General features: G+C 45.7%; 1 protein-coding gene across 1 annotated transcript; it reads right to left on the bottom strand.

The window, feature by feature from the left end:
- Window positions 1-46,621: 46,621 nt before the first annotated feature.
- Window positions 46,622-94,180, bottom strand: SNX33 (sorting nexin 33). The gene is made up of 4 exons (XM_040342988.1): window positions 93,600-94,180; window positions 63,602-64,299; window positions 56,350-57,062; window positions 46,622-47,193 (listed from the first exon to the last, which is right to left on the bottom strand). The coding sequence occupies exons 2-4, from the start codon at window positions 64,276-64,278 to the stop codon at window positions 46,940-46,942; spliced, it is 1,644 nt and encodes a 547-aa protein (XP_040198922.1). The 5' UTR covers window positions 64,279-64,299; window positions 93,600-94,180; the 3' UTR covers window positions 46,622-46,939.
- Between the last annotated feature and the right edge of the window lie 27,036 nt (window positions 94,181-121,216).

The raw sequence follows: 121,216 nt of genomic DNA, 5'->3' as shown, positions 1-121,216 counted from the left end.
AAAATCCCCGCGGACAGAGAACGCGGTGACGTAGAAGACACTGACGTTCTCTGACACGGAAGTTCAATGCTTCCACGCATGCGTCAAATCAATTAGACGCATGCGCGGGATTTCCGGCCGCTTGTTATACGTCATAACCAGCGGACATGTCCGATGAGTCGTACTAACCATCGGACATGTCCGACGGACAGGTTTCCAGCGGACAAGTTTCTTAGCATGCTAAGAGACTTTTGTCGGCTGGAAACCTGTCCGCTAGGCCAGGAAACCGGTCCGCTAGGCCTTACACACGGTCGGACATGTCTGCGGAAACTGGTCTGCGGACCAGTTTCAGCGGACATGTTCGGTCATGTGTACGAGGCCTAAAGCAGCTAGGGTTCGACAAAATCTGGTCACCCGGTCGCAATTGTGACTAGAATTAGCGACCTGCCGCCCATGGAAGCTTAGGCCTGCAGAAGGATGCAAAGCCGCGGCCTCAATTACCGGCCGGTACAGCCCGACGCGATCGCGCGGCGGGTAGGGTGACCACGTGTCCCGGATTGCCCGGGACAGTCCCGTATTTTGCAGGTCTGTCCCGGGCACCTTCATTCCAGGACAATACAGTGTCCCGGAATAAAACTGACACAGCCACCTCCCGGGCCAATCTGATGCCCCCAAAAAAGGCCGCCACATCACCGCTTTACTCACTGACAGTACTTGCCCTGGCCGGGAAATGGGAATGCCTGGAGGAGCACAATCCCCGCCCCCTGCTTGTGATTGGAGAAATCATAAATCCCGCCTCTTGTGTCCAATCACTGTGCTGTGATTCGTTACAGCACAAGCTGATTTTTGGGAAGGGGGGTGTCCCTGAATGGTAGTTTGGAAATGTGGTCACCCTAGCGGCGGGAGAGGTGGGGTCGCACGGAGACACAAGATACCCCATCCTGTGTCTCCGTGTGCCCCCACCTCCCCCGCCATGCAATCGTGGTGGGCCACGCCGGCTGGTAATTGAGGCCGCGGCTTTGCGGCCTTCTGCAGGCCTAAGCTTCCTTCTGTGATCTGGCACTATCTTGTGGTGGCCGTTGGCATGACAAGTAAACCAGCAATCCAGCAATTCTAATGGAGCTTCCCCAGTGTTTTCACTGCCATCTCCTTCCCTCTAATTAGAGCCCCCAAACATTATATATATTTTTTATTCTAACACCCTAGAGCAGGGGTCTCCATACTTTTCAAGCAAAGGGCCAGTTTACGGTCTTTCAGACTTCAGGGGGGCCGGATCTGGTAGAAAATGCCCCAGGGCCGAGCATCAGTGAGAATAAACATCGCCACAGTGTTGGTGGGCAGTAGGAGGAGGAATAGGGCTCCATCATTACTATTAGTCTAAGACAGGGGTCTCCAAACTTTTCAAACAAAGGGCCAGTTTATTGTCCTTAGGACTTTAGGAGGGCCGGACTGTGGCCAGTGGGAGCAGAAAATGTCCCGTTCCCAGCATCAGTGGGAATAAATATGGCCTGTTTAGTGCTCAGTAGGAGGAGGCGTAGTGCTCCTATTAGTAGGAGGAATAGTATCCTATCATTGGTATCAGTGATAGAAATACTGCCCTCTTGATGGTGTCAGTATGAGGAATAGTGCCTCATATCAGTGGGAGGAAAAAATACACTTGTTTTAATAAAAAAATAAGACAACAGTAAATTTAGCCCAATTTTTTTTTATATTGTGAAAAATAATGTTACACCGAGTAAATTGATACCCAACATGTCACGCTTCAAAATTGCTTCGCTCGTGGAATGGCGACAAACTTTTACCCTTTTAAATCTCCATAGGCGACATTTAAAAAATTCTACAGGTTGCATGTTTTGAGTTACAGTGGAGGTCTAGGGATAGAATTATTGCTCTCGCTCTACCAATCGCAGTGATACCTCACATGTGTGGTTTGAATACCGTTTACATATGAGGGCACTACTCACGTATGCGTTCGTTTCTGCGCGCGAGCTCGGCAGGACGGGATGCATTTTCTGGCTCCTAACTTTTTTAGCTGGCTCCAAGATTCCATGACAATTTGTCAAACCCTGGTCTAAAGCACATCAACCATGAGAAGTTTTGAGGAGATAGGATGTAGTTATGCACAAAATGGCCTACTTGATAGACTTTTTGACCAAATTAGATTTGGCAACTAGAAAATTCAGACAATGAATGCTATCAACAGGTACAGACATTTATTGAAACTCCACATCGGGGCATTAAAGAACTGAACTCTGGAAACTGCGCTCAAAAAAAGGCAGACAGAGAACAAAAGACCAGTAAATAGTTTTGCCTGTGGTCTTTTTTTGTAGTTGATCTTTCCCATTAAAGACTTACCATGTGTTGGACCGTGTCTCTATGTGGGGTGGGCTTTTTGGTGGAGGCAACGCTTTTTTTTTTTTTATGTCAGAGGTTTCAGCAAGGAAAACAGTGAGCAACACAGTAGTGACACCACCAAATCTCACTCCAAATCTCAAGACACTAGTAGTCAGGAGCTATGAGGCTGTGGGCACAGGACTGCCTAGGCACTACTATGAAATCAGTAGTAGTTCATCAGAAAATGAACTACTATTGTTCAGGAGGAATTTCAGATAAACAGTACACAGGGCCGACACTACCACTAGGCGAACTAGGCAGCTGCCTAGGGCGCAGCCACGACCGCTAGTTTCCCTACTCTCTGCTTGCTTCCTAACACTCCACTGGCTTCCCGACACAGAACGCCGATGTTCCTCAAACACTGCGCCAATGTTCTGCATACCACTGCAGGACTGGATGATAACTGGAGATGAAGCTGTCCAATGCAAACTTCAGACGACCTGTGAAGAAGAGGGATCCATGCCAACGAGGTGCCGTGCAAGCCATGCTGCACATAACATCACTTCCTCCCAGCTCCCTAGTCAGTCTTCATAGGCTCTAATAGGAGTCAAAAAAGGTGAGCTGCAAGCGACATGCTTGGCACTTGCTGTTCACCCAGGTGTGTTAGAACAGCGAATGAATATTCGCTGTCCTAACACTGAACCGCCTCTCCACCAATCAGGTGCTCAGGTCTGTTACATGTCATCTGATTGGCTGAAATGACAGGCACTGTGATTGGACCCCTGATGGGAGGAGAGGATGGGAGGAGAGGATGGGAGGAGAGGACGGAAACAGACACATGAAGATACCGCTCGGGGGACCCCGCTCACCTCTGTCACCCGCTGCCCCACTGAGACAGGGTAAGCACCGGGAAGACAGCGAGTGGGCGGAGGGGTCACAGTGGCGGCATTGGATGGCACAGGGGCAGCATTAGATGGGCAGAGTGGCAGCATTCGATGGGCAGAATGGCAGCATTCGATTGGCAGAATGGCAGAATTTGATGGGCACAGTGTCAGCGTTTGATGAGCACAGTGGCAGCATTTTATGGGCACAGTGGCAGCATTTGATGACACAGTGGCAGCATTTGATGGGCACAGTCAGGGCAGTTTTAATAGCATCATGGGTCCCTGGGCAAAATAATGCTCTGGGGCCCCTACAATGATGACAGTGAAGGTAAACATACATTAAGTAGGTAGGAGGCAGACTGCGTCCCCTGTGCATCTATCACTCTCAGTTCCATCATGGTGCCCCAAATATCGGGGGAGCGTGGGCTTAAGGACAAGCTGCTTTGGGGAAAGTGCAGTGTGCCCTCTCATTAAGAAAGCGCCCTGGGCACAGTGTCAGCAGTGGTTTGGCACAGTGGCATCGTTTGATGGGCACAGTGGCAGCATTTGATGGCACAGTGGCAGTGTTTGATGGGCACAGGGGCAACATTTGATGGGCACAGGGGCAGCATTTGATGGGCACAGTAGCAGCATTTGATGGCACAGTGGCAGCATTTGATGGCACAGTGGCAGCATTTGATGGTCACAATGGCGGCATTTGATGGGCACAGTAGCAGCATTTGATGGCACAGTGGCAGCATTTCATGGGCACAGTGGCTGCAATTGATGTTTTTTTCCCAGTAATTTGTTTGTGCCCCCCAGGCCGCCACCAGCCGCCACTGTCTGGGTGCCAGAGTCTAGCAACTCCCTTACATAACAGCATTCTAATTAAACAAACTGACGTTCACATTATCATTACTGATTATACTGCTTCACTGAATAACCCTAATTAGCATTGATTCTTTTTTTGTCACAAACTATTGATTGTGACACATTGGTTATTAAACAGAGCAGAGGAAATGTTTTTTATAACTGCAAATCAAATTCAGGGTAGCAAAACAATCTAGCAGAACGTTTAGGCCGATTCCTCGTTGTGAAAACATAGTTATATACGCTTTATACGGTTAGTATGCAAAATCATCTGTGTCAAGCAGATGAATCTTGCAGTGTGTGAACCACTTTCTACAAACAGGCATGTCCAAAGTCCGGCCCGCGGGCCGCAACTCCGGTTTGATGTGGCCCCCACTTAGGATTTACATATACATTCTAATGTGCCCCCCCAAGTATATCCGCGTGTTATTTATTTAAAACATTTTAGATTCATCTTCAGCATGACAAATACCGAGCGCCGCTCTCATTGTTAGGATGAGCGGGGCGTGTAGCTGGGCGTGTTCACAAGTCTATTTGCCAGAGCCGCTATGAAGCTGACAGCGGCAGCGCGCAGAGCCAATCACAGGCACTGTGACATTTCCCCGATCTTTGCATCTGCAGTCCACAGATGCAGAGATCGGGGAAATGTCACAGTGCCTGTGATTGGCTCTGCGCGCTGTCAGCTTCATAGTGCCTCTGGCAAGACTTGTGAACACGCCCAGCTACACGCCCCGCTCATCCTAACAATGAGAGCGGCGCTCGGGATTTGTCATGCTGAAGATAAATCAAAAAAAAATAAAAAATAACACGCTGATGTACTTGGGGGGCCACATTAGAATGTATTAGCTAGATTCAGGTAGGCAGGCGTATCGTTGCGGCAGCGTAGTGTATCGTGTTTACACTACGCCGCTGTAAGTTAGCGAAGCAAGTACATGATTCACAAAGTACTTGCCTGCTAAGTTACGGCGGCGTAGCGTAAATCGGGCAGGCGTAATGGCGCCTAATTCAAATTTAGCTGAGGGGGCGTGTTTTATGGTAATAGGGGGTGAACTTACGTGATTGACGTATTTTACGAACGGCGCATGCGCCGTCCGCCTACATATCCCAGTGTGCATTGCGGCAAAGTACGCCGCACGGTCCTATTGGTTTCGACGTGGACGTAAATCCCTATTCACAGACGACTTACGCAAACGACGTAAAATTTTCTAAATTCGACGCGGGAACGACAGCCATACTTAACATTACTATTCCAGCTATTTGATGGAATAACTTTAGGCCTGATAATGCGTTACGTAAACGGCGTATCTGTACTGCGTCGGCCGGGCGTACGTTCGTGAATAGGCGTATCTAGTGATTTACATATTCTACGCCGACCGCAATGGAAGCGCCACCTAGCGGTCAGCCTAAAAATGACACTTTAGGATACGACGGTGTAGGACACTTACGCCGCTCGTATCTGAGCCTAATTTAAGCGTATCTGGTTTCCAGAATACGCTTAAATTAGCGCCGGTGCAAATTCAGACTTAGGCCGGCGTAAGTCTTTCTGAATCCACCTTTTTATGTAAATACATGCCCCGTTCATCCTAACAATGAGAGCGGCGCTCAGTACGCAGAGGCAGAGATTTTGGAAAATGTCACAGTGCCTGTGATTGACTGTGGCGCTGCGCGCTGTCATCTTCCTTGCAGGCTCGGGCACATCTACTTGTGAACACGCCCGACCTTCCTTTCAGTCAGTGAGAGGCCTTAATGGCTGAAGGAGACTTCACTACAAAAATGTAAATGAAACACCCAAGCTCATCTTTAGGGAGAGGCACTGGCTGCAGAGGCACTGGCTGCAGAGGGGCTGGCTGCAGAAGGAAAGAATATTATTTTGAAAAAGTACATAAAACACCCAAGCTCATAATTTGCATTTCATTTAAGGCCCCTTTCACACTGGGGCGGGAGGTGTGCTGACGGTATAGCGCCACTATTTTTAGCGGCGCTATAACGTCAGAATTGCGGCGGTATTCGACTGCTAGCGGTGCGGTTTTAACCCCAGCTAGCAGCCGAAAAAGGTTTATAGCCGCAGTTTCCCATTGTTTTCAATGGGAAGGAGCGGTGGAGGAGCGGTAAACACACAGCTCCAAAGATGCTGCTAGCAGGACTTTTGGAGCGGTCCTGCTAGCGCACTGCTCCAGTGTGAAAGACCTTTGGGCTTTCACACGGAAAAACAGCAGCCGCTGTTTGGGGTCAGTTTGCAGGCGCTATTTTTAGCGCAATGGCGCCTGCAAACACTAGACCTTTTGTTAAAAAACAATCAATATACATATATATTTTCAAAATTGTCATTTTTTTTTGGTTTATAGCGCAAAAAGATAGAGGTGATCAAATACCACCAAAAGAAAGCTCTATTTATGGGAAAAAGAAAAACATAAATTTTATTTGGGTATGGCGTCACAACCGCAAAATTGTCAGTTAAAATAACGCAGTGCCAGTAAATCCTCCGGAGCTGAAGTGGTTAACAGACCAAGCTGTCCAATGAAATTGCAGTTTGGGGGGGGGGGGGAGGGCTGTTGTGACCAGCCATTTAACATTGACAGGGGTGCTTACAATGAACAGCTTTTTTTCAGTTAGTTAAAACCTTTATCCTAAAAGATAAAAAAAAAATCTGTAATTTTACTTTTCTTAGCTGGAGTTAGACATTATTTGTTAGTCACTTGAGTCCACCTACAGTACATCTACTAGTACATATAACACTACTTACACCACAGGATGTCAATGCTGCGGTCAGGTGTTACTGATCACCAGGTAAGGTAATGAAAAAAACAACACAAAAGCAAATGCAGCCGCCAGATCTAATTTCGGCATGGAAAAAACTTTGGCCCAGATTCTCATACATTTACGTTACACCGCCGCAGGTTTACAGGTTTACAGCCTGATTTTCAGAACACTTAGGGCTCTTTCACACGTCCGTTCCGTTCGTCCGTTTTTTGGACGTCCGTTAACGGACCGCAATGCTTCCCTATGGGCTAGCGTCCGTTAGCGGATGAGCATCCGCTAACGTCCGTTAGCATCCGTCTGCGTTCAGTTCCGTTTTTTTGGACGGAAGAAAACCCTATTTTTCTTCCGTCTAAAAAACGGAACGGACGAAAAACGGACGTTAACGGATGATCCGTTTATCATCTGTTCCGCTAACATCCGTTTTTCTATGTAAAAAGCCCCAAAAAAACGGATGAAAAAACAGATGGAAAAACTGATGGAAAAACTGATGCAAAAACTGATGCAAAAACTGATGCAAAAACTGATGCAAAAACTGATGAAAAACTGACGAAAAACTGATGGAAAAACGGATCAACTGATGAAAAAAAAAATGATCTGAAAAACTGAACGGACGTGTGAAAGAGCCCTTACCTGTAAACTTGCGGCGGTGTATCGTTAAATCGCTCGGCGCAAGCCCGCCCAATTCAAATGGGGCAGGCACCATTTAAATTAGGCGCGCTCCCGCGCCGAGCGTACTGCGCATGCTTCGTCTGGTAAATTACCCGACGTGCATTGCGCTAAATGACGTCGCCCCGACGTCATTTGCTTAGACGTTTACGTAAATGGCGTCCAGCGCCATTCACGGACGTCTTACGCAAACAACATAATTTTTTTTAAATTAGACGCGGGAACGACGGCCATACTTAACATTGGTTGCCCCTCCTAATAGCAGGGGCAACCTTACGCGTCGCGTACGCTACGGAAACTACGTAAATTCTCAGCGTCGACCGAGCGTATGTTCGGGAATCTCGCGTAATTACCTCATTTGCATAGACGACGGGGAAAACGATGATGCGACACCTAGCGGCGGGAAAAAAAATTGCTTTTAAGATCTGACAGCGTAAGAGCCTTACGCCTGTCAGATCTAATGGGTATCTATGCGTAACTGATTCTAAGAATCAGTCGCATAGATACCCGGGGCCAGATGAGGAGTTACGACGGCGCAAATGGTGTTGCGCCGTCGTAATGCCTTTGAGAATCTGGGCCTTTGTTTTTAAATGTAATTTTAAATGATGGTGTGTGGGCTTCACATCATTTTTCAGGTTCTGAAAGACGACAAAAAAAAAATCCGATCATGCTGCATTTTTTAACGTTGTTTTAAACATTGTCGTTTTTCGGGTTGTAAAAAATGATCGTGTGTGGGCTAAAACGATGTTAAAAACCCGCGCATGCTCAGAAGCAAGTTATGAGACGGGAGCGCTCGTTCATAATGGAGTAAGCACATTCATCACGCTGTAAAAGACAAAAAAGCGCGAATCGTCTTTTACTAACACGGAATCAGCTAAAGCAGCCCAAAGGCGAATGGAACTTCCCCTTTAGAGTGCCGTCGTACGTGTTGTACGTCACTGCGCTTTGCTAGAGCATTTTTTAAAAACGATGGGGTGTGGGCAATGTTGTTTTAATGATGAAGTTGGAAAAACTTTGTTTTTTCTACATGCCGAAAAACATTGTTTTTTTTTTTCATCACTAAAAATGATCGTGTGTACGCGGCATAAGACCCAGTAAGCTGCAACATATTTGTTTTAGTTTTGGGGTTTAGATTCAACAGCTTGAATAAATTGTAGATTGAGGGCTCCAATCTACCAAGGGACAAAGTGTCCTAAGACTAGCCTGTATTTCTCTATAGACACCAACCTGATTGAATCGTCTGTTGAAAAATGAAGAATAAGTTCTGAATCTGACTGGAGGGTACAGAGTGACACAGACAGTGCTGCAGTATGCATGTTGATAAATGAGGCCTATTGTATTACCTATCCATAAATGAGTTCTTTGTGTCTTAATTATAGTGATTTTTGCCAAGATACAGATTTCTACCACTGCTGATATAAAAATAAAATCTAGAGCTTTGTTTTACAAGATAAGCAGCAACCCACAATCTAGGAATGATTTCACAGACATGTGCAAATGTCTACTCTGTGATCATTAACTGTCTACAGTTTGTATGGATTTCTGCACTGTTAATTACAGTTCACAGACAGGCATGGCCATTGGGACTACAGGGAGTTTCCCGGTGGGCAGATGGCTCAGTGGGCCGGCTTCAGTGACAGCGGACCGCCGCCCCCCTCCGCTCCTCTGTCTCTCCCTCCCCACAGAGCTCACCTCCTCTCCCTCCCCGCAGCGCTCACCTGGGGGGAACAGAGAATCAGGGGGAGGACCAGAGGAGCAGGGGGGACGACAGAGGAGCATGGGGGGAGGGGACAGATCGCTGACTCAACAGCTATGGCCTGGGAGTTTCTCATTTTTGCCTAATCTTGTCCCATAAGGGGGGGGGGCCAAACTGATTCTTTGCCCCGGGTGAAATAATGTCTAGCTTCCCCACTGGTACCGCCTATAAGAGTACCAGTACCAACCATTCTACTCTAATAAAGTAGAACGGCTAGTGAAGGGGGAGAGGGGGCTTGGGTGGCCGAGGGGAGGGGGCGTTTGCGGGAGTTGTCCGGCCGCCATAGGAGAGACATGTCAAAGTGGGCCAGTCTGGATGAAGTCCAGGGCCAAATTTTTGTCCCAGTCCAGGCCTGGTCCTGTGAGATCCATTTTAGGAGTGATGTGACACATTAGCTTTCTCCTTTGGAAGATCAGCAGTTGTAGTTTCCAGCTCAGAGAGCGATTCCCTACTAGGGTTGCCACTTTTTCTTCAAGCCAAACCCGAACAGTTTAGCATACTCTATTATATTATTGTAAAAGACCTGGGAAACCTTTGGGCACTCCAAAGAGAATAGTAATGCAGCGTGCATAGTGCCCTCTCACGCTCCTATCAGGCCCTGTTCCGAGCCACATTCCCAGGCACGGACTGGCCATTGGGACTACCGGGAGTTTCCCGGTGGGCCGATGGCTCAGTGGGCCGGTCAGGTGCAGTCCTCGAGCCACTCCTCTCTGACAGTGAGTAATCGCAATTTCACTCCTGTCAAGAAAAGCAGCAGCCGTCACTTGCTGGAGTGAGTATTAGCCTTTCTGCTCCCTCCCGCCCTATAGGGGCAGATAGACAGCCGGCAGACTTTCCTTCCTCTCTCTCCTTATCACTTATCACATGACTGGAGAGAGGAACAATGCTGCCTTTCTGGAGAGCTGTGAATGAGTACATGTGGGAGGGGGAGGAGAGGGGGATCTCTGATTCAAAGGGGTTGGACACACTAATGGGGGACACTTTGATGGGGGACACTCTGATGCAAGGGGTAAACTCTGATGAGGGACACTCTAATGCAATGGGGGACACTCTGATGCAAGGGGGGACACTCTGATGCAAAGGGGGCTCTCTGGTACAAGGGGGCACACTGATGCAAGGGAAGACACTCTAATGCAAGGGGGGCTCTATGGTGCAAGGGGGCACACTCTGATGCAAGGGGGGGACACTCTGATGCAAGGGGGGCACTCTGATGTAAGGGGGACTCTCTGATGCAAGGGGGAACTCTGAAGGGGAACACTAATGCAAGGGGGATCTCTGATGCAAGGGGGACTCTGATGGGGGACACTCTGATGCAAGAAAAACTCTAATGTGGGACACTCTGATGCAAGGGAGACTCTGATGGGGGATACTCTGATACAAGGGGGGCTCTGATGCAAGGGGGACTCTCTGATGCAAGGGGGGCTCTGATGGGGGGACACTGATGTAAGGGGGACACTTCAAATTAAAGTGGGCCGGTCTGGATGAAGTCCAGGGTCAAATTTCTGTCCCAGTCCAGCCCTGGACCTATACACATTTTTTCCTTTTCCAACTATATATACTCTGATTAAACCAAGAGTCCTTTGGTAAAATCAATTGGCCAGAAGTGACGATCTAGTGATCCTCTCGCCCGTTTGCTGGCACACTGTTGACCAAGAGATTCCAAGCCTGCCCACCACGGCAAGGTAGACTCTTCTAGGGCAGGACCTACACTAACTACACTAAGCTACCCTACTGGATGCTAGTCATCCTTTTTCTAATGTTGGGTGTATGTTTGTAGTAGGCCTCATCCTATAATCTGTGTGTGTGATCTACTCTCTCCTAATTTGGTTGTGTGTGTGTGTGCATCTATCTAAAGCATGGAGCGGTCAGTTTATGTACATCTGGACGTCGTCTGTTATTGTAGGTCAGTGCATGCCAGTCATTGTATGTTGACCAGTGTCAACATCCTGTTTTTACCTGGGCATGTAGCCCAACGTATCTGCAAGGCACCCCATTTTCTCTGGACCCTCTTGGTGGTAGATGAGTGCATATAGGTGGGGCCAGGGGGTAGTACCATTACGCTGGGCGTGGGGGAGTGTGGACAGATGAAACTTGGGGGGAAGTTCCACTGGCCACACTCACCCTATACTCAGGGTGGTAGCGTCCCCTCTTGGTGGTAGATGAGTGCATATAGGTGAGGCCAGGGGGTAGTACCATTACGCTGGGCGTGGGGGAGTGTGGACAGATGAAACTTGGGGGGAAGTTCCACTGGCCACACTCACCCTATACTCAGGGTGGTAGCGTCCCCTCTTGGTGGTAGATGAGTGCATATAGGTGAGGCCAGGGGGTAGTACCATTACACTGGGCGTGGGGGAGTGTGGACAGATGAAACTTGGGGGGAAGTTCCACTGGCCACACTCACCCTATACTCAGGGTGGTAGCGTCCCCTCTTGGTGGTAGATGAGTGCATATAGGTGAGGGCAGGGGGTAGTACCATTACACTGGGCGTGGAGGAGTGTGGACAGATGAAACTTGGGGGGAAGTTCCACTGGCCACACTCACCCTATACTCAGGGTGGTAACGTCCCCTCTTGGTGGTAGATGAGTGCATATAGGTGGGGCTAGGGGGTAGTACCATTATGCTGGGCGTGGGGGAGTGTGGACAGATGAAACTTGGGGGGAAGTTCCACTGGCCACACTCACCCTATACTCAGGGTGGTAGCGTCCCCTCTTGGTGGTAGATGAGTGCATATAGGTGGGGCTAGGGGGTAGTACCATTACGCTAGGCGTGGGGGAGTGTGGACAGATGAAACTTGGGGGGAAGTTCCACTGGCCACACTCACCCTATACTCAGGGTGGTAGCGTCCCCTCTTGGTGGTAGATGAGTGCATATAGGTGGGGCTAGTACCATTATGCTGGGCGTGGGGGAGTGTGGACAGATGAAACTTGGGGGGAAGTTCCACTGGCCACACTCACCCTATACTCAGGGTGGTAGCGTCCCCTCTTGGTGGTAGATGAGTGAATATAGGTGAGGGCAGGGGGTAGTACCATTACACTGGGCGTGGAGGAGTGTGGACAGATGAAACTTGGGGGGAAGTTCCACTGGCCACACTCACCCTATACTCAGGGTGGTAGCGTCCCCTCTTGGTGGTAGATGAGTGCATATAGGTGGGGCTAGGGGGTAGTACCATTATGCTGGGCGTGGGGGAGTGTGGACAGATGAAACTTGGGGGGAAGTTCCACTGGCCACACTCACCCTATACTCAGGGTGGTAGCGTCCCCTCTTGGTGGTAGATGAGTGCATATAGGTGGGGCTAGGGGGTAGTACCATTACGCTAGGCGTGGGGGAGTGTGGACAGATGAAACTTGGGGGGAAGTTCCACTGGCCACACTCACCCTATACTCAGGGTGGTAGCGTCCCCTCTTGGTGGTAGATGAGTGCATATAGGTGGGGCTAGGGGGTAGTATCATTATGCTGGGCGTGGGGGAGTGTGGACAGATGAAACTTGGGGGGAAGTTCCACTGGCCACACTCACCCTATACTCAGGGTGGTAGCGTCCCCTCTTGGTGGTAGATGAGTGCATATAGGTGAGGCCAGGGGGTAGTACCATTACGCTGGGCGTGGGGGAGTGTGGACAGATGAAACTTGGGGGGAAGTTCCACTGGCCACACTCACCCTATACTCAGGGTGGTAGCGTCCCCTCTTGGTGGTAGATGAGTGCATATAGGTGAGGGCAGGGGGTAGTACCATTACACTGGGCGTGGAGGAGTGTGGACAGATGAAACTTGGGGGGAAGTTCCACTGGCCACACTCACCCTATAATCAGGGTGGTAACGTCCCCTCTTGGTGGTAGATGAGTGCATATAGGTGGGGGTAGTACCATTATGCTGGGCGTGGGGGAGTGTGGACAGATGAAACTTGGAGGGAAGTTCCACTGGCCACACTCACCCTATACTCAGGGTGGTAGCGTCCGCTCTTGGTGGTAGATGAGTGCATATAGGTGGGGCTAGGGGGTAGTACCATTATGCGGGGCGTGGGGGACTGTGGACGGATGAAACTTGGGGGGAAGTTCCACTGGCCACACTCACCCTATACTCAGGGTGGTAGCGTCCTCTCTTGGTGGTAGATGAGTGCATATAGGTGGGGCTAGGGGGTAGTACCATTACGCTAGGCGTGGGGGAGTGTGGACAGATGAAACTTGGGGGGAAGTTCCACTGGCCACACTCACCCTATACTCAGGGTGGTAGCGTCCCCTCTTGGTGGTAGATGAGTGCATATAGGTGGGGCTAGGGGGTAGTACCATTATGCTGGGCGTGGGGGAGTGTGGACAGATGAAACTTGGGGGGAAGTTCCACTGGCCACACTCACCCTATACTCAGGGTGGTAGCGTCCCCTCTTGGTGGTAGATGAGTGCATATAGGTGGGGCTAGGGGGTAGTACCATTATGCTGGGCGTGGGGGAGTGTGGACAGATGAAACTTGGGGGGAAGTTCCACTGGCCACACTCACCCTATACTCAGGGTGGTAGCGTCCCCTCTTGGTGGTAGATGAGTGCATATAGGTGGGGCTAGGGGGTAGTACCATTACGCGGGGCGTGGGGGAGTGTGGACAGATGAAACTTGGGGGGAAGTTCCACTGGCCACACTCACCCTATACTCAGGGTGGTAGCGTCCCCTCTTGGTGGTAGATGAGTGCATATAGGTGGGGCTAGGGGGTAGTACCATTACGCTAGGCGTGGGGGAGTGTGGACAGATGAAACTTGGGGGGAAGTTCCACTGGCCACACTCACCCTATACTCAGGGTGGTAGCGTCCCCTCTTGGTGGTAGATGAGTGCATATAGGTGGGGCTAGGGGGTAGTATCATTATGCTGGGTGTGGGGGAGTGTGGACAGATGAAACTTGGGGGGAAGTTCCACTGGCCACACTCACCCTATACTCAGGGTGGTAGCGTCCCCTCTTGGTGGTAGATGAGTGCATATAGGTGAGGCCAGGGGGTAGTACCATTACGCTGGGCGTGGGGGAGTGTGGACAGATGAAACTTGGGGGGAAGTTCCACTGGCCACACTCACCCTATACTCAGGGTGGTAGCGTCCCCTCTTGGTGGTAGATGAGTGCATATAGGTGGGGCCAGGGGGTAGTACCATTACACTGGGCGTGGGGGAGTGTGGACAGATGAAACTTGGGGGGAAGTTCCACTGGCCACACTCACCCTATACTCAGGGTGGTAACGTCCCCTCTTGGTGGTAGATGAGTGCATATAGGTGGGGGTAGTACCATTATGCTGGGCGTGGGGGAGTGTGGACAGATGAAACTTGGAGGGAAGTTCCACTGGCCACACTCACCCTATACTCAGGGTGGTAGCGTCCCCTCTTGGTGGTAGATGAGTGCATATAGGTGGGGCTAGGGGGTAGTACCATTACGTGGGGCGTGGGGGAGTGTGGACGGATAAAACTTGGGGGGAAGTTCCACTGGCCACACTCACCCTATACTCAGGGTGGTAGCGTCCCCTCTTGGTGGTAGATGAGTGCATATAGGTGGGGCTAGGGGGTAGTACCATTACGCTAGGCGTGGGGGAGTGTGGACAGATGAAACTTGGGGGGAAGTTCCACTGGCCACACTCACCCTATACTCAGGGTGGTAGCGTCCCCTCTTGGTGGTAGATGAGTGCATATAGGTGGGGCTAGGGGGTAGTACCATTATGCTGGGCGTGGGGGAGTGTGGACAGATGAAACTTGGGGGGAAGTTCCACTGGCCACACTCACCCTATACTCAGGGTGGTAGCGTCCCCTCTTGGTGGTAGATGAGTGTATATAGGTAGGGCCAGGGGGTAGTACCATTACGCTGGGCGTGGGGGAGTGTGGACAGATGGAACTTGGGGGGAAGTTCCACTGGCCACACTCACCCTATACTCAAGGTGGTAGCGTCTCCTCTTGGTGGTAGATGAGTGCATAAAGGTGAGGCCAGGGGGTAGTACCATTACGCTAGGCGTGGGGGAGTGTGGACAGATGAAACTTGGGGGGAAGTTCCACTGGCCACACTCACCCTATACTCAGGGTGGTAGCGTCCCCTCTTGGTGGTAGATGAGTGCATATAGGTGAGGCCAGGGGGTAGTACCATTACACTGGGCGTGGGGGAGTGTGGACAGATGAAACTTGGGGGGAAGTTCCACTGGCCACACTCACCCTATACTCAGGGTGGTAGCGTCCCCTCTTGGTGGTAGATGAGTGCATATAGGTGAGGGCAGGGGGTAGTACCATTACACTGGGCGTGGAGGAGTGTGGACAGATGAAACTTGGGGGGAAGTTCCACTGGCCACACTCACCCTATACTCAGGGTGGTAGCGTCCCCTTCTGGAGCCTTAATGGCCCATTCTGCTGGAGCCTGAAAGGCCCACTCTGCTGGAGCCTGAAAAGCCCCTCTTCTGAAACCTAAACGGCCCACCCATCTGGAGCCTTAACGGCCCACCCTGCTGGAGCCTGAATGGTCCACCTTTCTGGGGCTTGAACAGTTCACCCTTCTGGAAACTGAAAGTCCCACCCTTCTGGAGACTGAACGTCCCACCCTTCTGGAGCCTAAAAGACCCACCCTTCTGGAGCCTGAACAGCCCACCCTTTTGCAGCCAGAACGGCCCACCCTTTTGGAGCCGGAACGGCCCGCTATTCTGGACCTGGAACGGGCCACTCTTCTGGAGCCGGAACGGCCCACTCTTCTGGAGCCGGAACGGCCCACTCTTCTGGAGCCTGAAGAACCCACCCTTCTGGAGCCAGAACGGCCCACCCTTCTGGAGTCGGAACGGCCCACCCTTCTGGAGCCGGAACGACCCATTCTTCTGGAGCCGGAACGGCCCACTCTTCTGGAGCCTGAAAGACCCACCCTTCTGGAGCCTGAACAGCCCACTCTTCTGGAGACTGAAAGACCCACCCTTCTGGAGCCGGAACGGCCCACCCTTCTGGAGCCTGAACGGCCCACCCTTCTGGAGCCTGAACGGCCCACTCTTCTGGAGCCTGAGAGACCCACCCTTCTGGAGCCTGAGAGACCCACCCTTCTGGAGCCTGAACGGCCCACTCTTCTGGAGCCTGAGAGACTAACCCTTCTGGAGCCTGAACAGCCCACTCTTCTGGAGCCTGAAAGACCCATCCTTCTGGAGCCTGAAAGACCCACCCTTCTGGAGCCAGAACGGCCCACCCTTCTGGAGTCGGAACGGCCCACCCTTTTGGAGACGGAACGGCCCACTCTTCTGGACCTGGAACGGCCCACTCTTCTGGAGCCGGAACGGCCCACTCTTCTGGAGCCGGAACGGCCCACTCTTCTGGAGCCTGAAGAACCCACCCTTCTGGAGCCAGAACGGCCCACCCTTCTGGAGTCGGAACGGCCCACCCTTCTGGAGTCGGAACGGCCCACCCTTTTGGAGTCGGAACGGCCCACTCTTCTGGACCTGGAATGGCCCACTCTTCTGGACCTGGAATGGCCCACTCTTCTGGAGCCTGAAAGATCCACCCTTCTGGAGCCGGAACGGCCCACCCTTCTAGAGCCGGAACGGCCCACCCTTCTGGAGCCGGAACGGCCCACTCTTCTGGAGCCGGAACGGCCCACTCTTCTGGAGCCGGAACGGCCCACTCTTCTGGAGCCTGAAGAACCCACCCTTCTGGAGCCAGAACGACCCACCCTTCTGGAGTCGGAACGGCCCACCCTTTTGGAGCCGGAACGGCCCACTCTTCTGGAGCCAGAACGGCCCACCCTTCTGGAGTCAGAACGGCCCACCATTTTGGAGCCGGAACGGCCCACTCTTCTGGACCTGGAACGGCCCACTCTTCTGGAGCCGGAACGGCCCACTCTTCTGGAGCCGGAACGGCCCACTCTTCTGGAGCCTGAAGAGCCCACCCTTCTGGAGCCGGAACGGCCCACTCTTCTGGAGCCGGAACGGCCCACTCTTCTGGAGCCTGAAGAACCCACCCTTCTGGAGCCAGAACGACCCACCCTTCTGGAGTCGGAACGGCCCACCCTTTTGGAGCCGGAACGGCCCACTCTTCTGGAGCCAGAACGGCCCACCCTTCTGGAGTCGGAACGGCCCACCCTTTTGGAGCCGGAACGGCCCACTCTTCTGGACCTGGAACGGCCCACTCTTCTGGAGCCTGAACGGCCCACTCTTCTGGACCTGGAACGGCCCACTCTTCTGGAGCCGGAACGGCCCACTCTTCTGGAGCCTGAAGAACCCACCCTTCTGGAGCCAGAACGGCCCACCCTTCTGGAGTCGGAACGGCCCACCCTTTTGGAGCCGGAACGGCCCACTCTTCTGGACCTGGAACGGCCCACTCTTCTGGAGCCTGAACGGCCCACTCTTCTGTACCTGGAACGGCCCACTCTTCTGGAGCCGGAACGGCCCACTCTTCTGGAGCCGGAACGGCCCACTCTTCTGGAGCCGGAACGGCCCACTCTTCTGGAGCCGGAACGGCCCACTCTTCTGGAGCCGGAACGGCCCACTCTTCTGGAGCCTGAAGAACCCACCCTTCTGGAGCCAGAATGACCCACCCTTCTGGAGTCGGAACGGCCCACCCTTTTGGAGCCGGAACGGCCCCATCTTCTGGAGCCAGAACGGCCCACCCTTCTGGAGTCAGAACGGCCCACCCTTTTGGAGCCAGAACGGCCCACTCTTCTGGAGCCGGAACGGCCCACTCTTCTGGAGCCTGAAGAACCCACCCTTCTGGAGCCAGAACGGCCCACCCTTCTGGAGGCGGAACGGCCCACCCTTTTGGAGCCGGAACGGCCCACTCTTCTGGACCTGGAATGGCCCACTCTTCTGGAGCCTGAACGGCCCACTCTTCTGTACCTGGAACGGCCCACTCTTCTGTACCTGGAACGGCCCACTCTTCTGGAGCCGGAACGGCCCACTCTTCTGGAGCCGGAACGGCCCACTCTTCTGGACCTGGAATGGCCCACTCTTCTGGAGCCTGAACGGCCCACTCTTCTGTACCTGGAACGGCCCACTCTTCTGTACCTGGAACGGCCCACTCTTCTGGAGCCGGAACGGCCCACTCTTCTGGAGCCGGAACGGCCCACTCTTCTGGAGCCTGAAGAACCCACCCTTCTGGAGCCAGAACGGCCCACCCTTCTGGAGTCAGAACGGCCCACCCTTTTGGAGCCGGAACGGCCCACTCTTCTGGACCCGGAACGGCCCACTCTTCTGGAGCCAGAACGGCCCACTCTTCTGGAGCCGGAACGGCCCACTCTTCTGGAGCCTGAAGAACCCACCCTTCTGGAGCCAGAACGGCCCACCCTTCTGGAGTCGGAACGGCCCACCCTTTTGGAGCCGGAACAGCCCACTCTTCTGGACCTGGAACGGCCCACTCTTCTGGAGCCTGAACGGCCCACTCTTCTGGACCTGGAACGGCCCACTCTTCTGGAGCCGGAACGGCCCACTCTTCTGGAGCCTGAACAGCCCACTCTTCTGGAGCCTGAAAGATCCACCCTTCTGGAGCCGGAACGGCCCACCCTTCTAGAGCCGGAACGTGGGAGACACCCTCTTCTGGAGTCTGAACGTGGGCGACACCCTCTTCTGGAGTCTGAACATGGGAGACACACTCTTCTGGAGTCTGAACGTGGGAGACACCCTCTTCTGGAGTCTGAACGCGGGAGACACCCTCTTCTGGAGTCTGAACGCGGGCGACACGCTCTTCTGGAGTCTGAACATGGGAGACACACTCTTCTGGAGTCTGAACATGGTAGACACACTCTTCTGGAGTCTGAACGTGGGAGACACCCTCTTCTGGAGTCTGAACGTGGGAGACACCCTCTTCTGGAGTCTGAACGCGGGCGACACCCTCTTCTGGAGTCTGAACATGGGAGACACACTCTTCTGGAGTCTGAACGTGGGAGACACCCTCTTCTGGAGTCTGAACGTGGGAGACACACTCTTCTGGAGTCTGAACATGGTAGACACACTCTTCTGGAGTCTGAACGTGGGAGACACCCTCTTCTGGAGTCTGAACGTGGGAGACACCCTCTTCTGGAGTCTGAACGCGGGCGACACCCTCTTCTGGAGTCTGAACGTGGGAGACACCCTCTTCTGGAGTCTGAACATGGGAGACACACTCTTCTGGAGTCTGAACGTGGGAGACACCCTCTTCTGGAGTCTGAACATGGGAGACACACTCTTCTGGAGTCTGAACATGGTAGACACACTCTTCTGGAGTCTGAACGTGGGAGACACCCTCTTCTGGAGTCTGAACGCGGGCGACACCCTCTTCTGGAGTCTGAACGTGGGAGACACACTCTTCTGGAGTCTGAACAAGAATTTCTTCCAACTTGTTGGCAATCTTCATTCCCAAAAAAGCTGCACCCCTCCCATTTAAGTGCAGTCCATCCCTGCTATAGAGCCGGTAATTGACTGCAAAGTCAGCCCAGTTCTTCATGAAGCCAAACTCCTCTTCTCTGCACCAGTTCTTCAGCCACTTGTTAAGCTCTCTAAGCTCCTGCTGCCTTTCTGGTGTGGCTTGAGGTACAGGCAGTATTTCTGAAAATACTGCCTTGGAGGTCCTTTTTTTCAACATAGTCCCTATGTCCCTGAAATCATTTTGTAGGATGCTCCATCTTCCTCTAACTTTGTCATGGGTACCAATATGTACCAAAACAGCTGGGTCCTCCCCAGCCCCACGCAACAATCTTTCCATCCGATCTGCAATGTCCCGAACCCGAGCACCTGGTAAACAACATACTGTTCGGAGGTGACGGTCTTTGTGACAGATTGCCCTCTCTGTCCCTCTAATCATTGAATCCCCTACCACCAGTATCTGCTTATCCTTTCTTGTAACCTTGCCCCCATCTTTACCGGAGGAGATGTTCCCATGGTTCACCTGGCATTTTGGAGGAGTCTCAATGTCTGGTACAGTCCCAATGTGCACATTACACTCTACTGGAGCTTGCACATTAGCATCACACTGTTCTGGAGTCTCAACGTTAGCATCACACTCTTCTGGAGTCTCAAAGTTAGCGTCACACTCTTCTGGAGACTGGACGTGGGAGACACACTCTTCTGGAGACTGAACGTGGGCGACACACTCTTCTGGAGTCTGAACGTGGGCGACACACTGTTCTGGAGTCTGAATGTGGGCGACACACTGTTCTGGAGTCTGAATGTGGGCGACACACTGTTCTGGAGTCTGAAGGTGGACGACACCCTCTTCTGAAGTCTGAACGTGAACGACACCCTCTTCTGAAGTCTGAACGTGGACGACACCCTCTTCTGAAGTCTGAACGTGGACGACACACTCTTCTGAAGTCTGAACGTGGACGACACACTCTTCTGGAGTCTGAACGTGGACGACACACTCTTCTGGAGTCTGAACGTGGACGACACACTCTTCTGGAGTCTGAACGTGGACGACACACTCTTCTGGAGTCTGAACGTGGGCGACACACTCTTCTGGAACCTGAGTGTTGGCGACACACTCTTCTGGAACCTGAGTGTGGGTGACACACTCTTCTGGAACCTGAGTGTGGGCGACACACTCTTTTGGAACCTGAGTGTGGGTGACACACTCTTCTGGAGTCTGAGCGTGGGCGACACACTCTTCTGGAGTCTGAGCGTGGGCGACACACTCTTCTGGAGTCTGAGCCTGGGCGACACACTCTTCTGGAGTCTGAGCGTGGGCGACACACTCTTCTGGAGTCTGAACGTGGGCGACACACTCTTCTGGAGTCTGAACGTGGGCGACACACTCTTCTGGAACCTGAGTGTTGGCGACACACTCTTCTGGAATCTGAGTGTGGGCGACACACTCTTCTGGAACCTGAGTGTGGGCAACACACTCTTCTGAAGTCTGAATGTGGGCGACACACTCTTCTGGAGTCTGAGCGTGGGCGACACACTCTTCTGGAGTCTGAGCGTGGGCGACACACTCTTCTGGAGTCTGAGCTTGGGCGACACACTCTTCTGGAGTCTGAGCTTGGGCGACACACTCTTCTGGAGTCTGAGCGTGGGAAACACACTCTTCTGGAGTCTGAGCGTGGGCGACGCACTCTTCTGGAGTCTGAACGCGGGTGACACGCTCTTCTGGAGTCTGAACGTGGGCGACACACTCTTCTGCAGTCTGAACGTCCCTTTCAATACTGCTCACTGTGGCAGGCCTGTCATGTGAGCTGGGTCTGCAGTAAAGCTCGCCTTCATCTGCAATAAAGAAAGAGAAATTGTATTTAGCATCTATACCTACTATTTATATATTTTTCTTTATACAACATCAAATTATGAAGAAAAAAGTTCAAAGCTCCACTGCCAGGACAAATAGTAAACCCGACATGACAGTGACACAGGAAAAACTGTTGTTGGCCTTTGTATAAAAATGCTGGTTGCCTGGCAGTCATGCTGACCCACTAAAATTCCATGATTGGAAGCCAACAACAAGTATTTTTAGCAGTATAATAAAACAGCATCTACCAAACATAGGTAATTGCTGTGGGCACATTGTGTAATATATATGTGTATTGTTTATGTTATTGCATTACAGTACCTAGCACCACTATTTACTTTTAACCTATGTTTGGTAGATGCTGTTTCCAGGTAAGTGTCTTTATATTAAAAGTTAGCAGCTATAGCATTTGTAGCTGCTGACATGCTTCCTACAAGTGTGTTTTTTTAGCCATGACAACTTCAGCTCCCTAAGGCCGCGTACACACGGGCAAACATGTACGATGAAACCGGTCTGCCGGACCGTTTTCACCGTACATGTCTGCCCGGGGATTTCTGTACGATGGCTGTACTAACCATCGTACAGAAATCCGCGCGTAAACAATACGCAGGGCGTGTCCGCGCCGTCGCCGCGACGATGACGCGGCGACGTGGGCGGGCCTGCCAGTTAAATGCTTCCACGCATGCGTCGAAGTCATTCGACGCATGCGAGGGATGGCGCGCGCTCGGACATGTACGGTAGGTCTGTACTGACAACCGAACATGTCCGAGCGGGCAGGATTCCAGCGGACTGTTTTAAAACAAGTCCAGAAATATTTGCCCGCTGGGAAAAGGCCCGGCGGGCAAATGTTTGCTGGAATCCTGCACGCTCGGGCCTACACACGACCGAACATGTCTGCTGAAACTGGTCCGCGGACCAGTTTCAGCAGACATGTTCGGTCGTCTGTACGGCCCATTATACGGGTTCAATTAAAGTGCTTGTAAAGGCAGAGGGATTTTATCTTGCTGCATTTCTAAAAAAAAACTTCTATATGCAGCTCCCCCTCAGCCCCCCTAAAAACATATTTAAACCTGATCCCGATCTAGCAATGTGCACAAGAGCCAAGGCTCTCTTGCTCCTCACTGGCTAAGTAAAAAAAAAAAAAAATACGCTTAAAAACACCAGCGCTGTAAAAAAACACTATTGCAAAAACGTTGAAAAACTCAACTGCAAAGCTACTGGCGTTTTTATAATGTTATTATAACTTCCAGTGTGCATGAGGCAGCTTGGTTTTTTTTCTTTCTCAGCATTACACAGAGCAGGTAAAAAATAAAAGAACAAGCATTACTATCACTGTAATGTATGGCATTGGTATAATGATCTGCGCAGGGCTGCTATCAGGAATTATGGGGCCCCTTACACAGCTTCAGGCCTGAGCCCCCTGGAGCTGCCACTTCACATTGAGAAGCGGGGGGCTGCCGCGAATTGGGTAAGTTTTCCTGGGGACCTCTGGGCCCCTTACAAAAAAAATATATATATATATATATATATATATATAAAAAAAAAGGGGGGGTAGCCATCCGGGGGTCCTGGGGACCGCTGGGCCCTTTAATAAAAAGAAAGAAAATTATATAAAAAAAAAATTATAAAAAAAAAAGGGGGACCTTTGGGTCCTTTAATAAAAACCCAAAATTTGTTTTTATATATATATATATATATATATATATATATATATATATATAAAGGAGGGTTGCCATCCGGGCCCCTGGGGACCTCCGGGCCCCTTACAGGTGTAATGCCTGTACCCCCCCCCCCCCCCCCCCGATGGCGGCTCTGGATCTACCTACAATGGCTTGCTACATGTGCAGGTTAAAAACAGTTTCTGTAGAAATGTTTTTTAAATTTTGGCAACTATGTATATGTCTTAATTGTGAAAAAGCTTATGCGCTACTAAGTGAGTAACGTCATCCTAAATAAACAGTGTAAATAATGCAGCAACAACTATGCAGTGTATACACAACAACAATAATAGATCAATGGTGAATAGGGTAATTGCGCAAAAAAGACCATATATGTAGATATAAATATATGAAGACACATAAAATAATAATCAAAAGTGTAAATAAAGTGGTGAAGGTGTTCAAAATCTTAGCTATAAAAATAGACTATAGAAGATAGTGACAAAAGTCCATATGTGAAATTTGCAGATAGGGCTGCTAGGAGTAGATATCCCCTAATCCCAAAGATGAATGGAAAGTCCACCAAAGACACCGGTCTGGTCTCCCAGAACTCTCACCTCAATGAGGGGTAAAAACAGCAATCAATAAACTTATGTCCACCACACGCCAGCCTCCTCGATATCTCCTAGTGGAAGGTAGATGTAAAGCCCGGTCCCTTACCAGAGTACCTATATGTTCTCAAAGCCAGGGAACAAGAGGGACAAAAGAGGGTCTCCAATGGTGTAGTAAAAAAATATCAAGGACATTTATTGAATCAAATTGCGCTTACATGTAAAAATAAAACGAGTGCATAAAATGAACAGTGGCGTCCTCTGCGCCGTCTCACAGCACTCCTGGTGTACGTCTGTCCACGGCCAATCCCTACGCGTTACGACACGGTCACGTGTCTTCATCTGGGGAACCTGATTGTATGTATATGTCTTATGTGGGCAACAAGGGGTTAAACATGTATGTGGGGTTTTTTTATTTACATATTGTAAATCCTCTGCCATCTTGCTGGGTGGCACTGAGGTCATCAGTCCAGCCTGTAATAAGTGGCATGCAAGATTTGTAAAAAAAAAAGAAAGTCAGTTAGAAGGCGACAGTTGGAAAAAGAAGGGGGGGTGGAGGGACTTGGCTCAGGGTAAACAGATCTAAAAATAGCTGCTTGCTTCTCTTGATTTAAAAAATCCTCATAATGGTGTTTACCAGCAATGTCTATGGCTATTCCTATACATGTGTACATATGGGGGGGGGGGGGAACAAATCCAATGAAAGTGTTTTGTATTTATCAATATCTATAAAACTTACCAGTGCCGCGTTCTTTGTGATGGCGCATTCCATCGGCTTTACTGCCGGCATCAAAACATCCGATAACGGATCTGAAGCAGCGACGTAGAAATCGCCGTGCCCTCCGCATTTTGGTGGGCTTCTTGCTTGTAGGATCAACAAGCTGCTGTTGGTTGATAGCTCCTTCCATAGCGGGGCTTCCTGTGGTTGGTTTCTCAATGTTATTATTTTGAGAAACAATCTGTTTACTTTTAAATAGTTTCATTATGAAGATATAATAAAACACGCTTTAAATCTGAGAAATCGCAATAAAACTGAATCGAATAAATCCGAATCCAATCAAACAGCAAGAGAACACTGGACAGAGAGAAGAACACGTCTTCACTGTACAGCAAACAACTCAGCTACTGATTCCTCACCTCCGCTCAGCCTTATATTGGGTCAGGCCTGCTATGACATCACAAAGGGCTCATGTCAAAAAAATAACTGACGATATTTCTTAAAGGAGCCTCGTCCTTTTTTTGTGAGCTTTGTGAATTCAAGCTGTAGGCTCAATATACAGATGTAATAGGGAAATGCCTCCTGTAATAACATGTTTTTCTTGAAGTGACGGTTATTGTGAACGAGATTTAACCCTTTCACTACCAAACTATATTGTTCATTGGTTTTAACCCTTTAACCACTTCCCTCCCGCCGGCCGTCATATGACATTCTTTGATTTGAGTGGGGGATATCTGAATGATGGGTGCAGCTACAGGCACCATTCAGATGTCATCTTTTTCATAAAAATTATCATATCGGCTTTTTAGCCGCTTCTCAGCCTAGAGGTGAGATGTGGGGTCTTTTTGACCTCATATGTCACTGTAAAGAGGACCTGTCATGCCAAATTCCTATTACAAGGGATGTTTAATTTCCTTGTAATAGGAAAAAAAGTGATAAATGTTTTTTTTTTTTAAGTGTCAAACTAAAATAATAAGGCTTCATTTCCATGAACGTTTTTACAACCACTTTTTTTAGCCTTTTTTACAGCTTAAAAACGCCTGTCCACGTTTATTTATTTTTTTTTTTTGCGTTTTTGCGCGTTTTGATCGGTTTTGAGCATTTTTTAAACGTCTGGCGTTTTTACAGCTCTAAGGCTGGAGCTTCAGAACACACTGGTCCTGTTTTTTTTTGTTGCAGCTTAAAAACGGCTCAGCCATCTACAGCTCAAAAACGTCATGGTGGGCATAAGGCCATAGACTAACATGGAGAGCCGTTTTTAAGCTGCAAAAAAGCTCAGAAAAGTGGCTGTAAGCACACTGAAGCTGATAAAAGCTATAAAAAAACGCCAGTAGCTTTGCAGGGTGCCTTTTAACGTTTTTTAGCGTTTTTGCAATAGCTTTAATCAGCGTTTTTCAGTGTAGCTTTTTTTTTTCCAATGGATTAAAAAAACGCGAAAAAAACGCTGGCACTGGCGTTTTTGAGCATTTTTCAGAGTTTTGCGTTTTTCAGCGTTTTTTCCCGCCAAAAAACGGCACTTTGAACGCAAATTTCGGGCGTTCAGAAAAACGCCAATAAACTCCAAAGCTCATTAACACTAAAAAACGCCCAGGTGTGCATGGGCACATAGGCTAACATAGAGTTCAGTTTATGGGCTTTAAAAAAAAAAGCCAAAACGCCAATAAACTGCAGTTTATCAGCTTCAGTGTGCATGGAGCCTAAAAGTAAAATTAAAAATATTTTTTTTAGGTACCACTGTCCCTGTGTGCTTGCAGAAGCAAACGCATACTTAAGTCCCGCCCACATATGAAAACGCTGTTTAAATCACACATGTGAGGTATTGCCGCGAACGTTGGAGCGAGAGCAATAATTCCAGCACTAGATCTCCTCTGTTATTTCTAACTCAAAACATGTAACCAGTAAAAAAAAATTGAAGCATTGCCTATGGGGATTTTTGTGACATGGTAAGTAATGTTTGGGGGTAAAAAAATTATGGGAAATGTCAGAATTGGCCTGGGTGGCAAGTGGTTACCTGTCAAACCAAAGAACCCCCTCCCCCCTACACACACAAATAATTTTTTCCCATTTCTCACCCATATGTTCAATTATACATAAAGGAAAACAATCTTATTGTTAGTGTTGGATGGAGTGGAGAGAGATTGGAACCCCTGTCAGGTTTTTATTGCTGTCTACTCATCCTTTAGGGAGAGTCGCTTTATGTTTTTCATGTTTACCATTTTCACCAAAAGTGAAAGAAAATTCCCGGTTTTTGGTTGTTACCGGAAGAGGAAATAGAGGGAAAATCTTCCAATGGGGACACTAGTTCTGGTGACACCCAGGTTTTATGGCACTTTGAGGGATTTCTCTCACTTCCTTTTTGGCTATGGGAAAAGAAGTAAAGGGAAATCCCCCCAATGGAGACACAGATGGCAAAGAAAACCTGTCGTTTTTGCAGACCCGAGCAACTGCCACTGCCAGAGGGGGGGGGTGTAGGGGCGAGCACTCAGATAGTAATTTTGAGGGTAATTTTAGCCCTTTCACTGTTGGACATTTTTTTTTTTTCATTTTTGCACATTGCTGATTTCTGCTCTCCAAGCACGCCATAGTTTGTGAAATGATGAAGGCCCCAGTCACACCTCTGACATTCACCTGGAATGCAAACACCCATTTATTTATTTTTTTGACCAACAAGCATAGAGCAGCTGGCCTATGCGCAACAAGCGTGGCAAAGTAGCTCATGGCGTTTTCCAGTTTGTTTTATTTACCGCGCATTTTGCCACATTTATTGTATTGGCATCTCACGTTTGGGGGTGACATTTACAATAAATATACAAAGATCACCTTTGAAAACGTCCATAGACGAAACTAGTCAGGTGACCTCAGCGTCTGTTACCTCACACGTACGCACCGCCACTAGTTACTTCCGGGTACGGATTTCAGAGCCGTGGAGCACAAACCGCCACACGAGCTGCGGGATACCGCTAGACAAACCAAACGCACCGGGCGAGTGTACAACTAATTGGAGGACTGGAAGCTAGTCTTACACCTACCGCCAGCACCAGAACGGGTTTATTTTATTTTTTATTTGTGTTACTCGTTTTTTTGCTTGGCTTATAGTAATTTTTTAAACTTCTTATGTACTTGATGTGATCTCCTTTTATTAAAGTTGATCATCAAGTTTAGAATCTACTACTCTATGTGGATTTCCTTTATCTTTCATACTATCGATAACTTATGAGAAAAGACACGGCACCCTGGGAGAAAGCTGCACCGCACCAGACTGAAATAAGAAGGAGAGGTAATCATCTGATAGCTCACTGAAGCTTATTTCAGACAAGCCCTACACCCCCTTGAGGGGACATCTGTCCGGTGAGTGGGGAGACAACAGGGGGGATCGTCAGCCAAATCAAAGTGTGAATAGAGGAAAATTGATGATAGCAGAATAAGGATTATCTGTACAAACCAGTTGGGGATCACATTGCTCAATTAACCCTCATTAAGGAACATCTGACGTTTTGGCTTTTTGTTTCTTTTTACTTTTGTTTTGGAATCTTCTGAATGAAATTGTGAATAATACTTTCTAACATCTATACAACTGATCGCAGTAGAAACTTTGAATACTAATATATTAACAATCCAATATGCAATTAATCACTAACTGCGGGGCTCACAGCTTAATGTGAAATCTAGTGAACTATATATATATATATTATTTTTTTCACATATATATTTTTTTTCTTCTTTTAACTTGGATCATTATCACCAGAGGATACATTTATTGCTATCCATTTTGAGCAGCACATTGCACTTTAATTGGGCACAGTTTGAAGCTATCACAGCTTGTATTGTTATTTTATGTGCAATTTTTCTTCTTTTTTCTTTTTGGTTTGAACATTGATATTTTATATATACCTTATATATGATTTAGATAAGGAGCACTTATCACGGAACAAGAGTTTTTCACTTGGGGGCCATATCTATTTTCCTGGCCAACTTATATATATATATTTTTACAGTGAACTGATTATCAGCACAAGCTTGCACATCGGATTACTCAAAATTTCCTTGTCTAAATGTAATTGATATTGCATACCAATATTACACTGGTTCTAGGGGTCACCAACCATTATCCCTTTCTCCAATGCATCGTTTTTCACATATAATTTGAGTTTCTTTTACAAACATTTTTTAATGTTCTTGGCGGACACATAGGAATCACTCATCAACTGAGAGTGGAAATACACTGCCAATCAATAAAAAAGGGGGACCTCACATCCTAATGGTGGCTATATATTTTAGCTAAACCAAAGGAAGGAACCCAACATTCGTTATTTGCCTATATACTTGCACACCACTTACAGATAGATAGCCCCTTACCAGACCAGCAGCGCCACTTACCCCAAAACGTCAACATTTATATTTACAATAAATAGCACTACAAGCGCGAGGAACATATTTTTGCACATATTTTTGCATGGCAGCGGCTAGTTACCTACCATCCAGATTCACCTAGTGATGTCACAGGAAACATGCGACCAGGAAGCAGGAAATAGAGGGTGAGAACATGAAGTGACTAGAAGTGAATAGGAGGATGCAAGCAGAGCAGACGTTTTCACCATGAAGGTCTCTCCTTTCCCTCCCTCTCTATCAGTGGCGGCTGGTGCTCAAAATTTTTGGGGGGGCGCAAAGGAAAAAAAAATTGCAGTCTCACTGTGCCCAAACGCAGCCACTGTTACATGCCATCAAATGCAGCCACTGTGCCATCAATTCGCACCACTGTGCCATGCCATTAAACGCAGTCACTGTGCCATGCCATCAAATGCAGTCACTGTGCCATCAATTCGCACCACTGTGCCATGCCATTAAACGCAGTCACTGTGCCATCCATTGTCACCACTGTGCCATGCCATTAAACGCAGTCACTGTGCCATCCATTGTCACCACTGTGCCATGCCATTAAACGCAGCCACTGTGCCATCCATTGTCACCACTGTGCCATCCATTGTCACCACTGTGCCATCCATTGTCACCACTGTGCCATGCCATTAAACGCAGCCACTGTGCCATACATTGTCACCACTGTGCCATGCCATTAAACGCAGTCACTGTGCCATCCATTGTCACCACTGTGCCATGCCATTAAACGCAGCCACTGTGCCATACATTGTCACCACTGTGCCATGACATTAAACGCAGCCCCTGTGCCATACATTGTCACCACTGTGCCATGCCATTAAACGCAGCCACTGTGCCATACATTGTCACCACTGTGCCATGCCATTAAACGCAGCCCCTGTGCCATACATTGTCACCACTGTGCCATGCCATTAAACGCAGCCACTGTGCCATCCATTGTCACCACTGTGCCATCCATTGTCACCACTGTGCCATGCCATTAAATGCAGCCACTGTGCCATCCATTGTCACCACTGTGCCATGCCATTAAACGCAGCCACTGTGCCCTTTAATGGTCGCCGCTGTGCCAATTGTCCCCACTGTGCCGTGTGCCCTGTAAATTGCGTTCTTCCTCCCCCCCCCGCCCGGCACTTACCTTTACTGGAGTCAGGCATCCACGTCCCACGATGTCTTCTCCCGCCCTCGATGACTGACAGGCGTCTCAGCCAATCAGGTTACAGGTAGCCAGAACCGGCCAACCTGATTGGCTGAGGCACCTGTCATCTTATTCAAGGGGCGTACAGTCTAAGAATAAGATTCGGGGACCCGGGGGCTGTATTGGGAAAGCCTATCAGAGCCGTTGGCTTTGATAGACATTTCCCTACAGTCAACCAGCTGGCGTTATTCAGATGGCCGGACATTGAGCGCCGACCATCTGAATAACAGCGGCAGCAGCGAAAATAACATAGATTCGTGCAATGCATGAATCTATGTTATTTCACTCAGTGGCGGTGAGAGCCAGAGGGGGCGGCGCTCCAGCGCCCTCTATGGACGAAACGCCACTGCTCTCTATCCATCTTCTTTTACATTATATCCTCTCTGTATACCTCTCTCTCTCTTTGTGTCTCTCTCTCGGTCTCTGTGTGTGTGTCTCTCTCTCTGTGTCTGTCTGTCTCTCTCTGTGTGTATCTCTGTGTGTGTGTGTGTCTCTCTCTCTCTGTGTCTCTCTCTCTCTCTGTGTCTCTCTCTCTGTGTCTCTCTCTCTCTCTCTCTGTGTGTGTCACTCTCTGTCTCAAATTCAAATAAGCTTTATTGGCAGGACCAAATACATGTTAGCATTGCCAAAGCAGTTGAGTTTGCATAGGAAAAGGAGAAGGGGGGTAATATAAAGGGGAATGGACATAAGTCTGTGAAAGTCCTCGGTTTCTCATGTCCCTCTCAGTCTGTGACACGCTGTCACATATTGGGCAGCTATCTTCGCCATTGGCTCCTCTTCTCCCAGTAGAAATTGGAGTTTCCTCTTCTATTTTGTAGAATTGAAGTCCGGGATGAGAGTGTCTGTCTGTCTCTCTCTCTCTATGTATCTCTCTCTCCATGTCTTTCTCTCTCTCTCTCTCTGTCTGTCTCTGTGTGTGTGTCTCTCTGTCTGTCTCTCTCTGTATCTCTCTCTGTATCTTCTCCCCCCTCTCTGTCTCCTACCCCCCTCAGTCCCCCCCCCTCTCCCTCTCTGCGTTGTAATGCCCGTTAACCAGTTCCCGACCTCCTCATGTACATTTACGTCAGCAGAATGGCACGGACAGGCACATCCACGTACCTGTACGTCCTCTGCTAGACGTGGGTGGGGGGTCCGATCGGGACCCCCCCCAGTACATGCGGAGGTCGGGTCCGCTCGGGGAGCGATCCGGGACAACGGCGCGGCTATTTGTTTTTAGCCGTTCCGTCACGATCGCTCCCCGGAGCTGAAGAACGGAGAGAGCCGTGTGTAAACACGGCTTCCCCGTTGTGATGCAATTGCCTATATGCTTCAGTCTAATGCTCTCCCTGCTAACTTAATGCTGTGGGTTACAGGTAACAGGTGTTTCATGTGTGATTCATCTCTCTCTGTAAAGACTGTTCATATGTTAAATAAGGCTAGCTTTTGAAAGGCCTTTAATTGTGTGACAACGCTGTCTACAACCTAGTGATTCTCAGAGGTGTTAATAGGTGTCAAACTGGATACAGACGAAACGTCTGCTTAGGAAACTCAGTGTGTGAAGGTGGTTTGTTGTTTAAGGAATGTGCAGTGATTAGACATGATAATTGTCGGTCGGTGCCGACCTGTCTAGAATGTTTTAGTAATTAGCCTTAGTGTGTGATTGGGGGGGGTGGAGATTCCATTGTTGCTTCAATGTCTTGGACTGTATAAAAAGCTGAGAAGAAAAACCATTAAAGTCTGTGTTGTTCCAGCAGTAAGCTTGTCTCATGTGTGGCTACTTGGGGCGATTCCATGGACTCCTACTTGTGGAGTATTGGGTGATTTTCGTTATGGGAAGAAGGGACTGTTTGACGGGGATATCATACCGATACCGTCACAATTGATTGGTAGCAGTGGGATTTTCCCTTCTATTCCCCTTCACACCCGGATTCCAAGCAGACACTGGAAGAACTACTGGAAGTTCGTGGAAGGATTGCTAGCAACAAAACCAAGCGTGTCATCATAGCAGAATCAATGGAGATAGACCAGGAGGACGGGATTGCAGCAACGCCAGCAGTACAAGAGATGGAGACACCAGTGATTCAGGAGGAGGAATCGCCAGAAAAACAAGCTAATGAGAGAGAAGCTAGCATGGTTCGACCCGAACCCAACGCCGGATGTGGTGCTGAAAGTGATGGACCTGTTAGTAAACGCAGAGCTACAGAAGGATAAACAAATAAGAGACGCAGAGCTACAGTTAAAACTGGCAGCAGTCCAACAAGCAGCCGCACATCCTCCAAACAGTGAGTACAGCACAGCAGACACAAGGAAGATCCCGTTTAGCGCTTTTAAAGCTTTTGATGAAAAGGACTGTGAGATTGATAACTACCTGGCAGACTTTGAGCGACAATGTAACCTGCACCGAATAGCTAGAGGAGACTGGGTTGCAATATTGTCAGGCAAACTGTCGGGCAAAGCTTCTGATGCTTTCCGGACCGTGCCAGATCAGGATATCCATAGCTACGCCCGGGTTAAAGAAGTGCTCCTAGCTCGTTATGCAGTAACCCCAGAGTCCCACCGACAGAAGTTCAGGGACTCACGCAAAACCACGAAAGACTCTTACGCGGAATGGGCATGCCAGTTGTCCCTGTCGGCCTCTAACTGGGTTAACAGCAGCCAGGCCACCACCGCAGAGGACATTTTGCAACTAATGCTCCTGGAGCAATTTTACAATCACATCCAGACGGATGTCAAAGATTGGGTGAGAGATCGCAGGCCCATGACTCTACCAGAGGCCGCGAAGTTGGCGGATGAATATGCGGATACTCGCAAGACGAACCAGGTCACACCACGGGTACAACCTCCACGACCAACGGCGCCCTCACACCCACCAGCCGCTAGATATCAACCTCCTAACAGACCGATGACATCTAGCCCTCGCTATCCACGCCAGGAGGACAACGAACAACGCTGCTTCCGGTGCAAACAGCTGGGTCACTTCAAGCAGAATTGCCCCATGAGTGACAGCACCAGGTCAAATTGGTCTCAACCTGGGTACCGCCCTCCAGCAGCAGCCCATTGTGTAGACTCGGCTTGGGATCTCCAGGAGCTGGGTCCGGAAGAACCATCGGACACCCCTTACGAAGCCCTCATGGTACAATCTGTTATTACGGACAACAGGGAACACCATTGTCAGCTGGTCATGGGCGACAGCCCTGAGCCGGAGGGGCCCTGGAGGGAGCGGGGCAGAAAGAGGCACCGCCGGCTACCCCCCAAGAAGAAGAGGTCCTGGAAGCCGTATAACAAGCTGACCTGGGAGGAGAAGAAGCGACTGGAGGAGAGGGAGTCGCAGCGGGCGTCCCAGATTCGGGCCGAGATGTTCGCCAAGGGCCCACCGGTGGCCCCTTACACCACCACCCAGTTCCTGATGATGAAGGACCACGTGGAGAGCCTGCAGGACATGAGCAAGCAGGAGCTGATCCGTGAGTACATGGAGCTGGAGGAGTGCATAAGCCGCATGGAGGAGGAGAACAACCACCTGAGGTCACAGCAGGCTGACCCCCCCAGGCTCCATGAACTGGAGATGGAGCTGGAGAAGCTCAAAGAGGAGAACTGGCGGCTGCGGAGGGAGCAGAGGGTGGCTGACCCTATGGGGCACTGATCCCCCCCCTGGACTCTGAGCACCAGTGCTACAGCATTTCAACAAATATAACTTTTTCTTTTTATGAATCTCCTGTGATTGTCACTTCAGAGCCATAACCTGCCCCCTCCCATAGCGGGACACCTAGACGGCGGCGCACAGACCCATTCGCTGTCTTCACACTGACTTCTGGTGACTCTGCAGATCACACAAAGACTTGGGGACTGACCGGCGTGTGATCTGACGACCCGGTGACATACCTGAGTCGGGAGCAGTTGCCAAGGGAGGTCAGTTACGCCAAACGGAGTTAACCTCGGACTAAAAGCTCTGAACCCGTCAACCCTACTGGACCAGGAAAGGTCCAACCGGGTTTGCCGGAGCAGGGAGAAAAAGGGGGGCCATTGTGATGCAATTGCCTATATGCTTCAGTCTAATGCTCTCCCTGCTAACTTAATGCTGTGGGTTACAGGTAACAGGTGTTTCATGTGTGATTCATCTCTCTCTGTAAAGACTGTTCATATGTTAAATAAGGCTAGCTTTTGAAAGGCCTTTAATTGTGTGACAACGCTGTCTACAACCTAGTGATTCTCAGAGGTGTTAATAGGTGTCAAACTGGATACAGACGAAACGTCTGCTTAGGAAACTCAGTGTGTGAAGGTGGTTTGTTGTTTAAGGAATGTGCAGTGATTAGACATGATAATTGTCGGTCGGTGCCGACCTGTCTAGAATGTTTTAGTAATTAGCCTTAGTGTGTGATTGGGGGGGTGGAGATTCCATTGTTGCTTCAATGTCTTGGACTGTATAAAAAGCTGAGAAGAAAAACCATTAAAGTCTGTGTTGTTCCAGCAGTAAGCTTGTCTCATGTGTGGCTACTTGGGGCGATTCCATGGACTCCTACTTGTGGAGTATTGGGTGATTTTCGTTATGGGAAGAAGGGACTGTTTGACGGGGATATCATACCGATACCGTCACAATTGATTGGTAGCAGTGGGATTTTCCCTTCTATTCCCCTTCACACCCGGATTCCAAGCAGACACTGGAAGAACTACTGGAAGTTCGTGGAAGGATTGCTAGCAACAAAACCAAGCGTGTCATCATAGCAGAATCAATGGAGATAGACCAGGAGGACGGGATTGCAGCAACGCCAGCAGTACAAGAGATGGAGACACCAGTGATTCAGGAGGAGGAATCGCCAGAAAAACAAGCTAATGAGAGAGAAGCTAGCATGGTTCGACCCGAACCCAACGCCGGATGTGGTGCTGAAAGTGATGGACCTGTTAGTAAACGCAGAGCTACAGAAGGATAAACAAATAAGAGACGCAGAGCTACAGTTAAAACTGGCAGCAGTCCAACAAGCAGCCGCACATCCTCCAAACAGTGAGTACAGCACAGCAGACACAAGGAAGATCCCGTTTAGCGCTTTTAAAGCTTTTGATGAAAAGGACTGTGAGATTGATAACTACCTGGCAGACTTTGAGCGACAATGTAACCTGCACCGAATAGCTTGAGGAGACTGGGTTGCAATATTGTCAGGCAAACTGTCGGGCAAAGCTTCTGATGCTTTCCGGACCGTGCCAGATCAGGATATCCATAGCTACGCCCGGGTTAAAGAAGTGCTCCTAGCTCGTTATGCAGTAACCCCAGAGTCCCACCGACAGAAGTTCAGGGACTCACGCAAAACCACGAAAGACTCTTACGCGGAATGGGCATGCCAGTTGTCCCTGTCGGCCTCTAACTGGGTTAACAGCAGCCAGGCCACCACCGCAGAGGACATTTTGCAACTAATGCTCCTGGAGCAATTTTACAATCACATCCAGACGGATGTCAAAGATTGGGTGAGAGATCGCAGGCCCATGACTCTACCAGAGGCCGCGAAGTTGGCGGATGAATATGCGGATACTCGCAAGACGAACCAGGTCACACCACGGGTACAACCTCCACGACCAACGGCGCCCTCACACCCACCAGCCGCTAGATATCAACCTCCTAACAGACCGATGACATCTAGCCCTCGCTATCCACGCCAGGAGGACAACGAACAACGCTGCTTCCGGTGCAAACAGCTGGGTCACTTCAAGCAGAATTGCCCCATGAGTGACAGCACCAGGTCAAATTGGTCTCAACCTGGGTACCGCCCTCCAGCAGCAGCCCATTGTGTAGACTCGGCTTGGGATCTCCAGGAGCTGGGTCCGGAAGAACCATCGGACACCCCTTACGAAGCCCTCATGGTACAATCTGTTATTACGGACAACAGGGAACACCATTGTCAGCTGGTCATGGGCGACAGCCCTGAGCCGGAGGGGCCCTGGAGGGAGCGGGGCAGAAAGAGGCACCGCCGGCTACCCCCCAAGAAGAAGAGGTCCTGGAAGCCGTATAACAAGCTGACCTGGGAGGAGAAGAAGCGACTGGAGGAGAGGGAGTCGCAGCGGGCGTCCCAGATTCGGGCCGAGATGTTCACCAAGGGCCCACCGGTGGCCCCTTACACCACCACCCAGTTCCTGATGATGAAGGACCACGTGGAGAGCCTGCAGGACATGAGCAAGCAGGAGCTGATCCGTGAGTACATGGAGCTGGAGGAGTGCATAAGCCGCATGGAGGAGGAGAACAACCACCTGAGGTCACAGCAGGCTGACCCCCCCAGGCTCCATGAACTGGAGATGGAGCTGGAGAAGCTCAAAGAGGAGAACTGGCGGCTGCGGAGGGAGCAGAGGGTGGCTGACCCTATGGGGCACTGATCCCCCCCTGGACTCTGAGCACCAGTGCTACAGCATTTCAACAAATATAACTTTTTCTTTTTATGAATCTCCTGTGATTGTCACTTCAGAGCCATAACCTGCCCCCTCCCATAGCGGGACACCTAGACGGCGGCGCACAGACCCATTCGCTGTCTTCACACTGACTTCTGGTGACTCTGCAGATCACACAAAGACTTGGGGACTGACCGGCGTGTGATCTGACGACCCGGTGACATACCTGAGTCGGGAGCAGTTGCCAAGGGAGGTCAGTTACGCCAAACGGAGTTAACCTCGGACTAAAAGCTCTGAACCCGTCAACCCTACTGGACCAGGAAAGGTCCAACCGGGTTTGCCGGAGCAGGGAGAAAAAGGGGGGCCATTGTGATGCAATTGCCTATATGCTTCAGTCTAATGCTCTCCCTGCTAACTTAATGCTGTGGGTTACAGGTAACAGGTGTTTCATGTGTGATTCATCTCTCTCTGTAAAGACTGTTCATATGTTAAATAAGGCTAGCTTTTGAAAGGCCTTTAATTGTGTGACAACGCTGTCTACAACCTAGTGATTCTCAGAGGTGTTAATAGGTGTCAAACTGGATACAGAGAAACGTCTGCTTAGGAAACTCAGTGTGTGAAGGTGGTTTGTTGTTTAAGGAATGTGCAGTGATTAGACATGATAATTGTCGGTCGGTGCCGACCTGTCTAGAATGTTTTAGTAATTAGCCTTAGTGTGTGATTGGGGGGGGGTGGAGATTTCATTGTTGCTTCAATGTCTTGGACTGTATAAAAAGCTGAGAAGAAAAACCATTAAAGTCTGTGTTGTTCCAGCAGTAAGCTTGTCTCATGTGTGGCTACTTGGGGCGATTCCATGGACTCCTACTTGTGGAGTATTGGGTGATTTTCGTTATGGGAAGAAGGGACTGTTTGACGGGGATATCATACCGATACCGTCACACCCGTGCTTCACTGTGGCGGCGCATCGATCGAGTGATCCCTTATATAGGGAAGACTCGATCGATGGTGTCAGTCCTACAGCCACACCCCCCTACACTAGTAAACACACACTAGGTGATCCCTAAATGTTACAGCGCCCCCTGTGTTTAACTCCCAAACTGCAACTGTCATTTTCACAATAAAGAATGCAATTTAAATGCATTTTTTGATGTGAAAATGACAATGGTCCCAAAAATGTGTCAAAATTGTCCGAAGTGTCCGCCATAATGTCGCAGTCACGAAAAAAAATCGCTGATCGCCGCCATTACTAGTAAAAAAAATAAAAATGCAAAAAAACTATCCCCTATTTTGTAAACGCTATAAATTTTGCGCAAACCAACCGATAACCGATTATTGCGATTTTTTTTACCAAAAATAGGTAGAAGAATACGTATCGGCCTAAACTGAGGAAAAAAAAAAATTTATATATGTTTTTGGGGGATATTTATTACAGCAAAAAGTAAAAAATATTGCATTTTTTTTTAAATTGTCGCTCTATTTTTGTTTATAGCGCAAAAAATAAAAACCGTGATCAAATACCACCAAAAGAAAGCTCTATTTGTGGGGAAAAAAGGACGCCAATTTTGTTTGGGAGCCACGTCGCACGACCGCACAATTGTCTGTTAAAGCGACGCAGTCCCGAACTGTAAAAACCCCTTGGGTCTTTAGCCAGCATATTGGTCCGGGGCTTAAGTGGTTAATGAGCATCTAATCAGACGATCAATATAAACAGCTGAAAGTACAGTAACACTGCTTACTATCACTATTGTGCTAACATCATCACTAAATCTCTGTGACCCCTCCTTCTAAATTTTGAATCAGTTCCTTTTTGTTGCCCAAGAAAAAAGAACATCTAAAAACTACCCTTGGAAAGTGTACACTACCGGTTAGGGATGCACCAATACTGGGTATTTTAACAATCTTGTACTCGTTAACCAGTTTAGCCCTGGAAGGATTTTCGCCCTAATGACCAGGCCATTTTTTGCGATACTGCACTGCGTTGCTCTAACTGACAATTGCGTGGTTGTGCGATGTGTTACCCAAACAAAATGTATGTCCTTTCCCCCCCCCCCCACAAATAGAGCTTTCTTTTTGTGGTATTTGATCACCTCTGCAGTTTTTATTGTTTGCTCTATTAACAAAAAAATTTAAAATTTAGGAAAAAACACAAAATGTTGAACTTTTTGCTATAAAACATTATCCCCAAAAAAATGTTTAGGCCGATTATGTATTTTTCTACATATTTTTGGTAAAAAAAAAATTATGCAATAAGCGTATATTGATTTTTGCGCAAAAGTTATAGCATCTACAAAATAGGGGATAGTTGTATGGCATTTTTATTAATAATATTATTATTTCTTTACTAGTAATGGCGGCGATCAGCGATTTTTTTTTATTTTTTTATTGTGACTGCGACATTATGGCGGACAAATCGGACACTTTTGACACTATTTTGAGACCACTGTCATTTATACAGCTATCAATGCTATAAAAATGCAATGATTACTGTGTAAATGCCACTGGCAGGGAAGGGGTCAAGTGTGTCCTAGGGAGTGATTCGAACTGTGTGGGGGATGGGCTACCAGTGACACAACACTGATCACTGCCCCCGATCACAGGGAGCAGTGGATCACTGTCCTGTTACTAGGCAGAACAGTCAAAGGGGGCTCTCTGGTACAAGGGGGGACGCTGATGTAAGGGGGGACACTCTAAACCAAAGGGGGCTCTCTGGTGCAAGGGGGAACACTCTGATGTAAGGGGGGACCACTCTAAAGCAAAGGGGGCTATCTGGTGCAAAGGGGGCTCTCTGGTGCAAGGGGGGACACTCTGATGCAAAAGGAGCACTCTGATGTAAGGGGGGGACACTCTAATGCAAAGGGGGCTCTCTGGTGCAAGGGGGGACACTCTGATGCAAGGGGGGGACACTCTGATGCAAGGGGGGCACTCTGATGTAAGGGGGACTCTCTGATGCAAGGGGGGCACTCTGATGTAAGGGGGACTCTCTGATGCAAGGGGGGACACTGAAGGGGAACACTAATGCAAGGGGGGACACTCTGATGCAAGGGGGACTAGTGATGGGGGACACTCTGATGCAAGAAAAACTCTGATGGGGGACACTCTGATGCAAGGAAGACTCTGATGGGGGATACTCTGCTACAAGGGGGGCTCTGATGGGGGGGACACTGATGTAAGGGGGACTCTGATTCAAGGGGGACACTTAAAATTAAAGTGGGCCGGTCTGGATGAAGTCCAGGGCCAAATTTCTGGCCCAGTCCAGCCCTGTTCACAGATCACCACATATTTGTACTTGACATGACATGTGATAGTAAGCTGTGACTCCGGCTCAGAAAGGACACAAACGGGGGAATTTAACAGAGCAGTTATGACACTTTTCCAGCATTATGGTCCCTTTAACCACTTAAGGACCGCGTCCTGCACATATATACGTCGGCAGAATGGCACATCTGGGTACAGGCACGTCGCCTTTAAGAGCCCAGCCGTGGGTGGCATGTGCACGTGACCCGGTCCGAAGCTCCGTGACCGCACCCGTGGACCCGATCGGTCACAGGGGCTGAAGAACGGGGAGAGGTGTGTGTAAACACACCTTCCCCATTCTTCACAGTAGCAATGTCAGTGATCGTTTGTTCCCTGATATAGGGAAAGACGATCACTGACGTCACACGTCCAGCCCTGCCCCCCTACAGTTAGAAACACACATGAGGTCACACTTAACCCCTACAGCGCCCCCTCGTGGTTAACTCCAAAACTGTCATTGTCATTTTCACAGTAATCAGTGCATTTTTATAAATCGCTGATCGCCGCCATTAGTAGTAAAAAAAAGTATTAATAAAAATGCCATAAAACTATCCCCTATTTTGTAAACGCTATAAATTTTGCGCAAACCAATCGATAAACGCTTATTGCGATTTTTTTAACCAAAAATAGGTAGAAGAATACATATCGGCCTAAACTCAGAAAAAATAATGTTTTTTTAAATCTTTTTGGGGGATATTTATTATAGCAAAAAGTAAAAAATATTGAATTTTTTTCAAACTTGTTGCTCTATTTTTGTTTAGAACGCAAAAAACAAACAAAACGCAGAGGTGATCAAATACCACCAAAAATAAGCTCTATTTGTGGGAAAAAAGGACGCCAATTTTGTTTGGGAGCCACATTGCACGACCGCGCAATTGTCAGTTAAAGCGATGCAGTGCCGAATCACAAAAACTGGCCAGGTCCTTTACCTGCATAATGGTCCGGGTCTTAAGTGGTTAAAAAGGCTGGCGCTTAATTCATAAAAGTCTTGTGACAGTTTTAGGAGGTCTGACATGCAAGTTTGATTCAGGCAGTTTTTACGTCTACTACTTTAAAGGGAACTCCACGAAAAAAAAAATAATTAGCAAATAAGAAAAATATTACAGCGTGTACAATTGGGACACAAGTCATATTGTAATTGAATGTTATTAAATATTACTTTTCCTTTTCAATCTGCAGCTCTGTAATTTTCTGTAAAATGCAATGCAATATGGCTACCTGGAAGTGTTCTGTACACATAATGTGTACAGAACGCCCCCCAGAAATTTAATTTCCTGCTTGTGTGATTGGCTCACTGATTTTCCCAGAAGTCTGCACTAAGATACAAGCCAGATGTTGTGCATCCCCTGCAACAAAAATTAAATTTTTGGTGGGATGCTCTCAAAGGAAAATCACATCTAAAAGGGATGCAGACCCTGCAACTTTCCTCGTTAGAACCCTGCAGGTGCAGCAACTTATTGATAATAATAAAATGACTCCCAGATTCACTCTATACATGCACACAGATAAACAGATATTTCTTCAGTTTGTTAAAATCCCTGCAAAGTACACAGATCACCCAGAGGGGAATGTTCTTTTTCTCACCAAAAGTGGAGTTACTCTTTTAGGCTGCGTACACACGATCGGTTAAACCAATGAGAATGGTCTGATGGACCGTTTTCATCGGTCCAAACCGATCGTTTGTGTTTTTTTCAGCACGTCGTCGTGTTTTACGGCACCGCGGTCTGACACGATCGGTTTTTTAACCGATGGTGTGTAGGCGTGACGGACCATCAGTCAGCTTCATCGGTTAACCAATGAAAACGGTCCATCGGTCTGTTCTCATCGGATAGACCGATCGTGTGTACAGGGCATTAGGAATACTTTAGGAATCGGCCACTATTGTTGTGACAAATTCAAAAATAATTTTTGCAAGTTCGCAGATAATAAGACTGGCAGTAATTAGGACCAACTCTGTGTAGGTGTTCAGAGAGATGCCAGTGCTCAGAGTAGGGCATTTTGGATTGGGTAGATATCATGCATGTGACAGCTTCCCACACAGAGCTCCCTGGTTGCTATGAAACTGGCAGCCATCGGCATCATACTAACCAATCACTAAACCCATACAGCAGCTGGCTGTGAGATTCCCCAGCCAACAGCTGAAAGTAAACAAAAGGGTGACAATGATTCAAGTTACTCATTGGGAGAAAACCTCTAGGGCAGTGGTTCTCAACCTGGGGGTCGGGACCCCCTCGGGGGTCAAATTATGATTTTCCAGGGGTCACCAAATCCTGGGCTGTTCCTGAAGCCTGCATTGCTCTCCCAGCCTTTTTGCGGCTGCCCAGCGTGTGGCCGCCCTGCTGGGCTGTTCCTGGAACCCCTGGCCGCCCACTCGGCCTCTTTGCAGCCGCCCATTCAGATCACGGCATGGCTGGGGGGCAGAGACTAGAGGTCTGCTGACTGGTGAGGAATGTGAAGTGGGGGGGCTGGAGGAGACCCCATCTCCTGATTTCAGCATAGGTGTCACTGCTTCGAGACACCACCTAGTCAGAGACATAGTAACACTACCTGTGATTATAGTTGCCATTAAAAGTTCCCACTACAGTCCCCAGATCAGCAGATGACCTTCATCAAGAGCACCTAAGCTGGTTGATCAGAACTCGCCCCAGCATTGATACTCATCCTCTTCTTCCCACCGAGGAGTAAGAGAAGGAATAAAAATAGAGAACCCATGGAAAGGAGAGGAAAAGAGGGAGAGGAAGAAAGAAAAAGGGTGAGAAAGAATAAGAAAGATTGCTAGAGAGAGGGATGAGGGGGAAAAAACAAGAAATTAGGATAGAGAGATAAAAGGGAACGAAAGGAGAACAAAGAGTGGAACTTCCTAAAATGTACCATAAGGGGTTTTAATATTGTACGAGTGGAGGGGACTTAGGGGGCGCAAATTACTTGTCTTGCCTTGGGTGCTGACAACCCACGCTACGAAAATAATTTTACTGTTGGGGGTCCCCACAACTTGGGAAATTTTATCAAGGGGTCACGGCACTAGTAAGGTTGAGAACCACTGCTCTAGGGGATTCCAGGATAGAGAAGGATCTAGGGGTCCTAGTAGAAGACAGCTGAGCAATAGCATGCAGTGTCAAAGCAGCAGCTATCAAAGCCAGCAGAATATTAGCATGCATTAAAAAGAAAATTTACTACAGGGATAAAACGATTATTCTGCCACTTTATAAAACTCTGGTTGGGCTGCATCTGGAGTATTCCATCCAGTTCTGGTCACCAATCTTCAGGAAGGATGTGCTAGAGTGAGTCCAGAGAAGGGCAACTAAATTAATATGGGGACCGGAGGACCTGAATTATGAGGAACGCCTACAAGCACTAAGTTTGTTTTCACTGGGGAAGACACGCTTGAGAGGAGATATGATAGCAATATACAAATATCTCAACAGTGATCCCAGCGTAAGTATGACATTTTGTTGTCTCAGGGAGTGTAAGAAGACACGGGGGCCACACGGTGAGACGGGAAGAGAAGCGGTTTAACCTTAAGCTGCATAGGGGGTTTTTCACTGTCAGAGCGGTAAGGATGTGGAACGCTCTTCCACAATAGGTGGTGTCGGCAGGAAGTATTGATAGTTTTAAAAGATTCTTGGCTTGGATGTGCATTTTAGCGAAAACAATATACAGGGATATGGGAAATTATTTTCTACACGCACGCACGTTAAACTGGATTGACTAGTGTCTTTATTAAATCTTACCAACTATGTTGACGCTAACTTAAAACATGGCACTAGCCATAATGTCAGCCAACATTGCCATCCCTTTGTTTACTTTCAGCTGTCAGCTGGGGAATCTTCCAGCCTGCTGCTAAATAAGGCCCATGTTTGGTCATTTGTTGCTGGGACACTGTTGGATATATAGCCAACAGTGTCCTAGCTAGCAAGGGACTGTACACACACTGTATGGAAACACCTGCTCCATACCTATGTCTCCTCTATGAAATAGATTCAAGTACACTTGTTATGCAGAGAGATGACAGAATTGTAAAGAGTGTCAATGATTTCCAGGGTGAATGTCTTAGTAGAGTGCTTCTCAACCACCAGGCCTCAAGCCAGCTCTAAATCCCCTAGCCTGTCACAGTGCCTCCCAATTTCCATAGTGCTGACCAACTTCTTATTGTGGGCTCAATCTACAACAGTGCTTCCCAGCCCCAGGCCTCCTGAGAGCCCTCAGCCCCCACAGTGCAGCTCAACCACCCTGTGCGCCCTCTAGCTTGCTGCAGAGCATCTAGCCCCCTATAGTGCCGCCTAACAGTGTCTCACAGAGCACCCCAGCCTCCACAGTGCCCTCCTGTCTCCCCCAAAGCCCCTGCAAAGACCCCCTAGAGAGAACAGATTCCACAGTTGCCCCTAGGGCCACCAAGTCTGCTGCAGAGTTACCCTAACGCCCTTCCCCTGCAGTGCAGTGCACCCCCATCCAGAATTTCACACGTATTTTGTTTCCCCAAAACTTTTATTGCACAAGTGGAAACTTGTTGGGGCACGGAAGAATTTACCGGGGGCCTGGTCTCAATCACTGTCTTAGTCCCCATTAGGCTGACAATTTGGGGTGCATCCAAAACTATATGACAGCAAAAAAGTGTATTGATCCTTTTAATTTAGTGCATTCACTTCCATGCTGTGCATGTACTCTATCATACACAATGAAAGCCATCCTATCATCACATAGGTGCACAGATACTATTGAATGCATCTATGTGTTCTACAGGAAAGCATGTTACAACCCACACGTGAACTGCACTGACCTAGGACTTTAAACCTGTGCAGGCTCCTCTAGTAATGTCAGGGAGTCTACTAACAGCTTGGTGCTGTGTAATGCTGTCTCCCTTACCATTGCCTAGCTCTGAATGGATTGCATTCTTGGTGGGTGACATCACTCCCTCCGGGGCACACACAGTGTGTGCGTGTATGCAGGCAGATCTATACAAACACTGACTCAGTCTACACCCTGCCCATGACACACAGTCACACCCATTACTTCTGGGGCCCATTACGCACCACCGACAGCAAATCTGACTGCTTACAAGCCTAGTTCCTGAAACACATCAGGATGAGGACTATACATTGAAAAGGATTGCTTGTGCAGAATACAGAATCAAATGCTGAGAAACAAATATATTATTAAATACTGTCACACAAAAAAATACACAAAAACTGTGAAGGTAATTCATTATTGTATTATAAAATGTTTTCATGTTTAAAATGAAATTTAGATTGCATTGAAATTTGAAGTGATACCATCACATTAGAAGCAGCCATTCTGTAGGGTGCTCATTAGACTTCAGCTAAATAATGCACAGCAGACCTCACCAAGTATATATATATATATATATATATATATATATATATATATATATACACACATACACACAGGATTGAGCAGCATACCAATATCCAGCTACATTATCTAGGCTTTCTGGACTGTGCAACTGCAGGGGTAGGTTTGCAGGTATTGCTGGACGGGAATGGGCAGTCATCTACCATAACTGCAGAAAGGAAATGGAAGATTCTGCCTATCGTGCTGTATGCTTGGAGAGGCTTCCAGTGACACCTACACACAGACACATACATGCAGAGGCACTAGATATAAGCAGGCTATCACTCTCAGCAGGCAATGTAGAGTTGTAGAGTTATCTCACCACAGGACTGAACTGAAATGCCTAGTACATACGACCGGGATTCCCGACAGGAAAAGGTCCGTCGGAAATCCCGAGTGGGAAACTGAGAACCTGCTCTCTACTTTTCCCCCGTACAGACGATCGGTTTTCCCGTCTGGAAAACTCAGATGAGAGCTTTTCCTCGGGAATCTCGACCGTGTTTATGCTCCATCTGAGTTTTTCCCCCCACAGGAAAACAGCCAAAAATGTCAGTTTTCTGCTACACGCGGCCGGGTTTTCTGTTGGGAAAATATCAGTTGGAAAAAAAAAAAAGAGAGCTGGTTCTCTTTTTTTTGTCCAGCGGGAATCCCTTGGACTACAGGAGAGTCAGGACGCTCTCCACGTTGCAGATAGAGAAAGGAGCTGTGTGTTAGTGGGCATCCTGACTCTCCCGTAGTCCAAGGGAGGGGGCGAGCACAACACTCCACACCAGGGAGAAAGCCTTGCATTACTGTGTGGAGTTACAGACAGAAGAACAGGAAGTGAGGATTTCTCAGAAGAAATAAGGACATTAAAAAGCAAAATGGAAGGATGAGGTAAGTGAAGGAGGACTGCACTTAAAGTGGAGGTTCACCCTCAAAAAAATTTCTGACATCACATGGAGTCGAGCCATCCTACCGACAGAATGCCGGTGTTTTTTTTTTTTTCTCAGCACATACCTCGTTATCACGATTTTCACCCCCCGGCAATCCCGCGGGACTGGGCGTTCCCAAGCACTGCCTGTGATTGATAGGCTTCTGAACGGCGCATACTGCGCGTCACAGGTTGCCGAAAAAACCCGAACGTCGGTGCGGCTCTATACGGCGCCTGCGCACCGACGTTCGGGTACTGTCGGCAACCTGTGACGTGCAGTATGCGCCGTTCGGAAGCCTGTCAATCACAGGCAGTGCTTGGGAACGCCCAGGCCCGCGGGATTGGCGGGGGGTGATAACGAGGTATGTGCTGAGAAAACAAAAAAAAACACCGTCATTCTGTCGGTAGGATGGCTCGACTCCATGTGATGTCAGAATTTTTTTTGAGGGTGAACCTCCACTTTAAGTAAAGGAAGCTATTTAGGGGGAAAAAAAAATGTACCTTTACAACCCCTTTAATTATAAAACGCACAGTCAAAATAACTGGTTCCTTTGTGCAACACCTTTATCATCCTTCAGTCCAGTTTTTATACAGAGGGCCCTCTAGTCCTAGTCATGTGAAATGATTGAGCTCACAAAATGTCTGTAAGTGATGATTGCACTTCATTTCCAATGACACTGAAACCACAAGTAAGATCCTAGCAGTTTGTCAATGATCCCGTATCCTCCATTGTAAATAGTTGACCTCTAGTAATATAGGATAAAGCTTTGATTTATTTTTGCTCTTTTACATAAACAGCAGCAACTTGCCAAACATATATTTTTACCAATATTAACACCTGCTAAAAATCACATTTTTAAAAGTTTTTCTTAGTCTTTCAAAACGTAAAGATATCCTATAAATTCCATCGATTTTAGTCAGTCCCATACATTGTAAAAGGCACCCAGGTGTGTGTACATGGTAATAAAAAAGATGGCGTTCATTATCAGGAATGTATCCGCTGGACAATGCCAAACCAGTTGTTGGCTAAAAAAAAAAAAGACAAGACAAATTCCGAAAAACAAGAGATGGTGTCACATGTTTTCATACAACTGTAAAGTCTTCTCTAGCTCCTGGCTGACCCTCCGATAGAAGAGAATCTGTTCCTTTATATAATGTTGGATCGTCTGCTTGAAGTCTAGCAACCTCCTCTGGTGAAAATGGTTAATCTCTGCTTGCAAAGAAAACCCAACAATGCGGGACCTCTTCCGGATTCCGTCTGCTTCTTCCTGCTCCATTTTCCCTTCATCGCACATTCGCTGGCTGTCCTTCACCTTAGCAAAGGCTCCTGAGTGAGACAGACAAAAAAAAGTGTAAGCGGTAGTATGAAGTCTCCCCACAGTCACTTCCATTAAAGAGGAAGTGCAGTCTGATCACATAATTTGTAATAAAAACATATTTGCCATTCTGAAGCTTCCCTCCGACCACTTTCATATTATTTTATATATACTGTGATTCTGTACTTGCCAAATATGCTGCAGAAATCTCCCTCCACTGAGTCTGGCTGCATTCATTTAAACTGATAGCAACTGAAGCTGCTGCCTGTTCACTTCCTGGATTTACACAGAGGCACTCCTCCAGCTCTGCAGCTCTCATTGGCCCTTGTATGACTCATCCCCCTCCCTTCCTGGCAAACACTCTCTCACAAGAGTGAGAGAGAGCTGTGTATGATGTCATAAGTCTAATGACCAGACAAGAAACAGGAAGTGGGCTGTATAAGGCATTTACTGGCAGAAAAAAATGTTTTACTATCCAAAGTTAAAACAAGGGCAGAAGATTTAATAGATGGAAAGTTGAAAAAGATTACTGAAGGTCCGCTTTAAGCTTAAAGCAAACCTATAATTTTATGAAAAGATTTTACTCTCTACCTTACTTTAAGGAAACCTGTAACGGGGGACATGGAGTCTGCCATTGTTGACGTCTCCTTCTGAAAATGCAAGCTGACTGGTCTGTAAGCTGACCCTCTATTATTAATGCTTTGGGGCCCTGCAAAAGCAACAATACGTCCTTCTCACAGCCATACTGCTGCTTAAAAAAAAATAACTGTTGGCTTTAGAAACTGGAAACAGGAAAAACTTAATTGGAGGTAATGAATAGGGGGGGGGGGGGGGAGTCATGTGACTGAGCTCTCCTCCTATCAAGAGGTGTCCTCTGCAGCAGGGGCAGACTGACCATTCAGGCACTCGGATACTGCCCGGGGGCCCCATGCCACTGGGGGGGCCCACATCAGGGTTGCCAGCCTCAGTAAAACCAGGGACAGTATGTAAAAATCAGGGTTTTTTAATTATCTGTCCCTGAAATGTCCCTTACCGACATCCTTTTGGTCTAAAAACCCCAAGATTATAGCTGCCCCGTCTCTCCATTACCTTTTCAGTGTGTATGTATACTGTGGGTGTATACTGTGTGGCTCCATAATGTATTGCCCGGGGGCCCCATGAGTTGTCAGTCCGCCCCTGCTCTGCAGCAACATGTAGAGAACACTCCCACATAAACCACCTGATAAACAGCCTAGTCTGCAGTATGAATAAGGATAGGCAGGGATGGACTGGCCATTGGGACTACAGGGAGTTTGCCGGTGGGCCGATGGCTCAGTGGGCCGGCTTCAGTGACAGTAGACCGCCGCCCCCCCTCTGTCTCTCCCTTCCCGCAGCGCTCACCTCCTCTCCCTCCCCGCAGCGCTCACCTGGGGGGGGGGGGGGGACAAAGAAGCAGGGGGGAGAACCAGAGGAGCAGGGGGGACGACAGAGGATCATGGGGAAGGGGACAGACAGCTGACTCAACAGCTATGGCCTGGGAGTTTCTCACTTCTGCCTAATCTTGTCCCATAAGGGCAGGCGGTAACTGATTCTTTGCCCCGGGTGAAATAATGTCTAGCTTCCCCACTGGTACTGCCTATAAGAGTACCAGTACCAGCCGTTCTACTCTAATAACGTAGAACAGCTAGTGAAGGGGGAGAGGGGGCTTGGGTGGCCGGGGGGGGGGGGGCGTTTGCGGGAGTTGTCCGGCATCCATGAGAGAGACCTGTCAAAGTGGGCCAGTCTGGATGAAGTCCAGGGCCAAATTTTTGTCCCAGTCCAGCCCTGAGGATAGGCGAACGTCTAAATTGCTGCTCCTCGGAAAAGCAATCAGCATTCGGATCACTTTTCGGAGGCAATTGACAGGTGGTAAGGAGGCATTGAGATGCCTCCTTATCATCCGTTTTACCCCCATTATTGGCGAACAAACATTTGTGGCGCTTCCCCTTTGCTTAAATGGGTTGCATTTAGCCGACTTTCCATCCACCGACTGCAACATGTCAGATCATTTTCACTGTTGGCACCAAGCATTGTGACTTTGGCTTGTGAACACCCCCTCAGTTTGCTGTTGGGGGCGCTTAAAAAAATGGGGCTCAACTGCATGTTTTTAACACTCCCAAAAGCTAGTCTAAACAAGGACTAATTTGTAAAATTCAGGCACTGTGGTTTAAAAAATAAATAAATAGTAATAGCTGCAGATAGTAGTATCTGCTCTACATTTTAGATTGGGCCCTTAAGCTATACACACACAGATCTAATACAGTATAACCAACAGATTCCTCTAGCCATGCTTTGCTAAAAAAAACTGTGTGGATGGAGAAATCTCTCCTTGCTGAACAGTGAAGGCATCAGGTTTTCTACCCGGCTTCTTTGGATTTTTCCATCAAAAGTTTGTCAGGTCAGTTGGTTCCCGACAGGGTCACCACCGACTTTAATTTTGGCCAACTGAGCAGAAATTGGAAGAAAGTCATGTATGGCCAGCTTTGGTGTATTCAGAGAAAGAATGTCTGCTTTTCCTGATCTGCATACATGTTACAGGGCAGGTATTCAAAAAACACTGGAGCCAGACCCTCGGCACAGCAGCCAGACATCTAGCATTTTCAGAATGAAGTTGGCAATGCCAGCTCCTTAGTTCCCTCATAACAGGTTTATTTTATGCTCCACTTCCCATGTGCATGCCATGATGCCATGACTAGCTATCTACTAGAGAAGATCCAGCTCTGAGCAATCCTCTTTTTTTCAAGCAAGATAAAAACTGCTGAAGTCATGTGGTGACCTTTCTGGGTTTTTACATCTGTACAGGCACCTCTCCAGAAATTCATTACTCTGATTCTGCTGCTCAAATGTTAGCGTTTCACGGTGTGCATTAGGAGCTGCAGCAAGTCAGACAGAGCCCACCTTATTTACTGGTGAAAAGGGATGGATGACTGTACTCCAACTTGCTGAAGATCCCAAATGTTATCATAAAAACACGTTCACAGCTAAATAAAGGCAGATACAGGCATTAACACATTTCATGCTAGAAAGTGCATAATCAAGACTGATTAAGCGCTTTGTAGCGTGAAACGCGTTAAAGCCTGTATCTGCCTTTATGGAGCTGTAAACATGGTATTATGGTCGATTTTCTACAATAAAGTTTTGGATCTTCAGTGAATGGTCATCCATTCTTTTTTACTAGTATTTTGTCTGTGAACCGGACCAGCACCTACAGCTGGACATACGTTTGGGGCCAATGTGATTGCATCAGCCTAGAGCGGTGGGATACATTTGGTTGATTCTTACCTCATTTACTGGCTGGAGGATGCCCAGCACCATTTAGCGCTTTCCTCCCAACCCTGACTGTCCCTGGCCTGCCCCTTTTATTCATTGGATTTTTTATTTCAAGCATACAGGCTTAGCATCTCACATGTAGTGTTACCTAGGGAAATCTATGTAAATGCGGTCTGATTTTTCAATGTTTTTTTGATGAAAGTTTTCAGTAAAGGTATAAAAATCAACAGGTACATTAGTTGTATGTCAGAATACAAAAATTTTTAACATGAAGAAACGACATATTATCAATATGAACGATTCTCATCACAAAATCATGAATGGTACACAATGAGAATATACCCTCTCAGGGTCAGTCATGGTTCATCCCTCCCATTAAGAGAATGTAGAAGGGGGGAGAAATGGGAATGATGCTGTGGTGTTCTGAAGAATAGTCAACCCCTCCACTAGGGCCCAGTGGGACAAACAGCGTCCCATTCATCTTCAGCCCACAGGACATCCCCAGGGTACTGGAATGGGCCCATAATGTACCATGCAATACTGCACAGGGCCAGAGTCATCAAGGCATTTTGATATTTGCAAAACTCTTCCCAAGAGCCAGGGTTGAGTCCTCTTGAGTATTGCATTCAGGCTTGCTGCTGTAATATTGCAGGAAGCTATGTACAGCCCCTCCCACCAGCCATGATCTGCCTGCACTGCCTGGAGAAGCATACTCAGTGATAACATACTTGATTAAAAATAATGTAAGTACATGGAAATGCTTTATTAAAAAATAAAAATAAAAATCATTAGTGTGATAATAAAAGGGGGTGGGGGGATCAGGACAGACCACATACAAGCAAAGATAAATTTAAGTTTTAAATATACAATTGAAAGTGTTTTGTTATACATGTTTAATAAGCAGGGAGAAAAGTGATATAGAAATGTAACTAAAATTTAACAAATAAAAAATAAGTGCAAAAATACTGGTTGAAGCTGCCAATAACTCAGTGAGCCGACAATACTCTTCTGAAAACTCCTACAATGTTATCAGCCACGCCCAAGCTAGCTCTTAACTACAAAACATATCCCTCTATGTTTTGGAAATTAGGAGAGAGGGAGGCATTTTATAGTTCTAACATACTTCCTGTGCTAGGGGTAAAAGCTCCCCCTCCATGGGTGCAGTACAGTGAATAAGCGTTGTCTCTGGCAGGTAAAAATAAAAACGAAGGCTACATTTACATGGCAGTTTGTGTGCAGGTACTTTGTGGCTTTCAGAAGCGGCTAAACATCACCTCTGTACAGTAGAGATATATGCCAGCACACCATGGAACGACATAAATAGCGTCCAAACAGATGTTTTATTGCATGATCACAACACAAAGAGAGTGCAACGTTTCGGAGCCGCGCAGGGCCCCTTCGTCAGGCATGTCATCACCCTGCGCGGCTCCGAAACGTTGCACTCTCTTTGTGTTGTGATCATGCAATAAAACATCCGTTTGGACGCTATTTATGTCGTTCCATGGTGTGCTGGCATATATCTCTACTGTAACGTGTACCAGTATCCAGCTGGTTGTTGCTACCAGCACCCAAACCCAAGAGCTTATCCAGGAAAATGTGCGATGGGAATATGAAGTATAAACATCACCTCTGGATGCAGGAACCGTCTCTGCTGTGGCTGCATACAAACTGGCTGGATATCTGCAGCCAGAATGCACCCTATATGTCCAGGGTGGGTATTCACCTAGATTAGAAGTTACATGTGAACAGCAGCGGCGCCTGCCATTGATTTGTACAGAGTACAAATCTGACAGCTGCCGCTGTTCACACAGTGTACACAATGGCGTTAACAACCACCAGCATAAATCTACTGATTGTTACCGGTGGCCGCACAGGAATGTTGCCTAATGCAGCCACCAAATCTATACTGGCAAGCTGCAATACAATTGTTTTTTTGTTTGTTTTTGTTGTGTTTTTGTTTAGATACACTTTAAAGTACACCTGTAGGAATGTAATGCAGGCCATAGATGAAGGAAAGATATGCATTGAGTGTAGAAAAGAAAACACAGTGATTATTGCTAGTGGCTATAGACTCTGGTAATAATCACATGCTAGACATCTGACATACTGGTTATACCCAAGTCATTTAATGCATCAACTTGGGTACAATCAGCCGGCCCATAGATGGTCCAAATCGCAGCCCGTCCCTGTTAAACTGGCCAAGAATCAAACCATCTATGACTGGCTTTTGAGCTACAATTGCCAACTTTAAAACTGACCTAGAACAGGCATGCAATCAGTAAAGTCTAAAAACGGACATCCTGTACATTTATTCCAGCTCAGTGTGCTGATGGAGTTTAAAACCAAGATGAGAATAGCCCCAATAATCTGTACCTAAAAATCATCAGTAGCTTTAATATTTTTACTCTCACAGGTTCCCTTTATAAGCCAAACTTTGCTTTTTATGGCAAAGGGACATTGTTAGGCAGGAAAAAAAAATGAATAGCTTTGTTGTGTTTATCATCTGAAATTGTTCCTCAATGTGGATTATTCAAACGGTGTTTGTTACACTGGAACCTGGAACCGCATGAAATGATAAGTAAAACATTAACATGTCACCGCATGTGACTGATAAGAGCCATATTAAAGGGGTTGTAAAGGTTGTTATTTTATTTTCTAAATAGGTTCCTTTAAGCTAGTGCATTGTTGGTTCACTTACCTTTTCCTTCCATTTCCCTTCTAAATGTTTTTTTTCTTTGTCCTGTTCCTCCTCAGTAAGCTGTTCTGGCTGACTAACCCCAGTGGATGATGGTGGAAAGCTTACTGAGGAGGAACAGGAAGTGAGAAATTCAGACAAAGAAAAAAAACATTTAGAAGGGAAATCGAAGGAAAAGGTAAGTGAACCAACAATGCACTAGCTTAAAGCGTCACTAAAGGCAAAACATTTTTTTTTTAAATAACAAACATGTTATACTTACCTCCACTGTGCAGCTCGTTTCGTGCAGATGTTTTTTCACCTTAATGCATAGGATGCATTAAGGTGAAAAAACATTTACCTTTACAACCCCTTTAAGGGAACCTATTTATAAAATAAAAAACAAACCTTTACAACCCCTTTAACCACTTCCCGCCTGGTCAATAGACAATTGATGTCCGGGAAGTGGTTCAGTTATCCTGACTGGACGTCTATTGACGCCCAGCAGGATAACATGCCGACGCGCGCCCGTGGGGGCGCGCAATGCGGCGATGCAGGGTGTCAGTCTGACACCCTGCATCTCCGATCTCGGTAAAAAGCCTCCGACGGAGGCTCTTTATCACGTGATCAGCCGTGTCCAATCACGGCTGATCACGATGTAAACAGGAAGAGCCGTTAACAGACGCGAGTAGAGGAGAGCCAATCGGCGGCTCTCCTGACAGGGGGGATATACGCCTATTGTTTATCAGCGTAGCCCCCGCCCCCGCGGATGCCCACACTGGACCACCAAGGAAGCCACCAGGACCACCAGGGAAGTGGTCTATGAGTGCCCATCAGTGCCGCAAAACAGCGCCGCCTATCAGTGCAACGTATCAGTGACCATCATCAGTGCCATCTCATCGGTGCCCATCAGTGCCGCCTTATCAGTGACCATCAGTGCAGCCATATCAGTGCCCGTAATTGAAGACGAAAACGTACTTATTTACAAAAAAAAATTACAGAGTTGTTGCGCAAAAAATAAAAATCGCAGAGGTGATGCAATACCACCAAAAGAAAGCTCTATTTCTGTGAACAAAACTATAAAAATGTCATTTGGGTACAGTGTAGCATGACCGCGCAATTGTCATTCAAATTCCGCAGGGGTTAAAGCTGAAAATTGGCTTAGGGCAGGAAGGTGCGCAAGTGCCTGGTATTGAAGTGGTTAAATATTCAGAGCAAGTACGGACTTCCATGTTTTCAATATGTTTACAACAGATTTTAAACTGATAAAAATATATTAGTAAAATAAAGTCATTTGTTCTGTTACATCATACTTATTTGTTGCTTCTTCTTTTTGTTGCTTCTTCTTTTTTTTGTTCTAGGTCCTGCTTTTGTACTAGCCTTGTTGTATTTTCATGCTTTTTAGAGCATAATTTTCTATTTAACCGCTTCCATACAGGGCTGTTATACACACCTCCATACCAGGCCTATTCTGGCACTTCTCTCCTACATGTACAAATCATCATTTTTTTGCTAGAAAATTACGCAGAACCCCCAAACATTATATATTTTTTTTAGCAGACACCCTAGGGAATAAAACGACGGTCATTGAAACGTTTTATCTTGCACGGTATTTGCGCAATAATTTTTCAAACGCCTTTTTTTTGGAAAAAAATTGTTTCATGAATTAAAAAAAATAACAAAACAGTAAAGTTAGCCCAATTTTTTTGTAAAATATGAAAGATGATGTTACACCGAGTAAATAGATACCTAACATGTCACGCTTTAAAATTGCGCACACTCATGGAATGGCGCCAAACTTTGGTACTTAAAAATCTCCATAGGCAACGCTTTGAATTTTTTTACAGGTTACCAGTTTAGAGTTACAGAGGAGATCTAGTGCTAGAATTGTTGCTGGCACTCTAACGCACGCGGCGATACCTCACATATGTGGTTTAAACGGCGTTTACATATGTCGACGGGACTTGCGTGTGCGTTCGCTTCTGCGCGCAAGCTACTGGGGACAGGGGGGTTAAAATTATTATTTTTTTTTTACATATTCATTTATTTTTTTACACTTTTTTTTTATTTTTATTTTTTTATTATCACTTTTATTCCTATTACAAGGAATGTAAACATCCCTTGTAATAGGAATGTGTGTGACAGGTGCTCTTTATGGAGAGATGCGGGGTCAATAAGACCCCACATCTCTCCTCCAGGCTGGAAAGCATGAAATCGGTGAAAAAAAAATCACCGATCTCATGATTACTGTTGCTTAGCAGCCGCAATTGCGGCTTTGTTTACTTACGGGGACCCGACCGTGACGTCATCACATCGCGCCCGGGTCCTCCGACGGTCATAGAGATGACTGGTGACCATCTGGTCACCAGTCATCTCTATGCTTCCTGCCAGCGCCGGACGATTCGTTCTCCGGGCCCCCGATGGCACGGGAGAGCCCGGAGAAGCACCGGATGGCGGCGGGAGGGGGGGGTGTCCCCTCCAGCCGCCTGTAAGAACGATCTAGCGGCGGAATCGCCGCTATGATCGTTCTTACGTTGTGCAGAATCGCCGGCAGAAGAGAAGGATATCTGAATGATGCCTCTAGCTGCAGGCATCATTCAGATATCCCCCACAAAGCCCAGGACGTCATATGACGTCCACCCGGATCGGTAGAGGTCCTTTGTGGACGTCATTTTACAATGGGCTGGTATTGATGTGGTTAATGAAGGCAGCATTTTGCACATTAAATATACTGTAAATATATGTAAGCACAACATGTATATACACAAAAACTGCAAACCTCATATGCAATTACCAACATCAACAAAAGTCAAACAAGTCATCTATTTTACTGTGTGTACGTAGGAGACCTAATAAATGATGTGTGTTGTGTCAGCGGTCCTGCTCTATGGTACTACAATTGTCAGGTTTATTCTTTGAAGATTCAGCCAAGGATAATCCTGTGGTTTAATCCTTAAATAAATTGCTATTTCTTCCCAACACCTCTATTATATTTCATTGGCTTCTCTCTCACCCTCATTAGTTTCCCTTGTGATTGCTTTGCTTTGCTTTCCTTTATCTGTTTTTATGTCCATTAAGGGATGACTGTACAAACAAAATAATATATCATTAGCAATAAAAACGTAATGATTGTGCTCTTATAAAAGCAAAGTTGAAGGAAGCACGCTTTATCTTATAACTTGTAAGAAAACCGTTGTGAACATACCTTTCTGTAGGTGGATGATGTCTGGAAAGTTAGACAGCAATCCTTGGTACAAAGACAGGGTATCAAGAAATCTAAACTGATCGTTCTTGGGCTGCTCAGCAAACATCTCCCCAACCTTTTCATAAGTTTGCCCTGTATGAGCAATAGCACCCACAAGTGGTTCTGTGCCATATGGAGGGTCTAGCTGGAAGGAATAACTAAGACCCTGAAGAGCATTTCCAAGTTTCTGAAACTCCTTACGAAAGCCACCCATGTGTTTACGTGCCAGTTCAGACACCACGCTGGTTAACTGCATAACGTTCTCATCCATCTTTTTTGAGAAGGCCTTGAAGGCATCCACGCGGTCTTCCACATCCTGCAGGTCCTGGTGTTCGGTAGGTATCTGCAGAGTCAGCAGGAAACTGGCACCCACCATCTCATCTTTCTCTGCCCGTCGTTTGCCCGCTTTCCATTGCTTCTCATCTTCACAGGTTAAGAAGTGCTGAAAACCATCATACTGAGAAAGAACCGGGTGACTGGTCATATGATCCATCCACAGGATCAAACGACGTTTTCGCTTTTGGATGAAGTCCTCCTCAAAGCGTCCTGTAGCTTGCTTTTCGGGCAAGTGTGGAATGGAGATTACTGTAAACTTATGCAGAAGCCGGTTGTACAACCAGTCAAAATGCTTGTATCTTCGGTAAACTGCAGAGTTGGTGTGCCCTGGTGTAAGCCTGACAAAATAATAAAAAATAAATAAAGAGGTAAAGACAGGAGATAAATAAGAAAAAACAAAAATAGTGAGAATTACTTTAATATAAAAAAAAAAACACAAGCCTGACAACTGTAAAGAGCAAAGGATTGGCACCACTTAGTGTCCAGATGCATTTCACCCCACCCAAGGGGGCTTAGTAGACCCTATAACTAAGCACCAGTGGGGGTGCTCCTCATCACTCATTCACCTGGGCTGGTCAGGAGTAGTGGCAATCACCTTCCTATTTACATTTACTAGCCCTATGGATTGGTATCAGGACAAACCCACACCCCATGCTCTAGGACAGTGGTGGCCAACCTGTCGGAGCCGGCCAACCTTTCGGACCACCCCCCCGCCACCAACACACACACATACTGCTGTCTTACACAGACTTATGATTGGATCTCACCTCCTTATCCAGCCATGTGCTTGAGCCCTGTGCTCCCTCCCACAGTCTGTGGTCAGAGCTGCCATTGGAAGTCCCCTCCTTCACCTCTAGCTCTCTGCACTACTCATACTCCTGGCGCCTCTCTCTGAGTTCACAGGACCTTGATAACTGACTTACCTAGTACCGACATAGTCCACTAGCCCCCACCCACCTCCCTTGGTCTCTGGGGCCCCAAATGAACCTTGTCTATATTCAAATTATGTTAGGATGATGGTACTTTAATGTTATGTTTATTTTTTCTTTACTGAGAGGTCTCCATATAATTCACAGGACCTAGGACTACAGAGGAGGCATCGGGTATCAATGCGTGCTGAAAGTATGGACTGTCAGCGTGCATTAAGAACAACGCTATAAACATTGGTCAGCATACACCCACCAAAATGTTGATTTACAGCAGAACCCTTGGAGACGATGAAAAATGTACCACTGGTTGGCAACTGCTGATCTAGGACACAGGAATATGCCTTTACCTCTACTTTGAGCAGCGCCAAAAGCAATATAACAGGTCACAATGAGGCGGACAATAATTGAGAATATCACTGTAACCAAACATGGTTACAGCTATGACTAAGCACTGAAGCTACAGTGCGAAACGTTAGCTTTTGTTCCAATTTTTTTGCTGTGGCATGTTTATTTTGTGATCGATTTTAATTAAAAGAACATTTTTGGAGTGTGGCTGTCCAAGTTTCCTTCGTATTTTTGCGTAACCAAACATGCCTTGATAAACTGAATCTCCCTGGAAGTGAATATTACTGCACCCTCATGTATGCCATTCATAAACTCTACATCCCTCTACATCCCTGAAAGAGGAGGAAAGAAAATGCTTCTGCACAGCTCATGAAAGTTCTGATAGGATTAGGGATACTCGGCTATCCAAGGATCCTGTTAATAATTTCCATCCGGGATTAAGCCCTGGTTCACACTGGGTACGATTTGGAATGATTTGAGATGCGATTTGACATGTCAAATCGCATCTCAAATCGGCGGCAATTGTCGGCAATGGCACTGTCCTAATCAGTGAGACGCCGCATCTGCCATTTCAAAAAGTAGTTCCTGTACTACTTTTTGCGATTTCGGGCCGCGATTTACATCAAATTGCGGCCTAAATCGCGGCAAATCTCGGAAAAATCGCGCTAAAATCGCGGCAAAATCGCGCATTTTACCGCGATTTTGAATTCGCAGCAGCGTGAACCTAGGCTAAATAATAGTTTCCCTTAATAATAAAAGTATTCTGAATCTGAAAAGGCTGAATGTCATTATGATCGCCAAGCAACCATGCTGCAAATTGGGGTTTAAGGCGATTGATTACTTTTTTCACCCTTAACCTAGAATTTTCTCTTTTATTTAGAGTTAGGATGGTGACTAGCTAATGGGGGAACCTGCATTTTCATGCAAAGTCTCTGTTTATGAGCACAATATGTGTTAGGATAGGACTGTCTTAAAAAGGCAAAGTTCAGGAATATATAACCCCCCCCCCCCCCATTACACTCTGCTGGGTCACCTTACATGTCCCCACTTACATGCTGTGGCAGGCTGCCCCTTGAAGACTTGAAAGACTCTTGGGCTGCTCAGCAAACATCTCCCCAACCTTTTCATAAGTTTGCCCTGTGTGCGCAATAGCACCCACGAGTGGTTCTGTGCCATATAGAGGGTCTAGCTGGAAGGAATAACTAAGACCCTGAATAACACTACTAAGTTTTGACTTGATACTGCAGGAGCAATTCATTCTATGAGATGACTACATTTTTACCAGCTGGACTGCAGACAGTGTAGAAAGGCCACAGCCATTGAAATAAGTAAATATGTGATGGATTGCAGAGCCCCAGTCTAGCGGCACGGTAAAAGCATTGTTACTTATGAGATCCTCTACTACCCCGGCAGGGGATGCTCCTCTAGGCCTTTAGGATATCAGATGACCTTAGGCCACTGGAGCATATATAGAGGCCGTAGTTAATGGTCTAGCAGCGCAGGGGAGACTGCAGGAGCGGTGGATCGGGTAGATAAATCTGCTTTTCTCAATCGCCTAAAAAAGCAGTTAAAGTATAAGTTCACCTCTCATAACGTTACACTCATATTCAGGGTGTAACATGTAACAGGTTATAAAAGGAACTGCCCCCCCCAATTTCCAGCTCTGACAGCTAGTTGGGATCTTCTCCCCCTGCTTCATGAAATCTGACCTGGGCACATATATCTGTAGTGTTTTCTTATAGCTCTCCAAAGCCCCAGGTCCTGTGTCTTTCCGTTGCTCCATTCCTTTTTTTCTAACACTATGTTCACTTTCTAAAGAATATAGAAAGCTGAAGACAGATATACCTGTAAAACGTATGTAGGGAGATTTGTTTCATCTCTGTATCATCTGAGGCTGTTCACTTCACTAGGTATAGGATAGGGCTTACATCAACAACACCTCACTGCGAATGGGAAACTACAAGTCCTGATAGCCTGAAGCTGTCAGCTTGTAGTTCTCAATGAACTACCACGGTGCTGTGAGCACTGTGGTAGTTCATTGATTCTTACTGTCAGAGTGTATCGGCTTACCCATATGAGGTACAAGCAAGCGGATACACTGACAGGTCTGCATGAGACCTGCATGGCAACAGCGATCTGCTGATTGCTGGTGCAATGCTTTACAGGCTACTGCAACATAAAAAATAATAGATGCAATTTTTTTTACCTGCACAAAAATTTGTATTTATTATTTTTTTGTCAAAAAGTGAATGTGTCCTTTAACCGCTTGCCGACCAGCCGCCGCAGTTATACGGCGGCAGGTCGGCTCTGCTGGGCGAGATCACGTAGATCTACGTCATCTCGCCGAGTGTCCGCCATAATGTTGCAGTACCGATAAAAATTGCTGATCCCCGCCATTACTAGTAAAAAAAAATATTAATAAAAATGCCATAAAACTATCCCCTATTTTGTAAACGCTATAACTTTTGCGCAAACCAATCAATAAACGCTTATTGAGATTTTTTTTTTTTTACGAAAGTATGTAGAAGAATAGGTATCGGCCTAAACTGAGGAAAAAAAAATGTTTTTTTATATATTTTTGGGGGATATTTATTACAGCAAAAAATATTATTTTTTTTAAAAATTGTCGCTCTATTTTTGTTTATAGCAAAAAAACTAAAAACCGTAGAGGTGATCAAAATACCACCAAAAGAAAGCTCTATTTGTGGGAAAAAAAGGACGCCAATTTTGTTTGGGAGCCACGTCACACGACCGCGCAATTGTCTGTTAAAGCGACGCAGTGCCGAATCGCAAAAAGTGGCCTGGTCTTTGACCAGCAATATGGTCCGGTGCTGAAGTGGTTAAAGTAGAACTAGAGGCAAATTTTCTTTTTTTCATTTTGGATAGAGTAAGGGAGGGCTAGAACCCCCTTGTAAGGTATATTTTTGCTATCTTTGTCCCATTGGGGAGATTTCCCTTCACTTCCTGTCCCACAGCCAAAACAGGAAGTAAGAAAAAATTCCTGCAAATTAATGGAATCTCTTGGAGACTCCCAGCTCACCAGAACTAGTGTCCCCTATGGAAGATTTCCCCTCTATTATTTTTCCAGGGACAACCCAAAATTTGGGATTTTCTTTTACTTTTTAGTTTTAATGATAAATGTTAAAGGGGTTGTAAAGGTTTGTTTTTTATTTTCTAAATAGGTTCCTTTAAGCTAGTGCATTGTTGGTTCAACTACCCTTTCCTTCGATTTCCCTTCTAAATTATTATTTTTTTCTTTGTATTCTTTGTCTGAATTTCTCACTTCCTGTTCCTCCTCAGTAAGCTGTTCAGTAAGTCTGTTCTATCTGACTAACCACCACTCGGATGATGGGGGCAAGCTTACTGAGGAGAAACAGAAAGTAAGAGATTCAGACAAAGAAAAAAAAACATTTAGAAGGGAAATCGAAGGAAAAGGTAAGCAAACCACACAGGGGCAACGCGACTTTCAGCGCGACTTTGGGAGGCAACTTGAACACGACTTGAGTATGAATCACAACGCGACTTGGGGCGACTTACAACACGACTTGAAGTCGCATCCAGGATGGGGAACTTCATGCCAAATTTTAAATAAAAAAACGGCATGGGTTCCCCCTCCATGAGCCCTTAGGGCGTGGGTGTCCCCCCCAAATCTATACCAGACCCTTATCCGAGCACGCAGCCCGGCCGATCAGGAAATGGGGTGGGGACGAGTGAGCGCCTGCGACCCCCGCTCACCACAAAGCACCGTGTCCCCATGTTGATGGGGACAAGGGCCTCTTCCCGAAAAACACTGGCCGTTGGTTGTCGGGGTCTGCGGGCAGGGGCTTATCGGAATCTGGGAGCCCCCTTTAATAAGGGGGCCCCATATGCCGGCCCCCCACCCTATGTGAATGAGTATGGGGTACATCGTACCCCTACCCATTCACCTAAGGGGTAAAAAGTGTCAAGAATAAAAACACACTAGACAGGTTTTTAAAGTCGTTTATTAGGCAGCTCCGGGGGTCTTCTTCCGACCTCTCCCTTCTGCCGGGCACCTCCGCTATCTTCTTCCAGCTCTTTTACTAGTGAGGCCTGGTCTTCTGCGCCCCCCTGCCCCAAAGCACCCACCCCGCTCGTCTCCACCCCCTTTCCTGACCAGCCGGGATGCGTGCTCGGATAAGGGTCTGGTATGGATTCGGGGGCACCCCTACGCCGTTTTTTCGGCGTAGGGGTTCCCCTTAAAATCCATACCAGACCTAAGGGCCTGGTATGCTCTTGGAGGGGGAACCTATGCCGGTTTTTTATTTAAAATTTGGCGTAGAGTTCCCCTGTGGGAGGGAGGGGTTTACCTTTAGAACAGGTTCACTGGGGCGACTTCCTGTAAAGTTGCCTTACTGTGAACGGGGATCCGACTTGGAGGCGACTGCCATTGAAATCAATGGGTACAAGTCGCCTACAAGTCAGATTGAAGTAGTACAGGAACCTTTTTTCAAGTCGGAGCGACTGCAGTAGTGTGCATTAAGAGGGCTCCATTCACATACATTGATTTCTTTGTGCAGCGCGACTTGAGGCGACTAGGGGCGACCTGAAGTCGGACGCCAGGTCGCCCCTGTGTGAACCGACTTTTAAAGGAAAATAACATTTTCCTTTAAATTTCTATTCCTTTTAAAGGAATAGAAAATAAAAAACTAACCTTTACAACCCCTTTAAACGGGACACATAGAGAAGGGGATACAGACAGCAAAAAAAAGTTTTGCCTTTAGTTATACTTTAATCCATGCAGTGCAGGCACAGTCCTACCACAATGGAAACTTTTATAGGTTTCCTGGAGTTGGCTTTAAGTTTTTGGTAGATGTTGAAAATTTCAACTACCTGAAAGCTTTTGAATCTTTTGGACACGGTCTGATTTGTCCAACTTTTTTATTTTATATTGTGTACACACACACACACACACACACACACAAAGGTGGAAGGAAACACCCTAAAACTGCCATCTGGATAGGAAGAGGATCAGGAACTATGGCAGGTATCTTTACTACAGTATCAACAAAATACACAAAGCTAGGAGCTGACAGAGCCCACTAGTTTCCGTCTACAACCAAAATATTCATTCTGGGTGGACTGATCCTTTAGTATTCTAATAAAGCTGCTCAATCGCCCAAATAAATAAAAACAGATGGAGCTGGTTACTGAGCGTGCAGGGTAACAGAGAACCTATTCTGCTGTTTTTCTTGGAATCACACCCTCCCACACCCTTTGTTCACTCTCCCTAATGACAGAGTGACCCGACAGCACAAATAATGCACAAGCAAATTGCAGGTTATTGTTTACCGCACATACTAGTGTACATTACTGTATGTACAACGACACATCCTTATTCCTCTTACTAAAAACGAATGACACGCTTTTTCCTTAGTTACGCAAAGCGACAAGACACAGTATGGCACTTTTGCAAATTCCAGACATTGTTCAGTAAATGCAAGGATATAAATAGTTGATTCTGAGTAAACACTGGTTTGAGCACTTTCCTTAAATACACATAGACTTTTACCAACACTACAAAGACTTCACTGACTGTATTTTTAAAGACTGTTCTACCTCTATATAGGAACACAGTTTCTTACCTGTAGGAAATGTAACTTTTGATTCCTTTGAACTTTGTTTGCTTGGTGGGTGCCTCAACAGAGCAACTGAATGGATTACGCTCCGCCTGCCACTCTGGACCCATGGGTCCCATTTCAATACCATGAGATTCAGGCACTCTGCCCAGCTGGGGAACATCACCAAGTACAAAGGCTTCGACACCTGACCTTACAAAGCTAGAAAATCGGTTTAAGTTCCTCCCCACAACACTTCCCCTCTTCGAACTTGCCACACTGTCCTGACGTTCTAGCCGTGGTCTGTGGGTATATTCAGCTCTTGGGTAATGGGGCCGTGGGGGCTGATTGTGTGGAACACCATTTGGACCACTAGGTTCTTCTGCAACAGACTGTCCATCATCCCATTCATCCCAGTCATCATCATCCTCCTCGTCATCATCGTAGCTTCCATGATGTGTATTATCTGGGTAGCTTTGATGCTGTGCTGGGCAGTCTACTTGTACAGATCCAGAACGGGGCGGATGAAGGATTTCAACATATGATGCTGGAAAAAGCCCAGTCTGGCCATGGCTATTTGTGCCCTGAAGCCACCCATCTAGCGAAACATCACTGAGCAGACGTAGCTCTTCATTCTCCAGGATGTTTATTTCCTCTTTGTTCTCGCTCTGGAAGGTGTATAGAGCTCTTGCTTTCAGTGCCATGATGAAGACGGGACCAAAATGCTGAAATGGTAATAAACAATATGATGAAGTGATCCATCAACATTTAAATCACATGATATATAACATTAAAGTGGTTCTAAAGGCAGATAGAGTGCATTAACCACTTAAGCCCCGGACCAATATGCTGCCTAAAGACCCAAGGGGTTTTTACAGTTCGGGACTGCGTCGCTTTAACAGACAATTGCGCGGTCGTGCGACGTGGCTCCCAAACAAAATTGGCGTCCTTTTTTCCCCACAAATAGAGCTTTCTTTTGGTGGTATTTGATCACCTCTGCGGTTTTTATTTTTTGCGCTATAAACAAAAATAGAGCGACAAATTTGAAAAAAATTCAATATTTTTTACTTTTTGCTATAATAAACATCCCCCAAAAACATATATATAAAAAAAAAAAATTTCCTCAGTTTAGGCCGATACGTATTCTTCTACCTATTTTTGGTTAAAAAAAAAAAATCGCAATAATCGTTTATCGGTTGGTTTGCGCAAAATTTATAGCGTTTACAAAATAGGGGATAGTTTTATTGCATTTTTATTTTTTTAATTTTTTTTACTACTAATGGCGGCGATCAGCGATTTTTTTCGTGACTGCGACATTATGGCGGACACTTCGGACAATTTTGACACATTTTTGGGACCATTGTAATTTTCACAGCAAAAAATGCATTTAAATTGCATTCTTTATTGTGAAAATGACAGTTGCCGTTTGGGAGTTAACCACAGGAGGCGCTGTAACATTTAGTGTTCACTTTGTGTGTGTTTACAACTGTAGGGGGGTGTGGCCGTAGGACTGACATCATCGATCGAGTCTCCCTAATAAAAGGGATCACTCGATCGATGCGCCACCATAGTGAAGCACGGGGAAGCCGTGTTTACATACGGCTCTCCCCGTTCTTCAGCTCCGGGGAGCGATCGCGACGGAGCGGCTATAAACGAATAGCCGCGCCGTCGTCCTGGATCGCTCCCCGAGGCTTAAGGACCGCCGCATGTACCGGGGGGGGGTCCCGATCGGACCCCCGACCCACGTCAAGCAGAGGACGTATAGGTACGTACATGTGCCTGTCCGTGCCATTCTGCTGACGTATTTTTACATGAGGCGGTCCTTAAGTGGTTAAAGGGGTTGTAAAGGAAAAAATGTTGTTCCCTAAATAGCTTCCTTTACCTTAGTGCAGTCCTCCTTCACTCATCTCATCCTTCCATTTTGCTCTTAACCACTTGACCACTAGGCACTTTAACCCCCTTAATAACCAGACCAATTTTCAGCTTTCGGTGCTCTCACAATTTGAATGACAATTACTCCAATTTTTGACCTTTTTTTTAATGTATTTTAGTAGTGTCAAGCTGCAAACTTGCAATTATAATGCCTTTGGTATTTGTTTAGCATTGCTCACAGCCTAGGACAGGGGTAGGCAACCTCAGTAATCCAGATGTGCTGAAACTACACACTGTAAAACTAACAGCCATGGGGTTTATGCTCAAAAGCATGATGGGATTTGTAGTTTCACCAGAGCTAGAAGGCAGACGTTGCCTATGCCAGGTCTAGGATAACATAGCAGTTTGACACGTTACAGAAAATTGGTCAATGACCAGTTTCCACCACCAGAATAAATACAGTGCTTCCTGTTATGTCAGGAGAAGACTGAGAGGCATAAAGGTCAACCTTAGGTTATTATTAATGCAGTTGCTCTGCCTACATTGAAATCCTGCAGCCAATGAGATAACCTTCTATTGTTATAGCTTGATAAGTATTCTATACGTATCGCCAAAAAACGTTGTATTTGTTAGAATGCTATAAAGGTTTAGAACCCCTGTCAAGTTTTTCTTATTCAACAGTTTTATTACAGGTTTTTAAGTAATTAAGGCAATGCATTTGGAGTTATATGCAAGCTCCGACACGATCTCCGCTCAGGGAGTAACAATGGATGAAATATAAGAAAATATAACAATCATAGCTCTATGAGATCAAAGAACAATGCAGATGAGGGAGGCTGAATAAAATAGTTAATAAAAAAAAGTAGTAAATAAGGAAAAAGGGGGAGTTGGGGGGGAGAAAGGGAAGGGGTCAGGGTCTTGTAGGGCAAAGAGGAAGGAGAACCCCAGAGGTCGCCAAGACCCTGCCAGCTGGCGCATTTCAGGGCATGCGAAAAGGATATTAAATCAGGGGTGTCAAACTCAATTTCATCGTGGGCCGCATCAGCATTATGATTGCCCTTAAAAGGGCCGGTTGTATCTGTAAGATTAGATGTCTAGCGCATTCCCTTCCCTTCACATTAGATGTCAAGAGCCACCCCACCATCAGAAGTTGAGTCCCCCACTCTCCTTACATCACAGTGCACCCCCCTTTGCTTATGCTGCTGCTGGGAAGAAGCTGGATGCATTGCTTAAAAGCAGAAAGTAAGGGTCTGGAGGAGGACCAGAGGAGGGCTGGAGCTTTCCTGCAGCTGCAGGAGAGGTGCAAGGGCCACATGAAATGGCCTGGAGGGTCGAATTTGGCCCACCGGCCTTGTGTTTGACACCTGTGTATTAAAGAATCATGGTTCCGCCAAAATTGTGTGGAAGGAAATATTCCACTCATGGGTGCCAACGCTTAGTACATTTTGGGATTCTGTCTTATAGGGTCACATCAATTTGTTTAGTGACCAGAAGACAAAGCATTTTCCAGGCTTTATCAATCGTTTGTTTAGATGAAGTAGTGATTTGGAGTGAAACCTTAAAGTGATTCTAAAGTTAATACTTACCTGCTCTGTGCAATGGTTTTGCAGAAAGCAGCCTCCTTTTCTCGTGTCCCCTGTGGGATGCTCCTGGGCCCTTCTCGCTGCTAAGTGCCCCAATAGCAAGTTGCTTGCTATGAAGGGACTCGTGTGCGATTGCTCCCAAGCCGACACTGTGTATACAAAGTATAGGCCCCACCCCCACTCCCTCCTTACTGGCTCTGATTGACAGCAGAAGGAGCCAAAGGCTAATGAGGAGAGAGAGAGACCCGAGAGGGCATCTGCTCTCGTGCACATCACTGGATCAAGATCGGGCTCAGGTAAATATTAATATTTAGGCTGATTGCAGGTTTTTTTACCTTAATGCAGAGATCTTCTAGGGATCAGAGGATCTGACATCACAAAGCCGGTCCAGGTTCTGGAGAGATCCCGATTTTAAAGTCAGGATCCACTCAGATGCCTGGACTGGCAGCTGGCTGAGCCCCTCAGCGAGCCGCTGACAGCCTGAGCAAGCCGCTTCCACAGCCCAGCACTCCAGTGAGCTCTGGAAGGGCAGAGCAGAAAGCGCCGACTGACAGTCACCGCTCTCTGCTCACTGAAGACTAAGAACTGAGCAATCAGCGGCTTTTGATCCCTCAGTTTTGTCTTAGAAGTGTTGGGGGACAGATGTAACATCGGACCAATGCTGCATCCACCTAGGTGAGTATTATGGTTTTCTCTGGTTGACACCGATACAAATCTGATGCAGTTCAGATGCGTTCCAGAACACATAAGAGCTGCATATCAAGTAATTGCATATCAAGTGAAATAACATTGTTTTCTATAAGGCTGTTCACATCTATGTGGTGCAATTCGGATGTGGTTAAAAAATAAATAAAAAGAGTCCTGTACAAGTTTAGTGCAGTGCTGTGCAATTTTAAGCTCCATAGACTATTAGGCTGCATTCACACCTGAACGTGACGTATTTTACCGCGATTTGCCGCGACAAATTGCAGCGTTTTGTCCCGCGATTTGCCGCGACAAAACGCGGCGTTTTTTAAGCCTAAAATACGCTGGAGGGGTGATTAACATTGTCGGCTATGCCGAACGCCGAAAGCCGCCTGAAAAAAAGGGTCCGGGACTTGTTTTGAGCTTCAAGCGTACGGCATTTCGGCGTGGAGATGTGAACCATCTCCATAGCCAACAATGTTAAATCTCCCCTCCAGCGTATTTCAGGCTGCAATAGCGTAGCGCTACAGGCGACAAAACGTCTAGGTGTGAATGGAGCCTTAAAATTGCATTATACTCGCAGCTGTTAAGCACAAATCACACCACAAACTGCATGAAAATCACCCTGTGTCGCACTGCATCCAGTGTGAACCTAAGCTCAAGGTAAAAAAACTTCTCCCTTTTGAACCACTTTAAATTGAGCCAAGGTTAAATTAGGAGGGCACTAGAGGGTCCAGTTGAATGATGATACAAATAACATTTGAAAAACTTCAGACCAGAATGTCGCCAGGACTAGGGTTGCCACCTCATGCTTTTAAACCTGACTACATATTAATTACACATGTTCTGAGGCTAATTTAATGCAGATAAGGCACTAAGTGAATTTAATTACCATCTTAATCAGCCAGAGAACCTGTGTAATTAATAGGTGTTCAGGTTTATAGGGATGAGGTGGCAACCCCAGCCCGGATTGAGTAGACCCACCAGATATGAAGGTGAATGCCAAGGTTTCCACAACCCCAAAAACACAGTGAGGGATAATTTGTATAGTATAACTTTTGAGTGTGGAACAGGAACTCTGAAAACATAGTCATCCGATTCCTGTCTGTAAATACACTGGTGTGGTGAGTGTGGCAGTTTATTTTTCTCATGTAACACAGGGAATGCTTTTATGGAGGTCGAAGTAGCAAGTTGATGCCGTCTAATTAGATTTAATTGGGAACAAAATTCGGAAGACGGATGGAGAAACATAGACCGGATAAAAGGCCGGATGATTCATTATTGCATTTCATTATTTTTGTAACAAACATATCAATGAATTAAATGTTGGTTTTTCATATCCTCTTGGCGTTCGGCTTTAAAGTATATCTGTCTTTTATTATGTTCATGAGCAACTTGAAATTTCCTTAAAACCAGGGTTCTGCACTATACAAATTTGGACTCTGGCTCTCCCATCTGTCACACTACACTGCTGGTCAGTGGGACTGTCTATCACAATGAGGAATAGTTATGTAGTGGAGACAGAAAGGGGCAAGTCACAGCATAAGGGTATGTCAATAAAACAAAACAAAAAAAACATATTCAGTACATTTTTCCTTGTTTCATGCGTTTAAAGACTTTGCAAGTACAGAAAAACACATTTTGATCATCTAGAAATGCACTCAGCTTAGAATTCCTGTTGTGGGCTGAAAACACACATCATTTTTGTGGACTGAATGGTGTCAGCCCTGCTCATTTGTCTTTTTTCCAAACTACTAAATCCCTCCCACTCTCCACACACATTTAATGGTGTGTTACTTTTAAAAAACAATATATGTATTTAATAAAAAAACTAGAAAGTACTTGAGTGTTATCCTTGGCAGAACATTTCTCAGGCTAGGTTCACACTGAATTCGCGGCTGCGGTTTTGCCGCAATTTCGGCCGCGATTTAAGAGACATCTGTGTAGGGTTTAATGTAAATCGCGGCCCGAAATCGCAAAAAGTAGTACAGGAACTACTTTTTGAAATCGGTGCAGCGCCGATTAGGACGGTGCCATTGCCGACAATTGCCGGCAAATGCCGCCGATTTGAGATGCGATTTGACATGTGAAATCGCATCTCAAATCGTACCAAATCGTACCCAGTGTGAACCTGGGCTCAAGCTGAGAGAGGGAGGTGCAGTAATAAGAGCTAATTAGCGTCTCCTGCATGCACATGTGCTGACAGGAGAAGAGAGAAAAGTGAGCAGAGTTGGGGGGTTCACACTATTGCGATGCGGAAACCAGTGAGATTCCAGTGCCAGTTCCCACATGGCATCTCCCTAGCAGGCAGTTTACACGGCCCTCTGTGAACCGCTGCGGGTGTCAAAAATAAGTTAATGACATCCCCAGACTAATTTGCATTGCGAACTGTGAATTCGGACAGGAATCGGATTGCATGCGATCCGATTCCGGTGCGGGGGGGGGGGGGTTTGCTGCACCGTTTTGTGCAAAGCCAATGCGAGTTCAGCAATGCGATGCGAATCACATGCAATGTCTGTGTTCGCAATAGTGTAAACCCAAAATATCCAATCAATCAGCAAGCTGCAGGAAGAAAGGTGACAAGTTGAGTCACTATCCTGGCTGTGCGGTCTGGCTGAGGTGCATTAATGACAAAAGAGGCTGGACGAGGCCAGGTTCACACTGGTACGACAAACGCTAGGACATTGGGAGCTCATGTCGCATGACGTGTATAAATCAATGATTCCCTATGAGAGCCGTCTTAACTGGTCCGACACAAGTCCGTCCGACTTTGAAAATACTTCCTGCACTACCTTGATCCGACTTTGGTCCTACTTCTGCTCATTGAATATCATTGAAGTGGGATCAAAGTAGGATCCTTGTCCTTACCATCTGACTTGTGACATCCGACATTGTGATTACATCAGCAGTAAAAGGTATTTATGTCACACTGGTATTGTCTTGATTGGTCAAAAGACAAGTCGTACTATCTCAAAGTCAGAGCAAAATCTTATCCCGTTCATTTAAGTTAGGACCAATGTGGCAGGGCAAAGTAGGATGACAGTCGTGTGGTACCAATGTGAACCCAGCCTTAATGACGGATCTTTTGGCAGATAAGACAGCTGACGTGTGCATTTCATATGTTTAGATGTCTCTCTGGAGCGCAGCATAAAGTCTGTTGCCTGCAATTACTGTATGTTAGAGCCCTTTCACACTGGGGCGTTTTTCAGGCGCTTTGGCGTTTAAAAAAAAAAAAAAAAAAGCATGAAAAGCCTCATCTGCAATCCCAATGTGAAAGCCTGAGTGCTTTCAGAGCCCTTTCACACTGCCAGCACCCTAAAAAACGCCGGGAAAGACCCCTTTCACACTGGGGCGTTTTCAGGCGCTTTGGCGTTAAAAAAGCTCCTTCAATGGGAAGGGGGCTTTATGAGCGGTGTATTCAACGCTCCTAAAGCGCTGCAAAGAAGCTGCTTGCAGGACTTTTTTTGACGCCCTGCCAGCGCATCGCCTCAGTGTCAAAGCACTCGGGCTTTCACATTGAGATTGCAAATGCAGCTTCTTTCAGGTGCTTTACACTTTTTTTAACGCTAAATAGCCTGAAAAACGCCCCAGTGTAAAAGGGGTCTTACGTTTTTTTTTTCTTTTTTAACCAATTAAGCATGGAAGAGGTTACCTATCTGTATTACAGTTGTGCATCATGTGTGATTACTAGACATGTTCATTTGAATGCATTTACGTCCGAATTTTGGGGATTTTTGCGTTCGTTTTAATAAAACGTTTACGAACGCGCAGAATACGAAATCCGAAATAAAAAATGTTCGTATCGTTGCAACAGAAGTTCAATATAGATAGAAGATTCGACATGACGGTGACAATAGCGATCTGTGTCTATCGAACCTCCGTTTGAATGTGCCTAACCTAACTCTATTGTGCAAAAACAATAAGGATATGGACAGCCGCACTCCAGTAACTTGAAAAAAGACGTGCCCTTTATTGGGTACAGGAAAAAATGCACTACAGATATCAGCACACAGTGGGATAAACAGCTGACGCGTTTCGCATTGAGTGTCAATGCTTAATCACTCAATGCGAAACGCGTCAGCTGTTTATCCCACTGTGTGCTGATATCTGTAGTGCATTTTTTCCTGTACCCAATAAAGGGCACGTCTTTTTTCAAGTTACTGGAGTGCGGCTGTCCATATCCTTATTGTTTTTGCACATCCTGTGCATTGCCAGCACCCATCTGCTTCTGAGTGGACATCAATTACCCTAGTGAGCTCACCTGGAGCGGCAGCTCTCTTACCTGTAACCTAACTCTATTAGTCCAAGATTATTCTACATAGAGAGGAAAGATTCAACATTATAGAGACATGAAGATTCGACGAAGCAGCTAAAAACCTACAATCGCTGCGAGCAGACATTTAAGGTCAAATGCTCCGCCCACAGGCTATAGAAGAATTCTAATGTTGTATGACTAGTAATATCAATTAATTATAATTATTCAGACACCATCAAATGGGAGGTCAGTCAGCTAAAGCTCAGCCCTGGAGCCTGCAACTTTAAAAACATTTCAGCAATGGCCGCTCCTAATATTTAAATCCCCACAACTTCCTTTAGATATACAGTACATTGGTTCATGTTGATTCTCTTTAGATAATGTTTATTATACATTCTAATAAGTTACTCACTAGAACCCTGGTTGCCTTGAGCAGGTGTGGCACCTGTTAGCTATACAGAAGCCTGCAGCTCATATTAAATTACCTCCGCCTTGTTGCTAATCACGAGCTTGTGTATTCAAATTACACTATATTTAAAGTGTTTGTCATAACCACTGAAAAAGCACGATACTGTAAGAAAGCTTGGGAATATTAATGTATTGAAAAGTAGGAATCATCATAAGGCCTGCGACCTTAGCTTGTGAAAGGCGCTCATCTGAAAGGCGCAGTTTGCTGCTCTTAAAGAGAAGCACATTGAGGATCCTATATGAATCATAGTACTTAGTGCAATACAGTTTTAATGCTACAGGGTAACCTGCACCATAGATTTTAGTATAAGTGCTCATGGGCCTTTTTAAATGGCAAGTTTAGAAATGTATTCCTGCAAATATTCTTAATCCCTTTTTGCAGTCTCAGGTACATGATTAAGCACGATGGCGAAATAGCGATTTCCCTGGAAGAATATTGACTCGCACAGATGGCTTGTTATGTATAATACTGGAACAGTAATCACTAGACACGTGCACAATGAAATATTTTGTTTCGTAATTTCTTCCGAGAAATACATTTATTTAGTTACTCCCAAAATTAGTTTTTATTTATTTTCTTTAGTTAAAAAATGCATTAGTCCGAAAATCCGAATAAATGAATGCGATTGTATACCCACGATGTTTTTTTTTTTTTTCCCACCTGAAAGGCAAAAGCCATAATGAGCTAGTATGCACCGCATATTGGCTTATTATGAAATACTTACCTCGGAATGAGGTGAAGAGAACTTACCTGGTCCACGCCGAGCGAGATGTCATCTTGCTTCGGCGTGTCTTACGGGTATCAACGCTCCTACACTGTGATTGGCTGGAGCGGCGATGTCGTCACTCCCCCGCATGCGTGCGGGAGACTTCAATCCAGCAAGGTCCGGCGGCTGCCGGCCCTTTAGCCGAGGATCCCCGCTGCGCATGTGCCGCTGCAATCAGCGTCACATTGCGAGCGGAATATCTCCTAAACCCTACAGATTTAGGAGATATTCTTTATACCTACAGGTAAGCCTTATTATAGGCTTACCTGTAGGTAAAAGTAAAAAAAACGCCTATACAACCGCTTTAAGGTCGAATCTGTCAAATGAAGGCTTATGGTGTCTGTCGGATCTTCTAAGAATATTCGACAAAGCAGCCAAACTGTACGACGCTGTGATCGTACGTTTCCAGTCAAATGCTCCGCCCATAAGCTATAGTAGAATTCTAATGTTGTTTGACGAGTAATAATTCCATGTTACTAGGCAGAGCCAGCTGAATGATACCAATGATCTTTTTTAGCTGTGTGTAAGGCCTTGTTCACTCTGGCAGCAAAGAGGCAGTAAAAACTGTTGATCCACATATTGCCACCCTCAGAGCACCTACCTACCAATTTACATTGCAGCCTCTCAGGTATTCAGCCACATTGCTTAGGCGTGCTGCCTTTGGCAGCACACCTATTAAAGTCAGTGGGACCCTGTTGAACCACATGCCAACTCCCTGGCACGTGGTTGCGGTGCTGTATTGCAACATAAAAAAAATAGCCATTGGGATAAAAAAATAAAAAAATAATAATAGGCATCTAGGAGGTGGCTACACGAACACCTTCAAAGCCCCACTCAACTGCCTCTGAAAAGTGACCCACTATGGATCACATTCAGAGGGTTGGTAAACACCACTGCTAGTGTAGACTTAGCCTGAAGGGTGTCATTCCAACAACCACTGAAAGGGAGTATTTCTGACACTGGCCAACAGTGTAAGGGGCATTTTTCCTATCGACTGTCATTGAATTGGTTTTTGCAGGGATTCCTTAAGACCTGAAAATTATTTAAAGGGTTCCACTGGGGAAAAAAGGTTGGGAAAGACTAACCTAGGAGGTCACTGGACAAGAAAAATTATACAGGCTTTAAACCGTAGACTCAACTGGTGGCCTGTTTACAACCAACCATCCATAAGCAGAGCGAACATGGACCAGGCTTCCGCCTGTTCAGTGAGGATCAGTGGACAGATTCCCTGAGCAGGCAGACTCAAGTTGAGCCCACCCCGCGTGAAAGGGTCTGAAAACTTGTGGTAGGGCTGCCAACCCAAGGGAGGTTTTTAAATTTTACCAGAGTTGGGCTTTAAAGTTTCTATACATTAAGATAAAAAGCCTGTGTGCAGCAGCAGCAGCCCCCCCCCCCCCCCTAATAGTTACCAGAGCCCATCTCTATCCAGCAATGTCCACGAGTGCCTCGGTCATCCAGGACTCTCCCTCTTGATTTCTTTGAGACTATCAGGAAAGAGGGGTGGGGCCAAACCGCAGCTCCATGTCGGAATGGATACACAGAGCTGCAGCTAGGCTCAGGTGCCTCTGTAGCCAGCAGCTTACTGTGGGGGGCACTCAACAGGAGGGAGGGGCCAGGAGCTCCAGCCAGGGACCCAAGAAGAGGATGATCTGGGCTGCTCTGTGCAAAACCACTGCACAGAGCAGGTAATTATAACATGTTTGTTATTTTAATAGAAAAAAAAAAAAAAACTTTAAAGCGTATGTAAATCCTAACAACGCATAAACATCTTTTATTTGCTCCCTTTTGATCTGTTAGATTAATGAGCAAATACCCATGGACCAGAGATTCAGAGATCTGCTGTGCATGCTGTGTTTATCTCAGAAGACATTTAACACTTCCTATTCTTATTATGAAAAACAAAAAAATCTAGTCCCTGTGCTGTGGATAACAAGACATTTATATTGGTTGAATAGTTTAGCAAAACGCACTGGGGGGGCTGACAACACTCATTTCACAAAACTGTGCGTGTTGTTGGTCCACAACAGGAAATTAAGAGGTGAATGGATTTCTGGCAAATAAAAGATAATTTTCTGTACTTGCAGGATCTTTAAAAGTTGAAAACACAGGTAAATATGTGCATATAATATTATAGAAATGTACTGAGTATGTGTTTTAATTTTAATAGTGCCTTGATATACACTTTAAAATGTAATTATACAAATGCAAAAGTTCTTACAGTAGCTTCCCTATGCTGTTTTTTTCCTTTGGCATAATATGTTAAGTTTAGAAACAAAATTAAAGCGGGTGGAAAAGGAAGCCAATGGAACACATTGTAACAATTGTGACTTTACTTGTAGTAACGCTATATAAAAAGTCCATAAACATGCAACTCGTAGCTTTTTCATCAATAGGTCTGCACCACTTCTATGTGCAAGAAGATTTCAAATAAAATGTAAATTACTTGTGTGAAAGTGCTGGTGGTGTGTTTTATTTGTACAGTCTCAGACGGTACAGACTGCGGGCTGCCCTAGTGATCTCTCTGGCAGTGAACTGGATTTAATATGCTGAAAGCAAAGGCATTCCATAACAGAAGGTTGCTCTCTGATGGACGCATTTCAAAATCATGTCTATAGCATTTGTAGCACATTCTAGGCCAAATATGATCAGCCACATAGCACTACATGGAGGGAAGGGGAGATTTAGAATGGGCCCCCAAATAGACCTCCCCCTTCCCCAGACACAAAGCACAGCCACAGACATCACAGGAATGGGAAAGCAGAGGAAGTGAGAGGAGGGAAGGGTACATTCACACCAGCTGTGTTGGGCAGCGTCGCCCAATGCAGTTCCAATGCAAGAACAAGGCAATTTGCCTTATGCCCTATGGCTTCAGTTAACATTAACGCACTGCGTTGGTGTGTGTGTTAAAACAATTAAAAAAAAGCTTTTTTGTGCATCATTTTCCGCTTCAATGTAATGTATTTTAATAGGAAAAAAAAAAAAACATTAAAGCGTATTTAAAGCCTAACAATAAACGGACAGTGCAGTGCATAAGAATTACATATGTTTGGAAAAAATACAATAAAAAAAGAAGCATGCGCTGCAATGCATTTTTAACAATGTAGTGCAAAACAGAAACAGCATGCATTCACAACGCACACACATTATACAGTGTAGAATAGATGAAAGTTTAGGATGGCTACCGATGTAGCATGGCACCAATGTACATTCTGGCAGTTATTTGGTGAAAATTGTAAACTTGTAAAACTATAACACAAAAACAAACAAAAAGGGGAGTATAGCCTCATGTAAAGATGAATAATAAAAAAATAAAAACAATGCACCCCAAGTTGGGCTTTAACATCAATGCCATGAGTGCAATATCAATAAATTAACAGTACCCAGGTGGTTGAGAGGTTTGTCATGGCAGGTATTGAATCATTCAGTACTTGTCACAATAAGCTTCCTGACCTCACCAGCCACCAGGCTGCTGTTATTTACCAGCGAAGACACAAAGTAGGGAGGTAAATGAATACTATCTAATGTACATCAAGCCGTATGCCAATATCATTTTCCAACTCTTACCTTACAAAAATAAACGTCATTTAGAAACGCTCTCTTTTCCCCTCTGGTGTCAGAAGCTCCACAACATAGTAACTGCACAGTAATTATCTTATTTATTGGCATACTACAAAAAGTAATGAAGCACACTAAGTCATGACAACCAGTCCAAAATCAACAACCAGCGGTTTAGAGGGGGCAGACTAATAAATAATTATTATATAGGTTACTGCAATTTGAACAGTTTTGTGTTTTATTGTTATTACTTGAAATCTAAAAAAATTAAAAAGATACTGGGGTTGATTTACTAAAGGCAAATAGACTGTTGAATCTGCAAATGCAGTTGCTCCAGAGCTTAGTAAATGAGGTAAATCTTCACTTTGCAAAGAATACCCAATCACATGCAAGGGGAAAAAAAAACAGCATTTGTGCTCAGACATCCAATCGGATGATGAAAGTCAGCAGAGCTTCTGCTCATTTACCAAGCTGTGTAGAAACTGCTCTTGCAAAGTGCACCATCTATAAATCAACCCCATTATTCTTTTTTTGATCAACCAGCAGGCTGATAAAAAAAAAAATGATTCCTCCATCCACACAATGGAGGTGGATAGAAGAATCCTCCCCACTGACACATCACATATTGACAACAATACACTGATCAGTGGCTGCAGTTTGTTAGTTTTGGCGATGCCACTGCTGTGCTGATCACTTTTCTCCTTGCTAGAGGCTCTGATAGGAGGAAGCAAATCCCTGCCTCTACCAAGATGGCAGCCTCCACACAGAGACACAGTACGAAACAAGGCATGGTAAGTCAGTAATGGGGAAAAGTCTACTACAGGGAGACCACAGGCAATAAAGATAACCAGCTCTGTACCCTCTATCTGCCTCTTTTTTTGGCACAGCTTCCAGGGTTAAATTCTTATGTATTGTCTCACTTGAATGGATAAAGAAATATAAATATAAATGCTGAATTCCCTAAAATCCCTCCATTCTCCCTGCAATGCACATTACATTACCAAGCACCTAGGTTTTGGTAATGGGAACTCTAATTAAGGGAAGTGTCAAAGTTCAGATAGTCTGATCCTCCTTTTAAAAGAGAAGTACCGGTAATTTTTATTTATTTTTTTACAAATTATACTCACCTACATTGATGCTGCAGCATTGATTCGCTGAAAATAGGTCACAGGAGTGCAGTTTATAGCTTTGGCTATATTTCTTCTTCCAAAAGTGGAACTTCTGCTCGTTGTACTTTTCCCCACCACCTCCGGGGCCACATTTGGAACCTTTTGGGGGGGGGGGCGATTGGTATTCTGTTCCCACTTCTGGGAGCCTCAGCCGTGGGGGTATTGATGTCACTGCCCAGGCTCCCTCCTCCTTCCCCGGGCCACCGGGCCAGTAGGAGAGAGGAGCGGAGCACATGCACAGTAGGGTTCCCGGTGTGAAGCCGTACGGCTTCACTGCCAAGTTCCTTTACTTGCAATGGAGGCGGCAGCACTCAACAGCTGATCAGGGTTGCCAACTTTCAGTAAATTTACAAACAGTTTGTAAAATCCATAAATGTTGCATCTGTCCATGAATGTCAGTTACGGACATTCAGCCTACATGTCCGTAATGGACATTCAAGGACAGATGCAAAATGTACGAATTTTACAAACTGTTCGGAAATTTACTGAAAGTTGGCAACCCTGATCAGCTAATGGAAACATCAGCTGCTTGCCGACATCGCTGGATTTACATTTTTGCAGCGGTGGGCGGACCTCCGCTTTAGGTTGAATTCATATACATTAAATGCTTGGGCTATCATGTGATCAGGACCATAGGGAGCATTGAGCAGCATTTTTTCACAAAAGATACAGGCATTTCACTCCATTCCAGCCTTACAGTATGTGTATTGGGCTCTACAATCCTTTCAGGTTCTGGTGTCAGAAGTCACAGGGGACATCTGTGTTCAGGCAGTGCCACTAATTGGCTTCCCAAACAAAGGCAGCCAATCAGTGTCTCTTCCTACACACAAATCCCACCTCTCAATTCCAGGTCTAAGGGCTGGTTCACACTGGGGCGGCACGACTTCGGGGGCGACTCGGCAAGGCGTCCTGAAGACAACTTCAGAGGCGACTTGCAAAATGACTTCTGTATAAAAGTCAATGCAAGTCGCCCTGAGTCGCCCCCGAAGTCGTACAAGAAACTTGCGTCGCTCCTATTAGAACGGTTCTATTCAATAGAATGGGACGCAACTTGTCAGGCGGCTGAGTCACCTGACGAGTCGCCCCAGTGTGAACCGGCTCTAACCCATCACCATAACAGTCCAATGACACCAGTACATTACAATTATTGTGTGTTGTGCCTATTCATTTAATTGGGTTACCCAATGCACCACTACAGATCAAAAATCATGCATTTAGAATTTTCAGCAGTGTAGCACTTGGTAGTATCTTGCTGTGCAATGCAAAGTACTACAACACAGGTGCACTGGGAAGGTACCATTTAGAATGAATGGCACCATATTGCACCAACTGGTGTGAATGGGCCCTTACTTGGCAACAACCCAAACACACACACACAGGTAAATATATCAGAAATTTAAGCAGCAGCTTACAGTTTATGGCTGCAAGGAAATAGCTTAGGTGTGGTACAACAGAGTTTAGGTCTGCTTTAAATTGTAGCTTTAGCCAAAATGTCATTTCTTTAGTAGTGGATAGAATGGGAAAATGTTAGAACCACTGGAGGTCTTTGGCCTCGCTTGGATGATTTCTCTTCACTTCCTGTCCCAGAAACCAAAACAAGAAATATGTAGATGTGTCTGCAAAATGAGGGGAAATCCCACCTTTGACAGCAGTTACCCTGAAAAAAGGTGTCGGTATTGAAGGGCATCCTCACTATTACTGTTCTGGTGACAACTGTAAGATTTGATATTCTCTTCCAGTGACAATGGTCACCAAGGCAAGAAGTTCTGATAAAGCTCCTCCAATGGGACACAGCAAGAAACCTAAATAAGGCCCCCATTACTAAAACCTAATTACGCCCTATTACGTCACAACTGGCTTACAAAAGCAACAGCACTATGAGTGATAGAACATGTGATTTTACAAAAATCAATCAAAAAGTCATTTGTCTGGATTAATGTCCCGTACACACAATCCAAATATCGTACGAAAGCCGTCGTCCGAGGAAGAATTGTACAATAATTGGATCGTTAGTACAGAGCTTTTCGAGAGCCAATCACGACAATTCATCCGATATTATTCGATCGGACAAGCACGAAAATTTTCCTCGTACGATGCCAGAACGTACGATTTTCGTTTAGTCAGTATAGTTGTCGTCCGAAAATACATTACAACACATGACATCACTTCCGTTTTTTTTTCTGTCGTACGAGAATTTTTGTGAGTTTAGTAACCTATTCAATTTCTACTTGCGACTATTAAGCGGAAAAAGTTGGACGATCTGTCCGTGTGTACGGACCATTAGGCTGCATTCATTCCTGTGAATAGGTCCAACTCAGTTTTCATGTGGACAGTCCACATCCAGGGCCAATCCCTCACAGGTGATCGCTGCATGAGCAATCACATGCCAACATCCGCAATTAGCTGCAGGAGCTTGCAGCCTCCCATTGGTTTTAACCACTGGGGTTCTCGCATGTAAACAGAGCTGGACCTATTCACTGTCCTGAATGTGGTCTTATGCCCTGTACACACGATCAGATATCTGATGGAATCTAATCCGATGGATTTTTTCGTCAGATATCCGATGAAGCTGACTTTCATCAGTCTTGCCTACACACCATCAGTCAAAAATCCGGCACTGTCCAACGCGGTGACGTAAACCACTACGACGTGCTGAGAAAAATTAAGTTCAATGCTTCAGAGCATGTGTCGACTTGATTCTGACCATGCGTGGATTTCTCTCCGATGGAGTTCCACACAGACGATCTTTTTATTCTATCAGTTTTTTATCCATAGGAAAATTTTAAAACTTGTTCTATTTTTTTTCACCGATGGAAAACAAACCGATGGGGCCCACACACGATCGGTTTGTCCGATGAAAACGGTCCATCGGTCCGTTTTCATCAGACAAAACGATTGTGTGTACAGGGCTTTAGAATGGGCTCTCCCCACCCTGAAGTTCAGGAACCCCCGCTGTCTCTTTTTGAAAAGAGTTGCTATGTGGAGCTCCGCCCACACAGCCGTGTCAATTATTCACAGATATCTGGGAATGAAAAGTTACAAAATTGAATGGGCTTGTAAGTGCACTGATCAGCATGCTGGTAGATTATTCATTCTTGCTCTAGCTTTGTAGCAGAAAGCTCATACAGGCAGAGCACAAAGCGACTGCATGAGCCTGAAACTGTCCACAATCTGCTGAATACAGGTGGAATGCTCAGCAAACGCTTATAAAATATATACGCACATTTTTCATTGCAAAATCGTGCATTTTTCTTTTTTTAACCACTTAAATACCAGGTTGGCTCTCAACACTGTCATTGTCTGTCAGCCACTTTAAGACCTCTAGGGGCCGCACGGGTCAGCAGCATGACGCCGGAGCTGATGCGCCTGGCCGGTGGCCGCAATGTCCGCCAGCCACCTACGATTGCTCCTGAGAGAGACAGAATGGGGATCTGTCAATGTAAACAGACAGATCCGCGTTCTGTCAGGGGAGGAGAGACAGATCTTCTGTTTCTAGTGATTAGGAACAACGATCTTTCTCCTCTTCCAGTCACTATACTCGCCCCCCACAGTTAGAAACACCTCCCTAGGAAACACTTAACCCTTTGATCGCCCCCTAATGGTAACCCCTTCCCTGCCAGTGACATTTATACAGTAATCAGTGGCTATTTTTAGCACTGATTGCTTTATAAATGTCACTGGTCCCAAAAAAAAAAAAAAAGTGTCAAAAGTGTCCGATCTGAACAAAACGGCATCCGCGATGGCGTGCACGTGCACGTGAGGACGTGGCGCGCTTGTAGGTGGGGGGAGTGAAGAGCTGCGGGATTGCCGGGTATGGGGACGGACGGATCGTGCTGACAGGAAGAGGAGAGGAGACGGCAGATAGCAGCAGCTTCTGCCCGCACGCTGTCTACCTACCAGAAGGCTGATCAGCTGGATGCCACAGACGCAATCGGCGGGAGCGGGTCACTGCGTTGCACGGGCTGCCGTTGCCTCGGGTGCGATGTGCAGTGTAGCTGCTTTGACACTCAGCCGGAAAGGATTGGAGGCGGATGGCCAGGTCCAAGGTAGTGAGCGTACTATGCAGCGGGAAGATTGAGGCAGCCAGGTCCAAAAAGTCGGACGCCTACCTCCACTAAGGTCTGCTCCCGGATGCCTGCATCCCTCTCATGTAAAAGCACAGAAGACAGAGGCACGGAGGTAAGGTAGGGGAAACCCCCAGTGGGAGAGGAGAAGGTGAGCTGAAAACAATATTAATACAGTAAAAAGATCTGGAATTTCTCTGCTGTTACCTAAGTATCTGGAAAGCAAAAATGTGTTATGGTACTTCTTGGCTGTGATAAAAACTGAACATAAGTATTAACTGACAAAACATCAGAGTGACACAAGAAAATCTAAAAAAGCACTTAGCACTTTAAAGCACTCCATTCTGAGGTTCTGAGGGAAGATTTTGGGGCACGGCAAGGACCCGGTGGAAAACCTGGAATATGGTAAAGAGTGAGGAGGTGGAGAGGTGACTCTAAGGAGCAGAGGTAACTCAAATTCTAAAAAAATCCTGTGAGAACAAGAGATAACCCCTCTCCCCCCCCTATAAAGTCCTCTGCAAGGTACATAAATGGTATGAGATGGTATGATATATATTATCCAGTATATGAGTATTGGGGACAAAATGGTTGGAGCAGAGGAGAACTTCAAGATAACCAGCGAGACAGTGTTAAATCACATGGAAGTCAGCTGCTACTATCGGTAACCGGTTAATCAGGCTATTAGCTGGGTGGACTACCTATACCTCCCCCTCTTCCTTCTTCTTATTGAAACACCCAGAATAGACCGGGCCTAAGGGTAGATTCAAAATAGCATATCTCTTCCTATCTCCTCCCTATCTCCTTGGATGACCCGGGATAAAAAAAAAAAAAGGGGTGGACAAGGACATATTAACTGATGGAATGGGACCACCTACCCGTTAATTGGGAATAGGCAAAAACTGTGGAAAATAGCCGGGTCTCCTTTTCTCACTTGTTGCTTTTTCTCTTTTGTGCTGCTGTTTTGTTTTTGGTTTTTCTCTCCTTTTTTTTTGGTAGCTTCGGCAAAGAATCCTAAAGGGGGCCCATTTCCCTGAACCTCCAAGGGCCATTTGAGCCATTTGAGCCCGCGGATGAAGGATAATTATAATCCCCCCTTCCTTGGAAAATCCTAGGTGCCATCAGGCCATCAGGCCTAGACCTTCCTTGTTCTCCCTCTGGAGGTCCCCCCCCCCTCCTCACAGGACTGGTTAAAAATTGAAAGGGGAGGGAGACCTGAAGGCAGCTAGAACACAATATTAAATACAAATTAGAAACCTCCAGGATATTCGGTCTAGGAGTGTGGTATTCTGACAACTCCGACTGAAATAAAGTGGGGGGAGGAAAAGGAGGGGAGAGAAGGGAGAAGGGGGAAAAAAAGAAAGAAAAGGGAAGGGAGAAGGAAGGGGAAAGGGAAAAGAAAAAAAGGGAAAAAATCAAATATACTCCAGAAACTCGGGTCCGACTTAGTTCGACACCCCAAATTGGCTTCATTTCATTAATCTAAGCTTTGCACCAATAAGAGGTCAAGCTGGGGAAGAGAATTAGAAAGAAGGAGACTAACATGAGCAGGATGACGAGTAGATCAACAAAAGGGGGACCTCCAACTACTCCGAGCAATACAACAGCAACAAGCTCAATAAGGCCATTTGTGACCAGAGGGGAAAGTCCGCGAGCCCCTGGTACCCAGGAAATAACAAAGCAACAACAAGTGAATAAAGCAAAGAAGACTGAAAATAAGAAACCCCAGAGCGATACTTCCAGGGAAGTATCCATAGAGGAAGGACCTACAGGGAGTGGACCGGAAAGCAGCAGGATGGAGGATCGAAGTGTAGACACTCAATCCCCCTCTAAAGGAGAAATGGCAGAGATGCTGTTAAGACTGGAAAACGTAATAAAAGCTGAAATACAGAACCTGCGGACCGATTTTGGCCATATGCTCTCCAGAATAGAAACAGCAGAGGAACAAATAGAGAAACAAGTACAGGAAGCCAACACATTAAAAGCCCAGATTGACCAGATTCAATCACAACAAAGACATATTCTCTATAAATTAGAGGATCAGGAAAACAGAAATCGGAGACAAAATTTGAGGATAAGGTCCATACCAGAGAAAAGGGGTGAGGACCTCAGGATAATAACGCAGACGATATTTAATCCATTACTGGAAAGAACTGCAGATAACCCAATCAGGATTGAAAGGGTTCATAGAGTGGGAAATCCGAAAAGAGTGACCTCTGAGCGATCAAGAGATGTCATAATAAGGTTCCGATTCTATGAAGAAAAAGAAGCAATCTGGAAGAAGTTGAGGGGACAACCCCCGATAGTGTTTGAAGGGATGGACTTGCAGATATTCACCGATGTGGCCCCAGAAACTTTGGCAAGGAGATGGTTGCTAAAACCACTACTAAAACAGATGTTGGACTTGAATATCAAGTATAACTGGGGTTTCCCTGCCTGCTTAATTGGAACAAAAGAGGGGAGATCAGCGACATTGAGATTCCCGGAGGACTTGAATGAATTCTGTAGGAAATTAGAAATGCAGGTCCCTGACATACCGGGTTGGGGGTAGGGGAGGGAGTGGAAAATGGAAGCACCCCCCCCGTCTTTTTTGCTCTCTATTTCTTTATGTTATTATTTCGCTAACACTGGAGTCACCTTGTGGGTCCCTCTCGAGGCCCCCGGTTTCTCGTTATACTTGTATTTTCTTTTTTGGCCTGGGGCCCCTGTACCCCCCCCCTGTCCCGGGTAGATAACCCGGGAGAGGGAGAGGCAATCTCAGACCCCACCTAGAGCAAATCTGAACCAAGACATGGAAAATGGTTCAGAGGTCTTAAGTAGGCCAAATTGGGAGGGCGGGAGGGAGGGAGGGGAGGAGATGGGGGGAGGGGGGGAGAGGGAGGGGAGGGGAAGGGAGGGAGGGGGGAAGATATCCTATCTCACCAAAACAATCGGAAGAAACCGTAACCAACAACCAAGATGCCGGTAATTAAATGCCTATCTTATAACGTAAAAGGTCTCAATAGTCCATCAAAGAGACATAAGGTACTAAAGGAACTAAAGAGGTATAGGTCAGATGTTGTCCTCCTGCAGGAAACCCATCTTACATTAGGATCAAACATAAAGCTATATTCCCCTGACTTTCCCATATGGTACTATGGTGACACCATTTCTAAAAGGGCCAGAGGGGTAGCAATTGGGATAGCTAAGGGGATTAGGTTTGTGTTAACAGACCGATTGACAGATCCAGAAGGGAGATTCCTCTTTTTAAGGGGAAAACTAGAGGAAGAGGAATATACTCTTGTAAACATATATGCACCGAATACTTCCCCGATGAAATACCTCCAGGGAATCCTGGGGAAATTAAAAGATTTCAGGAGGGGAAAGATAATATTGGGAGGAGATTTAAATTTCTGTATGGACACAAAGGCCGATAAAACACACCAAACATTAGAGACTCAAGAAAGGCAATTAAGAAAGGTAAAAGGTAGTCTACATAGAAGCCAATTAGTAGACACATGGAGGATCTTTAACCCAAGCAAACGAGATTATACATTTTATTCTCACGTACATGAGAGTTACTCCCGGATCGATCACATTTTTATTGAGCATAGAATGTTAGACGCGGTGGTCGAGACAAAAATAGAGATCATGACGATTTCCGATCATGCTCCAATCAGTATATCCATAAATATCATAGGCAATCAAAGGACCTATCCAAATTGGAGACTAAATGAGAAACTATTAATAGAAGAGAAAAGTTTAATGAGGGTTAAAAAAGAATTAGAGGAATATTTTAAGATAAACAAGACAGATGAAATTTCGGCAGCAACATTATGGGATGCCCATAAGGCAGTGATTAGAGGGGTGTTAATCTCTGAAGGGGCAAGGAGGAAAAAAGAAATGAACAGTAAGAAGGAAAAATTAGTAGATGAGATCTTCAATTTGGAACTAATACATAAGAAAAATGGTAAACAACGAGATATTTATCTGGACTTAGTTAATAAGCGGAACGAACTTAAAGAACTTATTGATCGGGAAACAAGAAGGGAATTTAACTTGGTGGCAAGGGAGAGATATAGGTGGGGAAATAAAACAAGCAAACATCTGGCCCGGATGGTACAAAAAAAGAAATCAAGGAATTATATAGATAAAATTAAAAACGAAAAAGGAGAGGTCTTGCACACAACAAAAGATATTGCTGAAACATTTAGATTATATTATGAAAAATTATACTCAGTAGAACAAAAAAGTTGGCAAAAAGGGGAGAAAGACAAAAAAATCTCAGCATTCTTAGAAGAAGCAAGGTTATCAAAAGTCAGTCAAATAGACGCAGAGGGGATGGACAGGCAAATAACGGAAAACGAAATTAGAGCAGCATTATCAAGCTCTGCCTCAGGTAAAAGTCCGGGGCCAGACGGCTTTACAGTAATGTATTACAAAAAATTTAAGGAGATACTTCTGCCAAGGCTATGCCAGTACTATAATGGGCTTGGAAAGGAGTACGAACTAAGTAAAGAGGCATCGGAGGCAACTATCACCGTTATCCCTAAGGAAGGGAAGGACATCGGAAACTGTTCAGGATACCGGCCGATATCTCTGCTCAATACAGATTTAAAACTGTTTGCAAAGGTATTGGCCGGGAGAGTTAAACAGGAAATGGCGAGATTGGTGTACCCGGATCAGACGGGTTTTGTCCAGGGAAGAGAGGGGAGAGACAATGGGGTTAGAACACTGTTAATCCTCCGGAAAATGAAGGCGGCGGGATCCCCAGGTCTACTTCTGTCGATAGACGCAGAAAAAGCGTTTGACAGGGTAGACTGGGGACTCATGTTGCTCACCCTGAAGGAAATGGGGTTTGGACAGAGGATGACGGAGTGGATTGGCACTCTCTACAGGTCCCCCACGGCCAAAATAAAAATAAATGGAAGTCTCTCTCAAACCTTCTTAATGAGAAACGGTACAAGGCAAGGGTGCCCTCTATCGCCATTACTGTTCGTGCTCGCATTGGAACCCCTGCTGGCTAGGATCAGAAACTCTCAAAAAATAAAAGGGGTTAAAATAGGAGAGGAAGAACATAAACTTGCAGCTTTTGCAGACGACGTCCTCTTCTATTTAATGGAACCCAAAACATCAATCCCAAACCTTCTAAACCTTTGTAGCGAATATGGAGAAATCTCAAACTTTAAATTAAACATCACAAAAACGGAGATTATGAGTATAAACATAAGCAAGATAGAAGAACAACTCCTTAAAATGAAGTACAAATTTGCTTGGGTTAAAGAACTCAAATACCTAGGAATACTGTTAGCAAAATCTACCAGGGAGATGTATACGATAAATTTTATCCCTTTATTAAATGAAATTAAGACAGAAACAAAAAGGGTAGAAAACAGGGCAATATCATGGATAGGACGAATTAATTATTGCAAAATGGTCATTCTGCCAAAAATTCTATATAAGTTCCAGATGATCCCCATTGCCCTCCCCAGGACATTGTTCTCGGCCCTTAGAAAATTAATAATGAATTATATATGGAGAAATAAGAAGCACAGGATAGCACTTCAGACCTTAAAACAACCAAAAAAAAAGGGTGGATTAGCGGTCCCCGATGTCAAAAGATACTATGAGGCGGTGATATTAACAAGAGTGGTGGAGTGGGCCAGGGCTAGCAAAGAAAAAAGGTGGGTTAGTGTAGAAAATAAATTGTCACAGGCAAGGTTAGATAAGATAATTTGGAACCCTCCACAATTTAGGATAATAGATAAAAACGCACACGAGATAACTAAAAATGCACTTAAAGTTTGGGACACGGTCTATAAAAAAATCGTGAAAGAGTACAATTCACCCCTGATATCACTAAAGAATAATGATTATTTTGCACCAGGTAAAACACAAGTGGGGGGAAATTGGATTAAAATGGACACTATACAATTAAGGGACATAATGAAGGAAGGGCACATTTTAACACTACAAGAGTTGAAATTAAAAAACTCTTTCCTGGAAATTAATGAATGGAGATATAGGCAACTAAACCATTTCATCCAAGACCTTCCACACCCACTGAGGTCGGGAGATCAGTTATTGGAATTGGAAAAAATATGCTCTACAAAAAATGCCAGAGGAACTATCTCGGGACTATATAAGATGTTACTGAAGATGGAAGAGCAGAACATACCCCCATTCATTAAAAAATGGGAAAGGGAACTAGGGACACATCAGGATAGGACCACAATAGAGAAAATGCTGACCCTGACACACTCTTCCGCGGTGGATAGCCGCACAGCAGAGATGTGTTTTAAATGCATAGCCGGATGGTACATGACACCAGACAAATTAAAAAAGTTTAAAGAGGGACAGACTGGAGAGTGTTGGAGGGGATGCGGTCTACCAGGAAATATGGCGCACCTGTGGTGGGGATGCCCTAAGGTAAGGAGGTACTGGGAAAAAATATTGGCCTGCGTCGAAGAGATTACAAAGAAAAAGATAAAGATGGACCCTTGGGTTGTCCTGTTCCACGGGGGGGAAGAAGGCATTATAAGTTATAAAAAATCGCTAGTACCACACCTATTGAATGCTGCCAAAAGATTAATTCCAAAGGGCTGGCAAGAGGTGGAATGCCCATCGATCTGGGAATGGATCGATGTGGTTGAAGAAACGTACAGGATGGAGGAACTTCAGGAGGACATGGAGGGTAATAACATATTACAAAATATGAAATGGGAAAATTGGAGAACTTTTAAGAAATCGTGGAGTTACGCGGAAAAATTAAGAGAAGACACTTAAGGCCATCATAGAAAAATCAGAGAGAAGTAGAGGGATAAGGAGATTGTTTTGGTGAGATAGGAGGGGGGGGGGGGTGGGACGGGTAAGGGGAGGTGAAGTATTAAGGGAAAACTTTTGTATATGTCCAGCAAAAGAAGTCAAAAATGTACTCAAGAAAATAATATAATATATATATAATAAAAAAAAAAAAGAAAAAAAAAACACAAAAGTGGAAAACAAAAACAAAAACAACTAGCATAAAAAAACAGAGACACTAATGATGCAAAACCGAAATAGAGATGCAATGGGCCGGTACGCAGAACATGAGTCTGAAGTTTAAAAAAAAAAAAAAAAAAAGTGTCCGATCTGTCCACCACAATGTTGCAGTCCGGCTAAAAATTACTGATCACCGCCATTACTAGTAAAAAAAAAAATAATAATAATTAAAAATCTCATAAATCAATCCCCTATTTTGTAGACGTTATAACCTTTGACCAAACCAATCAATATACGCTTATTTTGATATTTTTTTACCAACAATATGTGGAAGAATACACATCGGTCTAAACAGATGAAGAAATTCCCTTTTTTTTTTTAGAGAGAGATTTTTATTATAGCAAAAATTTTAAAATATAGTTATTTTTTCAAAATTGTCTGCTTTTTTTGTTTATAGCGAAAAAAAAACAACAAAAAAACAAAAACAAACAAACACAGAGATGATCAAATACCACCAAAAGAAAGCTCTGTGTGGGGGGAAAAAAAGACATACATTTTGTTTGGGTATAGCATGGCACGACCACGCAATTGTCAGTTAAAGCGACACTACCGTATCGCAAAAAAACTAAACTGGTCATTAAGGGGGCAAATCCTTACGGTCCTTAAGTAGTTAAAAGGGGAACTTGGCCTTTAACTACTTGCCGACCAGCCGCCACAGTTATACGGCGGCAGGTCGGCTCTGCTGCGTGAGATCAAGTAGCAATACGTCATCTCGCTATGCAGCCAATAGGGGCGCGCTCGCCCCTGGTCCCGACGCGCGTAGCTGGCGGTCGCAATCACCCGCGATCGCTTCGCTACAGAGTGAAAACCGGGAGCTGTGTGTGTAAACAATGTATGAACGGCGATCTGTCATTTCCCCAAGTCAGTCCCCCCCCCTTCAGTTAGAACACACACAGGGAACATACTTAACCCCTTCCTCGCCCCCTAGTGTTAACCCCTTTCCTGCCAGTGGCATTTTTATAGCACTGATCACTATAAAAATGCCAATGGTCCCAAAAATTTGTCAAAAGTGTCCGCCATAAGGTCGCAGTACCGATAAAAACCGTTGATCGCCTGCATTACTAGTAAAACATTTTTTTAAGAAAAATGCCAAAAAAAAATGCCCTATTTTGTAGACGCTATAACTTTTGCGCAAACCAATCGCTTATTGCGATTTTTTTAATGAAAAATATGATATATACAAACATTAGGTGGGATTCCAATTTCTTCAAACCTTTGCATAAATAGTTATTAATGCTGTCTGGGCCACCATAAAGGAGATTCATCCTATTTGTCCTGTTTACCGTTATTAAAAGTGAAAGTAAAAGAAAATCCCAAATTTTGGGTTGCCAACAAAAGAGTTACAGGGAGACACTTGTTCTGGTGACACACTGGGATTCCCTCACTTTAAAGGGATTTCCACTCACTTTCTGTTTTGGTTATAGGACAGGAAATGAAGGAAAATCTCCCCAATGGGACACAGATAGCAAAAAAAACCTGAAAGGGGTTTTAGCCCTCCCTTACTCTATCCTAAATGAAAAAAAATAAGTTTTGCCTTTAGTTACACTTCGTTAATAATCATTACTTGTGCAGTAAAAAGTTTGTAATGTCATTTAATAAGCAGAGGCTTTAGTACTATAACATTTGAGTATAGAATCACTTTAAATAAAGACAATTATTTAACAGCACAGACCAAAGAGTTATGATATGCAATCCAGAAAATTCTAATTGGTGAGTGACATTATTTACAACAAATTAATAAACGAAAACACCCAAACATATGATTGTTCTGTTAATCATGTGAGATTTTTGAAAAAGATTCTGCAGCAAGATTATGACCTCAACCAGAGAAAATAATCTTTTTGGCTGTACACATAAAAAAGCATGACTCGCTTCCAATATGGCCACACATGGGACTGATCTATTCATTCAACGAAAAGAGAAAGAGCAGTAATTGAACAGCACAGTGGCTTATGGTTAGCACTTCTGTTTTGCAGGACTGAAATCCTTGGTTCGAATGCCAGCCACTATGCTATCTGCATGAAGTTTGCATTCTTACATGGATTTCCTCTAAGGCCTTGTACACACGAGAGGATTTCCGCTGGAAACGGTCCGCCGGACCGTTTCCAGCGGATAAATCCTCTGGCGGATTTTGATCTGATGGCTGTACACACCATCAGATCGAAATCCCCGCAGAATACATCCGCGGTGCCGTGCGCGACCCTGGAAGGTAAATACTTCCACGCATGCGTCGAATCATTACGCCGCATGCGAGGGATGGGAGCGGACGGACTGATCCGGTGAGTCTGTACAGACGACCGGATCAGTCCGCTGGACTGGATTCCAGCGGATAGATTTCTTAGCATGCTAAAAAAAATTATCCGCTGGGAATCCGTCGCCTGGATTTTTTTCCGCTGGGAAATGTCTGCTCGGACGTACACACGACCGGATCTATCTGCTGGAACTGATCCGTGGATCAATACCAGCGGATCGATCCGGTCGTGTGTACGGGGCCTTAGACTCCAAAGACATGCTGGTGGGTTAAAAGGTTCCTAAAAAAGTACACACAGGCTGAATATTGTCCGGTTCAACAGAAACGTTCTACGTTTGGCCCACGTGTACAGAAGTCTGTCTGACAGAAACTGGTCTAACGACCGGCTTTTATCGAATGGGCATGCTGGAAGATCACCATCTGATCAGCGTGTTCTAGCGGTGGGGCAGTCTCTCTGTCAGAGCAAAATAGCTCAGCGTGAAAGATCGCTGAACATCGCAGTACGGCGACGTCTCCGTTCGGCCCATTAGGTTGAACAAAAATGAACTCCTCATGTGTACCCAACATAAGTGGTATGTCCAGGTGAGATAGGGACCTTTATTCATATTGTTAATCGATTTACTGTCTGAGAGAAACATTTGATTGGAAGATTGATTGAAAAGATAAATGATCCTATTAATCTACCTGCAATCAGATTTTCTGTCCAGACAGATCCGAATGATTTAAATGAAATTGATTGATTTTGAGCAAAAACAATAACGCTATGGGGGAGGTTTACTAAAACTGGTGCATGTAGAATCTTGTGTGGGTCTGCATAGGAACCAATCAGCTTTGAGGTTTTATTGGCACGCTGAAGTTAGATGCCAATTGGTTACTATGCACAACTGCACCAGATTCTGTGTGCACCAGTTTTAGTAAATCTCCCCCCACTATGTCTCTTTTTGATAATTCATAGATTCAATCTGTGAAGAACCGTTCAATTTCTAGATTGTAAGCTCTAACAAACAGGGCCCTCTGATCCCTCCTGTATTGAATTGTATTGTGACTGTACTGTCTTCCCTGATGTAAAGCGCTGCGCAAACTGTTGGCGCTATATAAATCCTGTATAATAATAATAATAATAATAATAATCACAGTTACGTTTAGGGCCACCATAAGAGTTACCACACTTTCCTACAAACAAATTTGCCATCCAGATAAATCAAAATAGTTTAAGCCCCTTTCACATGGGGCTGTCCGATTTGATGGACTCTGCTTGCTCAGCTGGGATCGATCCGTTGATCTCTGCTGAGCAGGCGGATGACAGGTCTGTCTCTGCTCACTGTCCTCTATGGGAGATCGGATGAAAACAGATCCGCCTGTTCATTTCCATCCGATCCGCCAGGCGGGTGGAAAATAGGGTCTCCATCTGTCGGGATTTGGCGGACTGGATCGGCTAGTGGCGGATGTCAGCGGACATGTCACCCCTGACATCCGTCGCTCCATAGGGGCGAATGAAGCGCCCAATCAGGTCTACCTGACAGGCTTACCTGATCAGACAGCATGTGTAAAAGGGGCCTTTGATGAAATCAATAATTTTTTGCTCAAAATTGATCAATAACATTGTATGTCTCTTTTTTAGAATTCATAGATTCAAGCATAATGTCGGATTCTGTGAAAAATCAGATTGTTACGTTTAAGTCCACCATAAGGATCACCATACAAGTTACAATCCAGCTGTACAATCAACTTTAGATTTACTAAAACTTTGCAATATGAAGACTTACCCAATCGATCTAAATCGGGTATGCCCTTGCACTACATAGTTGTTGGCAGATCTAAAGGTGTGAATGTATTATACATATGTAAGTCGCTGCGTAAATTGACGGCGCTATACAAGTACCTGAAATATTATTATTATTAATAATAATAATAATAATAATAATAATAATAATAATAATGGAGATTGTACAATCAAACCATAATGTGCCTGGTACATTTTAGATTGTAAGCTCCTTGAAGACAGGGACTGATGTGAATGTAAAGTGCTGGGTAAACGGTCGCCGCTATATAAATATCTGTAATAAATAAATAATGATTGGTCCACGGTGCCTATGGGAACGCTAACAAATAATTCCCCCTAAACAGGGAGGCAGACATTTGTTTTTAACATTATATAACATCCGTCTCTGAGCTCCAGGCTCATATAAATGTGCTGAACAATGACGTGCACTAAGCATACTTACTAGTGAGCATTTCCAAGCCTATCCTACAAACAGGTATGGCGTGAATTTCAGCTCTACGCCGAGGCTGTGTTTAACAGATCCTACACAAACAAATCCAAACAATACATAAACTCACCCCAGCAGTGATCCGCCTGAAGAATCAACGCTGACTCCAAATTGTGCCAATATTCCAATAATTCAGAGTTCTGCTCACATTTTCTACATCACTCTGTAAACATAATGCAACATCCAAATGTGAAAACTTAAAAGATTGCGTTTCTGAAAATCCAAAAGACATTCAAAGTTGGGCTGCAGCTGGAATAGGATCAAGATGTACAGGAAACAAGTAAAAACCCTACTTTGCTGATTACAGATAAAAACATGTCAAACTTCCCCTGTGATGTAAGAAGTCAGAACCTCAGGAATCCAGTCCCTAAAAAAAAAAATCTATTTCCGTTTGTAGGAAAAAAAACAAGGCAGAGAGGGGAACATCCATGTGCCATCAGAAGAAGTGCAGTTGATTTCACGTCACTTCTAGGCGATCGTTAGTGTAGGAAAGGTTTAGGATCCAGTGGATTCACAAAGAGGAGGAATAAAAAGAATTCCTGTGTGCAGAGTCCCAGGCAGGAGAGCAGTTGCTACATGTTGCAGCCAGTTCCTTCCCAGCAGACAGAAAGGGATGTGTTACCTTCAGCCTGGAGGTGGACAGAGGGTGTGACAACACCAAGCCTGCAGCCAAGGGGGATGGGAGATCTCTTTAATAATAGATCTTTTGGGATCTTAGGAAACCCACAACAGCCCCCCCTGCGTCTTCTTACCCCAGTGTTATGTTAAACTCCTCCTTTTGTTCACCCTCCTTTCCAGAGGAGGTGCTAACAGCGTTTGCGGAGTGTTTTCACTCTGCTCTTCCACCTTTGACTTCTGTTTTATAGGCACACCAAATACAATGCAGCCAGCCAGCTCACTTCTATAGTCTCTGCTATGTGGCACACTAAATACAATGCAGCCAGCCAGCTCACTTCTATAGTCTCTGCTATGTGGCACACCAAATACAATGCAGCCAGCCAGCTCACTTCTATAGTCTCTGCTATGTGGCACACCAAATACAATGCAGCCAGCCAGCTCACTTCTATAGTCTCTGCTATGTGGCACACTAAATACAATGCAGCCAGCCAGCTCACTTCTATAGTCTCTGCTATGTGGCACACCAAATACAATGCAGCCAGCCAGCTCACTTCTATAGTCTCTGCTATGTGGCACACCAAATACAATGCAGCCAGCCAGCTCACTTCTATAGTCTCTGCCATGTGGCACACTAAATACAATGCAGCCAGCCAGCTCACTTCTATAGTCTCTGCCATGTGGCACACTAAATACAATGCAGCCAGCCAGCTCACTTCTATAGTCTCTGCTATGTGGCACACTAAATACAATGCAGCCAGCCAGCTCACTTCTATAGTCTCTGCTATGTGGCACACCAAATACAATTCAGCCAGCCAGCTCACTTCTATAGTCTCTGCTATGTGGCACACCAAATACAATGCAGCCAGCCAGCTCACTTCTATAGTCTCTGCTATGTGGCACACCAAATACAATGCAGCCAGCCAGCTCACTTCTATAGTCTCTGCCATGTGGCACACTAAATACAATGCAGCCAGCCAGCTCACTTCTATAGTCTCTGCTATGTGGCACACTAAATACAATGCAGCCAGCCAGCTCACTTCTATAGTCTCTGCTATGTGGCACACCAAATACAATGCAGCCAGCCAGCTCACTTCTATAGTCTCTGCTATGTGGCACACTAAATACAATGCAGCCAGCCAGCTCACTTCTATTGTCTCTGCTATGTGGCACACTAAATACAATGCAGCCAGCCAGCTCACTTCTATAGTCTCTGCTATGTGGCACATCAAATACAATGCAGCCAGCCAGCTCACTTCTATAGTCTCTGCTATGTGGCACACTAAATACAATTCAGCCAGCTCACTTCTATAGTCTCTGCTATGTGGCACACTAAATACAATTCAGCCAGCCAGCTCACTTCTATAGTCTCTGCTATGTGGCACACTAAATACAATGCAGCCAGCCAGCTCACTTCTATTGTCTCTGCTATGTGGCACACTAAATACAATGCAGCCAGCCAGCTCACTTCTATAGTCTCTGCTATGTGGCACATCAAATACAATGCAGCCAGCCAGCTCACTTCTATAGTCTCTGCTATGTGGCACACTAAATACAATGCAGCCAGCCAGCTCACTTCTATTGTCTCTGCTATGTGGCACACTAAATACAATGCAGCCAGCCAGCTCACTTCTATAGTCTCTGCTATGTGGCACATCAAATACAATGCAGCCAGCCAGCTCACTTCTATAGTCTCTGCTATGTGGCACACTAAATACAATGCAGCCAGCCAGCTCACTTCTATTGTCTCTGCTATGTGGCACACTAAATACAATGCAGCCAGCCAGCTCACTTCTATAGTCTCTGCTATGTGGCACATCAAATACAATGCAGCCAGCCAGCTCACTTCTATAGTCTCTGCTATGTGGCACACTAAATACAATTCAGCCAGCTCACTTCTATAGTCTCTGCTATGTGGCACACTAAATACAATTCAGCCAGCCAGCTCACTTCTATAGTCTCTGCTATGTGGCACACTAAATACAATGCAGCCAGCCAGCTCACTTCTATTGTCTCTGCTATGTGGCACACTAAATACAATGCAGCCAGCCAGCTCACTTCTATAGTCTCTGCTATGTGGCACACTAAATACAATGCAGCCAGCCAGCTCACTTCTATAGTCTCTGCTATGTGGCACACTAAATACAATGCAGCCAGCCAGCTCACTTCTATAGTCTCTGCTATGTGGCACACTAAATACAATTCAGCCAGCCAGCTCACTTCTATAGTCTCTGCTATGTGGCACTACAGGTTTCATCATGCTCCCTGATGTACCATTCTTGTTATTTTATGGAACATTTAGTGTAATAGTTTTTAATTTTTTTTTTTTTTAATATAAAGCTCTTCTGATTTTAATTCTGCTGTCTGTTTTGCAGCATACTGTATTGTCACCGGTTATATTCGATTCATTCTATCTTTTTTTTTTTTTTCGTGATCTCAGGAATGGGAAATAGATACAAAAGGGCGTGAAGGAGAACTGCCCCATGTGCCCTCTGCAGGAAAAGCATGAAAGCGCAATCAACAGATCCAAACACTCACAGCAAGTTGCTGTCAAATGTTTACTGACCCTCGCTAGGTAGAAATAAAATTACATCTCAGCTATTATTTACACCTTTAAGGGGTAGATTCAGGTAGATTGGCACATCTTTATACCGGCGTAGCGCATCTCATTTGCGATATGCCGACGTAACTCAAAGAGGCAAGTACAGTATTCACAAAGCACTTGCTCCTAACGTTGCGCCGGCGTAACTTAATTTTGTCAGCGTAAGCCAGCGTAAGTCTAAGTGAGTGTGACCTTATGCAAATGATTGTCGGAACGTGGAGTAGTGATATACGCCCGGCGTATTCCTGAACGGAGCATGCGCAGTGAAGTGGACGTATGATCGCTCCCCTGTGCGCATGCTCACAACTACGCCGGTCCAACTTCCTGGGATACCCCGAGCCTATAAATACGGCCAGACATGCGCCCGTCCGGTGCAAAAGTACATCCTGTTTTTTCCCCGCCTTAGGGAAAGTACTTTTGCAAAGCAATGGCGGCTGCTGCAAATACAGAGAAGAAGGATCGGAGGAAGAAAAACTTTTGCCCGGAGGAGAGGGCTATTATTGTTGCGGGCATAGTGGCACATGACAAGTACCTCCATGGTGCCCTCAGTCACCAGACCAGCAAGGCGAGAAAAAAGGAGATCCTGATGGAGCTCAGCTTGCAGGTCAGTGCCGTGGGCAATGCGACCAAGACCCCCCAGGATATCCAAAAAAAAGATCAATAAACTAAAACGTAAGGTCCGTGAAAAGCTGGGTGCGATAAGGAAGCATGCCAGGGGCACGGGAGGAGGACCAGCCTGTACTGTGCGGTTGACCCCGGAGGATGAGTTGATCGCCCAATGCTTGCAGCGTGAGCAGGTGGAGGGCATGGAGGGGTTCGACTCCGGAGACCAGGCCTTGAGGACAGGTAAGTGTGTTTTATCTCCTATACGGTGTGTAGCATGTGAGGGGGTGGAAGGGAACATGTGACAAGTGTGTGGGTCCACCAACATGTGAATGGTTTGTGTCATCCACAGATGTGCTGGAGGGAGCTGGGCCATCGTCGGCTGCAGGGCGACCCACGCCATCCAGGGATGAGAGTGCCCATACCTCTCCCCTGGAGAAAGTAGAGGAGGAGCACGGGGTCCTGGATGAAAATCCCAGCAACCCTGGATTCTCCCAACCCTCCTCCCCCATCATGGGACCCTCACAACCCTCCTCCCCCATCATGGGACCCTCACAACCCTCCTCCCCATCAGTGAACCCTCCCAACCCTCCTCCACTATCGGGGTACCATCCTCACTCTCCTCCTCCATCAGGGGAAGCTCCTCACGGGCCTCCCCATATGCACGGCCCCAAGCCTCTCCTGCCCCCAGGCCACCAAAAAGACCAGAGGTGTTCCAGAGGCCATTCAGGAAACCCTTGCGAGGGATCAGGCCCGCCAGACCCAGCATGTGGGTGCTGTTGCCCGGGACATGAAGCGTTTCGCAGACAGCCTGGCCTCCTCGGCACAGATACCAGATTGTCTGCAGGATATCAGTGCCAATTGTGCAGCAGTTGCCACATGTGTTGGGGAGCTGCAGGCCACGACCTCCCGCCTGGTGACTGAGGTCAAGAGCCTCACAGTGGCTGTAAAGGCCAATACGGCGGAGGCGAGGCACATGAGGCGGCAGCAAAATCAGACCACCACGCGGTGCTCACCCGCATAGTGGTGGCGTTGGAGGGCAGGCAGCCAGGAGTGGCAGTCTTGAGGAGGAGTCTCCTGATGATGCCCCACCCCCACCTGAAGTGAGGAGCCAGAGACGTGGCACCAGGCGGAGCCCACGACGGGGCAATTGAGTGGTTTATTGTTTTTTTAAGGCTCCGGTGAGGAGTTTTATTTTTATTTCAGCTCCGGTGAGGAGCGTTTTTTTGAATACTGCACACGATCAGTAGTGCAGGCTACAGTGTGACTGGTGTGTGAATGTGGGGGTGACACTCCTGCCAGTAAGGGGTGTCACCCTCGGTCGTCGGGGAGAAGTTATCACTACGACCGTGTGAATGTGGTATGAATGGTCAGCGACATAATTAGAGCCTTGGCGCGGCGTTGCTGCTCCCAAGTCCTGCATGGTGGACTTGGGCTAATCCAATGTGATGTGGTGTGTGTGAGCTAGGGACCACAGTGGTGTGCATGCATGCATTCTCCTTGTGCCATGATGAATGTGCGTGTTTAACGTGCAAACATGCCTACCACGAGGCATCTCCTGACTGCTGTTCCCTCAGCAGACGGGGTAGCCTGGGGGGCACTGTGTGGTTCGGGGGTCAGGTCATCACGTATGTCAATCTCCAGGCCCTTTCTCATGGCGTAGATGTGCAGCACGCAACATGCACCGATGATCTGGCACACAAAGTTTGGGGAATACAACAGGGTACCCCCGGAATTATCCAGGCATCGGAAATGGGACTTCAGGAGGCCAAATGTGTGTTCCACCACTGCACGGGTACGTATGTGTGCATCATTGTATCTTCTCTCCTCTGGTTTCTGGATTCCGGAATGGAGTCATGAGATGGGGCCCAAGTGCATATGCCGCGTCACTTGGAAGGGAAAAGACAGGAGGATGTTAGTCGTGCATGTGCCCCTCGCGATGTCTGCATCATGGGGTCGGACAGTCATGCCTGACACCCATGTCACTCACCAACCAGCCAGCTGTTCCTGTACACGTTCTGTTCGAATTCCATTGGGATGTTGCTTTGACGGTATATGTAGCTGTCGTGGCTGGACCCTGGGTGTTTGGCACGAACGTGCCATATGAGGCATTGGGCATCGGCTATCACCTGTACGTTGATGGAATACCACTGCTTACGATTGCGGAATATGTGCTCTGTGTCACGGGGGGGCCGTAGTGCCACATGTGTGCAAACAATGGCCCAGACGGTGCGTGGGAATCTGGCAATGCTGTACCAAATCGCTCATCTACAAGTCGTTCAAAATACGGCCGCTAGACTTGTGACTGGGAAAAAACCCTGGGAATCAATCTCACCTTCACTGAGAACCCTTCACTGGTTACCAGTAAAAGACAGAATCACTTTTAAAGCACTCTGTCTAGCACATAGATGTATCTATGGGAATGCTCCCCATTATCTATGCGGAAAAATAAAAGCTCATAATCCCAATCGCGTTCTGCGATCCACCAATCAAAATCTCCTCCAGATGAGTAGCTCAGATAGACTGCATTGGTTACCACTTGTGACACTTGGAGTTCAGACCCATACCCTGATCTGGTAATAGGAGGTGAAGCATAGATAATGTGAGGACCATACCTACTCCCAAGGGCCCCTGTAGCTTCCAACTCAGCTATCAAAGACTGGGAAGAGGTTCTGCAAGATGCAATAGCTCCTTCTGTATTTCTGTTATGTGCAACCCGAGAGGTGTCTAGGTAATGCTTAGCTAGACATGCCTAGAGTTATGGTGTGAGGTTAATTGTTCTGTCTGTTCTTTTATATTGTTACTTTTTTACGATTGGCCGGGGTATGCCCCGATGCCCCTGTTTTGTATTTCAACAAAGCTGAAAATACCTTAATAAAAACAATTTACAAAAAAAAAAAAAATCTCCTCCAGATACCGAAAGCCAACTACAAGTCCAAAGGAGAAAGGAGATTCGCGGTCCAAGGGCCTAGACTATGGAACGCTTTACCAACCAGCATTCGGTTGGAGGAGAACCACTTGGCGTTCAGGAGAAAGATCAAGACTCATCTCTTTTGATACCAAAGCAGACAGGAACAACAAGCGCCCAGAGGCGATTAAGTTCGCATGTGTTGCGCTATATAAGTTTTCATTCATTCATTGCCTTCTGCCGCAGGTGCTCATGGGTCGGTTTGATGATGTGGTGGGACATGCGTGTGAGGATTGCGGGGACAACCTGGTGCACGCATCTGCCCATGGTGGATTGTGACATCCCAGACACGACCCCACTTGTACGTTGGAAAGATCCACTGGCGGGGAAATGGAGTGTTGCCAATACCTTGACCAGTGGCTGCACTGCATGTGAGCGTTCTGTCTGGCTGGTGATTTCATCATGCAGGGCTGTGGCTAATTCCAGGATGGCATCAGGGCTGAATCTGAAGATGCGGTACACCTCCGATTCCCCCATGCCAAAGACGTTCATGCGCATTCGGTATATCCTCTCCTGTGCCCTCCTCCGTGCCTGTTAATCCAGTAGTGCTATGACCATGGCTGCCCCTGGCATGTTGGCATACGGATGTGTTGTCCTGCAAGTGTGGTTGCTCAGCTCGTCCGTAACGGTGCTGCTGCAGCTGCTCTCCAGCTGACATGTGCATGTCTGTTGCCGGGTTGCACCTCATTTATGGGAAATAACTTTGCGCCGGACGTACAACTTACGCGCACCTCGCGTAGGGCGCACGCACGTTCGTGAATCGCCGTATCTTCCTCATTTGCATGTTTGAATGGCTAATCAATGGGAGCAGCACGGTGCGTCCAGCCCATATTTGCGCCCATGCTACGCCGGCGTGTGCAAGCTACGTCGGCGGGGTGTAGCCTGTTTTTAGGCGCATATTGGTTTGTGGGTCTGGTGCACACATATGCCGGGGCACATTTGCACTTACGGCGGCGTAACGTGATTTGCGTTAAGTGCTTTGTGAATCTGGGCCCACTTCTCTACCGCCCCAAAGATGCTGCTTGAAGGACTTTTTTTTTTTTTTTAACGTCCTGCCAGCGCAGTGCCCCAGTGTGAAAGCACTCAGGCTTTCACACTGAGACTGCAGGTGAGGTGTTTTTCAGGTGCTTTACATGCGCTATTTTTAGCCCGAAGGCACCTGAAAAAAACGCCCCAGTGTGAAAGGGGTCTAAATGACCAGGCTATTTTTTGCGATACAGCACTGCGTCACTTTAACTGACAATTGCACGGTCGTGCAATGCTGTACCCAAACAAAATCCCAAACACAAATAGAGCTGTCATTTGATGGTATTTGATCACCTCTGCTGTTTTTATTTTTTGCACTATAAATAAAAAAAAAAAAAAGAGTGTGAACTTTGAAAAAAAAAAAAAAGCTATATTTTTTACTTTTTGCTATAATAAATATCCCCCCCCCCCCCAAAAAAAAAAAAATTCTTACTAAGCTTAGGCAGATATATATTCCTCTACATATTCTTGGTAACAATGATAGCGTCTTCAAAATAGGGAATAGATTTATGGCATTTGTATTATTATTTTTTTACTAGTAATAGCGGTGATCTGCGATTTTTTAGCGGGACTGCGACATTGCGGCGGACAGATCAGACACCTAACTGAAATTTTTGACACTTTTTGGGAACCAGTAATCAGTGCTAAAAATATGCACTGGGAGAAGGTGTCAGCATCAACGGGCATCAGACCATTGGAACGAAGATAAGTAATTTTACCTTTAGTTATGATTTAAATTCCCTAAGAAACCTTTTGTGCGTGGAGTTAGGCTTTCAGGCAAAACACGTTAGCATGTAATGTAACAAATGGTAATGTGCATGCATTAAAGTGCACGTCGAAGCAAAATAAAAAAAAACGCATAATTCATAGATCTTTGGAATACATTAATTTTTCTCCATATTGTATTCCTTTAAACATGTTGCATAGACATACAAAGAACTGTTGATGTGTCAGAAATATAGTGAACTCCTACCTTCGTCTTTGACATGACAACACCGAACTGATGTCAGCCCTGTCTACTTCATTTCTGATTGATTACAAATAGAGGCTAATTCCTCGATTAATCGTTAATTTTTTTGATCAATCAAAATTCTTTTGATCCATACTAGTGGTGCAATGGATCATAAATGATCCGTGATCCGAACAGGTCACCATATGCGGATCGGCACACCACATGATCCGCAGAGCTCCGCTGCTGCCTCGGCCATAGGAAAGGCTGCGGCTTTGGCCTAGCTCGCGAAGCAGTGGCTATCTAGGTCCACCCGGCGGCGGCCTAGGTGAGCCTAGAGCGGTGACGTCATCACCCAGCCTCAACTGCTCGTGTTCGTCCGGCTTCTCTGGTAAGACAAAGCAAGCACTAATATTCCTATATAGTGGGGGAGATGTGGACCATATTACAGTGGGGGAGATGTCTGTGGATATTACAGTGGGGGAGATGTCCCGACCACGACACCATCTGCCTGGAGTTTGCATGTTCTCCCTGTGCCGGCGTGGGGTTCCTCCGGGTACTCCAGTTTCCTCCCACACTCCAAAGACATGCTGGTAGGTAAATTGGATCTTGTCCAAATTGGCCCAGTATATATATGTATATCTGTGTGTATGACTGTGTGTCCCAAGCTGGTCACGATCCTACGGGGTAAAATGACCGCACCAGCCAAGCAGACACTGGCTGGAAAAAGCGCCCAGAGGTGATTCCGTTCGCATGAGTAGCGCTATACAAGTCATTCATTCATTCATATTACAGTGGGGGAGATGTCTGTGGATATTACAGTGGGGACTCGAAAAATGTATGTTATAATTAATCAAAATTAGTCGATTAATCGATTTAAAAAAAAGAAACAAAAATTATCGACCACAACATTTTTAATCAGTAACAGCCCTAATTACAAAGTATCTGGACCCCCCACCCCCTCCTCATCTCCATAACCCGTCCTTAAACAGACAGAGAACACAGTTATCAGCTCACAAGCTTTCTGGCAAAATCAACAGGTATTTTTTGTACTTACTAAACAGATGTAACAAAACACTTTCAATTATGTATTTAGCAGACCAAAAGGGGGCTGGTACATTGTTTGTCCCATAAAAGTCACTGGGTGGTTCTACAGATGACCAGATCGCTTTTACTTAAAAGCCAGGACTTTGTTGACCCACAAAAAACTAAAATTTCCTGACCTTCTTGCATGTGAACATTTCAGTTTACCATGTACAACTGGTACGTGCCGCCTCAATGACTTCAAGTTGTGCACTGTAAAGACAACATGATTGATTCCATTATGTTCAGCTCTATTCAGAAGATAAACAGCCAAGTCAGAGAAAGGACACATCCCCCATCCTAGTCTCCATTTCATATGGCTCTGCATAGTGTATCAATAAGAGTGAGACAATCTAAAAGTGAGAAGCTGCTAGATCCTGAATTCTCTGTGATCAGGGCCATGAAAGCAGCCTGTATTAAATGTTTGTTTTAAAAAAATATTTTCTAGTAGTAAAAAGGTGACTTAAAAGGCTACTTTTAAACCTACAAACTGGAGAAATAAATGCAAATCACAAAACAAAAAAGTTATAGTTTCCTTATAATTTTTTAGCTTCCTTATAAAGTTTCCTTGGTGGCTCAAGGGAGAATGCAGGTATGTTCTGGGCCCTGCAAAATCCCTGTCCCTGGCATTCCAGTGCCCATACATACCCTCTGTTGTTTTAAACCACTTACTGCTCACAGACCACTTCCTGTCTCCCTGTAACATCACCAATGCACTTCCTGTTCAAGATCGCAAATGCTGTCTCTAGTCTCCAATCTACTAACTTTGCTGTACCAGTTACTCCCGATCAACTCTAGGTTTCTGTTCACATTTCCAGCGGTTGCTGGCGACATTTTAAACTCAGTAGTTGGGACATATACCAGGGTGTTAAAAAGAGGTGATTAGACTATAATTACGATAAGAAATCAATATCATTAATCCATATATTCTTATGACACGTACACACGACCGTTTTTCATGTCATGGAAAAAAACAAAGTTTTTCTCGACGTGATTCCTCTCAAGCCTGCCTTGCATACACAAGATCGTGATAAAAAATGCAAAGCGCGGTGACGTACAACACGTACGACAGCACTATAAAGGGGAAGTTCCAGTCGAATGGCGCCACCCTTTGGGCTGATTATGCAAATTTCCTGTCTCATAACTTGCTTCTGAGCATGGGCGTTTTTCCCCCCGTCGTTAAAGCGTACACACGACCATTTTTCACAACGAGAAAACCGACAACGTGACGACGAGAAAAAATAGAGCATGTTCTCAATTTTTAATGCCCATTTCTCTCGTCGAGAAAAATGTTCTATAGCCTACACACGACCGTTTTTAACGACCAATTAAAAAAATGGCATTTTTTCTCGTCATGAAAAACGGTTGTGTGTACGCGGCATTACAGCATGTATAGTGTGCAGGGTAGGCTCTTAAAGTTGAACTCCAAGGTGACTGAAAGCAGTCAAGTGGGTTAGATCAGTGGTCATCAACCCTGTCCCTCAGGGCCCACTAACAGGCCAGGTTTGCAAGATAACTGAAATACATCACAGGTAATATCATTTGCTCCTCAGCGATTGCCGTATTCTAGTCTGCATCTCCCCAAGGTAATACATAAAACCTGGCCTGTTATTGGGCCCTGGGGACAAGGTTGATGACCACTGGGTTAGATCCTTGTATACAAAGCTAGAATAACTTGTTTTCAATGTTCTACTTACCTCCATTAGGTACAATTTGCCTCTCTTCTGTAGTGGAATTGGTCCAAAACCCTGCAGCCTGAACATCAGCTGTCATTGAAGAATGTGGGTATTACCTGGGACATGGATCTAGGAACATACTGGGGGTTATTTACGAAAAGGCAAATCCACTTTGCACAGGTGCAAAGTGCACTTGAAATTGCACTGAAAGTGCAGTTGCTGTAAATCTGAGGGGTTGATCTGAAATGAGGGGAAGCTCTGCTGATTGTATTATCTAATCATGTGCAAGCTAAAATGGTGTTCTTTTATTTTCCTTGCATGTCCTTCTCAGATCTACAGCGACTGCACTTCCTAATGCACTTTGCACTTGTAGTGCAAAGTGGATTTGCCATTCATAAATAACCCCTACTGCCTATTACTGACAAAGCCCATATAAAGTCTACAGATTGAGAACAGAAGCTCCCCAAACATGACTCCACCGTAGTGGTCACCAGGAGCAGTAGAAGAGTGCGGTGAGCTCCATCACTGACTTATAGCAACTGATGTAGTTCCACCATTTTCATCTGCCCCTATGCCTTCCCTTAGATTTTAAAGGGGTTGTAAAGCTTTGTTTTTATTTATTTTTTAAATAACAAACATAGCATACTTACCTCCACTGTGCAGGTCGTTTTGCCCCGATGGTCCTCTTCTGGGGTCCCATGGCTGCTCTCTCGGCTCCTCGCAATAGCTAACCCGCTTGGGAAGCTCTCTCCCGAGGGGGTTACCCTGCAGGCGCACTCCCGTCTCATACACTCGGCAACCATAGACACAGAGGGCCGGATTCAGAAAGAGATGCGACGGCGTATCTCCTGATACGCCGTCGTATCTCTGAGTTCCGACGGTCGTATCTATGCGACTGATTCAGAGAATCAATTACGCATAGATATCCCTAAGATCCGCCAGGTGTAAGTGTTTTACATCGTCGAATCTTAGGCTGCAATTCCAGGCTGGCCGCTAGGTGGCGCTTCCGTATTTTTACGCGAAAAATATGCAAATGAGGATTTACGCCGATTCAGAAACGAACGACCGCCCGGCGCTTTTTTTTTACGTTGTTTGCGTTCGACTTTTTCCGGCGTATAGTTACCCCTGCTATATGAGGGGTAGCTAATGTTAAGTATGGCCGTCGTTCCCGCGCCGAGTTTTGAAATTTTACGTCGTTTGCGTAAGTCGTTCACGAATACGACTGGACATAATTTACGTTCACGTCGAAACCAATGACGTCCTTGCGATGTCATTTAGAGCAATGCACACTGGGATATTTTACGGACGGTGCATGCACCGTTCAAACAAAACGTAAAAAACGCGGGGTCAACACAAATTTAAATAAAACACGTCCCCTACATCCCCATTTGAATTATGCGGCCTTACGCCTCAACACATTTGCTACGCCGCCGTAACTAAGGGCGCAAGTTCTTTCTGAATAAAGAACTCGTGCCCAAAGTTAGAGCGGCGTAACGTATCTGAGATACGTTACGCCGGGCAGACAAATACGCCAATGTATCTGAATCCATCCCAGAATGTATGTTTCGGTCCTGCCCCCTGTCGGCCACGTCATTGGATTTGATTGACAGCAGCAGGAGCCAATGGCTGCGCTGCTATCAATCTATCCAGTCAACGCCGAGACTCCATAGAGAAGAGGATGCCGGAGGACGCGCAGAGGGCCTGGGGGGGCCATCATTGACAGGTGTTTTTTCACCTTAATGCATAGGATGCATAAAGTTGGAAAAAACACAAACCTTTACAACCCCTTTAAGGCCCCGTACACACGACCGAACATGTCTGTTGAAACCTTTTCCCAGCGGACAAATATTTCTGGACTTGTTTTAAAACAGCCCGCTGAAATCCTGTCCGCTCGGACATGTTCGGTCGTCTGTACAGACCTACCGTACATGTCCGAGCGCCCGCCATCCCTCGCATGCGTCGAATGACTTTGACGCATGCGTGGAAGCATTGAACTGGCAGGGCCGCCCACGTCGCCGCGGCGACGGCGTGGCCACGCCCCGCGTATTGTTTACGCGCGGATTTCTGTATGCTGGTGAGTACAGCCACCATACAGAAATCCCCGGGCAGACATGTACGGTGAAAACGGTCCGGCGGACCGGTTTCATCGTACATGTTTGGTCGTCTGTACACGGCCTAAATGTCATTCTGGTCAGATGACCTGGAGTCTGGGACAAGATTTTAGTCAATATGACTATTGGATGGTATGGAAAGACCATTATGGTTGAATTAATGTGTTTAGCTGTCTAGAAAAACACATCAATTTTGTTTTATGTTGTTATTTTATTTGGTAGATCCAATTGTATGTGAAGGCAAAACGTTATTAGTTTTGGATAAAGTGACCAAGTGTTACACCCTCTGTTGGGTTTTTGCTGCTGTTTGAGATTCACCCTCTGTCTGTCCTGGTGTGACTGGTTGAGGAGAAATGCAACATTTTACAGTTGGCACCAGAGCAAGAAGTGAGGGTGACTCATCCAGTGGGGACAAATGTTCTGGTAACAACTTTCTGGGATGGAAATTCCCTGCACTTTGGGGAGCAGTTCTCATTTCCTGTTGTATCTTTAGAACAGGAAGTGATGTAAAATGTCTTCAGTGGGACTCAGACAGCATAAAATTACCTGATGGGGCTCTCAACCCTCCCTTATTCTATACAGAGAAGGTTTGGACATTATGAAATAAGGATATAGTCATTTTGGATATTTATGGATACATCTTTCATACCCCCTTTTTGGCTATAGATCAACTTAGTATGTGTTATATGGACTTATATGCAATAAAGACTGTTTGTTAGACTGTTTCTGATTATTTTTTGTATGCTTTATTACTGTGGCGTACAAAACATCCTTTTTTTAACATTTGCAACTTATTACAGCAGGACAAGAAGAAGCATTATCAGAATCAGAACTTCCTCCACTGCCAATTGAAAGTCTATTTTTGGAACACTGTAGTAGATAATATTGTTTTCCTCTGGATATGTTTGTCATTGAGATTGTTTGGTTTTTAATGATTAGCATTAGGAATCTTTAGCTACTTTGTTAGGCCAAAATAGCGAAATTTGTATTTTCTTTACACTATTCTAGTCATTAGAACTGGATACATAAATAACACTGGTGATACAGTATATGAGATTTCCTGACTCCCACACAAACAGAAATGTAGGGGGGGGGGGAACACACAGAAAAACTAGCTGGCAATGCCTCAATCATAAGAACTCCTGAGAATATAAACAATTTATTGAAAAGGAAATAACCACAACAGTATTTCCCAATAAATTCCTAGGATGGCCTTCCCTACTCATTTCCCAAAACACTTCATTGTGAATATCCGTTCAGACAGGAAGATATCCTGAAGATCACTTCTACGAACGACAAGAATGTCCACATCTAATATGACACAACTTACAACATATGAGTACAGAAAAAGAAACGAAAACTATTATATAATTATAATCTAGTCTGCTAAATAGGGCAAGGGAAAAAAATTAGGTTTACGACGGCAAAGTTAATACTCAGCATCTGAGTCACAAGTCAAGGAATGTGTAATAATCTGTGTTTTGATAGTGGCATGGATGTGGCAGGTACCATGCCAATACCATCTCATGACATGTGTCACTGGTAATGCCTAGCAATATTAAATTAACTCAGATGCCACCCAATTTCAAAGCTAAGCAAGATCCAATATATACAATGTTAAAGCCTCTATCTCCAATTTAGGATATTTTTCTGGTACAATGTTTTTATTGAAATATGAAAAAGGGGAAACAGATAAATTCCCTCGCAGGGGATATGGACATGAAACATAAAGTAGTACACGTAAAAGTATATGATAATATATATATATATTTAAAAGGGTATAGATTATAAAAACTGACACTGACCCACCAGCCAGGGCCAGGGGTCAGTGCGTTATGCCAGAGCCATAAGACATAAGACCCAGGGGCCAAGGCAGACAAGGGGGAGCGGAGTTGTCCGCAGAACGGGGGGGGGGGGGGGGTGAGAAGAAAGAAAAAATAATAATGAAGAACATGAAGATGTAGAACAGAGCAGCGAGCGGGAGGCCCAGAAACAAAGAAGGGGTGGGAAAGAGAAAAGAGAGTCCCCCAGGCTGGAGATGGGGTCAAATTAAATTTAGAGTCCTAGACTAGTCAGGTGTAAATTAGGGAGTCAATTTAGGATCATTTCCAATACATTTTTATAACCAAGATTGGCAGATTGTTCATTATCTGTAGTAAAGGCCGGCATGGCATTGTTTAACTAAATATATGTTGACAATAAATATAAGGAGAGGTGCTCATATATCCAATAACTGTAGTATTGGCCACATCCCTGGGCAACATATGACAAAAAAGAATATACCCCCTTAGTGGGACTTTGCAAGCCAAACACAGTGTTAGTATAAAATGGTCTTTATTGGGACAAGATAAACATGTTGGCACTTGATGCAAGCACACAATGCGCACCTAGGTGCATATAAAAGCAACAAAAGTGCAAATTACAAAAGAATACCACCAAAGACAAGAAGTGTGCCAAGATTGGCAAGAAATAACAAAACAAGAAAGCACTCTCCTAGTGGGCGATGTGGATATGCCCGACGCGTTTCTGGTTGACAAACCGTCATCAGGGGCCATGGGAGCAGAGTAGTGCAAGTTGTAATTCAAACCACGTAGTGGACTGGGTGTGGATCCCCCTAGAGTAGTTCAAGCTCAGTCCAAAAGTTATGTAAGAGTGGGGTAGCGTCCGAACAGCCCTCACTGCCAGAGGAGCAGAAATTAGAAGGGCCCAGGACCTGCCGGTGTATATCCAGACGATTCGTGTCCTGCCCACTTCCAAGACCTTGACAATTCCCCTCTGTGGTCTCAATGGACCTAAAGCATTCAGAGAGGTCTGAGGATAAGCTGTGGCGTTGTCCCAGTGAGAATAGGTGCCTGGGAATCTTTTTAACACAAGGTCTTGGACTGAGCTTGAACTACTCTAGGGGGATCCACACCCAGTCCACTACATGGTTTGAATTACAACTTGCACTACTCTGCTCCCGTGGCCCCCTGATGACGGTTTGTCAACCAGAAACGCATCGGGCATATCCACATCGCCCACTAGGAGAGTGCTTTCGTGTTTTGTTTTTTGTTTTATTATTTCTTGCCAATCTTGGCACACTTATTGTGTTTGGTTGTATTCTTTTGTAATTTGCACTTTTGTTGCTTTTATATGCACCTAGGTGCGCATTGTGTGCTTGCATCAAGTGCCAACATGTTTATCTTGTCCCAATAAAGACCATTTTATACTAACACTGGGTTTGGCTTGCAAAGTCCCAGGGGGGTATATTCTTTTTTGTCATATTTTGACAATATGTCCTTAAGTGTCGGGAAATATTGAAAGTTATGCACAGGAGGTATTCTAGAATTGATCTATAAGATTTTATAATTGACAATTTTATTAGATTTTCCTTTATAAAACAACGATAATATAGGCATAACAAACAAAGAACATTGTATAATATCAACAGCTGACCAAATGTCAAATAAAATAAAGATCTGGAGATGTTTACGTCTTGTATGCACAAATTGGCAGCAAACAACGGTTGCAATATATTCTGTAAACCATATAAAGGAAGAACAGTTTCGAGCAATATCCATCGAACCCAACCCCAAAGGGGCCATCTGAAATAGAACAAGGCCCAGGGATAAAATTTCAGTACCTAGAAAGATGCCTTTGTATAGAAACCAAAGAACAGCAGAGAACAAGAAGGAGAACGGAAGAGAAACAAAAAAAGGGGGGGTGGGGAGACCTGAGCTCATCACTCCTGGGGGGGGGCAGAAAGCACCAGAAATACGACAGACAAGAGATAGTAGAACCTTACGGGCGGGGTCCTCTCGCAATTGCCAAGGTTCCCATATTGCAATATGACACTCTACCGTATCGGCAAGACGTGCTGTGAGGGACTCCATAACCTCCACAGCCTTAATCCTAGTGTATAACTCAATGGAGGTCGGTGGTGTTTGCTACATCCACTGAAGAGCTACCAAACATCTAGCAGCTGTCAAGATATGAAACGTCAATTTCTTAGCCAGCCTGGGTAGCCTAGGGGGAAGTAGCCATAACAGGAATGTTTTGGGGCAAAAAGGAAAGTTTACATCAAAACAAGGCGGAGGAGGAGGAGATCATGCATTGTCCGCCAATATGGTCACAGAAGTGGGCAGTGGCAATAAATATAAAGCAAAGTGCCGCGATCCCTACGGCAGCGCCTGCAGCGATCAGTGGCAGAAGGAGGTGGTCACAAGAGGGATTCAGAAAGGACTCTAATCCTTGCTTCCCCAGAGAATGGTGTACTCTTCATTGTGCAACTTCCTGCCTAATTTCTGCAAAGTATACCCTTATCTTAGCAATTTGACAAACTAATAAGACACAATTATAGCTATGCCTCATTTGTTCTGCCGACTGAAGGATTTTGTTTTTCCTAGGAAAATGTTTCTTTCACAGCGACCTATACTCAATATTGGTTCTAATACGTGAAAGTAGATTTCTCAACCAGGACTTTGACTGCAGAAAATACCTGCCAAGATCCAGACAAGCATTGCACAGCACACTCAATACTGGCTACAGAAAGCTCAGGAAAACACAATCTGACTTGTAATCTACTACACCTATTGCAAACTTGCCAACGTTAGTAACATGGAAATTGGAGAAATAGATCATATTGAAACGCAGCACATTAAGGCTATCTTTCTACTATTGCGACCTGAAAGTCGTGCGATTTTCATGCGACTTGAAGCAATGCCTGTGTATTCTTGAGGTCTATGGTCTAGGATAGTCTCAGCAGGCAGCCAACGCTCCGTTCGCACATAGTGCCAGAGGCGCAGCCATGGCGGAGGACTGTGTCTGTGTCCCTAATCCCGAATGAATGGAAGCAAGCAAACATTCATTGATGGGTGCTGGTGAGGCTGCATTTGATGGGCACTTCACTAAAAAGATGGGGTATACATGGGCAGGGCAAAGGGGGTGGAGTCAGGGGGAGGGCCAATGGGGGGAGGCAAAATTAGGTTTCGCCTTGGGTGTCAAAAATCCTTGCACCTGGCTGTATCCTCAGTAAAATTGTAAACACTGCCTTGTTTTGTGAAAAACTGGGCTTGTTTTTTATTCACGAAATACAACAGTTTTCCAAACTCAGATTACAAAGAGTTGCACTTATTTAGAATAAAACGGTGTGTTCTGATTAAATACATTGCCGTTTCAGTTCAAGGAGCTGACACTTTTCTCTGTGTACTAAAGACCTCTAGGGGGGGGGGGGGGAGGCTTCTTGTAGACATATTACTCTTTTAGACCAAGGGGGTGATAATTTATATCCACAGCCAGTACACTGAACACTGAACTGTTTTTTCCAAAAATACATAGGCCCAGATTCTCAAAGACTTACGACGGCGTATCGCCACATACCCCGTCGTAAGTCCAAATGGGCGCCGTCGTATCTATGCGCCTGATTCATAGAATCAGTTACGCATAAATTCTGCCGAGATACGAGCGGCGTAAGTCTCCTACGCCGTCGTATCTTGGGTGCATATTTACGCTGGCCGCTAGGTGGCGCTTCCGTTGATTTCCGCGTCGAATATGTAAATGAGCAAGATACGCCGATTCACGAACGTACGTACACCCGTCGCAATTAGTTACGCCGTTTACGTAAGACATACGCCGGCATAAAGATAAAGCTAGTGTCTAGGTGGCGCAGCCCATGCAAGGTATGGACGCCGGAACAATTGTATCTTTTTACATTGTTTACGTAAGTCGTACGTGAATGGGGCTGTGCGTAGGTTACGTTCACGTCACAGGCATTGAGCCGGTGTATCTTTGGGCGTAAATACGACGTGATACTGAGCATGCGCCGTTCGTTCGGCCATGCATCTACATGGGGTCACGCTTAATTTAAATACAACACGCCCACGACCTGCCTACTATGAAATACGCGCGCTTACGCCGGCCCATTTATGCTACGCCGCCGTAACTTAGGACGCAAGTGCTTTGTGAATACAGCACTTGCCTAAGTTGCGGCGGCGTATCGTAAATAAGATACGCTACGCCCGCACATAGTTACGCCACCCTACGTGAATCTAGGCCATAGCAATTTATGGGTAAGAAGCTGACTATTTTTAAATTCAGGGTTCTAAAACCTTGATTTTTTTTCTTTGAGGGTGAGGGGAAACTAGTGGTAATTAAGACCAGCATTGAGATGGCTTACGGAGGTATGCCAGTACTCATAGTGGGGCATGCCTCACCTGTACTGGGAAGCTGCCTATATTGTGAAAGCTTCCCACACAGAGCTGTATCCTGGCCCTTCAGCTGTTGGCCGGGAGATTCCCCAGCCAAAAGCTAAACAAAGGTGTTGGGGATAGTGGCAATGCACATATTTGGGAAATTACTTTTGTCATTGGGTGGGTGGGGACTGAAACGCTAGAATCCCATCAGGTCTACTTTACTTTTGACAGTGCACTGCAGTGGGCATTTTTGTAAAGGCGCTATTGGAATGAATAGAAGCTTTGAATCCGCTCACTGCAATGCACTGTCAGTCAACAGCAAGGCGGACCTGATGGGGAACTAGTCTCTAAGTCCCCCATTAGGCTTTGACGGGCACAGTTGCCAAGGAGAAGGAAGTGCACGGAGGAAGGAGTGTCAGGCACCAACAGATTCACGTACCTGTTTCTAATAGGTGCATCAATTGCAATTCATGAAACCATACCGCCCTGACATCCATAGGTAACCCTTGCAAAAAGTCGGTGCATGACTTTATGGTAGTCCTGCACAAGATTCAGCAATGAAGAGAAAACCAGCACACTGAAGTAGATTCTGAAGAAGGATTTACTGAAATCCTAGATCAGCAAAAATGTTAGTACAGCCCTCAAAATTTCCACTCACCTGCTTGCATTTGGTTGGCGTTTCTTCTTAAAGCTGTGTTACAGCGGGAGATCCCCGCTCTGTATGATCCGGCTGGCAATCCTCCATGTGATCCCTGCTGTACGGATGCATTGATGGGCATTGATGAGGCTGCATTGATGGGCACTAATGAGGCTGCACTTATGGGTATTGATGAGCCTGCACTAATGGATACTGATATGCTGCACTGATGAGACTGCATTGATGGGCACTATTGAGGCTGCATTGATGGGCTAAATTGATGGCACAGAGGAGGCTGCACTGATGGCCACGGAGGATGATGCATGCACTGAAGGGCATGAATGATCCTATACTGATGGGCACTGATGGGGCTGCACTGACGTGCACTGATGATCACTATGCTTTATGTTAATATTGTTAAAGTTGTTGTTAATACTTATTTTTATAACGTGTCCACTGATGAGGCAGCAATGATAGATACTGATGGGCACTGAAGAGGCTGCACTGATAAGGCAGCATGGATATGCTGCACTGATGGGCACTGATATGCTTTATGTTAATATTGTTAAAGTTGTTGTTAAATTGATACTAAAGTCTCTCTTTTTTCATTAAAAATAACAAACATGTTATACTTACTTGCTCTGTGCAATAGTTTTGCACAGAGCAGCCTGGATCCCTTTCTTCTCCGGGCCCTGGCCCCTTCTTCCTGTGATGTGCCACTACAGCAGGCAGCTTGCTATGGAGGCACCCGAGCCAAGCCTCAGCTCTGAATCAATTCAGACACGGAGCTGCAGTTTGGCCTCACCCCTCTCTCTCCCCAATGGCTAACTGACTTTGACAGCAGCGTGAGCCAATGGCGTCGCTGATGTGTCTCAGCCAATCATGAGGGAGAGTCCCGGACGTCCGAGGCACTTGTGGACATCGTTAGATATAGATGGGGCTCAGATAAGCATTAGGGGGGACGATGGGGCTGCTGCACACAGAAGTTTTTTTTATCTTAATGCATTACATTTGTGGTTGCATTTACAATTAATTTAATATTTATTTTTGTAACCTAATTCTGCATAAAACATTTAACAGAGTAATTTCATGAGATAATTTACGGGGTGTGTTTAGGGGCGGGGCAGGATAGGAGTTGGGTGGGGCAACTGGTGGCAAGTAACTCTTAAGGCCTGGCTAGTAGCTTAAGAATTTTGAGCCCTGAGTTAGTATACCAATCAGGTGTAACTTTTTGCCGATAGGGGACTGCAGTAAATCCGGCTACAGAATCTACTTCTGGGTGTGCTGGTTCTCATTCCTTCATTGCAGGACTATGAATCGGGTGAAAGCACCAACAGTTTTGGTGAAGCGGCTGACAGAATTCTAAAGGAGGTCAATGACACCCTTTATAAATTCCCCTGAAGTTTTTTTTTTTCCTGGGAGGTAGCAATTTCCAAACTCAACTTAGTAAAAATGTCACTATTTGAAAAGCAAATATTTGTGGTCTATTGCAAAACTCAATGAGAGGAATTTACTAAGACTGGAGCTGACAATGTCTGGTCAGCTGTACATGGCAACCAATTCGTTTCTAGCTTTCATACTGTAATTTAGCCCTCGTTCACATTGAATAAAGCTTTGAAATCGTGAAACCTCACATGAAATCGCTCAATTTCAAAGCCGCATATCAGTGCGACTTCAGAAGCAACTTTGAAAACATCTGTGCGGCTTCTTGCACAGATGTCTATGCAATTTAGACCCGAGATCGCCAAAAGTAGTGCAGAAACTACCTCTCTAACTCGATATGGCCATTGCCGACAATAGGGTGCAACTTGTCATGTGATTTGACCTGTCGAATCGCATGACAAGTCACTTCAATGTGAACGAGGACTTAACTGAACGAGTTGAAGATAGAAGCCGATTGGAAAGCATGCACAGCTTTTTTTGATTTGCAGTAACATTTTTAGGACAAGCTTTAGGGAGTACCACCTTCTTCAAGTCAAATGTGTACTTCCATAGGGCACTGCCCATCTTGTAGACAATGAAGGTGGTAAAGCCCATACAAAAAGTGGTGCTGGAAGGGTAGTTGGTGAACATAGAAAAGGCAAGAACGCGGTGACGTCATCGCGTACAACAAGCATGCGCTCGTCACATTCGATGCGTCGCCGCCATCTTGCTGCACCCTACCTATGCCAAGGAAGCTACCGCGCATGCGTCAAAGTCATTTTGAGTATGCGCGGGTCTCCACGGCGTCAGGTAAGTATACACACCCTCGGGTTTCTCGGCAGGAAAACACTGCCGAGAATCACGACGAGAAAATAGAGAGCAGGTTCTCTATTTTTCTCGTTGAGATTTTAGGCAGTTTTCTTGATGTGCTTAGCTGAGAAAACCCCTTGTCCCGATAAAAGAAAAAAAAAAAAAGCTTATGAAGACTCCTGGGATGACATGATTTTTGTCTAGGCCAGAAACCAGGAAGCAAGAAAAAAAAAAAAAAAAAGAAGAATAGGGTGGGGGGGGGGGAACACATCCACAACAAGTAAATTTACAGTACCTTCCTACCTGCTTACGAATGCTAGCAGCCTAAGGATTAAAAATAGTTCATGCTCATGCTGATTGAAAGTTAGGACAGCTATATTCTGTAACAGCCAAAACTGTCATCGCACATCTCCTGTGATATGGGCTACTTCTAGAAACAGTGATACTTCTGCATAGCACATGTATGCAGCAATACTCACATCGAGTACTGAAAAGCAGTAAAAAAGCAGCAATAACAACCTCCAGCACTAGATGAATGTGTCCACTAGTGACAGCTAGCTGTCCTGACAGAGGACCATGAGCCCAAAACATGGCAGAAGCAGCTTTTCACCCACTTGGATTTAGTATTCAGTAAGTCAGGAAACAGCAGCATATATCGGAGCCATCTGACAGACAACTTTGGATGTAGTGTATGTTTCCCTCATTCAAGTCATAGGTCATCTAGCAGTAGTAAAAGTAAATCAAACACAACTGGATTAGCCCATTTACATTTTTAGGAGTAAACCAATTACAGTACCTCCATTCATGTTTAAAATGTGTTTAAAGTGGTTGTAAAGGTTCGTGTTTTTTCACCTTAATGCACCCCCGCAGTTTTACTTACCTGAGCCAGTTCACCTGCTCGGCTCGTCCCCAGCGTCCTCTTCTCCACTGCTTCTCGGCGTTTATTAGATAGATTGATAGCAGCGCAGCCATTGGCTTGCACTGCTGTCAATCAAATTCAATGATGTGGCCGCCAGGGGGGCGGGACCAATACATACACTCTGTGTCTATGGATGCAGAGTGCATGAGACGGGAACATGCCCCCAAAAGGTAACCCCATTGGGAGAGAGCTTCCCGAGGGGGTTAGCTATTGCGGGGAGGAGCCGAGACAGACGCCGAAGGACCCCAGAAGTCGAGGATCGGGGCCACTGTGCAAAACTAACTGCACAGTGGAGGTAAGTATGACATGTTTGTTATTTAAAAAAAATTAAACCTTTACAACCCCTTGTAAAAAAAAAATCATTAAAACATCTCGCAAGCTAATTTTTTACTGTGAATCCTTCTAGATTTCCCTTCATTTACTTCCCTGGAGAGAAAAAAAAAGGAAATGAGAGGAAATCTCCAAAAATTGGAAATGAATTGCCATCACAGACAAATTTCTCCTAAACTTATCTCTGTGACAGTGGTCTCCAGGACAAGTACAGAGGGTGCATCTTCCCAACAGGGAAACAGACAGCAATACAAACTTAAGAGGTTGGAACCCATCCCCACTCTTTCCAAAACAAATATAAAGCTTGGCCTTTAGGCTTCATTTCCACTGGCGTTTTTACAGCCACTGTTGTTAGGCTTTTTTACAGCTTAAAAACGCCTGTCCATGTTTATTTTGTAAAAAAAAAAAAAAAAAAAAAAAAAAATTTTTTTTTTGTGAGCTGCAGCTTTAAAAATGCCGCGGTCGCGTTTTTGAGCGTTTTTGAGCGTTTTTGCGCGTTTTTGCGCGTTTTTGAGCGTTTTTTTAACGTCTGGCGTTTTTACAGCTCTACTCTGGAGCTTCAGAACGCCCTGGTCCCGCGTTTTTTTTACAGCTCAAAAACGTCTATGCCACTTGCAGCTCAAAAACGCCTATGTGGGAATGAAGCCATAGAATAACATGGACAGGCGTTTTTAAGCTGTAAAAAACGCTCAGAAACGTGGCTGTAAAAACGCCAGTGGAAATGAGGCCTTACATAGACTATGTCAACACAACTGTTAGTTTACAGGAGCATTGTGTGATTATGCTGGTGGAAGGATCTTGTATCACATACCTTGTGCTCTTGTCACCACATACTGCATGTCACACCAGGGACATTCTGGCATGCTTGAGAAAAGAGAAGCAGGTGTGCGGGTCCATAGCGGGTCTGCAGGACCATGGCAACACACTGCCCACTCACCATGCATGGTCACAGCACAGTGGGTTTGTTTGAGATCTCCCCTTTACATGCCCACAATCGACAGGTTACCGACCTCTGCTCTATAGGATGGGTAGTTTAATCACCATAATCGTGTTACCATAGTGTCATGCACACAAGGCAGCTGTTATTTGACATATAACTCTAGAGGCCGAATTCTCAGACAGACCAATGAGGTTCAACATTTGGTTTTCCTGCTTTCCTGCTAAAGTGTCAGCCGGCTGCGCAGAATCACATATATAAGAGCGTAAACGTGATTCTTCATTTCTGGGTAGGGATCGCACATGCCCACCAACACGGCTGTGCTGGTGCTGGCTCCAGCACATGACGATCGGCGGGTGGATGACAGGAGAGAGATCTGTGTATGTCAACAACACAGATTTTTCAACTGACAGTGGGGATGTGCTGGTTTTTGTCTCCCTGCAACGCAGGAAATTAAAACCGTCACATCTCTGAGTTAAAGCAGCACACAGTCAACACATAAACACTGGCTAGGCGCACTATTAAACCTTTGATTGCCCCAGATGATAACCCCTTTTCAGCCAGAATCATTGGTACAGTGACTGTGCAAATTATTATCACTCACTGTATTCGTGTCATTGAAGATGTCAGTGGCAGTGGCCAGTTCCCACTTAGTGTCATTTAGTCCGCTGACCTATCACAGTCCCACTATAAGGCCCCTTTCACACTGGAGCGGTGTGTGCATCGTAAAGCGCCGATATTTTTAGCGGTGCTTTGCCGTCAATTTTGCGGTTCTATTCGGACGCTAGCGGGGCACTTTTACCCTGCGCTAGCGGGCGAGAAAGAGTTAAAACCACCACAAAGCGCCTCTGCCAGCAGTATAGCTGCAGTGCCCATTGATTTCAATGGGCAGGAGCGGTGGAGGAGAAACACACCGCTCCTTCACCGCTTCATAGATGCTGCTAGCAGAACTTTTTTTACCGTCCTGCTAGCGCACTCCTCTGGCTTTCACACTGGAGAGACAGCAGCAACTGTTTCAGGGCACTTTGCAGGCGCTATTTTAAGCGTTATAGCGCCTGCAAAGCACCCCAGTGTGAAAGGGGTCCAAGTCGCTGATCGCCGCCACTAGCATAAAAAAAAAAAAAAAATACAAATGCCAGATATATATACACCATTGTTTGTAGACGCTATAACTTTCATGCAAACCAATTAATATACAATTATTGGGAATTTTTTTTTGCCAAAAAATGTAGCAGAATACATTTAAGCCTAAATTTATGAAGAATTTTTTATTTAATTTTTTTAATTGGATATGTTTTATAGCAGAAAGTAAAAAAACAGTGGTGATCAAATACCACCAAAAGAAATGTTGTTTGTGTACAGCATTGCATGACCACGCAATCGCCAGTTAAAATAGCGCAGTGCCGAACTGCAAAAAAAATGGCCTGGCCATGAAGGGGGGTAAAATCTTTTGGAGCTCAAGTGGTTAAAATCAAGATCCTTTTTGTTGTTTGTTTGCCTGAGTATTGACCTAAGTTACAGTGGTATTAACCACAAAAGTAAAAATTTTTTTTTCTTCTATTTTCACCTGGTGATCCAGCCAGTAAGTCTGTTTTTCAAAAGAACAAGCTTTTCAGCAGAATGTATCGGTTACAGAGATGAGACAGACTAGTAGGGGTGCTTACAATGATTAGCTTTTACTTATTTATGTAAAATCTTTATCCCAAAAGGAAAATAAATGTTTGCTTTGACTGCTTATTAGCCAATTGTCAGTGTATCTAAACCTGCTAGTACAACCAACACTCCCCTTCCCCCTGACCGACAACGCAGCTGTCCAAAAGTGCCACCTGTGCTCATTTATCGGGGGGGGGGGGGGGGGTGTACGTTAATACTGGAGATATTCTACTGGCCTGATCAACAGGTGAAAACAGGACTAAGAAAATAAAATTGATGCAGCCACCACAGTTAATGATTGGTAAGCTGCAGTATATTACATTTTTGGTTTTGGGTTTTAGACCCCTTTAGGCCCAGTTCACACTTGTGCGATGCGGGGAACCCTGCGAATTCAGGGCGGGTTCCCGCATCGCACCTGAATCGCACAGTGGTTAACACTGAGATCTGTGAACCACTGCGGGTGTCAATGTAAAGTTAACGACACCCCCAGCTTGGTTCGCAGATCACAGTGCGAACTGTAAAATGGTGCAGGAATCTGAACACCCATGCGATCTGATTCCAGTGAGGAGCAAAAAAAGAGTCCTGCACCATTTTGGTGTGCATGAGATGCAATTTCAGCCATACAGTTTCTATGGCTGAAATCACATCACACAGACATTGCATGTAATGTGCACAGCAATGCGCTGTGAATCACATGTGATGTCTGCCATCGGACTAGTGTCAACCGGGCCTTAAAGCGGAGGTTCACCCTTAGAGAGCACATTTTCCCCTTAGATTCCTGCTCGTTTTGTCTAGGGGAATCGGCTATTTGTTTTAAAATATGATCCGTACTTACCGTTTACGAGATGCATCCTCTCCATCGCTTCCGGGTATGGGCTGCAGGACTGGGCGTTCCTTCTTGATTGACAGTCTTCCGAGAGGCTTCCGACGGTCGCATCCATCGCGTCACGATTTTCCGAAAGAAGCCGAACGTCGGTGCGCAGGCGCAGTATAGAGCCGCACCGACGTTCGGCTTCTTTCGGCTACTAGTGACGCGATGGATGCGACTGTCGGAAGCCTCTCGGAAGACTGTCAATCAAGAAGGAACGCCCGCTCCCGAAGACCCATACCCGGAAGCAACGGAAGAAGATGCATCTCGTAAACGGGTAAGTACTGCTCATATTTTAAAACAAATAG

The sequence above is a fragment of the Rana temporaria genome, chromosome 3, assembly GCF_905171775.1.
Source record: "Rana temporaria chromosome 3, aRanTem1.1, whole genome shotgun sequence".
In the NCBI taxonomy this organism is placed as follows: domain Eukaryota; kingdom Metazoa; phylum Chordata; class Amphibia; order Anura; family Ranidae; genus Rana; species Rana temporaria.
The sequence above is the reverse complement of the archived record's forward strand: the minus strand, read 5'-3'. Positions and strand labels throughout refer to the sequence as shown.

Coding starts and splice junctions, on each gene's coding strand:
- SNX33 (XM_040342988.1), bottom strand. CDS start 64,278: ATGGCACTGAAAGCAAGAGCTCTATACACCTTCCAGAGCGAGAACAAA. Junction 57,063..63,601: donor AAAAGTTACATTTCCTACAG/GTAAGAAACTGT, acceptor TTATTTTGTCAG/GCTTACACCAGGGCACACCA. Junction 47,194..56,349: donor CATCATCCACCTACAGAAAG/GTATGTTCACAA, acceptor TGTCTCACTCAG/GAGCCTTTGCTAAGGTGAAG.